The sequence below is a fragment of the Diadema setosum genome, chromosome 16, assembly GCF_964275005.1.
Source record: "Diadema setosum chromosome 16, eeDiaSeto1, whole genome shotgun sequence".
NCBI classification, from domain to species: domain Eukaryota; kingdom Metazoa; phylum Echinodermata; class Echinoidea; order Diadematoida; family Diadematidae; genus Diadema; species Diadema setosum.
In genome coordinates, this window is record NC_092700.1 from 5225450 (window position 1) to 5366482 (window position 141033).

A 141033-nucleotide genomic window follows, 5' to 3' on the forward strand; every position below is an offset into this window, starting at 1 on the left:
CCAGGTGATATACCTGGCAATGCTAGGGTAATAACAATGGCATGGCCCTGTGATAGAGCAATGACAACACTGAAGAGGCTACCCTGGGTAAATAAGACCTCATTATTATTATTATCATCATCATCATTATTATCATTATTATTCTTATTATTATTATTATTATTATTATTATTATTATTATTATTATTATTATTATTATTATTATTATTATTATTATTATCAAATTTGAGAGACTTATTCCGTAAAAATTATCCCAGTCAATTGAATTCTCACATTGTGTTATCAACGTTTTGCATTATCTATATAAATAAAAAACAAAACAAAAAAGAAACAAAAATTAAAACTTATTTCAATCAAAAAAAAAAAAAAAGAAAAGAGCGAGATAAGAAACTATGAGTGGAAATAGAAAAAAAGCACGTTAATAACATTATGAAAGCTGTTCGGGAGAAAAGAAAAATAAAAAAAAAGTGTCTTTCGGAAAAAAGCACCAAATAAAACAAGTTTAAAAAATGAAGAGGAGGACGGCTGACTACGAAGTCACGTGCTCGGAGGAGCCAGTCAAGTGTGGCAATTAATTGCGAACATAGTCATGGACGTAAAATGTTCATTAGCACACTGTGACGAATTGCTCTTCCTTTTGAGTTCTCATTCTGTGGTCGTAATTGCTGTAAATTTGAGCCTCATCCCATATTGTGAGGATTGGAAAAAAAAAAACAGTTCGAGTTCACATGGACGTCATTATAAGTTTAATCTCTCCCTCGCTCCTTTTGCAGGGACAGTATAGATTAATGAGCTCCGGCTATCATGCTGTGTTTAGCAATGAAAATGGAGTTGTCTTTTCTTTTGCGTCCAAACAAAGGGAGATGGACGACCTGAATTGGGCATTATTCATTTTATAATTTATAGGTTGTCTGTTATTACGTGTGTGCTTTCATGCATAATTGGGGCCACAATGATGACCGCATTAGAAGACATCTCGCCTCATTTGCTTTTGCGTCATACAAACGTCGACTATCAACGAACTGAAAAAAGGAAACCGGAACAATGGATCTTCAATAAATCAAACCGGCTGCACTGTACATGTAGCTGGACTGTCGATAGCATTTTACGCGTGATAGGAAAAATCTTCTACTTTAATTCCAGCTATTGTCTGGCTTCTAGCTGCAAAAATGATATTGATCTTGATTCAAAATTTCCAGTAAAGTCTAAAATTTCCTCCATCTTAAATCTAAACTTACCGGATGACCCTGATCAAACATCATATGAAGTGAGTTGATAACATGCGAACTAAAAATAGTAGGCAGAGTGAAAACTCACGTATAATATTTATGAAATTTAATAGCAAAATGAGTTACTTCCATTCTCGCTGAAATTTTCGCAATTAAAAGTGCTGAAAAAGTCCTTCAAAAGTAATGAGAATCTATGGGATAAATCTTAATCATTACTTCCATAATATTCCTTGTTATGTAATAAGCGAGGTATTTCTATAGAAAGCTTTATTTTGCTCTGTCTGATAATGGACTTCAGACTTTAAAGTGTTATAAATTGCATTTAGCCCATTTTGCGGTCAAACTTTTTTTTTATATATACACTCTTAACAAAAACTGTTCAACTTTGCACCGTTTATGGGTACAACTTTGCACCTTTCAGACCAGACAGGTGCAAAAGTTTTATTTCTAATGCTGCCCCCATTGTGACACTGGTCTGAAAGGTGCAAAGTTTGCCCAAATAAAGGCGCTCCCAGAGAGTGTGACACTGGTAAAGGTGCAAAAGTGACTTGTTTATTCTAGAAGGTCGGTAAATGCTATTATTATCAATATTTCATCTGTTCTGACTTTATTTAGAACCTAAGGTTTATAAAATGATGTAGATCTGTAATTCATTCCAGTGACAGCAATAACAGCAGCAATAACAATAATGAAAGCAATGACAATAACAATAAAAGTATAGCTGTAACAGTAATAACAATAATAACAACAATAACGATAGCAATAAAAGTATATCTGTAACAGTAACAGTATAGTAACAGTAGCAAGTTTCAGAAAACGCAATAGTTCATTTAAATCGTTCCCCGGTTGTGAAATTCAAAAAGACGTGATGCCAGTTAGTGACAAGATATCAGACGTTCGATTTCTGAAGAGGCCTAGACCTGCATGTACTGTAACACCAAGATTATTTGGTTGGCAAGAGTAAAGTACGTAAAGATTTTGATCCCAAAATGAGTCAGCTCCATTCAAGTTAAAGATAGTTGCAATTACAGCTGCTTTAAAAACAAACAAACTGAGAAAATGATGAGAAAATATTATATGATATTATCAATCATAAAACAAAAATATCCTTTGCTATGTAACAAGTGAAGTATCACTTAGAAGCTTTGTTTGTTTGTTTGTTTGTTTGTTTGTGTTTTTGTTTTGTTTTACATCAAAGTATGCTGGCCACATGCAACTAGCAGACTCCGTCTCACGCGTATTGATACTAGAGTACAATGTGTACAAGTTTTCACACTGTGTGCTCAAAGTGGCGGGGGGGGGGGGGGGAATAAAATCTTGTACAACTGGCGCGCGTTTGAAGAGATGGCGTTGTTTATGATTAGGTGCAATGACGCTTGCGTCCAAACTGTGTCTAATAGATACAGTATTTTGTGTTGTATGGATGTCCTATGTATAGACATCTCAACCTCGGGGTGTTACTTTGTTCTTGGTGTGACCCTTTCATATATTGAAGGAAAACGGGTTTGGTTCAATTGGTTTAATGTGAAGTTGCACTGAACATTACAGCTATCAAAATTCATGGCACGTTTGAAATTTAGCACAAAAACATATTTCGAACGTATCAACTGTTGTACGTTGAATCAAATTATATCAACATAGTCACTTGTGTAAAATGCGTGGCAGACAGGCTTGGGATTACTGATTTCACTACTTAGTATTTCCCTTTTACCTCACTTTTCATAACACACAAGTATAACTGTTCTTGTTTCATTCTTAACCGTACTTGAAGTAGCAATGGTAACAGAAGTATAAGTAAGGGTGATGAAAGTTACATAGTAATAGAGGTAGATTGTAGTAGTAAGCCTATTAGCCGCAACAACAGTCGTATAGTAGTCGTAGAGCAGCAGCAATAGCAGCAGTAAAAATAGAGGTAGTTGCAGTAGTAGTAGTAGTAGTAGTGCAAGTAGTGGTAGAAGTAGTACAGAAGTATAGTAGTAGTAGTAGAAGTAGTAGTAGTAGTAGTAGTAGTAGTAGTAGTAGTAATAGTAGCTAGTAATAGTAGTAATAGTAGCATTAAATGATGGATAGTAATACCGTAGTAGTAGTGGTGGTAGTAGTAGTAGTAGTAGTAGTAGTAGTAGTAGTAGTAGTAGTAGTAGTAGTAGTAGTAGTAGTAGAAAAAGAAGAAGAAGAAGAAGAAGAAGAAGAAGAAGAAGAAGAAGAAGAAGAAGAAGAAGAGGAAGAAGAAGAAGAAGCATAAGCGTGGTGGAGAATACAGATTATGATGCCAAAGATCTTTGTTAGATGGTAGCCAACTTTCGAAAGGTTGTCCACGCCGATCCCACATTCCACGTCATGGATAGTAGAATTAGTTCCCAATAATCGGACCTTGCATGCTTTTCTAAATTCAAGATCCTTTTGCAATGTACTCCAATATGAGCATTATCACTTGATAAGTGCATGAATTGGGATTACTCAAAAACAAAACAAAACAAAACAAAAAACAAAAACAATGTGCACACGGTCAAAATTTGCTGAACTTTCAGTCAAGCTTTATTCAATATCCAGTATGAAGTGAATTCAAAGTGATGAAAAAATCAATGCAGGCATGATTTCGAAGTTGGTCGAGCGGTGTGTTGATTTTTCGTTTTAATATATTATATCACTGGATGTAGGAAATGAGGTTCAGTGTGTTTGTCAGAAACGGAATATCTAATAACAATGGATATTTCTACTCACTCGGCATCTCTGTCTTCATTATAAAGCTATTAAAATTTACATACAGCGGACTCTCATTATAACGAAGTCCTCGGGATCGGCAATTTTCTGTCGTACTATTGAAATTTCGTTGTAACCAAACAAACCTAAACATGAAAAAAAAAAAAAATAGACAGGATAATGTTGAGGCCTCGATTTTTATTTCTTGGTAACCGGAATTTCGTCATAACCGCGTTCGTTATAATGGGTTCGCACTGTAACTCCATTTACCTTTGTTGGGCTCACAATTTGAACATGATCATTGCAACATCACAAGCTGATGAAACAAAGGAATTCTTCCTGTCGTTCATTGCCTTTTGTTAAAAATTCTTTATTGTATTAATTTTGTTCATCTTTCATGCAGTCTTTTTGAGACCAGAACACCTGAGTATAAACTGCCTATACACTGGCAAGCAAAATAAGTCAAATAGTGTTAAACAGAATTCCTGCTATAAACCTAAGATCAGTATGGTTTCACTAGCACGGACAGGACTAAAAGCGTGTTACCATTTTCCGTGTTTAAATAAGCATTTGATTAAATTCTTTTGATAAGGTAATCGTCTTTTATCTCTATTTATATATCTAATAATTCATTTTTTTTTAACTTACTTATCTATTTAGGTATCTATTTTCTTCATTTATTTATTTATTCATTCATTGCCAAAACTGCCTTCGATCGTATACGTCATATTTCTGTCGTACGAAAATGAACATAAAACAAAGTTTGGATTTTGATCCGAAATATCGCAAGGTGCATGATAATGTTTGATATTGTATTACATTTGGCCTGTCAACAAAAGTTTGTTATTGCTAAAAAGAATAAAATTTGTTAACTGAGTTTAGAACTCTGTCAAGTTGTCATCTTTGCATCTTTCAAGCATTATCAGCTTTCTGTATACCTTGGCATAAGAGTTGCTAGATTCCGTGTGGTGTTTCTTTTATTTCTTTTACTGAGTATATTGCCATGTTGAAGAATCGTTTTATCGTGAACTACATATCAAATCAATTATGTCGATATACTCCGACTCTCCGAGAAGGTTTCACATGAATATTCATATGCATTATCACATACTTACTAAAGCTGAAAATGTATTCTTAACAACTATAATATTCATCTGTCTGGCGTAAAAAGGAGATGACTGACTAGAAATGTAACAAAATAGGCATGGCAAACTCATCAAAGTAACATAACAAAAAAGGAAAAATGTAGCTGAAAATTGATATGTTAAGCCTTAGAATCTTTGCAAAATTTTATTCAAGTTCTTCACACTGTCCTACGTCAGTGGCGCCCCGGGTCCACGTACGACTACCAACCGGGCACTCAAAACACTCCGACTGACCAATCAGCGGTTGGAACGTGCCTGGTGGACACTGGATGCAGGGCGAGAAGCCGGTGGTGGAGAAATAGCCCCTTTCACACTGATCTGTGGGACACAGAAAAGATATGATATCTATAGGAGTAAGGCACTATTAACACTGTTATACCATGTCAGAGTGTGTCGTAGCTCTTAAATCATATCATGGAGCTGAAACACGTCATGGAGAGGGTACACAATGCAGGCCCGTAACTAGGGGGGGGGGGGGGTTCAGAGGATTTTAGTCGACCCCCCCCCCCCCCTCCATTAGCCAGCAGCTAAAATTGGTTAAAGAACTAAAAGGAAATAAGAAATAAAAATGAAAGAAGGCGATTCTAGTGGCAAAAAAAAAAAAAAATGAAGCTTTTTTTTTTTCTTGCCAGCCGATGAAACCCGGAAGTGGCGCGAAAAACGAAATTAAAAAAAAAAAGCACGAGGGAGCTTTTTTGTTTTTATTTTTGTTTTGATTTGTGGCTTTTTGGCTCGTTTTTTGTTTTGTTTAGTTTTTGCTTGTCAGCTGATCAAACCCGGAAGTGGATATAAAAAGGTCCCCTATTTCTGATTCTGAATCCTCCCATAAAAATCCTAGTTACGGGCCTGCAGTGTGTTGTAGATCCAATCCATGATCATCGCGTGCCGATGTCGGCATATTTAAACTTGATATCTTTTGAACAAAGCAAACCTGTATAGTTTAACAACCATCTCTCTGCGGTCGGAGAAGAGCATAACATACGATTTGAAGAGTCTTGGACTTGTGGATTGTGCACTTTGCATAGCTGTGAATCCATTCATGTCACTTGATTTTACAGCATAACTATTCATACCATTGAAAATGCTCATTTCTTTTTTCTCAGAGAAGCGGATGATGGATTGAATGGGTACCAATGGGGCATATTTAATCGTCATCTGCAAATTACACTCAAATTTGGATTAATTTCATTTTCATATGAATAGAAACATGAATATTTTCCTCTTTTGAACTGTCCTTCACTGTTTATTATTTTCTTTTTTGGAATGTAAGAATTTTGTGAATTCTAGTACATTGATTGTTGTTATTACAAATAGCATTGATGTGATTAAGATTGGTTGATGAGGAGGATTCCCCAATATTCATATTTCGTAAAAAGATACAAATTCCATCGACTTGTTCAGCACAATGGCATAAGTTAAGGGAAATATTATTCCCCCTGTTTTCTGAAATAGGTAAGTCAAATGCTTTTTCATTATGCTATAATCTTATGTTGATTTTTCATTCTATTATATCCTCTTCAAATTGCGGTCGCTGACGATGACTGCTCCAAAACTTTAAAATCTCATAACATTTGAATCGAATGTCTGATTTTCCTCAAACTTTCACAAACGTATATTGCTGCATTCACTCAATCCACGTTTATATTTGGGCTTTAATTTCCTTTAAACATAATACCAAACGGCCATACCTCTGCAACTGGCAATATCGGGGCTCCCCTTCTCCAGTGTCGATTGTCCGTCCGGACACCTCATACAGGTCAGCTGGGCATCAGCGTCCTGGTAGAAGCCGTAGCCGCACATCTTGCACGATCTCGACTGCGGGTCGTAATAGTGTCCGGTCGCGCAGGCAACTGTCAGGGGTGGAAGCAGCGTATATGACACAAAACTATTATCATAGCACGGTGCAAGCAGTACATCAGGAAAACAAAACACAGTCCATAATGGATACAATATGGATGGGCTAACCTGTGCTTCATAGCAATCACATCGATTAATCATCTCTTCAGCACAGGTGATCGATTTGAGAATGGTCGAATCTCGAGGAGAAAGGAAGATTCATATCTACAATTAAAATTCATTTGATAGACCTTATTCGTTGTCAAGGCAGACCAAATCTTCAGACTGAAATCGAGTCATCTTACAAAGGTAGAGACATTGATGATTTACCAAACTTGAAATGTGAAAATGATTTTGTTGATGAATATAATGATAATTATTTCATTATAATATCAAATAAGACACAGACCTAATAATGGTTAGTTGTCGCCTTTATCGTCATCCATAGATATTATGATTCGTCACAATGAATCATAAAAAAGCCACTAAACATTTCTTGAATTCTTTTCAAATAAACTGATACGAAAGCTGTCCAATAAGCTCATACAAAACACATTGACAAACGGTGAGGCAACAACACACACAGACGTACACATAACAGAAGACCTTACCACATTTCTGATTATTGCCGTCAGGAACATATCCCTCGTCGCATTCTATCCCAGGATCCCCCACGAGCATGAAAAAATCCGAGTCGGTCACGTGATCCAACTTCTCACGAAGTATCGATATTCCTTCCCGGGCTGGAGCCAGTATTCCAGCGAGTAGGGATTGCGCCCAGTTCGTCAGCTTCTTTTGTGCCCGGCTCTGGCCGCCTGGGCCTGTTGCGTTCGCCGCCAGGCTCAACATTATCCGCATGGGCTGGTATCCTTGTGTTGTCACATTATCGAAGACGCGGTCCAAATCCGGCGTTGCTTTTCCGTCTGCCATGTCATAGAGAATATTATGCAATAAAATCGGTTTTTTTTTTCAATGTTTAACGATGAAAATGAAACTGATCATAGTGTTTGACGCTTTTGTGCAATGTTCTTCTGTAAAATAATATTTCAGAGGCCATGAGAATGACGACCAAATTGAAAGAAATATGGCCTATGAATCTTGAGTGAAAGAAGAAGAAAAGAGGACGAAAGTGTAATGACGTTTGAATTTGAAACGCAAATAAAAAAAAATAATACCGATGAATAAGCCATTTTGCAGTTTCATTTTGCCCATGAGCAGAAAAATGTAATCCGTACCAACAGGCTTGTTGGTTTTTAAATTCGCCAGGATAAGCATCTTTGATGTAATGATTTTTCATGCAATCCTTATAATATTTCCTGCTTGCCAGCACATCCACCTTACTAATACCCCTTTCAGTAACCCTCTTGGCTCGGACCAGGAGCGGACCAAGTCGAAAATTTTGAATTTATGAATGGGTGGGGGCCAAAGTGGCCCGCGCCAGGTGCGGACTATTTTGGCGCTGCTGCAGCTAGCACCAGGCGCGGACCAGGCGCGGGCCTGGCGCTGATCGACTGGAGTTTATTATTAGTGAGGTTCACACCTAGGTCCCTTTACCTTAAGGTTTTCTAAACCTCGAGGTTTTGTAAACTACGAGGCACTAAACTCCAAGTTAGCGTAGATGTAGACGCATGTAGTTTAGAAAACCACGACAAAACCTTAAGGCGAAGACACCACGACAACACCACAAGATTTCTTAGGGTGTTGTCGTGGTTTAAGCGCGTAGTCTAAGCGCGCTGTGGCAGCGCGCTTCAACTATGACAGATGTGAACGGAGTTTTGTTAACCACGACGCTCAGTTTTTTCCACAATAGTGTGCAACCCTATGTGCAAACTAGGCGCCCTTTATTTTCTATCGTAGTTATCTTTACCTCGAGGTTTTGCTAACTGCATGTAGGTGTGAACGGCATCGAAGTTTTGTCGTGGTTAGGGGGACGCATTTTTGCGCTCGTAGTTTAATAGTATAACTACAAGTTTTTGGATAGGTGTAGACATGGCTAATATAACGATAGCAGCGCCAAGCGCTTGCCAAAATTCCTTTCACGGTCAAAGGTCACAGCTTCCGCTGCTCAGCACATAAGTGCGCGGCACGCACGTCAAATATCGCGCGAAAAATTCACTTCCGCTCTGTCCATAACGTGTTCAGTTACCCTGGCAGTTATCCCTTACGTTACCGAGTTTATGAATGGGTCATCGTAAAAGTAGCGCGGCTCTGCTATGGTTATTGAACGCAATTTTTACGGCTTGGCGCGGGCTAATTTAGCTCGGACCAGGAGCGGGCCAAAAATGTATGAGTTACTGAAAGCGGTATAAAATGTTATTTTGCAATATCAATAGAAACAGATTGTTAATACATTCAATACAAAATAATGAAATGGATGCTTTCCCAAATGTTAAATGAATGATAATTCTGGTCATCTGGTCTATGCAAGTTCATTTCTTGTTTCAACAGGATTGGTGAATCCCATAAATCGTTACGTAAAGCTTATGCATTACGTCGTTTTCAAAACGAGTGAAGTGCCCCTAACTGACAGAGATAAATGAAAGGTCATTTGGACTAATGTGCCCATGAGCTAACTACGAACTGGCTTATTGGTTTACCTGTAGAGCGGTCGAGAAGCGCCCTCTTACGGCGCCTGGCTGGCCAGCCACACACGACGTCTACGTTTTCGACGGAACAGCCGTCGTCAGCATCGCAGATTTTCTTGGCTTCATCGGATTTGCTGATGACGTCGATGAAAGACTTGGCAATGTCCTCTCTCGAGGTCGGGGAGGTGCACTGACCAGAGTAGTAGAGGAGCTCCGTTGGGAGATTGCTCTTGGTTGGGTCTCGAACCTCTGACCCAGGCATGGGGAAAGGAAAACAGTCATAGCACAAAGGCAACAAAGAAATTCGCATTTGTATGCTTTGCACATACACACACATACACGCAAAATACGTAAAACTTACAGGACACTCACGTACAAGCTTACATTGTTTCTCCACAGCTCGGAATATTTTGTTATCATTATTAGAGGGGCGATAAATCAGGATGTAGGAATTTGCAAAACATATTCCCTATAACATGAGGAAATGAAACAGATACCAATTTACAAACTAACTACAATTAATCAACTATGGGGAAAAAGTTTGGATAATAAGAAACTGAAATCCAGGTGATGCTATTCTAATTGAAAAACATTAACAAGAACAACTTGTACGAAAATGAAAACTGCATAAATTACGGGAACAGTCGGGGACGTATGAATGTGGACTCCACAGTCCGGACGAGCCACAGGTGTAGATGTCGGTAGCGGGCTGGAACCCGCTGGGTACTGGGATATCGTAGTCTTCGTTGCAGGACATGCTGCAGTAGCGACCGTACGCCCACTTGTCACAAGATAAGGCCCCGTGAGCAGGAGAGCGAAGGCTCATACAAGGCATGGCTGGGTGGGAAAAAAACCCCGAACAAAACAAAACATAATAATTAATCAAGGGTTGAAGAGGTAGTGATTGGACTCCATGGAGTCCAATCACTACATCTCGGTTCAATTCATTCTTTAATTGTATACAAAACATATATATATATATATATATAAATCAAATTGCGTTTAAAAAAAAAATTGTAAAAAAAAAGAAATACAAAGAAAACAAAATCGCTGAAAGCCCATGAAACCCGGAAGTAGCACAAGAAATATTTTCGCACCCCCCCCCCTTTAAAGAATTCCTGCAACCGCCACTGGATATTAACAAAGGCCATGTTTAAAAGTTTCAGCTTCTACCAACCTTTAATATTGTAGTGGGCAAGCTTTCGTCCTGACCTTGTTTCTACAACAAGGACGTTTCATTGATATTGCATTTAAGAGCTCCAATACCCTTAGAAGTAGAATAGTCCACCCAAAAGACAAAGTCCCCGAAACAAACAAGGTCAGGCATTGTATATAAGATCACTTGTGCTGATTGCCACGATTGTTACATCGGAGAAACTAGCAGAACTACTAGGAACACAAAAGGGCACTGAGGCTCAACAACCCATCACACTCGGTGATAGCTGAACACGTCTACAATACAGGGCATAACATTGAATGGGATGAGGCTGTTATCATTGACTTTGAAAGCAACTGGTTGAAAAGAAAAATAAAAGAATTACTTTGGATCAGAAGGATTAATCCAGCTCTCAAGAGAGACTCTGGCTACACCCTCTCACCCATCTATGGTCCAGTGATCAACAAAGACAGGCAACGGCAGCAAGACAACACCTCGCTGCATAAGGCTTGAGAAAGTCCTCGGGAGTAGGACGAAAGCTTGCCCACTACAATTAAAGGTTGGTAGAAGCTGAAACTTTTAAATTTATTGTCATCCACAACCGATGAAAGTTTTCAGTAACAAAGGCCATGTTATATTGTTATAGGCCATTTATTAGGTTTCATTCAAAGTAACAATAAAAAAAATCTAAGAGTTATTTCCGGCGTTCAGGAAAAAAAAAAGGGGGGGGGGCTTCTTACGTTCGATCGTGACAGTGAAGTCGCAGATGGAACTCAAGCTATTCTTCATGTTGGTCGCTGTGTACACCACATGGTTGCTGCCCCATGGCAGCTGGACGTTGTTGCCGCCGTAGTTACACGTGACACGCACCTCGTTGCCGGGAATATCCCGCACGGTCGGCTCGTCCCACGTGACCGGGGTCATCTCGGTGCTAGTGCGCATGTTCTGGTTGGGAGGACAGGTGAGGAACTCTGGGACGACCAAGTCTGTGACGTAATCAGATGTCACAATGTGAACGGAGGAGCAAAGACTATTATAGTGAGAAGACTTTTTTTTTCTTTTAGTGACAGATTCTGGGATTAATGAGGCTACCAAATAGATGAAAAGTGAAGATGAAAGATAGAACCTAATATCATACACATCACACACACACACACACACAAATTAAACCTTATCCGTTAATGATGCCATTCATTCGACAAATATGCATTTACTGCTGTCTTAAAACACACCATATTATCAGACATATCAGGATGCAAGGATGGTGAGAGATTATTCCGCAACCTGGCTGATCTTGGGATGAAAGACGAAAGATGAACCTGGGTGGTGGAGTTGGGAATATTGACGGGTGTACGTCACGAGACCGACACCCACGAGTCATACAGCTCACAAGTCATACAGTCCATGAGTTATACAGCTCACGAGTCATACAGCCCATTCGTTCGAAACTAAGCTAACAAGGTCATGGGCTTTATTTGCCTAGTGTCGAACTCATGGACTGTGTGACTCGTGAGCTGTATGACTCATGAACCTGTTTTCAGTGTCGAACTCGTGGGCTGTATGACTCGTGGGTGTCGGTCTAGTACGATGAACCCATAATTTATTTAGAGCATAAAGATGACTACTCGCAGAAGATCGAGTTACGGTACAGACAAACAAGCTATAACAAATGATGCATCCAACGACTTTGAAATACTCTTGCCAGTCGTTGTAGCAGTGTTCTGTTTTGAATGCCGAAACAAAGTCAGACGCGGTCCCACGGATGCTTATTTAGTATGTCCCAAAAAAAATTACAACGGGACCCCCCGCAATGATATCTGTAATAATAGTAAATCAATCTAAATATAAATTCAGGGTATGAAACTATAACTCATTGCCTACATCTTACAGAAAACCCCATTCGATTTGCTTCAGTGGTCAAAGAGAAATGAAGAATTTTGTAGAGGATGTCGAGAATCTCTTTTGTCCAAGTTCTGTCTATTATTCACGCACTAGAGCATTGAATTGCTAAAATTGGAAAATTAGACTCATGACATGCTTTACAACAATCTACATTTCTCTGTGACCGCTTAACCAAATTGAATGAGGTTTTCTGCAAATTAGAGCTAAGATGTTATGTTTTAAGGACCCGAAGTAGCACTTAGACAGGTCGATTATTTTGGATGTTATCAATTCGAAAATTTGATTGCAATTTTTGAGGGACATACTGCAGTATGTCCCACAAAAATTACAATCAGATTTTCGCATTGATAACATCCAATATGATTATTCTTTTTCAGTGCTACTTCAGGTTCTTAAAATATAACATCTTAGCTCTATTTTGCAGAAATCCCCATTCGATTTGGTTAAGCGGTCACAGAGAAATGGGGATTGTAGTAAAGCATGTCATGAGTCTGATTCTTCCAAGTTTAGCACTTCGATGATTTTGTGTGTGAACAATAGACAGAACTTGGACAAAAGAGATTCCCGACATCCTCTTCAAAAGTCCTCATTTCTAATTGACCACTGAAGCGAATCGAATGGGGTTTTCTGTAAGATGTGGGCAATGAGTTATAGTTCAAACCCCTGAATTTGTATTTAGATTTATGCAATATTTTAAAAGATATCATTGCATAGGGCCCCGTTGTAATTTTTTTTGGGGACATACGGGTATGAATTTCCACGATTTCTAGCAATGACAGTTCTAGCAAAGACAGTTAGAATATCGTCCTTCTAACTTTACCCATTGTTTACACGCAAAACATTATTGTCTTATGGGTAGAACTTACCAAATTAATGATCAGCAATCACGTGATCATATTCATTTCCTCGGTAGCAGGTCTTACACTATGATAAACCCTTGTAACACAATGTACAATGAAAAAATATCATTGTAATATTATTATCGTAACATGACAATAATGTTCCGTAAACATTGGTAAAGTTTTCAATTATGTTTATGCTAAAATAGCTACTAACCGATCAAAACATCACTGTCGACTTCAAACAAACAAGCAGATGGTGTCATTCAGTTGTACATGAAAATTCGACACCAGTGTCCATTAAAAACTTCGATGACCAATATAGCCAATTGGATATGACGATCATACAGATAAAGTCGTGACAGATTTGATATCGACCGGCACATCACACCAATTAAATGTAAGTCGGCAACCGCCGGGCTGTATCTGCGTTAGAGATCGACCTCAACGTTGTGTGGAAAAAAAAAAATCTTCCTTATATTTATTGCAAGGGATACGATTTCCTTTCTTCTCTTGGAGAGTGTAAAAGGAAATAGAGACCACACTGGTTTGAATGGAAGCTCTGAACGCTTTGGAGACTAATCCCAAATGCTCTCGGGCAGGTGTCTTTACAGTATACTCCCCCCCCCCCCCAAAAAAAAAAATATATATATATATAAAAATAAAGAATATATATATATATATATATATATATATATATATATATATATATTATAATCGGATTTCTGCATTGAAACTTTCAATGTGATTAAACTGTCTGGATGCCATTTCAGGGTCTAAAATAACATCTTACCTACATTTTGCAGAAAACCCCATTCAATTTGTTTAAGTTGTCACAGAGAAATTTGGATCGTTGTAAAGCATGTCATGGGTCTGTTTCTTCCAAGTTTATTACCAGCACTTGGATATTTTTGAGACTGCATATTTTTAAAGTTGCAGTGGGTCCTGTTGTAATTTTTTTTTTTTTTATTATTTGGGGGGGGGGGGTGGGGGGACATATGTGAGTTATAGTAAAATCAGCTTCATATGGGTCAAAGAACCAAAATTCGCGGGAGACGACATGGGGGGTGTCACCTGCAACACATACCGTGCAGATACACGTTGAAGACGCAGGTGGCAGAGTTTCCGGTGTCATCCCGGAAGTGATACTTGCAAACGGTGTCGGCTGTGAAATTGTACGGGGAGCGCAGGTCTGCAGGCTCCGTGGTTATGAGAAGAGTCGCGTCAAAGTTGTCCGATGCTGTCGGGACGACGAAACTGACCTCCACGCCCCAGTGCTGGGTGCGGTCGGCGTTGATGGTTCCCGGGCATTGCGTGATCACAGGCGCGAAGTTATCTATGTTAGAAAATTTAGAATTTAGTGTAAGTCAGCAGTGGTGTGAATGATGATAAATATCAAAGCTAAAAAGAATGATAATGATGTTTAAAAACAGAAATCAATGTTTGAACGATGATGATGATAATGATGATGATGATAATGTTAGAAACTCAGTGCTACAATAATTATAATGTGTTAGAAAGGACGGACTTTTGACGGAAGATGAAATAATTATAAGACGAGAGAGAGACAGATAGAGAGACAGAGAGAAAGAGATAAGAGACATAAACAGTGCGTTGGTGTGATGAAAATAATTGCATGCAGTCATTAAAGGCTTGCTCTTGTAATGAAAATTGTGATAGTACCCTAATTATGACAACGAAGGTAATGATTGCATCCTTGAACTATCAACATTAAGTTCTTGATGAAATTGAAAAAGAAAGTGTGGAAAGAACAAGAAAATGTAATCTTTAATCACGGAATATCTGTGGAAGAAATAAGATTAGAGTTGTGAAAATTGATTAAAGTACGCATGCATTGATAATATCGTTACAAACACAACTCTCACTATAAAGTATTACTTAAAGTACTAACGTAACTATGACGAAATGGCTGTCAAGTTACGCCAGTATTTTCATCATTATTTTTATGTGATATGTTAGTATTAGTCTGACAACAACATGGAAACTGTCAAACAATACAGCCTAGAAAACGAGTCCCATGATGGAGTGAACACATAACTGATTCAATATCGAGATTCCATGAGGAAGTGCCGATCACAGATCAAAAGTCTAATTGTCGGCAGTTTTTCTACACTACAACCTCTCATTTACTCTCATTTTCTAGTTCATGAAATTAGGTGATACGGCCAACAGTGCACTCCCGTTATAACGAGATTCTCATTACAACGAAATAAAGGTACAGGTTCGTCTCTAAAGAAATTTCGATGTAGCGATAAAAAAAAAGAACAACAACTGCCGGTCCCGATGACACAACATTTCTCCAAGGACTTAGGGTTAGCACTGGTTAGGGTTATGAAAGGGTTTTAGGTTTAGTTTCATGTGAGGATTAGGATTAGGGTCATAGGTTAACTTTGTAAGTAGAATTAATTGTTTGGCTTGGCGTGCAGATATAAATGTATTTTATGGGAGCAATTGGCGCAGGAGCATTGTCATGGAACCGCCAGTCCCGAGAACTCCGTTATAACGGGAATGCACTGTAACTATAGAAAGGCTAAGCAGAATATGCAGGAAATAGAACAGCATCATAATAGCTAACGATGAACATTATTTGTGTCACCAATGAGACTATTATAGGCGCATTACGAGTCAGATCATGTACTATAATGAACACCATGCTACTTCAGTATGATGTAAGATTTACGTTTTTGCAATTATTACAAATATTAATAATATGTTCTTCTTTATGAATACATTGTGTGTAATATCGCATAATTTGATGGAAAATGAAAATTGATTTGAATTTTGAACTTTGATGTGAGGATGATTGCCATGGTTACCTGCGCAGACGGGCTGCGTACCGGACCACTGGGCACTGCTGCTGCTGACAGACTGACACGTCCTCTGGGTAGAGCCCTCAAGGGTCAAGCCCACGGCGCAACTGTAGGTACACACCGACCCGACGGACGTGGAGTGGGAGCAGGACACCGTCCCGTGCTGGGGCGCAGCGGCTGTGCTGCACCTCACCACTGCGCGGGTGAGCGGAAAGGACGCAAGGAAAACCCCAAAGAGAATTATCAATTTCAATTTGCAATTCATTTCAATTCATTTATTTCATACTTCTCATATATGAATATTACATCAGGTATAATAGCACAAGTTCTTTTACCTTGTCAGCAATGTGCAAAAACAAACAATATACATGATAATAACACACCGATAGTAATGATAACTGGTCGAAATCGAAATGGGGCTCTACAAAGAGATGTATGACGGGACCTAAACATGAAAGCAAGCTTGTTTGGCTGTAAGCCCCGAGTAATCAGTGTTTGTTAAAAAGAAACGGTGAACGGATAAAAGACAAGACCAGGAGATTTAATGGTACCAAATAAGAGAAGCGGGGTATGCCTATGTGATTAAAAAAAAAAAGAGAAATACTCAAATGTGAACCATTATTGTGATGTGTTTGTTTACTTGTAGAACATTAAAAAGGACAAAAAAGTTAAATGATTTAATGCATTTCTGGTTGGGATTTTTCGGAGCACGTTTTAACGAGGACTTGTTGAAAATGGGCAGGTCAACCCACTAAATGGAAAGCGTAAGATAGAGACATATAATTTCATCTTATAAAACATTTTTTTTCATCTCATCTCATATTTTCAAAGTCGAGCTCGCGGGTAGTATTACTCGTGGAAGCTGGGCTCGAGGGATGACCCCGTTAAGGCGACCGAGTAATGCACTGACGTCAAACTGTTAGCTATTTCTTATACTCATTTGGAAGAAATGGCGCTGTGTTTGTGTGCGCGTGTGTTTGTCATTTAAGTTCCATTGCTTTGATTAAACCTCTTCCTCTTTCCTCGTCTGAATCAGAGTGCCCATTTGTTTTCTTAGTTAAGTATGCCAATAATATGCAAATATTTTTTTTTCTGTTTCATTATCGTCTCTTCAAATAAAAAATACAAGTTTCTTGTATAGGCCTATGTATATTATATCATAATATTCAAATCCCGCCCAGCGCTTACGTCCTTGGACAAGATGTTTTACCCACCATGTCCCTCTCGACCCAGGTGCACAGGGTACCTGGCAACGCTGGGGTAATAATAATGGCAGGACCCTCTGGTAGAGCAGTGGCAACACTGAAGAGGCTATCCTGGGTAAATAAGACCTTATTATCATTATTATTATCATTCCTCCTCTTTTGCTTATGGGGACCTTCCATCCATATTTCTTATGAATAAAACATTGTTCTTAGGCGTACTATTTTCATTCGCATTCATGTCTTGACACTCAAGACAATATTTATATAATATAATAAATTATGAATATTGTCTTGAGTGTCAAGACATGAAAGTTATGTTATGTGTACGTATACGTTGTGCAGGAACATACAATCATTTATTGTTATTCATTCCGATATTCGAAGTTACTATCGCAATGTGTCTTATCACCAGCTTATACAATGGGTTATTGTTACCGTGTAATATTTTTTGTGTTATTTTTTATATGAAACATGTATGAAACCAAGGTGATAAGAGAAGGTCACTAGGCTATCCCGAGGGGTTTATGTTGGTTATCAAGTATAAGGAAAGCTGATAACAAAATAGCGCAAATCAGCAAACATTTGCGATGAGTATTTACTCGCCAGTCATAGCTGATAGCTCCACAGACAAGGGATCTGTGATGCCAAATCCCCAAATGTAGGTCTAACTGACGTCATTTCTTTGATCAATGAGATAGTTTAAAGGCATAATTTACCATTTGCAGAAGAAACAAAAACCCAGCATTGGGGCATTGAGTTGGGGATAGGAACAACCACTGTAAAAATTTGAATCAGTATAATCAATGTTAAGTATTGTTAAATACACAAAATGTGAACTATAGTTATAATAAAAATATTTCCAGACTGAAACGTCTAAGGTTATGGTTTAATGAGAAAAATACTGATATCTCCTAATATTTTAGGCTTTATTGCCAAAAAAAAAAAAAAATCAACAAATTATATGGTAGGATTTTTGTGATACAACAGACCTACACAATATGCATCAAACTAATGTGATATCTTGAACATTTTTTTTTTTAAATCACTGCTCCCAAAGGTAAACAGGACTTTTAAACAATCCTTCTCCAACGCGGTAAAAGAATGCTTTCAACGTGTAAAACAACAATGAAATAAATTGATTTGCAGGAGACCAGTGCTTGATAATAAAAAGAATACAGCAAAACATGAAACAAGACAAAAACAAAACAAAACACAATATGAGATAGATAAGATTGATGATAATCATGCACAAGCAGACTTTGACACAACACATTACAATTTAAATAAAAGAAGATTTTGAAATGAAAAAATTTTTGTTAATGAATAAAACTTAAAATAAGCGTTGATAAGGCAATACATTCGTTTTGACTTGTGCGAAAAGCAACAATGAATTCGGATAAAGAAACATAACGATTTTTATTTTGACGAAAATAATAAACAATCAGGAAGTTTGTTGAAATCAGTGTAATTGCTCGTATCAACAGCAAACGAATAATGTAAATAATGTGTACTATGAAATGAAATGGGGCTTTCTTGTGTCAACTGTCGTTCATTTCCTATTATAGTTCTTGCTGCCCTGATGAATTGACCATGGGACCTTGTGAAAATTCCATGAGAATTTCGGAAGATAATTCTAATTTAAAAAAACGAAGGTACTTGCAATCTTTAGCAAATGACCGCGCTGGCCGAAAAAGCGAAAACACACACACACACACACACACACACACACACACATACGCGTGTATGGAGGAAACCTATGGTGGACCTGTGTGTAAGTAGGATTCTTGTCAACCGAGCACTCATTCGTATACCATCCAACCGATGACATATTACAATAATGCTAATCGAGGACCTACAAACATGTACCCCTATGCTGAAGCACACCGTTTGGAACGGTCTGCAAAGCGAGGACGTCCTCGGTTCTCTGTGTTTTCTCGGTTTAAATGTGAAGTTTTGTGTGTGTCCTCGTTTTCCACCATGGGTAAGTACACACACACACACACACACACACACACAATAATCATCTGTCGCGCTCCCAATTTAATGGATAAAGTTGCAGATGACAATTAAAATATTAATGCTGCTGTCATTCATTATAAATTGTTCAATACAATTCACTTTAGAGTATCAGCTCTAAAAACAAAATAATATAAAATGCGTGGAAAGAAACTGTACGAAAGGGTGAAGTAAAGTCATCAGAAAATGGGATGGATTACAAAACATTAAGGAAGAAAGTCATGAAAGATTATTATTAAAAAAAAAAGCGAACCTCACCTACAACGGTGAAAGTAATCTGGCACGTCCTCGTGTTTCCAGAGCTGTCACGTGCTGTGTAAGTGATCACGTGATAGCCTTCTGAAAAATGTGATCCGGATGCAGGTCCACTTCGCCTATGACAATAAATGTATGAATGAAACTGCTTTGATGAGGTCGATCAGTTATATATACCTTTTGCAGATGAAACAAAAAAAAAACAGCTTTAGTGCTTTAAAATAGTTCTAAAATGTGAGTTAGAGATAAAAACAACCAATAATCAGTACAGTGCACTCCGCCTGTTATAACGAACATGGTTACAACGAAATTCCGGTTACAACGAGGTAAAAATCAAGGCGAAAAATTTACACTCTCCATATATTTTTATTGCTTATGTGTTCGGTGTTAGCGAAATTTCGATATAACGAAAGAAAACTGCCGGTCCTGAGGACTTTGCAGCCCTGTAACTTTTCGTTCCTATATGAAAAAGTTGAAGTTGAATTATAGACAAAAAAAAAAAAAACATGAAAAATGTGATTGGTCAGTATCACATCTCTGTACAAACCAATAAAAGAGTGGTAAGATGATGCTGTCACCGCCTCTTTCGATGTGTGCTCGAGTCATTATATATCAACTTGTGTGAAAGTTTAGAATTTTATAACTTTCATTCTTGATATTCTTTTGAAAAATACTTATTTTGTACCACCCCGTTCGTGTTACTTAACCCAGTAACAAATTAAATGTCTACATTCACCAATTAAAGAATGGTTCCTCAACGCCATTACCATGCTTGATATGTGTGTGTGTTCGTGTGCGTTGTGCGTGTGCGTGTGCGTATTATGAATAACATAATTCATCAAGAAACCTGGGTAACTATTCGATATTTCTTTTTTTTTTCTGCTCACGTTCCCTAATTCTGGTCTCATTATTATGGGCAATATTTAAACACAATTACGGAACTTGCACAGGAATTAGAGGTTAAGAGTTTTTATTTTATTTTCTTGAAGATATCAAAATACTACCGTTGTTGCTGGTTTCTCAGACGGATCACCTATTTTGTATTTTCTCAGTCTCTGTTACTTGCCCTGGTTTTACCGTAAAAGGGCTGACGCAAATTTCGATCTGAATAGACATTCAACTTGACATCGACATAGACTACATATTATTAGTTTTCGTAGGGCATAAATATGACATTGTTATCACTTTTATCTGTTTAAAAATTGACAAGAGACAGAATCATACGAATATGACATTTTGAATTACGTGCGACGTTGGTGTCACACTCGGTTATCAACCCATCAAAAGCCCAAGAAAATACCTAAGGTCATATGATGACTACCGAAGAGCACGGAAAAACTACTAACAAGTAGATTTGAAACTTTGTCATAAAATGAACTTTCCCAACATAGTCAGTGATTTTGTTGGTCTACCAAAAGTTATGCTCCCGCCAACGACATTGATCCCGGATGATGAGGAGCTCAATCATAGTCTTACGATGGTCATACGATGTTTTCACGAATGACCAAGAACCTATTATAGGCTCAGAGCTGCTGAATTCTAAAATTTCCTTTATCTTATGTCCATCTTTGCACAATTTCGGGAGAGTGTAAAATTTCATGATGCCTGCATAAAAAAAAAAAAGAAAAAGATACACGTACGAAACTGAGCACGAGCCGCGGTCATCGTAGCAAGTTGGTTCTGTCCACGTGACCACTTTGGTTGATGTGGTGGTGTACTGGTGAGGGAGGGACTGTGGGCAATTGTAGAAGCCAGGAGGAGATGTATCTGGGATAACGGAGCAGCGAAATCGACGGAAAGAAAACATTAGTCCATATCATACAATAATCATCGTTATTTGTATCACAACACCAGTAAAACTTAGCTTAGGTTTTCCCCCAATTGGACATGTATTGAAACATGGAGCTATAGTATTTCCATTATTAAACTAGAAATTCTGAATTAATCAGTATCCCTAAATCCCAATTAACTACAATGAGAGGGAAAATGCATCATCTACTGATCTAGAAGGAGTAGGACCCTATCAAATACAAATTGTCCATCTATAGATCTACGTTCGCGATCACACACACGCGAGGACTGGTCGATCGCCGAACTCTTTCACTAGCAACCATCGATAACTAATCGGTGGCTAGAACCCCAAAATCACATTATGCAACATTTTGAAAGGCGGCCAGTTGTCAGTGGACCATTGCACACTGTTCGACGTCTTAATGAAAACCTGCAATGTTCTGGCCGCAAATTGGTTGCCTCGAACTGGGGTCGGCTATCGGTTAGAGATTGTTAGAGAAAACGGATATACTGTAGGACTCCTCAGAAGCAGACCTATCCATTTTTTTTTTTTTTTATTATGCTGTCGATGATGAAACACGTAAGGATAGTTCTGCCATACTGTAAATACAGATCATGGGTTCAATGTTATCACGGGGGTGATGGGGGGGGGGAGGAAGCTTTAATACATGTTTTCCTATATATCAGACCATTCTGTTTTCTACTGTGTTAAAGGGGCATTCCAAACGATTAATTAATACTTTCACATCATGTAGTACATAAGTCGACAGCCCCAACTCATTTATTTTTATGGTGAGGCTGCCATGTCATTATCCTTGTTCATTGTAATTTGTTATAAATTTTGAAAACTTTCCGTTCCTCATCCCAATCACTATAAATTCTGAAACTCTACTCAGTTTAACTATTATTTATAGTCTTTCAAATGTAAACGTCTGAAAATCATCCGAATGTCTCCTTTAAACAATGGAAGGACACATATTGTGAGGTAAATTTCTCGAAAGGAGGGCACTGTTTGGGACAATAATTTTATGTTATATAAAGCGGGCAGAAAGCACTGCGAAATTTATTGCTTATAATACCGCTTCATTTATTTTCCACATTAAAAACAACAATCATCACAGTTTCAAGTCATAAAGTATAAACATATTCATTGTGGGGGATCAATAAAGCCTTTCAGGCTTGTTGGGAATAGACCCCAAAGTAAATACAACACTTTCTCAACTTAGAATTTACGGGTACAAAATATATAGAACACAAATGGTACGCAATCAAAACAGGCTGAAGAAGAAAAAGAGTAAAAAGTAAAATACTGGCAGAATATACAAAACCATGTTGCTTTTAAATACGGAAAGTACGTCTAAAGTTGTTTCTGAACTGCTGCAATGATTTGCAGTTTTTCAGTTCATTTGGTAAAGTATTCCACAAAATGGGACCTTGATAAAAAAATTGTTGACTTGGCTAATTCGGTTCGGTAGAGGGGAGGATGAAAATAATGCTGGTTTCTTGTATTATAACATTGAATACTGCTGTTGAGATGAAAAAAAAAAATTGTTGTAAGGGGACTGGTAATGAGCCAAATAAATACTGTCGCATAAAAATTCCTGTTTGGAAGCAGATTATATCTTGAATTGGCAATATTCACCTTTTTTTTTTGGAATGTTCAGAATTATTCCTAGTCAATATTTCATGTATATTTTATATCAGGGTATGACATATAATTTGAGATTGGTGATCCATAATTATGGTGAGAGGCACTATTGGGTCTTTTAGGAAATATTGATGCCAGGTCACCACGCGAGACACAGAATGCATTGCTCAAAGAACCCAATCTAAGCACATGCAAATAATATTATGATCGAATTTCAGTAATCTTTATTGTGTCTCGACAAGTAGTCGCGGTCATGGATAATAATGATAATAATGATAATAATAATAATAGTAATAATAATAATAATAATTATAATAATAGTAATGATAATAATAATAATAATGATAATAATAATTATAATAATAATAATAATAATAATAATAATAATAATAATGATAATAATAATAACAATAATAATAATAGAGAGACTCTTATAAAGCACTCATTCTACCTAAGATGATTGTCATGGCTCTATGGAACAGAATATTACGTTACATTTTTATAGAGTAACATAGAAGATGTATGAACATTAAGCAACAAATAATATTCGTATATATATAAACCCTTCAAAAAAAGTTTGGAAATCTGAGTTTGATCAATCATTTCTCATCTTTTCTTAGAAATGATTCATTTGTGCTTAGTACCACAGAAAGATTGTTTGATTCTCTTTAAAATGATACCATACTTGTTATGATTATCGTATACATGGAGGCGCAGTGCTTACAAATATGAGGTAATGTCAGAATTGAAAAGTTGCAAAATGGCCCAATTTTTGACGTCCGTAATGCAGTTTCCTCGTGATGAGTGAGTTCCCCATTTTTTCTTTGGTGTTCAGTTACTGTAACATCAGCATTTTTATGGAGTGAAACATGTATGCGTTCAACCAAACAGATAAACACACACACACACACACACACGCACACACAAAGTTAAGATCATGACTCAAACCATTTCATCTCACAGAACTTCGCCACATTAAGCAACAAAGACATAAAGAGATGAAATGGCATGGTCTTGATTTTATTGGAATTTCATCTTTATTTCGTCTTCATTTTGTCGTTACTTTGTGTTTACTCAATGTTTTCTTTATATTGTCAATGAACATGATCGGGGCTCAGCATCTGGTGGACGAGCCAAGTGCTTGCACCACCACCTGGCACCGACGTGTCCTTATGCTGTTGATTGGCGTCAACCAGTATATCTGACGGAGTCCTGCCTATGTCGTTGCATTTGTGACCCTCTTCCCCACAGCTCGACCAAGTTCATCCCCAAAAATGTTCTATGGGGCTGCTGCATGCAGGCTAGTCCATTTCTAATGATGCCCCCCCCCCCCTCTCTCTCTCTCCCTCTCGAGAGAGTTGCGCACATGTCTCGCTGTATGTGGTTTTGCGTTGTCATCTTTATTAGTAGAGCAGATAAGCCGAAAAATTGTGCAAAATTTGACTAAAGCATGAAACTTTCACCAGTGTTAGTACATGTTATAAGATTCATTTTAAGATCGGGAGGTAAGTCTGAATTGACCTCTGATGACCTCTAAAGTTCAATGACCTCAAAATTTGATGAAAATAGATATTTTGCGTCATTGATGAATGTTAAAATGGTAATGATGTACTAAAAACTCATTTTTAGTTGCAGTGGAATTGTCTTCATGTTTCAAAGAACCCTGCCAGGTTTCTACCTTTGACCTCTGATGACCTCCAGAGGTCAATGACCTCAAAATATCAGAATATTGATATTTTGTCATAGATTAATGATAAACACGGCAATGATGTACTAAAACCATTTTTTTTTTTTTTTTTTACAGTGGAATTGCCTCAATGTTCCACCGATCCTTGACAGGTTTCTACCTTTGACCTCTGTTGATCTCCAGAGGTCAATGACCTCAAATTATCAGAATTTTGATATTTGGCGCAATTGGTTGATGATAAACATGATAACGATGTCTTAAAAATTCATTTGTGTTACAACTTAATCACTTTCCTATTCCTCAGATCAAGAGGAATTATTTACATGTCTCTGCCTTTGACCTCCGAGGACTGTGACAGGTCAGTGACCTCAAAATATCAGAATATTGATATTTGACGTATATTCAATGGTTAACTGTATACCTGGTGTGCAATCACGCTTTATGCTATTAGCATTTATGCTACAATAGAAGTGTCTTCTCATTCCACAGAACATTGGTCCAACTTTGACATCTAAGGACAATGTGAGGTCAGAATTTTAGAATATAAAAATGTGTGTAGGTACAATTATTTATGTTTGCCTTCGTTGGTTTAATCCTAAAAGTTTAATCATTTACAAATCACGCCTTGACGTTATAATCAAAGCATGTATGCATATTCCACAGAGCAGGCGCGCCGGAAGCAGTTTTGGATTGGGGGGGGGGGCCAAATATTGGAGGGGGCTCACGATAGACCATATATGCTACACAATATACACATACACACACACACGCACACACATGTATATATATATATATATATATGAAGAGTTTGTTTGCAAAAACCGATAAGTCCATATTTGTCAAATGGAGATATTTGCGATTAAAGGTCAAGAAAAACAAAGAGAATAATAAGAAAATTTTTGCTTCTTTTGACCATAACTTCAAAAATATACCTTTATATGTAGTGATCAATATATCATTTAAAAGGTATTATTTTGTACTTTATGACAGATATCGTATTCTAAAATCTTCAAAAATGGACTTATCGGTTTTTGCAAACAAACTCTTCATATATATATATATATATATATGTGTGTGTGTGTGTGTGTATGTATGTATATATATATATATATATATATATATGTATATTATATGTATATATATATATATACATATATATATATATATATATATATATATATATATATATAGTGGCGTACGGTGGGTCAAAACATTGGGGGTGGGCACCTTGTGGAAAAGTAATTTTGACGGTGTGTATGCATGTGCGTGTGTGCGTGAGCAATAATGGGAATACAATACATTACGGAATGTGATACATTCAACAACGCAGTCATTGAGCAACATTGTAAGTTTTCCTTACATGGATTATGGAATGACGGTGTGAAACGACAAATTACATACTGTCAGCAACATCAGGAGAATTGCATAATAATAAAATACGAGCGAGCGGAGCGAGAGAGCTTGAAAATTTTAACATTTTACAGTCCCCAAACTGCCGTTTGTAGTTATATTTTTCGCTTAGGAAACTAAGGGGGGGGGGGCGCATCGGGCGCAACTGCTGGCAATTACTGGCGGCAACATTAGGAGAATGGCATAACCATTCAATGCGAGCGAGCGAAGCGAGCGAGCTTGAAAATTTTGACATTCTACAGTCCCGAAACTGGCGTTTGTAGCTATATCTTTCGCTTTGGAAATTAATGGGGGCGCATCGGGCGCAACTGCTGGTAATTATTGGCATGCAGCAACATTAGGAGAATGGCATAACCATTCAATGCGAGCAAGCGAAGCGAGCGAGCTTGAAAATTTTGACATTCTACAGTCCCGAAACTGGCGTTTGTACCTATATCTTTCGCTTTGGAAATTAATGGGGGCGCATCGGGCGCAACTGCTGGCACTTACTGGCAGCAACATTAGGAGAATGGCATAATGATTCAATGCGAGCGAGCGAAGCGAGCGAGCTTGAAAATTTTGACATTCTACACTCCCGAAACTGGCGTTTGTAGGCTATATCTTTCGCTTTGGAAATTAACGGGGGCGCATCGGGCGCAACTGCTGGCAATTACTGGCTGCAACATTACGAGAATGGCATAATGATTCAATGCGAGCAAGCGAAGCGAGCTTGAAAATTTTGATATTCTACAGTCCAAAAACTGCCTTTGTAGCTATGTTTTTTGCTTTGGAAATTAAGGGGGAGGCGCACCGGGCTCAACTGCTGGCAATTACTTGCTGCAACATTAGGAGAATGGCATAACGAATAAATTTGACAATTGATTTTGACATTTTACAGTCCCCAAACTGCCTTTGTATAGCTGTATATATATTTTTTTCTTTTTCTGTTTTTGCTTTGGAAATTAAGGGGGCGGCCCAGGCGCAACTGCTGGCAATTGCTGGCAGCAACATTAGGAGAATGGCATAGCGATTGAATGCGAGCGGGCGGAGCGAGCGAGCTTGGAAATTTTGACATTTTACAGTTCAAAAAATGCCGTTTGTACGTATGTTTTTTCGCGTTTATTCATTTATATACATATAATATGTTGTGCAATATGTTGTGCAATTATATTACAGTGAATCAATGCAAAGACATGATTCATAATTTTTTCAGAGGACACGTTTTCTTTGTTACATTTAAATATAAGGAGTCTGAATAAACATTTTGATGATTTAAAGTTTCTATTAGAATCTGATGCAAGCCAGTCGCTATCCGTTATCGGATTAAGTGAGACATGGTTAGCTTCCAATACAGAAAATTATTTCGCAATTGAGGGTTATAATTTGTTTGTTAACAATAGGCTTGATAAGAATGGAGGGGGCGTTGCATTGTACATATCTCGTTCTTTTGATACTATTGTTCATGAAGATATTTCTAGAATGGACAATGTTGTTGAATCTTTGTTTATAGAAATTCTTATCCCAGGATGTAGAAATCTTATGGTAGGCATTATATACAGACCTCCTAATTCAAACGCCAATGATTTTTTAACTTATTTTTCAGATCTTGATAATTCACACGTTTTCCGAAATAAGGATTGCTTTTTACTCGGTGATTTCAATATTGATTTGCTGAAGTCTGAGCATGATAATATCTCTAGTGATTTTCTTCACACACTTCTGTCCTCGTCCTTTCTTCCTCTTATTTCTAAACCCACACGTGTTACAGATCGCTCTGCCACCCTCATTGACAACTTGTTTTGTCATATTCTACCCCTCCCTCACTCTTTTATAATCCTTTCAGATATGACTGATCATTTTCCAATAATGACTTGTTTTACTCTTAAAACACCAGCTAATATTAAACCTATTTCACCTCCTTTGTTTAGACGTAGAATTTCACCTGAAAAGTTAGCTAGTTTTGATGTGGCTCTCGAGAACGCTGACTGGTCAGGAGTATTTGGCAGCGATGATGTTAATATATCCTTTTGTAATTTTATGGAAACTTTTAATCATCATTTAGATGATGTAATCCCAAAACAAAGAAATAGAACAGAGTATAAAAAGACACCTAGATTACCTTGGATTTCCAGATCAATTCTTCGTTCAATTAATAGAAAAAATCGTTTGTATTACAAGTATAAATTGGAAAAAACTGAGCGATCGAAGAATAGATATACATCATATAAAAATACTTTGACAATGATTTTACGTTCTGAAAAGAAAAGATATTACTTTAAGCAATTATCGAAATATAAGTTTGATATGAAAAATACTTGGAAAGTCCTAAAACAGGCCATGAATGTTCCGAGTAAACACTCTGACATTGATAAAATTAAATTGAATGATGAATTGATTAATGATCCTCTTCATATTGCAAATATTTTTAATTCTTATTTTTCAAAAATAGGCGAAAATTATGCTCAAAACATTCCTGCAACAGATTCTCATTTTACTGAATTTTTAGGTCAGCGTAATTCTGATTCCATATTTTTTATACCTACTAACAGATTTGAAATTATTGATATAATTTCTTCTTTTGAAAATAAACGAAGTTCCGGTTATGATGAGATAGATAATTTCATACTTAAGGGTGTTATTTCCTCGATTGCTGATCCACTTGCTCATATATTTAATCTGTCAATTTTTAATGGTGTGTTCCCTGATAAAATGAAATTAGCTAAAGTAATCCCAATATTTAAGGCAGGCGATAAGTTCGAAGTCAGCAATTATCGCCCAATTTCATTATTATCGTCGTTGTCTAAGGTTTTAGAAAAACTTATTTACAAGAGAATGGTAAATTTTTTGAAGGTACACGACGTTTTTACGAATTTTCAGTTTGGTTTTCGTGAGAAACATAGTACTACGCATGCTCTTTTGCATTTTGTTGATAGAGTTGTTCACGCAATCGATAACCATTCTCATTTAGTTAGTATTTTCTTGGACTTCTCCAAGGCCTTCGACACTATCAATCATGATATTTTACTTTATAAGTTATCGCATTATGGAATACGTGGGAAGGCCTTGGAGTGGTTCAAGAGTTATTTACTTGATAGAAAACAATTCGTTACAATTAACAACAATGATTCCGTTGTCAGAGAAGTTAAATGTGGTGTCCCACAGGGAAGTCTCTTAGGGCCGTTATTGTTCATTATTTATATCAATGATTTTTGTCGCGTATCCGACGACCTCTCTTTTATTCATTTTGCAGATGACACTAATGTATTTTTTGCCCATAATGATATTGATTTTCTCGTTCATAAAGTTAACATTGAATTGAAAAAAAGTGACAAATTGGGTCAGGGCCAATAGGCTATCACTCAATGCTCAAAAAACAAAATATATGCTTTTTAGTAATACTGTTGATAGTTTAAGTACAAATATAGTATTAGATGACTCTCATCTACAAAGAGTCTCACATATCAAATTTTTGGGTGTCATTGTGGATGAAAAACTTTCCTGGAAATCACATGTTGATAATGTCTGCAATATAATTTCACGTAATATAGGCATTGTAAATAGATTGAAATTTCATATTCCACAAAAATCATTACTTATGCTATATTCGTCGTTAGTATTGCCTCATCTTAATTATGGAATATTAGTTTGGGGCAACACGCATCAGAATTTATTAGAGAGAGTGTTCCTCTTACAAAAGAAAGCTCTCCGTGTTATCTGTTATTCCCCTGTACGTTCTCATACAAATATGTTGTTCGCCTCCAACAAGCTCTTAAAAATTGCAGATTTGTTTTTGTTTAATTTAGGGCAATTTATGTACAAGTATTGTAATAACTTGCTTCCGTCTATTTTTGACTCTATGTTCCTAAAAAATCAATCATTTCATGAATATCCTACTAGGCGTTCCAATGAATTTCACTTACCTTTTTTAAGAACGATTTTTGCTAAAAACACACTTATTTATGTAGGCCCAAATTATTGGAATTCTTTGAATCAAGACATAAAAAACGCTCCATCCATATATTCTTTCAAGAGGAGACTGAAGTCTTTTTTATTGCAATCGTACGACTCTACAATACCGAATTAACCATTTGGCCTTTTTTCTCAGCTACACTTACCTGCTCACTTTGTCCCCTCTTCAAAGAATTAATGGTATCTTTTTCCTGGATGCTCGCAATGTTGTCACCTATGCCATTTTGCCCATAGCGTATTAAAGTTGGCTTTCCGTATGCTACTCCTGTTCATACGTCCCTCTATTTTCTATTTTCTATTTTCTTGTCTTTTTTCAGGCGTCAAAATATTACTTTTCCCCTACAACTATCCTCTTATTCTCTTGGCATGCTTCTGCCGAAGATCGCTGTTTCTGTTGTTTCTGTTGTTCTGTTTCTGTTTCTGTTGTGCATTCTTGTCTGCTATTTTGTCTTCAGTTTGTCAGTCTTGTCCATCCCGTTTGTCTTGTACAACCCTTTTTTTTTTTCAGTAGTTGTCTCGTTGTCTAGTCCTGTTTCATGTTTGTTCGCGTCTATGAAAGTGTATATCTGGTAATCTAATTTTCAGTGGGCTTCCAGACTTCTTCCACTTTATTATCTTTTGTATCCAGGCTTCTCCCACTTTGTTATCTTTTGTATCTACGATGATTCGATTCCATCAATGTTCTTTTCCAGAGGGGCCCACACACTACAAGCTCTGTCTTTTTAGTGGGTCCCTCCATTTTTCGCACGGTATACATGTACTTCACTTTGATCACTTCTGTTGCTTTTTTACTATACAATGTATGATTACTATAGGTCCTCAATTATTGTACAGTCTATTCATTTCACTATGTTCTATTTACCTTGTTCCCTGTTATCAAAAGAAGTGAAACATATGTTATGTCGAAAAATGAAATAAACTTTGAACATATCTATCTTATTTTATCTATTTTCATTTATTTGTTTATTTGTTTATTTCTTTATTTATTTTATTTATTTATTTATTTGTTTCATTTTTTTTTTTTTGGGGGGGGGGGGGCAAAAATGCGTTTTGCCCCCCCCCCCCCACTTCCGGCGCCTATGCCACAGAGCATTGGTTCATAGTAAAAGGCCTCAGGAATGTGAGCGGTAAATTACTTCAGAAATGAAGCTTACGTGTCTTCAGTGATGGCAGTGACCTCAAATACCGTATGTCACCCCCCCCCCCCCCAAAAAAAAAAAAATACAACGGGACCCTTCGCTATGATATCTTTAAAAATGTCGAATCAATCTGAATACAAATTCAGGGTATGAAACTGTAACTCATAGCCTACATCTTACAGGACACCCCATTCGATTTGCTTCAGTGGTCAAAGAGAAATTAGGAATTTTGTAGAGGATGTCAGGAATCTCTTCCCTCCAAGTTCTATTGTATTCACACACAAGATCATCGAAGTGCTAAACTTGCAAGAATCAAACTCATGACATTTAAAACAATCCACATTTCTCTGTAACTGCTTAACCAAATCGAATGGGGTTTACTTCAACATAGAGCTAAAATTTCATATTTTGAGACCCTGGAGTAGCATTTAGACAATTTAATCATATTGGGTGTTATCAATGCGAAAATCTGTTGGTAATTTTTATATACTGTATAATATTTATGTTTGGGTTAGTTATGCAGCCAAGCTTGCATGAAATTATGAGCAACATTATCAAATTTGAACTGGACAAAATTTGTACGCTTAAACATGGAAAGTGGGGAGAGGACTGAGTACCATATTTTGGTTTGATGCTTAATAGTATGTGAACAGGCATATGGCAAAGTCCCTTGAACTGGATGAAAGGGTGAAAGATGCTAGCCAGAAAACAACAGGCCCACTTCATCAGGTGTACGTCACAAGTCAAACAACTCAAGAGTAGTACAGCCCATGAGTTACGCAGCTCACGAGTCGTACATCCTGTGACCTAAACACTAGATGAACAAGGTCCATGAGCTCGACATCAAATATAATAGGCCCACAAGCTGTGCGGTCAGCGAGCTCGACACTAGAGGAAAACTTGGCACACGGTAGGAGATTAATATATGTATTTCAGAGAGCTTAATCTATTCAGTGTATAGGTCTTGTGGACCCCCCCCCCCCCCCCATGTGTCGGGCTCTTATGGGCCTGGTTTGCCCGAACTTAGTGTCAAGCTCATGGGCAATGCTACCTAGTTTCGAGCTCGTTGGCTGTGTGGTTCCGATGAATGACTCATGGTCCTGGAGCATACAGTGACGTTATGGACCATCTGGAAAACGACATACTGTGAGGCCTAACATGCATTCCACATGAAGTAATCATGTGTCTTGCTATTGTCATCCAGTTAAGTTTAGGTCATTAAGTCAGGCAACTTGGGGCATTTTTTTTAAATGACATCTTCAGGTATCTCACTTCCAAATAGGAGTGGAACTACTATATTGCTCTTATTGTCTTCTTTATACTCGATACTCCTTAACAATTGGGCCTGGCCAAGAGTTGTGCCCCCATGCCCAAATATTGCTTGTTTCCAATATGGCCGCCATCCGGTTTGCATCCAATGTGTGAATCAGGGTAATATGGCAGCGGGTAGTATCATCCAGTTAAAACTCTCTGCCAGCAACTGATGATTCAGTGTAACCTCCTGCTGAAATTGGTCTAGATGTATACCCTCGATCTCTTTCAAGACAGGGCAGCATCTGCGTCTTCAGTGAAGCACGCGATTGAGCTTACATTGCACGGATCGGCCGGCACACAGATCTCCACCACGACTAAAATGGACATCCTGAGGTCAGACCAGCGTTCTTCCAGGTGCACAGCCACTGTATACGATCAATACGATCATCGGAGTCTTCCATTGGCAATATCTGAACAGTTTGGGTGAAGGCAAAGTTGTCTCTATGATGGGTGCATTGCGCATAGAGTACAGGATGCACGAGATGATAAGAAAGCTTCTTTTTGACTCGCGGAATACTAGTAGGCTACAATCCTTTCTCAGGCAAAGGTTCTGAATTATCGGATCGTGCTCAGTCTGCACACAGTGAGCTGAACACCATATCAAGTATACGCGCGCAATGATTGTGTGTAATGATATGGGAAAATGCATGGAGAAATCAAAATACATATGTGCATGTTTATGTTGTGGGAAAAATTGATTATATGATAATGATTTTTGAGTAAGTAATAGAATGTGGGTGTATTGTAGTAGTGAAGGTCAAAAGGTTAACATAAAATTACAACTTCAATCACACAAACAAAAGGCGTGCTCAATCAATCTCCCTTTTTTAACTTCATGATCCACCTGGAGAGCAGTTCACACAGAATGATCGAAATGAGTCAAATATTCCCTTTTCAGATGTTTATTATAAAAGATAAATATTATTGTCAGCTATTGCACAAATGAAAGGTGACATGATAGTTGGTAAAGTGACAATCTGACATGTTGACGTAGAGTATAGATCTGACAACAACCCCCACAACAGTGATACTGTAATTAGAAGAGCAGATGTGTGTTAACATGCTAAGCAGGAGTGGCACTGTTTATATAGCGGAAGGCCGCCGCTAGTATAGACTAGGTCTACATGACAAACTCACGTGTGTATAAGTACAGTGTAGGCTATGTGATTAAAGTTCCAAATATGAGTTCCTGGCGAAGTCTTTGTCTGAACGCGATTTTGTCGTGCGCACTGAAGTTGTGGCTATCGCGATATGACGTGACTGGAAAGGAAACTCGTGAAGTAGAAGGTGATGTAGAGTAGAGATGAAAAGGGGGTCTCGACAGGCGGTGATGAAGTCGATAATGATGACGATGACCGCTGGAGACGCTTAAAGATGCAACACTCCGTCGTACGGGGCTGAAGAGCCAAACGGAGGTTGAGATGAAATGCAGCTCTCTACCAGCGCGGTGAGTCGGGCGTCGGCAGGAGGCTGAAGAAAACAGTTCGACAGGACAGTGAGTCGCCTGGAACGATGTAGATGTTGATCTAGATGCTCAGCCGGACAGCGGGTCGTCCATGGCGGGAGCGATGTCTGGTGTGCGGTCACTCGACGACAATGTCAATAAAACGAGGCGTGTCGGAGGACAAATATAATTAAATGAGAGTTCTGTGTCGGAGGCAAGAGAGGACAGCGGCCGGGCAGAAACTTTGAACAGCCAGCGGGCCCATAAAACACAGTTCTATCAAACGTAGAAGGTGAAGGGTGACTCTTACCATACCGCAGGTGGTGATCCGGAGGTCGTTCCTCAACGGCGGTTGAAGCGGGAGTCTCGATGATGCGATCGTACCGGGTCGCATGACATCTCGCACGTGCAATAGGTGACGCGCGAATAGAGGTCGCGATTGGTCAAAAGTAGCGTTAATGATAATAATTACGCACTTAATACGCACTAAAAATCTACCGTGATTGGATAACACTATATCATGAATAATAAAATATACGTAACGTGTGCTACGTTATTGCGACACGGCATGACAGTGAACCGGGTCTGAACTAGATTGGGAAGGTCAACCAACTGTACATGGAAATTTCCACTAGCTGTATAAGGCTGGGGAAAATTTTATATTCAATAATCATTATGAAACAGTGACAAATTAAACTGGCCAAAACACAGGGTAGCTACACATAAAGTAATGAGCGGCTAATCGAGCCACTACAATGTATTTAACGTGGAATCAGTTCCCGTCTGTTGTCTTCATCAATCTTGCAGTGTTGTTGTTTATTATTTTCCCTCTCCATCACGAGTATAATATTGAACGTGTTGATTATTTCACGTGAAGATGTTGTGATGTCGGAAAATGCAAGGCTGTATTGCGGGTGGCCTATTGCAGGTGGCCTTCAATTTGTTTTTCACATTATATTGACATGTTTAACAGACTGTAACTCACCAAGATGCCTCTTGAAATGTTTTGAAAAACTTCTGCTTGATTTCACACGAGCGGATGATATCTTTCTGCTATCATCGTGTGTGAAACAAAGTATTGTTTCTCTTCAAAAGATAGCGTGCCAATTAATCTGCAATTACTGTTGGTGCTCTATACAAGACATTCCAACCCACCTCCAGCCTAGACATCCGTAGGCGTTGTGGTGTAGAGCGGGATCTGAACATCTCTCATGAAGCGAGACTTCTCTTTTCTTTTTTTCTTTTTTTTCTTTTCCCCACGACTAACAATGTGAAACAAAGTATTGTTTCTCTTCAAAAGATAGCGTGCCAATTAATCTGTGCTAAGGTTGGTGCTCTAAACAAGACATTCCAACCCACCTCTAGCTTAGATATCCGTAGGCGTTGTGGTGTAGACATGGTAGAGCGAGACTTTTCTTTTATTTTCTTTTCCCCACTAACAACTAAATTTAGCAGGAAAAATAGAATCATTCGCACATACTGTTTACATTGCCCATCCATGCTTTGAATGTTCACGTACATTTTCCCTGGAATTTTGACAAAAACTTTTCAACACAATGCAATATGTTCAAAAGAAACCATTTGGTTCATACATAATTTGATTAGAGGGGCCTATCACCGTCCACGTACTCGAACAGTTTTCGCTAAAGATGTTAGTAGGCCTATGTTTACAAGACTGCAAACAGTAGAATGATTTGCCCCTTAACAAATCAGACTACATCTCTTGAAATGTCTTCAAACGTAAATTAAATTCATTCCTCTTGAACGATTTCTCTCTTACCTATACATATATATATATATATATATATATATATATATATATGTATATATATGTATATGAAGACAACGTCATTAGTATGTAAGTTCCCAAAAGCTCCTTACCACTTTCTCCAAGCCGAAGACCATATTGTTGTACAGATACATAGATATTGGATTTGTCATCACATTTACAGAGCCCCTTGCCACTCTAACTGATTTCTCGGCTCAAACATGTTTTTTTTTTTTTAAGTAATTTGCTAACAAACTTCCTTTCCCTAAAGCATTTCATTAGCTCAATCTTATAGTGGGGTGTGGTGTTCACTAGAAATGAATTCCTCATTGGTGGGGCTAAGACTCACCCTCTCCCCCTCCCCTTAGCCCCGCCGTAGGTACGGAACCAAGCAAAAATTTGCAAGTGTAAAAAGCCCTTAGAGGGATGAATTCTGGCAGGAGGGCGACCTTCCAGCTCAGAAAATCATTTATGTTTGGGGATCAGAGGGTAAAAACACGCCATCATGTCATTCCCCGTAATTTGGTTCGGGACTTTGGGGATGGAGAGCCATTAGAACTGACCACTAGCGGGGAAAGTAGCCAATGTCTAACTTATAAATTTCTGTGACCATAGACTTTTCTTGGGAGAGGGGGTTTCGATAAAAAATAGCTGGAAAGAAGATAAACGATTTCATAAACTCCAAGAAGGTGAAAATACTGAGCATATTGACGTCACAGGGTGACTAGGAAAACGAATGCAGTGTTCTGTTTTCTTTTACTCTCTATTCTATTCTATTCTATTCTAATCTCTTCTATTCTATTCTATTCTATTCTATTCTATTCTATTCTTTATTTTATGTGCTAGTAGCCATCTGGGCTACAATTGTAAAACTGATATGTTTGTTTTGTACATCCTCTAAAGATCACCAGAGGTCAAAGGTAGAGCCCTGTACGTTTGTGCTCTTTGGAATATGAAGACAATTTCATTGTAAAACAGATATGCCTGTTTTGTACATCTTAACCATGTTTATCATTAACTAATGACACCACAGATCAATATTATGATATTTTGAGGTCATAAAAACCTCTAAAGGTCACCAGAGGTCAGAGGTAGAAACCTGTCTTTGCTCTTTGGAATATGAAGACAATTTCATTGTAAAACAGATATGCGGCTTGTTTTGCACATCTTAACCATGTTTATCATTAACTAATAACATCACAGATCAATATCATGGTATTTTGAGGTCATTGACCTCTAAAGGTCATCAGAGGTCAAAGGTAGACACCTGTCAATGCCCTGTGGAAACGGAAGATTTCTAGTACAAACGCATATTTAGTGCAGCGTAACCAAGATCTAGGCCTATCATTCACAAATGCCTCCAAACATCAATATTCCGATATTTAAAGTTCATTGACCTCTGGAGGTCATCAGAGGTCAAATCAGACTTACCTCCCGATCTTAAGATGAATCTTATGGTATGTACTAACACTGGTGAAAGTTTCATGCTTTAGTCAAATTTTGCACAATTCTCATGATTTTGAGGGCTTAACCGCTCTCCTATTTATGAAGCATCTCAGCTTAAATTTGCCCTATGGCGCGGGGTTTTTGAACATTGCTTACAAGTGGCATGATGTACAACCGTAAAACTTGATGAGCTATCAAAATTGCCTGGCATGCCACCACTGAAAACTTGAATGTGAAGTTAAGATGTCTATTGAAATTTGCCTTTATGGCTGACCAGCTGAGAACAAAAGACATAACCCCAAAGAACATGTTCTTTATGTACTCTTCACGACCATTCTCATTCATAAGGACAGTTCTTGTTCGTTTTTGCAACTTTTCAGTACAGAACTTATCAGACACTTTTAAATACAATTCTTTACTTGATAGCACAATCATAATGAGTAGGATATCATTTTAAAGGGAATTTAATACTCTTTCCAGTGATATCAAGCATGTATTGTATAGTGCTTACAAACTGGAGAAATTTACGACTGAAGTCAGATTTCCAAACTTTTTTTGAAGGGTTTATATAATAGAAACATGTAAACAATGATCAATTCAAATTAAAAAGGTAGGTTTTGAGGTTCTTTTTGAAAGCTTCAATAGAAGGTGCTTGTCGATCGTATACACTATTATAGAAGCATTGGAAGGTTGTTCCAAAGCTTTAGGCCCGTGTATGAGAAAGCATGACCCCCCCCCCCCCCCCCCGTGTTATGCTTGATTCGAGGTACCTGTAATTTTTGTGAGTTCTAATATGAGCGGAAGTTTCGTGGTGGTTGGTGAAAATGACGAGTATTTTGAAGATAGGAACGGGCAAATTTGCACAATGTATGGTAGACAAGAAGAAAAATCTTGAAGTTAATTCGTTTTTCTAATGGGAGCCAATGTAGGGACCGCAGTATTGAGATAATGAGTTCTTTTTTTTTCTCCGTGAAGGTAAGTAATCTAGCGGCACAATTCTGTGAAGAAGTTGCAACAAGATTTGCTGAAATCACACGGGACGAAATAAGAGCACCCATGCATCAAGTCCCGCTTCGGAATGTATTGCAAACAGCCTCAATACCTTCAGGTCTGAACTGATGATTTATCTTTCCACAACTTTGTGGATGATGTTGTGTGACACATCGTGGGAGCTGGGCGCCTTTGAATGCTTCTACAGATAAATGGCGCTATACAAATGCTGTTTCATCATCATCATCATCATTATCATCATCATCGTCAATCTTTTGCTGCTGATCTAGTTTTAAATATTTCCGAATTGAGCCTTTGTAACGCAAATGATATCTTACAGATTAGGATACATAATATGAAATATGGCCTCTGAATGACAGATTTGCATCAAATATAACACAAAGATTGCGAACTTTGATCATAACAGTGAAGTCATGATTGTTTCATTCAGTCGGATGCAGCTTAGTTAAATAATGTTTGGCTACAATAGCAATTGCTAATTTCATCTGGCAAATGTCTTCCCGACCACTATTATCGTCATGTCAAGGGCCTTACTGAAGAGAAGTACTAAAAAGGTAATAGTACTATGTCGGCGACCAATCGGGGACTATAGTTGTCACTTTTATTTTCAAGACCTGTTACAAAAGTCGACGAACGCTATAACAGCTGTAATACAGGTGAATTTCATTACTTCAGTGAAACTTTTATACAACCCCTGAAAACTGTCGATGAGTGATTTCATATAGGTTGTAAATGAAAGGTTGTACTGGTCTTCGCTAAGTGTGATGGGGGCATCCAAGTACGCAGAGCACTTATAGTTTCCAAATGAGTATTATATAACAAGGGATATTTTGTTATGCGTATTGATGATGATGTATGTAATGCGTCTTAGTTTCATTTGATTTTTTTAATTTGATTGTACCAGATTCGTGTCAGAAACTACTAAAATTAAAAAGTTCATTTCATTCTGATTTGTTTTGTTAACAATAGGGACATAGAGTGAGACATTTTTTATGAACTGACCTGGTGGTGGCGGATCGGATCTTCGTCGTCGACGTCGCGACCAGGCATCTAAAACAAAATAGGAATGACGGTAGATTGAGCATTCATTTTTACGGGTAACATCATTGGTATCACGCAAGGAACTATTCATTATGAGCGATTTCACTATAATGTCACGCGTTCAAGAAAAAAACAACAAAACAACAACAAACAAAACAAAGAAAAACACCAAACCAATAGCTCAAAACTATAACAAACAAACAAAAACAAAAACAAAAACAAAAACCCAATACATAATATCTCATAAGTTTTAGCGTAGCCAAGGGTAAAAACACTTTATACATTATATCGGTTATAATGCTTCATCATCATCATCAGCAGATGCTGTTGTGGCCCATTAGGAAAAACTAAGGTCTCTGAAGTTGAAGTTCCTGGTTCAAGACATCAGTCTTCAGCAAGGTCCTTTGTTTTCGTTGCATATGGATCATGGTAGTGTTCTGTGATTACTGCTGTGGCCACGGTAATATCCAAGACACTTAATAAATAACGATCTATGAAAAACAACAAAACTATGCACAACGTTTCAGGGTACTGTGTTGTGTCCAAGTTTGTTCAAGATTTATGAATCCAACAACTTATAAAAAAGTCCTGTGGGTTCAATTGACGTTGGCAATTTTCCTTGGTATATGAAAATATAATGACCCATATATTCAACTCACCAGAGCCTGAAATCAGCAGGAAGCAAACAATGACAATCGAAAGACACAAGTCTGGTTTCATGATTCTCGACTAGTAGCACAGTTCTGTAATAAATCCCGAATGAATTGAAAACTCTGTCTTCCACGAGCTGGGATCAATATCTGAGCCTTGCGCGCTCTGAGATGTTTCACCATTCTAAGTTATCAAGTCGCTCAAGGTGAGAAGAAGTAGGATTTAATGGTTAACTTGTCAATGTTTGCTACGATAATGAAGAGCCACTTGTGTTCCGATATTTGATTGAGCTGGAGTGCTTTTCTGCACCTCACCTGGCCACTTCCGGGATTTGGGCTGAGATATCTCACATAAAGTCAATAATTGATAATACCTATTATTTGATTTAATCACAGTCTGTGTAACACGTTGGCTGAACTTTGGAATATTTGTTACCCCGTTCTTGGCCTATCCAAAGGTCCTATCCATATTTCGATGATTTTGTTGATACCCTTTATTCCTTGTGTTTGTATCGGTTTTGCATAAAGTGTGTACAAAATGCGATAACATGATGCACTTCTAGCATCAGAGACAAACAAAACACTCCCGAAAAGCTCTTGATTTCTTGGTCCAGGGTCAAGCAGCACTATTCACCAGAACACCTTATGAAAACCATGCATTATAATGCACTGTTGACTTTATGGTTACAGTTCGTTATTCCGAAGGTTCTTTAGTCCGAAGGTTCGTTACTCCGAGAGGTTCGTTATTCCGAAGATTCGTTATTCCGAAGGTTCGTTAATCCGAAAATGTGATAAGGTTTGTTATTCCGAGGGTTCATTAATCCCAAAATGAAATAAGGTTCGATATTCCGAAGGTTCGTTAACCCGAAAATGAAACAAAGCTCGTTATTCCGAAGGTTCGTTACGGACCATATTTCATTTCGGATCAACGAACCTTCGGAATAACGAACCCTATTTCATTTTCGGATAAACGAGCCTTCGGAATAGCGAACCCTATTTCATTTCCGGATTAACGAACCTTCGGAAAAACGCCACATAATACTTAATGTTCGGATTATAACGAACCCTTTTTCATTTTCGGATTAACGAACCTCTCGGTATAGGGAATTTGTGTGTTTCGGATTAACGAACCTTCGGAATAACGAACCTTCGGAATAACGAACAGCGCCCGACTTGATCTGATCAGAAGCTCTTGAAGGCCATGGTGACGTGAAAACAAAAATCACAGGCGTGACAGGAATACTGCGAAAGGCAACCAGTCACAGAACCTTGGGATGTTTTTGGTTCTCTTTTTCTGTCCCTTTTTTTTTCAGAACGTTTTTAATTGAAATGAGCAAAGCTTTAGCTTCCCATTGCTTCCAACTCATTTCCAAATACTTATAAAACGAACTCTGTCATCATTCAAAATACAGCTTTAAAAACTACATTGGATAGAAATAGACTTTTTTTCAGGTTTAATCGATCGTACAGGAAAATTGGTATACAGTGTATGTCACTTTTATTAAAAATAATAGGTGTAAAATCTAATATAATATACTCTATATAAGAAATAATCTTGGAATTCAAGGATAGAACTTTGATGGGATACTCAAATAGACAACTTTTCTTTTTATAAAAAAAAAAAGTGATACTAGTATAAATGTCTTATTTTTTTTCTTATATCCTCTTTTTTTCGCCTAACGTAGAAAGGGATATATATAATAACCCTGTTATTGTATAGTAAATTCTATAGTAAATGTCTTATTTTTTCCTGTCCTCTTTTTTTTTTCGCCTAACGTGGAAAGGGATATAATAACCCTGTCATTCTATATAGATTGTCACTAAAATGACGTTCCATCTATAAACGAGGCATGACTAAGTCATGAATAGTCAGTGGAAATTATTATGTAACTTACCATCAAAAGTGCTTTGATTTTTTTTTTCTCTCTCTCTCATTGTTATAGTTAGGCCTACTATGAATTGGAATCATTTGATTTGTTTTTTATTTATTCAGCCAATATACCTCCATTTCGTACCCTGATGTCAGATAGTTTCATAAACTTCGTCTATACGTATTTGATTATAATCTATCAGAAATAATGTCTTGCCCGATTTTCCCTCTTTGCAGAACAGACGGTACTGGTAGTGCATTACATACCAAAATTCAATATATTATACAACCTCTTACTTTAAATGGACTTGATTCTATGAGAATATGGAAACGATAATGATGAATGCTCTTGTTGAAAATGATATCATTTCCATCTTGGTTATCATAATAACCACATCATCATTACATGCACCGGTCCTGTGAACGATGTCTGAGGCATGATGATGAGACAATAATAATAATAATAATAATAATAATAATAATAATAATAATAATAATAATAATAATAATAATGATAATAATAATAATAATAATAATAATAATAGTAATGACACATGGTTATGGGTGAAGAAAGGAGAACTGAAGAAGGAGACAGAAGGACTGATCATCGCTGCCCAAGAGCAAGCACTGTCAACAAATGCTCTGAAAGCCAAGATACAGAAGAGAGATGTGGATGCCACATGCAGGATATGCCGAGAAAGAGACGAGACAGTGCAACATATCGTATGTGGCTGTAGTAAATTGGCGCAAAAGGAGTACAAAAGACGACATGACAAACTGGCACAAGTCCTTCACTGGGATCTTTGCAGAAAACATGAAATACCATGTGAGAGCAAATGGTATATGCACGAACCACAGAAAGTTTCTGAAAATGATCAAGTTAAAATCCTGTGGGATTTCGATGTTCAAACTGACAATGTCATCCAGCACAGGCGTCCGGATATCATCGTCGTAGAAAGGGCTCGACAGATGTGCACAATCGTCGATGTCGCGGTACCGGGAGACAGCAGAGTAGCCGAGAAGGAGAAGGAAAAGATAGAGAAGTACCAAGACCTTGCCAGAGAGCTTCGCCGCCTGTGGAATATGAGAACGAAGGTGATCCCTATTGTCGTTGGAGCACTCGGAACAACGCCAAAGCAGCTGCGACGGCACTTGGACGATGTTGGTGTGCCAGATCGAGTGCAAACGCTCCAAAAAGCAGCATTGCTGGGGACGGCACGAATCCTGAGAAAAGTACTGGAAGTCTAAGGTTCCAGGATGGAACTTGACGTGATATTAATCTCCAAGAGATATCTTGTGAAGATAGAGATAACAATAATAATAATAATAAATTGTTCTTTTTTTTTCCTCTTGTTCTTTTTGTTTTTGTTTTTGTTGTTGCTATGTCCGCCCTTTGTGTTGAGCTCATTATCATGCATGACTCACGGTTTTAGATACAGATGAAATGCAGAAATAGATCGAAAAATATGATATTAATAAGATCGAAATGAAGTCAATTAAACCAACGCAACGAATGACTGAAGCAAATGATTTTCTTGGCTATATTTGCACTTACATTACTACAGCCGACTTCTATAATGCCATTCGATCAGAGGGATAATCAGTTTCAATCCACAAAACAACGATAGGCAAAAAAAAAAAAATAAAGACAGAAAGAGAATTGTATAGTAAAATGTTCGGCCTATCTTTCTGATGGATAATGCTATCATTCCCGTGTCATGGAATGTATAGACACACAATAGGCTATCGTTTTGTTTCTTTGTATGTATCTGCATGTTTGTCCACTGCAATAGGGCTTTTGTTGATAGTGTGGTTCTGTTGACTCAAAGACTCGGTCCGGTTTTCGGCTAAATAATCTAAATCAATGACTGAACCCGGACATGCACGCATAATGATTATTATTATCTGTATCTGTCTTCTCCGAAGAAGATCTATACAGTTTATGGAAAACAACAAAAGCAACAAAATAATTATAGTAATAGTTTGTTATTCCAAAGGTTTGTTTATCTGAGCATGAAGTAGGGTGTCTTTTTCAGAAAGTTGTAAATCTGAAAATTAAAACAAAATCCGAAAACAAATCGTAATTCCATAAGTTCGTTAGCACGGGCCTTTTTTTTTTTTGTTTTCATTTTCAGATTAACTAAACCTTTTTAGAATAACTAACTTTATCTTAATTTTGCAAACGTTATCACTCCCTGTTTTGTGTGTGAGTGTGTGTGTGTGTTTCTGTGCGTGTGTGTGTGTGTTTCTGTGCGTGTGTGTGTGTGTGTGTGTGTGATCGGGGGGGGGGGGAGGGATATAAAGGGGTGCCTGCTTTAACCCCATAAAGCCCAAGCTACACCCTTCCCATGCCCACAATATAATGTTGTTATTCTTCCATGCATCATCGCCATAATTTGGCACATAGGAAGAGCAACTCTATCTATAAAATGGCCGCACATTCTAATTTTCTCAAGGTCATCCATGAAGGGCGCAATTTACAAAAATATAAAGAAAAACATAGGAAACATGCTAAAAACATGATTTTTCTGTTTAACTTCTTTATCCCAAGTAAATATGTCTTATCATAGTTCAATCATTTTCATAATTATTTGCCACATTAAATGATAAGCATGACAAAACTCATTATTTGTTATTGTTGAAATTTCTCAAGGTCACATGGGGGGGGGGGAGGCAATTGATGATATACAGAATACAATGAGACTTGTGATGCATTTTCTTTTTCGATATAAGTACATCTATAGTTATCATATTTCATATTTCCATAATATTTTAAGTTTGAGTTTGCACTACATAATATGATAAACAAATAATATTTCAGGTATAAGTTCGGTAAAAGAATCAAAATGACACAAAATAAAAGGGCAATCTTTGGAAACTACTATTATTCAAGTACTGTCTATTGTACATAATGTATGTTACAATGTATACGTGTGCTTTGTAAATGTATAATGTATCGATGTAACCGGATTTGCATGCAAAACAAAACAAATTTCCGGAAACGGACAATAAATTTGAATTGAATTGAATTGAATTGAACTGAATTGAATATATTATTGTTTGATGCTTTTGTCACATAAAAACAAAGGATATAATTAAAAAAAAAACAACAACATTTCAGGGCCATAATTACTACACATTTTGCTTCTTCAGCAAATTTCAGCCAGTTGTTATTAAGAAACATCAATTTCATATAATTATACACTATTTCATTGTTCATTGAAATTGGAACAGAAAAACGACTCAAAATCTGACTGACATGGTTATACCAGTTTACGGTTGCCATGGCAACCAGGAGCATCAAATATAGCTGAATTATATATCAAAATGATGGCAATAAGATTTTAGGAAAAGTCTCCAAATTTGGTTAAAATTGGATCAAGGGCGAAGGAGTGGCAAAATGATGTGGTGGGGGCACAATGTCACAATGTCCCCCCTCCCTTTGCGCTTTAGGAGAACCAAGGAGCTAACCTAGTCCAGATTCTGGACGTTTTCTTATCATTACGCATCCACGCGCGCTCCACAGCTTATCGCGCTATCCCCTGTAACCGCTCGATATCGATGAGGGCGCCAACAAACCTGTCCGAAAAAAACGTCCAGAATGGTTTGACAGTGCGTAGGGTCAAAAGTTCATATTAGGTATGCTTACGTAATGCCCTATCTCTCGCAAGCCATTGCGTATGCATGAAAACTAAGGGATCGATCACAGAAAAGTTATGTGGGATCGATCGATCTGCAGCCAGCTGTGTGCATTGCACCGTGAATACAGTGCGATCTGCAACAATTACTAATTATGTGCACAGAGATGCCTGCATATTTGCACAACACACATTATCACAATCAAAGAGCGAACTCTTTGATCACAATGCAATGCGATACATGTACTCAGTTCTTCAGTGATCCGTACCATGCATTGTTGCACAGCTGATTCGTGCAACGTTTTTGACTGGCTGAAAGTTATGGTTGCAGTCATGTCCGACCTACTTTCACGTGGTGTTCTGGACTTTGTTGTGCCCAGATTCGATGATGACTTGAATATTATTCTTGAGATTGAAAGTGGCGAGCTACAAATCGCCAGCTCGCCGATGTATGATTTGTGATGTGCCACTTCTAACGTCCAAACACTACATAAAACTGCAAAGAACTCTGTGAAGGACGTGAGATGTGGACCTCAAGAAAAGTTGGAAGATTTGTTTTGCGATGTTATTGTTGGTAAAGGGGATCAATTTTTTTTTTTTTTTTTTTTTTTTGGGGGGGGGGGGATTGTGCCAATCATGTTCATTAAAGGAAATAATTTTGTCATCAATTATTCTTCCTTAATAATATTGTATGATGAAATATTCAGAAATTAAAGAAATTCTTTAATTGACATAGGCACTTGTGGCCCACTAAATAACAATGTAATTTTGTAATGTAAGCTCAGGACTGTGAGATGTAGGTTCTATGAACCGCTACTTAGCTATGGTATACAAGATATCAAGCATATTCTGATCAGGGGTGGTGGAGGTGAAGGGGATAGGGTACAACCACATTACACAATTTGTAGTGCAAAGTTTTGAAGTACATGTGAGGAACCAGAAGGTGCCTTTTTTAGAGAGCAGTCTAAATTTAAAGAATTGCGCTAAGTTTGTACAACTTTTATAATTTTATCACCACTTCATGTAGGGCCTACTGGGCAGTTAGACCGACACTATTCACTTTGATAATTTCTGTAACAGAGACAATCAGACCAATATCCCTGTTGTAAGAATACCCCGTCACTCAGTTTTTTGTTTGTTAGTCTTCATGATTATAGTAAAGCTAAACTTAGTAAACCAAGATGAAGACGCTTAAGAGCATTTTTGCTAGAGATATTGGTCCATTTGTCTCTGGCATTACAAGTGAACAGATTTGGTTGAACTGCCCTTCTGCATATGCATATAAAGGTTACATATGTATATATATATATATATATATATATATATATATATATATATATATATACATATAACAATATATATCTTCCTTTTTTTTTGGCAAACCATACCTGTATTTGCTCAAAATAGTAGCTCCATGTATATATACATTATTAAATAAGTAGGCCTATTCATATCAAAAGACAATCTGACAAAGCAACTTGTTTTTTTCTAATTCACAAACATTTAAGGGGGATATCAGTGTGAAATTATGCTTGGGAAATGTGTGGGCCATGCACACAACACACACAAACACATACACGCATGTGCACACACACACACACACACACACACACACACTCACTCACATGTTAGCAATTTGATTAAACCCCCTATTACAAATCACATCCAAATTAAAACATTGTATATGTACTTTGTACATACAGCTGTACAGTGTAGTAGACTTTACTTTTTTCAACATTTATGGCACCTGATTATTGGTAAATAAGTTTAGATTTTTTTTTTTCAGTGTTGAGGTGTGGTCAGGAAATACATCAATTTATCACTATTGTACTTTGAAATGTCCAATGTACAGTGTACATGTACATTACACATATGTGCAATATATGTACTGTTAAATATACTGTGTAGTCTTCATCATTTCATGTACAGTAAGAGCAGACCGCAAAGTGAAAACAAATGGACTACGAGTAGTGTAATTTGAGCATATGTATAACTTGCACATTTTTTAAATCACATTACTTCTTAAGCCTTCATTATAAAAATTTGGCCATGATGGTAAAACTGTTAATGTTGTACAACTACCAAGGAAGTTTCAAAGCTAGCATCCCACTCCCAACTGTCAATAATGAGTTCAAAAAGTTGTCACTCTGGGAAGGACATTCAAAATAATTCCTCAGGTGTATTTTTATAGTTTAAAAGTGTCTTTAAAGTTGGATATTCTGTGCCACCAAGTACTCATAAGGAACTGAAATTAAATGTTCTATAGTTGATAAAATATTAGGCATATTTCAGTTGTTTCTCCATGCTCTTGAAATTCCTTCATCATACACTTTCATTTGTACATGTACATGTACCAGTACTGTAATATACAATACATTTACTGTATATTCATGATAGTTCATGATCATTGTTCAACAACAGTGCATTATTTCAAACAAAATACATTGTAAACTGTTTGACTCTGAATTTTGATGTCAGAGAAATAATTTGATATGTCACATTTCAGTCTGATAACCATGTGTAGTAGACTCTCATTACACATCAAAAACACAGAATTAACACAAAAACTGGTTACAAGTTATGACAAAGAAATCTTTGTTTTTTCATTTGTTGCGCTTTACAACAATTCTTGGTTTAAAAAAAAAATGCTTCGAAGTTCAAAAAAGAAAATAAATTCATTGCTACACAGTTCAAACTATAGGTACAAATGTTCATGTGCATTAACAGAACTAGTTTTAGTTTTATCAAAATGGGCCAAAGAACATACTGTACTTCTCATGAATGATTTTGTATGTAAAGAAAGTATTATATGTAAACAAGTTCTTGGTAGTTGTACAACTCAAAAACACACTCTACACATTTGTACACTTGTATGTACATGTATGCATAGATGAACATGCGATGTACAATTACATGTGCAGACAAACAGCATTTTCAGTTCGATTTTCAAACACCCACCCAAACACCCAAAACACACAGCCCATCCCCACTAGGCATGGTCTGTACGTACATGTACATGTAATCCACTACATCACAAAAACACAACCTTGAACTAAAATATTTCAACTTTTCCATAATTTTATCACTTGTAATTATGATATGTACCCATCAACATGTCCATGAAATGAAAATATTCACGCCTAAAAACAAAGTACAGTATGAAAAGTAGGTGTGTACAAATGTACATTGCATTTGCTTCTATGAATAAGAGCAAGGTACAGTAATTGCAGTGATAAAAAGAAAATTATTGTACATGGAGCATGGAACAGCAAAAATTCAGGTACACCAGAAACCAATGTACCAACCACTCACCATTACAAACCTTAAGGAGGAAAAACACCCACAGTGGATTCTTGTTTTAAAACAATCATATGAATTCTCTAAAACACAATTTTCAAATCCCAAAGGTACAAGCTAAGCTACATGTGCACGTGTATACGTGACATTTTTCATTAAAAAAAAAAAAAAAAAATCTCAGCTACGATGTACAGCTGTACAGCTGCACATGATTCTTCATGTTACCAGTATATCTGATAAGGCCTGAAAATTGAGTGCTTTTAAAAAGTGGATATAATCGTCTAGATCACTTGGGCATCCACACAAAACCGTACTGTGTACGTTGCTTACGTCAACACCCAGGCCAGATGCAATGGTACCTATCAGAACTCTGATTTCACCATCTGTTGCTAACATGCTGTCAACAATTTCCTTTTGGATATCAGTTTCCATGTTCTGGTGGTACATATAAACTTATTAACATACCTGTGGCAACCTTCTGGAAGCAGTGCCATAAAGGTCGCGTACACATTACTGCACATTTTTCTTATCATCCTTTCACAACATGCACCATGGATCTTCAAGTCATCTGCCAGCCACTTGAACATTGTATCTAAATCTCTTGCAGCAGACTTGACAACATGTTTTATATTTTGCTTGTCCGGCAACTGATTTACCCACACATAATTGCGAAGACCAAAGTTTTCGATGATACTGCTACGCACATCTCTGGTTGCAGTGGCTGTCAGGGCAACAGCGGGACTGATGACTTGAGTTCCGATTGTAATTCACCAAATTTTCCATACACTGCTCGAAATGCTTTGGTGTCTCCAGATGCAGTCCCCCTATTTGAAAAATAAGAAAAAAAAAACCAGTAAGATTAAAATAAAAAACATTTTCTACATTGCACATGTGATTTTAATAATGCCTGCAGTCTCTTCAATGCATATCGCATAGCCATAAGACTGCATAATTTTAATCTATAGATGAACAAGTATTGTAAGGGAACATAATGTGTAAACGATTGTAACAGATACGCCGAGAGAGGGCGGAAAGAAGAACGAAAGATGGCGACTGTCCTCAGAGGACCTACAATTGTATGTTGACGATTCGGTACCGTAGACCGAATTAAAGTGTTCAAAAGGCAAACCCTGTCTGGTTCTATTGTCATTACCTGTTGTGCAAAGTTGTCCCCTTTCAGTATGAGTACATTTGCATACTGAAGCATGTTCCTATTTGAGTTTTTTCTCAATGTACATGCACATGAAGAATTAGTCTGTGGGCCTCAGCGTGTGTCTCGATTGCTCCTCTGTCTGTGTAGAGGAGCAAAGCCGACGAGACACAGGCTGTGTCTCACAGATTACAGCTAAGGCAGTAGGCCTATGTGTAATTGCATTTGTATGCGAGAAAGTTACACTGTACTGTACAAAACAATTAAACCAGTGCAGTTACAGTGTTACGGTGTTAACAATTTATTACAATTACACAGGATTTGACTCAGCTCAGTACACCTAGGAACACTCACAAGAGTAGTACTGTAGTAGAAGCCTGACATGTGTTTACCCTACCCGGCCCAGAGGCCAGACATTTAACTACATTTAGTTTTACAATCATTTTTTTTGTTGTTCAACTCTGAACTAGGGGCCTACAGTTACAGTTTGTAATTCAAGACAAGAGACACGTAATGAAAGTTGCCTTGAGGAATCATTTGTAGAAACTGGATAGATCTAACGTTAAATGATTAGCTTACCGCTAGGCCGCTTGAGTCTTCGACTTTGTCACGCAGGCCAAGCAAGATCCATAGCCCTGCTCATCTGGTCCGAAATTAAAGACTTCAAAGGCATGACAAGAGCCACAGCTTTCGGAGAGTCTGGTCCATCATGTAGATCTAGTTTGCGAAGAATATCAACGCACAACGGTGCAGCTTGGAAGTTGGAACATCACACTATTGCCGAAACCAGTCGGCATTGGAGGAAATACTTGAAATGTTGCACAGATTTTGGTCGGAAAACGCAAGACTCGGAATCAATACGAAAAGGCACATTTGTTGCACAAGCTGTATGCTGTACACGCGATCAGGGGGATCCCCGATCGAGAAGTAAAAGCCACCTCGAAATTGACATGTACGATAAGTCACGATGTTTTAAATGGGCGAATATCTTTTCTACACGTATTTATCAATTTTTTTATTTTAAATTTCTAAATTATTTTTTTCTGTCGAAAAATAGATTTAAAATGCTGGTTATTGTGATATTTATAATTTAATTTATAACATTTATGGAAACGAGTAGAAGTTAGTCTTAATCTTACGCAGGGTTTATGTACGTTCTAATTTCATTCTCCTCTTATGATCTCTAAGATATATGATTTGAGCAATTTTTAATAAAAAGAAAAATAATTTTGAAATTCCATCAATATATGTGGAGATTAATACAAATATTGGCGTAAAATACGTATGTTATATTGCTACATGCAATATACCTGTTTGCAATAAGACTACAAGATTAGAGATCGATCGACTTTTTTCGATCCCACAAATTGCCTGCTGGACGCGATCTCATCGACCAATCAGGATGCTCGAAATGAATGAGGGGATGGGGGTGGGGCCAATTTTTTCCGAAATATTTCGGGGAGACTTGGCAAACCAGACTGGACTGTTTTGGAGGTCGAGATGCGTGCGTGCGCGGCAAATTAATACAAGAGCGTACGGTGGGGCATACGCGTGCTGTAGCGGTGTGTGCGCGCGGTAAATGATCACACAAAACAGTCCAGGCAGCGGACTAGAGCTAACCAAAGAGATTATACCAATCTCTTTGGAGCTAACCCAGTCTGTAGTACCCTCCTAGCTTGGGAGAACGAAGTTCATGAACTCAGCCTTGCACGGGGAACCACGGGGTGAATGGATGACAACGTAGATTACGGATAGTCTAGAATCCAAACTTGTCATAATAATAACTAATTTCATTTCATTCGCTCTCTAGTATTTCATCCGCCAATGTTTGCATCAATTCAATAAACGTTCATCATTTTATATATAGGCCCGGCCTATAATTGTCTTTGAACATTATGGTAAACAGTCATTCATGATATGTATAGACACAGTCTTTAACATTTGCATAGGAGAGTTTGTGAAAGCGCATTTTTTTTTTTTTTTTTTTTTTTTTTACATAGGGGGGGGGGTGAAGCATCTTCAGAAACACAATAAAAATGCAACAACAATTATGGTGTATACAACGTATAAGCAAAGACATCAAAAAAAAAAAAAAACACCTCCTTGATTGTTTTGTTGATTAATGATAATTATATAGGTCAATGTGTGTAGTTGTACCCACAATGCTGATATTATTTACTGCTGTAGCCTGATGTAATGTGTATAGCATCTCAAAAATGCCAAACTTGCATGGTCCTCTTTAATCAATATCCTATGATGTCACCAACTCCGTTATTTCTTCCTTCCCCACCTCCCTCTTGTTTGCCGCTCTCATCTCATCCCTTAATTTTGCAATTACCACCATCTGCATATACTGAGTATTCTGTAATTTTTAGGACTTTGTTTACCACGCTTTGCTTTTTTAAGAACCCACACAACTTGCATTCTATGTCCGTGACAGTAGGCCCTAGCTATGCACAAACCTTTTCGTAATCATAACAGAACAATGTACATAGGCCTATGTCCCCACAAGGGGTTTGTGTTATATTGTTGAAAATGTTTTGTGAAATAAATTGAAATATTGACATTGAATTGAATTGAAGGACAGTGGGTGTGGGTCGTCATAATGATAGGTTACATTGAGCTACAGAGCTAGTGTTTTAGTTCAATAGTGTTACGGTGTGCTTTATAATTATTTCTCCCATTTGTTACGTTCGGGATGTATGTTTTCCCCACATTTTTATATTCAGACAAAAAACAAACAAACAAACAAACACGAGTGGGGGAAGGGTGGAGTTTGCTGGGCAGCTGGCTATTTCCGCGTCCAAGTTTATTCTTTTTATCATCAAGAGCGGGTGTGTGGGTATACCAGTCGGTGTGTGTGTGTATTGTGTCTTTTGTGTTGTCCTATCTTACTACCCCATAGGTGAAGACCACTATTGGGGATGCAAAGATGCCGGCTGTTTTAACCCTTTCTGTGCCAATAAGTCAAATTTGCACAAATTTCACGCGCATACTTATGGACAGGAAATTGAAATGTGGCATGCTATACATGCAGAGGTTTCATCGAGGTACAGTGTTGTACTGTCTAGTTACGTTGCCGTGCTAATGTCGAGAAAAGGAGTCTAGAATCTAGACTACCTTGAGCAGGACCGTCACGCATTGTCGGCATGCTGAGAGAATTGACACGTGGTGAAGACGAGCAAGGGTTGCGAATTTGAAATCCACGTACAAGCCTACGGTAACTACCTACCGTACGTGTACCAGCTTTCCGTCTACGATCGAGTTGTTCTGTACACACTATGTCCTTCACAGTAACCCGAAAGATGTCGTCTGATGATTTTGAAATGTGGGCCTACTTATACTGCACATCTGCCGCTGGTATCAAACTATCATTGTATTCATGAGGTTCGTGAGATGGCCTGGTTTATGACATTTGATCAAGCAACCCACAAAAACAAACGATCATGGTAATTTGTTCTCGGCAGACCATCGACTACTCGTGAGCATTCGTACCATTGCATTGCCTGGCATTGACATTCGTTCAGATTCTCGCCGTTATTCCAGCAGGAATTGCAGATCTCAGTCATCAATATTCAATAAACATGTCTTACGGCACAGTCGGGTTTCTCGGAGCTGGAAAAATAGCTCAAACCATCGCCAAGGGTCTTCTAGCTGCAAGTAAGTCTATCTGTTCTCTGTCGAGTGCCTAATAAGATGTGAGCATTTGCTCAGGCAAGCTTGTTTGTATCACCGATCACTCATCACTGCACGAACGAACATTCATTAGTAAGGCTAGGGGACTTTACAAATAAATTTTACTGTCGACCTCTCTCCCTCCTAAGTACCTCCCAATCTTATGGACTAACGGTAGATCTAAAATACGAAAAGACCTGACGTTAGGCAGTGAGACAAAATCATAATAGGCCTACAACTGTACATGTACATTGCTCCCAAATAGGGCTCTAATGCTGCTGTCAACATTGGTCAAAGAATTTAAACTGGGATTTTGTACCTTGATTAAATTTTGCCGTGAGCATAAATTTAGACTATGTTCAATTTTATAGGTCTTTATTTCTGCCACTATTTCTAATTCTAATTTCTACATATAAACATAGTCCAATGCATTTTATGACTAAATATATTTTATCTTTTTTTTTTTTCAAGTTTAGCAGGGGGTACGTATGGAACTCTAGCTAGATGAGGTTGTACATGTAGCCTCAAATTATTATGGTGGTGATGCAACATTTTCATTAATTGTCAGTGCTATCGTGTATACATCATTACATGTACACGTTGTATGTTCATCCTCGACAGATGCTGTTGCACCAGACAGGATAGCTGCTAGTGATCCAGCGAGAAAAAATCTTCAGGTTTTGCAGGTAAGTAAAGCAAAGATGTCACAGGGCTGCCAACTTGAAGTTAGAGCTTGGAGTATGAAAATATTGTCACAGGGGAGTGCAGCAAATGAGGTGGGGGGGGGGGGGGGGGTTAGTATGGTGTGGCAGCTAGGGTATAGGGGGATGTTCCTCCTCTACTGTGACAGGCAGTCAACCATACATGCTTGCTCCAACCCTAAAGGGCCAGGGAATCTGCCCACCTCGACGTTTTGTGCAATACAATTGTAATTCTGCAGCGCGAGAAGGCCTCATTACAAGGCTTTTTCAGGTTCAAGTCTTTTGAAAACAAATTTGCAACACCAATGTCTCTGCATACAGCTTGTACCATTTTGAAGCCATGCCCCTTTTTGTAACTGCATGTCACCTCAAAACGAGTGCAATTTTGTGTATGTTTTCTACGGAAGACAGTGCTCTGTCATTAAACTCATAAAAACCTAATTATTTTTTACCATTAATTGTTTTTATTAATGTCATGCTAAGTATGTTCGAAAAGTGGTCAGTGACAATTTCCAATGAAAAAACAGAAAAACAAAAGTCAAACACAAATACATACCACAAATTGCCAAAATGACAAAATGACAAGAATTGCAATAACTTTTGGAAGTTTGTATGAAATACAATTATTGAATATAATATGTGACCCTGCACCTCAAAACAAACAAAAAGTCGCCAGACATGAATTTTTAGTTAAGAACAAACTCAGGAAAAGTGTGAACTGAGAAAAGAGGCTCTGAAGTACAGTGTCTATTCAAGCCCTTAATCTTTACCAAACCGTGCTGGCTGTGCGATGAATGGGACAAAAAACAGGAAGTAAACCACCAGAGTAACAACAATGAAAGGATTGTCAGATTTAACTGAAATTAAGCATGCCTCATTAACACATTCTGTCCATAATTAATGCCAACTTTCAATGCTGTAGCACTATCCTTTCAAAAGTTATTAGAGTTGAAAGTGAAGAGTGTGGACAAGGTTTTTCAGAAATGAAAAAGGGATTCTAAAGACACACCTAATCACACTATTCTACCAAAAAAGTTCGAGATAAACTGCTTAAAAAAAAACACACTTTCCTGCCCGTTTTATGATACCAAATTTTAGCATAATGTAAAAGAAGACCCGCTCTTTCAGAAAATATGAAAAAGTCAAGTTCGGCTAGGTTGACGCATTTCACTTATTTAACAGTCCTCACGCAAAATCAGTGTGTGCGACTTTATGTTCGTTTTGAGGTGCACGGTCACATAATTATGTTAAAACAGAAAACCAAAAAGTAGACATTTCTTTCATTAGTGTTCAACAGGCTAAAATAGATCTTAATGGGCTTAATTTGCATGATAAATTAATTGGAATTAGAAATTAATCTTTTAAGAAGATCTTACGGCACAGTCTTTTAGACTGAGGATGGGTTTTACGTGTGTAGAACTTTCATTGGGATCGCCCCACTGACGGCCGAGATCGGAAAGGGGGGGGGGGAATCCAGCTGACCCCCCCCCCCCCCCTTTTCGTATTTAACATCGCATAGCAAAAAAAAAAACAAAAAAAACAAAAAACAAGCTGATTCTGGGTTAAGGATGGAAATGGAAATTGATAAAACAGAACAATCAGGAACCATCAGCCTTTGTGATCTTTCTGTGAGCTTGTCCACAATACTGTATCTGCAGGATGCAGTAGCCGATTATAACTCCGGGAATTTTAATTCGTATTCATGAGCACTAAACATGATTCCCCCTCCTTTTTAAATTAAAATATGTGTGGTGGCACTGTGGCATAATGGAGAAGACTTTTGACTTTCAGTTGGAGGACGGTCCGGACCCAAGTTCAAATCGAGTCCTGCGTCCTTGGACAAGATATTTTTATCTTCTACAACATGTCCCTCTCGACCCATTTGTGTAAATGGGCACCTGCCAATGCTACGTATAGGGTAATAATAATGGCAGGGCCCTCTGGTCGAGTAGGCATAACACTGAAGAAGCTGCCCTGGATAAAGGAGACATTGTTATTGTTATTTTTTTTTGTTATTATTATTATTATTATTGCTATTATTATTATTATTATTATTATTATTGTTATTATTGTTATTATTGTTATTTATACATTCTCATTATTATTATTATTTGGTTTTACAAAAGAGGGGGACTGGCTCTTTGTGCTGAACCCAAATTTCATGCTGCTTTCTCCTTAGTATAGTTTGCTTTACTTTCTTTTCATGTTTACAAACTAAACCAGGACTTGGGTGTGAAAGCAGCAGATGGCAACACAGAACTGGTGAAAAATGCAGACACAATCTTTCTGGCGGTCAAGCCGACCGTTGCTGGCAGGGTTTTGGAGGAGGTTGCCCCTCATATCACCAGGGATCACCTAGTCGTCTCCTTGGCTGCTGGTATCACCATCGATATTCTTGAAGATGTATGTGTGTGCACCTGTTTAAATTGTGTTGTTTTTTTTTTTTGTTCATGTAGTGATGTTTGTGTTTTCCTGTTTGTTCCCTGTTGATAATGTTTGTTTTGTTTTGTTTTGTTTTGTGTTATTTCGGGGGGGGGGGTTGTCACATACAACTGTGCGAATGATTGTAAGAAAAATCATTATTGTAGACACTTATCAGAACTTTTTCCATCCTGTCTTGATTGTTACTAATTCATTATTTTTTTCCTTGATCATTTTGATCAGAATTTGATGTATTTTTTTTTTTTAAGTAAGTTTTATAATTCAAAAATTTTGGGGGTATCTTTCTATATGTTTCAGTATTGTTTGCTACATTTCATTATTGGTATCATAATGTAAGACAACAGTTATGGAGAAAAATCATATCACAGGTGTGTGGAAATAGTATTGTCATGGATTGTCAAGTGAGGAGCTAGCTGAAGTGGAACCTGAATCAAAACTACTATTGTTGATATATTTTATAGATTATTTCTGCATTATGTTGCACTATGATTGACACCAATAAAGAACTATGATAATGATAATGCTCGAATGCCCCCAGTATAGTATATTCTTTGTATATATCAGAATTATTTTTGACAATAGTTATGATTCATCAGTCAATTAAAGTAAATTTTTGGGTGACCTTTAAAAAATAAACAGGGCAAGAGAGTCAGGGTATACAGGAATTTACTCTCTCAAAGGTCAAGGTACCACCCATGACAACACCGCTGAAGTCTGAAGATTGATCATTTAGGGGAGATTGAGAGAGGCAGTTATCGATGTTGTAATGCCTTTTGTATTGTTTTGTTCTCGGCAGTAGTATTTTGTTTGGCTGGTTTGTAATTGAATCTGCACGCATGGATGTACATGTAGTAGATGAACCTCTAGAAAGCCGGCTTCTCTGTGCTTATTACTGTAGTTCATATGGCAAGGTTGCTAGCAAATGTACAAGATAAGGATATAGTTTGTGTGTCTCTTTTGCAGTACATTATATGTGACCCGCTACAACAAAAGGATCCTAAAGTCGCTGACGGGTGAGCCGAGAAAATCGAGTTTGAAGTCAGATCACCAAAATCTGTCAAAACGTTCGGAATTCTGTTTAAACATACTTTTGTAGTCTAATGTATCTTCTATCATCTGCCGAAATTTCGAAGCTAAATGATCAAAGGAAAGGCCTGAAAATAGCATTTTTCTGGGCCATGCTTGGCTCGCCCGTCAGCGACTTTAGGATCCTTTTGTTGTAGCGGGTCACATATAATTGAAAGGGACAAAGGGAAGGTCATTTATGAAAGCTAACGATATTCCAAGAAATTGGCATTTTATGTCACAGATCTGAGCTACCTAAGGGGCGTATGTCATGATTTCAGAACGCTGCATTGATTAAAGAACCATGGAGTTTAAAATTGGTTACATTCAAAGTCTGATCTGCTCGTGTGATTTATTGATGTTTCCTCAAAACAAAATAACAATTGTTTTGCTGAGTATGTTTTTAAAAGGGGTTAATCTTCCATTAAGCTTTAATGACCATCGATATGTTTTTGTTTCTATTCGCAGAGTCTCCCCACTAAAAGTAGGGTCATCCGGGCCATGCCGAACACTCCGCTTATTATCCAGCAGGGCGCCACCATCTATGCCTGCGGCAAGAACACCAGGGAGGGTGACGGAAAGATACTTCAGTCGCTGCTCTCACAGCTGGGCCTGTGCATCGAGGGGGACGAAACGGTGATTGACGCTGCCATGGCACTCAGTGGGTGCGGTCCAGCCTATGTGAGTACAACTTACCACATGGAATGTACAGTCTTAGCTCACCGATGCAACAGTGATTGACTTGGCTACGGGGAATAATTTTTTTCTTGTATCGCGTAGCAATTTGCTATGCATTTTGGATATGACTGCTTTACAAAATTTCATTTGCGTAGCAATTTCATGACATAGAGTTGTATACAAGTTTGTTCAGAATGTATGTCCATTGACTAAAATTTCTCTTCGATTTAGAGGATATTTATTTCCTGGGCTGGCAGCATATGACGGACATGCCTGGCAAATATGAGTGGCAGGAATAACTGTAGATAGATTATCTGGCATATTTGAAACGTATTTGAGAACAGATGACAATAAGTATGAAATCCTACTCTTGTTTCAACATCACTAATGCCTTGGTAAAGTCAAAGATGTGAAACCTGCAAATAAAATGTGATTGGCCCATGATGAGTAATGACTTTTAATATTTGTGTGAAAGTCAAAAGTTTGATATCTTTCTTACCTCCTGTTGAAATTTCCGTGTTATAATGTATGTAAGGTTGTTTTGTAATGCTGTCTGTATGCAGCTGGTTCCATTAGCAATGTAAATCAATCCACAGTACTAGTGTTAAAACCCTATTCAACTGCATGCATCAATGCATTTACACTTGAAAGCTCTGTAAAAAAAAAAAAGAGATAATGATAATAATGATATTTGGTGGTATGCTTTCGTCATGCTTCAGTGGTAATTCTTAGAAATAAACTAGGACTAACAGTGTTAGAAATCATAGGGAAGCTGGCAGCCAAGAAAATATAACAAAAGAAGCAGAAACAAAGAATGCAAACCCAATAGACAACCAGTGTGACATCATAGCCATTCATTACCATGGATACTGGTTCTTAAAGGTCCTGTTTACCTTTTGGAACAGTGATTAAAAAAAATATCAAGATATGACATTCAATGCATGCTTTATGTGTAGGTCTGTTGTACCGTGAAACATCCCATCATATAAAAATCTTCGCAGTAAAGCCGAAAATATAAGGAGATATCTGTATTTTTCTCAATAAACCGTAACTGTAGACGGTGTACACCTGTAGTCTGGATACATTGTTATTATAATTATATTGTTCACATTTTGTATGTTTAACAATACTTGACATCGATTTTACAGATTCAAATTTTTACAGTGGTTGTTTCTATCCCTAACTCGTATTTTAGAAATAAAGCACTAATGCTGGGTTTTTGTTTCATGTGCAAAATGTGAATTATGCCTTTAACAACCTCACGTAGTTGGAATAATTGTGAACAGAATTATTGCTATTAACCATGCTCAAACATGAGATTGGGACATCATCACTCCATTACTCTATAGGGACTCTATAGAGAATAATGACATCACCTTTTCACCTTTCACACCCAGGAAGCAAGTCTGAAGTGTTACACTGATGAAAGGTTAACTCAGAGATGGTCCCCTTCCCTTTTACCCTGAGCCTCTATTTGTTTTTCCTGGCATGGGAGTTTCAAGTTCCGTACGTTATGGGAGAATCCAGTGATATTTGTTACATTCATGAAATGATACATAGATTTGACTTTTTAAAACTTTGTGCCAATTCCGTTTGTGTGATCCCCCTCCATCAAGTAATGTCAGCACTTGATGGTAGGGTCTGATTTGATGGCAAGATTACTAGGCAAGCAGTGTAAGCATAGAGGTGAAGATGGGGCAGTGGTGGTTTTAGCTGCATTCTCCTCCATGTGTTTTCTCACAGGCTTACGTGGCGATTGATGCTCTCGCTGACGGAGGAGTTAAGATGGGTCTCCCACGTGATGTGGCAATCAAGCTGAGTGCACAAGCATTACTGGTGAGTCTATAACCCTAATATTTTTAGCCTGTTAGCTGAACTGTTCATCCCTTCACATGCTTCTTTGGTGATCACTGCAAACGAAGTAATCTCTGCATGAGTCACTGTTGCATCAATGCCAATAAAAATGTCCCCACCTTTCACCATGCAATCATGTATAAAAGGGGCTTGCTTGAATTGAAGTTTCATGTCAAATATTCAAGAAGTTGAAGGATAATCAAGTCCCTATCACTTAAAATACACAAGTTGTTGCAGAAACTGAAATGCTCAGGTCTTACATGTTTCACTTAGCATCTTTTGTCACACTACATCGAGTGCCACATACAACTCCAATATATTATGGTCTCCTTGTTTGACCCGAGTGACCATTCACTCTTCATTGTAAGCCAAAGATGTATTTGTGAGTGTGTGTGTTTGTGTGCCGTGTTTGGAGATTAAAATGTTCCCTAATCATTCGAGTGTAGGTGATATCTCTTGTGTCTGAATGTGTAAATCTCTGAAATTATTTTTTTTTTCCAATTGATGAGTTTCATGAATACAGTTCACTCCCATAATGAACACAGTTAAAAATGAAATTTTTGCTACAACCAAGTAAAACTTCAGTTCCCAAAATTATGATTGAACTAGGTATATCGCTACGGCGACTGATATGCCTCTGCCATAATGCATGGTTCTCCTAATAGGTCTATAGTACAATGTCTTGACAATGTGTGATGACAGTTTCACACAGTTGATAAAATATTAAAATGACAGGTTTGCTACAAATGTGCTGAATGTTCACTTTCCTAGAACTAGGTTCAATTGGATGAATGATTAAAATGTCAGAGTGCAGGTATTTGGGGAACTGATGATTTTTACTTGACTTTTGACCCTTTTATAAGTTGATGAGTAATTTTCAAGGTATTGAGAAAAAGTATAATTTCAGTATCAAATGGGAAAATAGCATTATCTAAACCTGGCCTTTGACCTTTGACCTTTGACCTCACAGTTCCAAAGAGAATCACTGTTAGGTTGAACATGCATAAATATGTAAGTTTCATGATGATACCTGGAGTCACTTTTGAGATATGGAGGAAAAAGTGCGATTCAACACTTTCACTTGACCTTTGACCTTTTGACCTTTGACCTTTTGGCAAGAAACTTCCCACAGAATATATATCGGGTAATACATGCATACATCAAGTTAAAAAAAAAAAAAAAAACCTTCAGGCATTGCATAAATATAAGAAAAGTAGTGATATTTTGAGGAGTTGACCTTGACCTTTGACCCCCTGACCTTTGAACCATGACCCCCAACTTCCCTAGATAATCACTGCCCATTGGAACAAGCATATATACTAAGTTCCATGAAGATACCTTGAACTATTTGCGAGATATGGAGAAAAACCTGAATTTTCAACCTTTTTTTTCACAAAATAACCTGTGACCTTTGACCTTTGACCCCGTGACCCTAAAATCCAAACAAAGTATTATCCCCCAGGATATACCTTCATACCAAGTTTGATGTAAAACCACCACACGGTTCTTGAGATATCGACAAAAACAAAACGGGACGGACGTACGGACGGACGGACGGACGGACGACCCAAAAACATAATGTCTCCGGCCACTTCGTTGGCGGAGGCATAAAAAATGATATTCACAACGAAAGAAATCTGCCAGTCCCTAGGAACTTTTTACAATAGGATTTGTGTATATGCTGTTGGCTGCAACCTACTTCTAGATGCAGAGGAACAAAATAAGTTACAAAAAAGGATGATGACTTTTCCCCCTATGAAATGCAGGGATCAGCCACAATGGTACTGGGAGGCAACAAGCACCCATCGCAGCTCAAGGACGAGGTCTGCTCACCGGGAGGAACAGCGATCGATGCCATCCACGAACTGGAGAAGGGCGGCTTCCGGCACTGCCTGATTGAGGCTGTCGAGGCTGCTTGCCTGAAAGCTAGAAAGCTGAATGCCTTGCTGCAGTTTCAGAAGAAAAATTAGTTCTGTGCTGGGCTTGATGTTGTGTCAGGTATGCAATTCCAACTCGTGTAGGAGGAAGTAAAATGAATGACAAATACATGTACTCCTCTAATGCTAAGAACGTGATTAACTCGTTGAGGACGGACTGATTTTGCTACAACATGCATTTCCCGTAGACCTCTGCCTGAGTATACTCGGGACTCGTCCTCGACGGTTAAATGCAAACAGTTGGCACATATCATGACAAGAATTACAAGCTTGATGACAAGGTTGATATGTAGCTTTGCTTAATGAGCAATACGGAGCATACTGAGCATAATACGGAGCATAATACTTACATAAATTTCCATTGGTTTGAAATGCCAGGAAATGGGTTTACTTACAGCTTTTCAAATCCATCAGGAAAGAGCTGGTGTCAAAGTCAGGGACATATGATTAGTTTTAGGTTCAGCACCACCAATCCTTGGTCCTTGTTCTTCCTTTTCAATCCTTTATAATGAAAACGAAAGTGAGGAAGCTATCATTGGGCTGGTAGGATCCACTAGCTTGACATCTCCTGTCGACAGTGCGGTATTGGCATAGGACACAAGCTTGCCAAAGGTCTGGTCACAGTTCATTCCTTAGGCTGCTATGGTTGATTGATCAAAATAGGCATGATATTCTGTAGATTTAAATCTGATTTCAGATTTTTTTTTCCCCTCAAGTCTAGATACAGGTATTGCTTTTTCCGATTTTTTTTTGACAAACCTCAGTATCATCCCTGTAAAAAGAGCAAATTTGTCAACCTATTAAAATGCACTGCTGTGCACTTAAAAGAAACAGCACAAGTGGGACAAGAACTTCTGCATTAAAAGATAATACATACATATCTGCACTTAGCTCCCCCTTTTCTTCTTTGTGTCTCTTCCTCTCCTATCTCTTTCTCTTAGATTACCGATTTCTATTAGCAGGTCATAATCATTGTGCAAAAAAAAATTCTATCATTTGTCACATTCTGTATTTGTGTAAGATCATAGCTGCTGATGTACAATTTATAGCAAGCATGTCGCAAAAACCAAGACCAGTGCGAATCGAACTTGTCATCTAGTGCATTCCAGGCAGCAACACTACAACCAGGCTATCCCTGTTTGCCGACAGTGACACGATGAACTTGAAAGGAATATCAAGGCTCTGAAATTCCAGCAGTATACTAGGTAGTCCAAGGTGGACAAGACTTAGTAAGTGAGAGAAAGAGAATATTCTCATTGTGTCACTGCCCGTAACTACAATGTAGAGATAGCCATGTGGTAATGTCGCTGCCCGGAAAGCAGTGGATGTCAAGTTCAAATCCTACTGGTTCATTTTTCTAACATGCTTGTTTCACAGGGAAGTCCCGTTATCATGAAGTCCGCGGGACCAGCAGTTTTCTTTCGTCATATCGAAGTTTTGTTATAATCAAACAAGTATACAATAAAAAATATACATGTAGAGCAGAAAATGATGCAGCCTGAATATTTACTTCGCTGTAATGGAATTTTGTTATAACCATGTTCATTATAATGGGAGTCTACTGTAGATTTATTGTAGATCAGCAGTTGTCATCTTAAAAAATACAGAGGGTGACAAATGATACCAATTTCACACAGCACATCTTTCCCATCTGCATCATTATTCTCTTTCTGTCACTATTATGGTTTCCTTAGCCTTTTGTCAAGGCTCTCTCGCTGCTTGATGTATAGAACCCAACCGAGTGGGGATGCACAAGGGCCTGTTGAGATCTGCTTCGCATCCTTTTGTTAGCCCTTTGAATTACCGACTTTTGCTCCCTGATTTCAGGAGCAAAGGTCGACCGATCTGAATGTCTGTCTGCCCGAGCCCGACTTGCATACAGCGAATGCATGCCGCAGACCTCTTAGACTACTCGTGGTCAGTGATGCATGAGAACAGGCCGAACAATGCCAAGATGGAGGATGTGGGGAACGCGCCATTCCATTGGTCGAGCAGAATCTGTTAGTATGACCATTCAGTAGGGTTCATGTGTCATGAATAATAAGTTGTGAAGCAGATCTCAAAAGGCCCTCGCGCTTTCATGCTCAGTTGGGCTCGCTTCTTCGCCCGTTACAGTGGGAGGGCCTTGACAAAAGGCTAGGTTTCCTCTCGCTCACATGTGTTATCTCTCACTACCCGTCTATCCTTTTTGTGCCTACTTGTTGTAATACAGAATCTACTAGGCGGACTGTTGCCAGACTGCTTTACAGACGAGATGCCCCCCTCCACTGGGATGTGCCTTCAATCCGTTGTAAACGAGGAACCCACCAACAGCATTCCAGCCTCTACTTGCCAAAGTCTGGAAGAGGAACAAGAAGTTTAAATCATCAGTCTTGCAGAGAGGCTACTTTAATATACACCTGCACTCAAGACTTTGGAACAAGGTACCTTAAGGAGGCCTTAACCCTAACTAGGCCGGGCTATTCAGGTAGATGATAGAGCCGGGGGGGGGGGGGGGGCCTCCCAGGCCCCCCCTCCGGATCTCGGCCGTCGACCGCGCGATCGCGACGAAAATTGGCACACGCATTGCCTATGATGTAATCTAAAGTACCATGAAGTTAATTTTTTAAAAAATTATCATTTACACTAAATCATGCTAATTTATGCATAGTGATGCATGAAATCAGACAATTTGGTATAAATCACTAAATAAAGCTCAAAACAGGCACATTTTTTGTGTAAATATTCTTTTTAGTGTCCTTAGCAAATGTAAGAGAAAAAAATTGCGCAATCAGAAAAAATTTCCTAAGTATTTTATTGTTTTTTGAATTTCTTATGTATTTCTTTGTTTTTTCGACTTTATGTTTTTCATTGTTTTTTCGATGAAATTTGTCCGTGACATTGTTCCGAACAAGAAAATGCGTTATTAATTGATTTTAATCAATAAAACCCCAAAATAATCATGCTTTTATGAAATTTGCCTGGAAACACAGTTTGCATTGAAATTGTACACAAATTCACGTTTTTGAGCAATTTTTGGTCTGACATGCACGTGCATATTTATGCGCAACTTCGGAACCGCACACCCGGGTATCGCAAATTTGGTGTCAAAAGATGCGGGAGACTCGAAAGAAAAAAGTCATGAAACGTCGCGGTGATAGCTTCTCGCGATAGCGATACATAGCGCGAAACGTCGAGGGGGGGGCCTCGGAGGCCCCCCCCCGGCCTAGTATGGGTTAAGTGTACCTAAATCATTTTGTTTGTTTGTTTGTTTGTTTTTGTTTTTGTTTTTTTGTTTTGATAAAAGCTGGAAATGGGAGATGGGAGCCTCCATTACAAATATTCATTTCTTCAACCCTTTCTTACTGTGATTTGATCAGGGTTCATAGAGTTAAACTCTGAAACACCCACTTCCTGTCAGCAATGGGTTTACAGTGACTCAGAGGTTTATTCACCACTCTTTGAGTTGTTTTAACTTGTCAGAGTTTTTTTGTTTGTTGTTGTCATTGTTGTTGTTTTTCTGTCATTGGAAGTATGTTGATTTGCTCCGTGCAGCGTGTCCAAGACAGCTGACTTTTAAACATCTTTACACAGCTAGGAGTGAAATGTATGATTGGATAGCACTCTTCTTTTGGACATAGCTTCAAGCATCTACCTTACCAGTTGAAAAGTGGAAAATGCTGCACATGATAATGCTCAACAGACACAATAGATACTGTTGGCATTCAACGAAGCCATTGATAGCATATGGACAGATGGTACTGTCTCTTCATGATATTGTATTAATGATAATTATGATAATTATGATGACAATTATCATAAAACAAATAGTACTGTATTATTATTATTATTATTAGTAGTAGTAGTAGTAGTAGTTGTAGTAGTAGTAGTAGTAGTAGTAGTAGTAGAAGTAGTAGTAGTAGTATGGTACTGTCTCTTCATAATATGGTATTAATGATAGTTATGATGATGGTGATGACAATTATCATAAAACAAATAGTACTGTATTATTATTATTATTATTATTATTAGTAGTAGTAGTAGTAGTAGTAGTAGTAGTAGTAGTAGTAGTAGTAGTAGTACTGGTACAAGTAATAATGTTGGAGATGATGAGGTGGGAGAACAGATCACATTACTTGATATCATTATTATTATCATTATTGCCTCCAGTATCATCATTCTAGTCATCAGTATTGTCATCAGAATGTCATCAACTACAGCTGTACACAATTACTGCTTCCATCATTATTATCATGCCTTTTTGAATGTTTTATGCATCTTGTAATTGTACTTAAGAGGTTCTTTATAAATTCTATTTTTGCAATGAAACAGTGAAGGACCATTATTATGTTATGAAATATCAATTTGCTGCAGTAACCACTCAAGACATGAGGAAGAATGAATTTTATTGTCAATTTGCTGTCACACTTTGCCATGGGAACTGGATATCGTTTTAGATATCATTGTATTAATCTATGGCTTGATTAGAATTTGCCCAGTGCCAGCTCAAAATTAGAACTGGTCATTGGTGCACTGCAGAATATTTGAAAGAATGTCGACATCTCTGAATTTTTTTATCAATCATCTTTTGTGACCATGCATCACAAAACCAACAAAATGTTGCACAACGTAATCTTATGTGAAGAGTTATAACACTTGAAATGGGTCAATCTTGTGAATTTTGGATTTGTGTTTTTTTTAATATTTTAGAAAAAGTGATTCTTGTCTCTAATTCTGAAGTTTGGAATCATAAAGTGAATGTGACATAGTCTTTTTAGCCCGTTTCTCTTGAACACTTTTTCATCAGATTCATGGATTCTGAGTACAAGAAAGCCTTTACCTTCTTTTCTTTATTCAGTTCTAACTACTTTGAAAGGATCATGCTGGTGCATCAAAGGCTGGTATGAATCGTGGATAGAATATATTTAATGAGTATGAAAATTTGCAGCATAGTCTGATTATTTGTTCATAGTGGTTGCTATGGAGTTTTATGTCTTGTTCTTCTTTCAATGCATTGCAGACAGCACGACTGGGTGAGAGTAAGCACTTGAATAATAATAATGATAATGCAGTGCTTATAATAGACCCTAAACTTGAAGGCCTCTTTTCTCAGTACACACTTTTTCTTGGAGTGTACAAGTTTTCATTATTTAGATGGGTCAGGAAAGTCCTTATACTTCTACAGTGCATTATATGTCATTTCGAAGCTTAAAGTCTCCTCTTTCAGAGTCTGCCCTTAACTAAAAATCCATGTCTAGCGACTTTTTGTTGGTTTTGTGATGCAAGTTCACATGATATGTGATCATTTGACTTCAGTACGTAGCCTTTATTCTCTTAAAACTTGTGTCAGCTGAGGACACTGAGCACATTGAGGTTGCACATTGTTCTCCATTCTATTTTGTTTTGTTTTTTGTTTTTTAAATGAATTTGGTATTGTTTAAGTGTTTGTTCATTGATATGATTTTTTGGGTTGAGATCAGATCAACAGGTCACTTTATATGGTTACATTACGTGTAGTACACACAATGTAGTGAAAAATCAAATGTTTGTTTGTTTGTTTTAACAGAAGAAATAGGTAGACTTGCACAACTAACATCTAAGTTGCCAACTTTGCAAGGTGCTATACTAGTCATTCCAACAAGACAGAAGTTTAGTGAATGATTTCTTCCATATCTAAGGATTTCTTTTCATTTTGTTCTCCCAGGGAAATCTTACAGTTGTGAGTTGTGTTTCCAACTTAATGTGTATGGATCATAGAAGTACATTTTTACGCACAAATGTACATCCTGATATCAGCGATTATTGTGTTTTTTTTTCATCAGCTCTGCTTGAGTTTTCCTCGTATTCTGTTAAGAATTTATTTGCAGCTTGATGTAGGTTATGATTTGATAATGCTGATATTTCAAAAAGTGTTGCTCATCCTCATTTAGGCCTATGTGCTTACGAGATGTTGTATGGTATCTTAGATGACTTTTTTAGTTGTTGTTGCTAGTTACTGTAAAACATGATACATTCGCGGCATGAAATTTTCACGAATTGGAATTTAAAATTAAAATTAAAATGCACGCGAAAATTCCTCGGTTTACAAGACCCCGTCTGCTCTTTTTCAACCCTTTATATCCCTACGTAATTGCTCTTCTTAAAATCATCCACACCACTTCCCAGTTTGTCTCTTGACGGATCATAATCATTTGAATTGAATTGAATTGAATTGAATTGAATTGAATTGAATTGAATAATCTCCAAGTGTGCACATTTTTGTGTATCACACCTTATGATGCATCAATGATATAAATGAGTGCAGTGGCGGATCCAGAGGGGGGCACACCAGTTTTGGCACTCACCCTCTTTATTTTTTGTTAAAACAAAAGAAATAAAAAGAAACAAAATGGGGGCGGGGCATCCCCCCCCCCTTTTAATTTTGTAAAGGCGCCTCCCCTTTACGGAATTCCTGGATCAGTGTGCAGAGAGCAGATTAGGAGTTTCAGATCACAAGTGAATATTATGAAAATACTTTATGGCCATATTTTTATATATGCATAGATAACTGCAGAAATCAGATTCAGCAATTGAATGAATACTTTAAAACAAGAGTGTCAGTTATAATTTTACTGGGAATGTGTGAAGCGTCTTTTAGTCACGATCTGATAAAGTCTATAATATTTTGTATTCATCCATCACACTTTAAGCTGTGGCTGTGTTGAATGATATACTATGATAAAGTGAAACAGGGCACTCCCATAACAGTATAACGCGGTTATAACAAAATTTAGTTACAAAGAAAAAGTTAAGGTCCCAAAATCATTATCTTTATTTTATCATTATATACTTTATTTCGATACAAGGAAAGAAAACTGCTGGTTCTTGTAGGACTTTGTTATAACGGGAGTCACCTGTATAATCCCAAACCATTGTTTAAGACGGTTAGGGAGCTTTAGATTTGCGATGCAGACGTAAAGATGACGGTTGCGTTGACTGTTCGCCTGTCTCCCTGCGTCGTGTTGCAAAGTAGCTCTAGAATTCGCAAAAACGCAGCCTATACAAAATGAAATACCGCCCCCATGTGTTGGTCTTCATGATCGCATCAAGTACCTCTCTCAATTGTGAATTTGAGCGGACATTAAAACGACCCAGAATCAGCATGAAAACTCAGACGACGCAAGATAGATTATGACAAGCGGTCTTGCACATGCAAAGAACAGGTTTTGTTTTGTTTTGCTTTGTTTTGCTTTAACGTCCACGTCGCAAATCTAAAGCTCCCTATTGTGTCCCGTTCCTGAGAATGTTTCACGATTGACTAATTTATGATCATGGAACTTAATTTCTAAAGCCAAGTTGTTCTTGTGCTCGAAGGGTACGGTGCATGGCTTTGTATGGCTTGTCATAAGTCTGACCTCAAAGAAATCCACGGTATAGTAAAAGGGTACCAGTATGATGATGCAGGGGGAGACACACTCAATTACTGCGGGTTGAATTTCAGCCATAATTTTCATTATGAAAAGCCGATACCTTATTGTATCAGAACACACAAAACGCATTGCACAACCATTATATTGTGTGCTTCATATACGATGGGGCATACTGTCCTAGGTGGGCCTGTGGGCTTTTGAAGAATTCAATGGTTATTGAAGCAGTGATAATTATTTTCTCACTATAGAGATGAAAGGTTCAGTTAATTATTTGTCCCTCTTTTTAGAAGTTGCGAGATTCCTCCACTGTGGGGGTTGTAAGAGTAATGTGAAACATATGAATTATATGAAATAGGAATTGCGACCATCTACATTTCCTCATAAAATCTGATATATCAAGTTTCTCCTGTACATTGTTGCAGTGCAATATACTTAGCATAATACTGTTGTGCCATATTTTATTTTGACCACCATGTAATAAAGAAAATCAATGAAATCCAAAGCATATCAGTCCTGATAGTTCTGGTCGAGGTGAGGATTTAGCTTTTAACATTTTGTGAGATATTCAGAAAACACTATATGAAATGTCAAAGAGCATGCAATTCTAAAGGGTATCAAAAGTTTATTTAATGAAAATCGGTTTTGAAATGGCTGAGATATCCAAAAACAAGGTGAAACAAAGAGATCCTAATAAAGTTGTGGCATGTCGCCTTTTATTATTATCACTTTTTTGGATATGTCAGCCATTTCAAAACCAATTTTCATCAAATAAACTTTGAATCCTTCTTGAAATTACATGCTCTTTCATATTTCATAAGAGGTTTCTCATTATCTCACTTAGAAATGTTCAAAACATGAATCCCTTACCTCAACCATTACTGTACAGTCCCTTTAAGCTCAGAAGAAATATCCACATTGCAATGTTTTAAAGAGCTTGCTTTTTGTAATATCAAGCTTGTAATTGCACAAATTGTCTCCTATGGTAAATACAGGAAAATCGTCTGAAATATTTTCCGTATACATTGTATTGTGCTGAAATACAATGAATATTAAACTGCACTGTAAAGAGGAAAGACGTGTTTTGTGTTTCTTTGCAGTCATGATTCTGTAGGAATAATGATGATAATGATAACAACAATAATGATAATACATGTACATGCATACATATACATACATACATACATGTACGTGTAAACATATATGCAATGTCTATAGTATCATTTTTCATTGTGATCTTGTGCTCAAGGCGCTTTTAATGTTGGTCTATCGTGAGCGAAAGCTCGTCCCTCTCCCCCCAAGTTTTCCTAGAAAGTAGAATACATATAGACCGGAATTTGAGGATCGAAGAGTGTGTGTGGGTTGGTATTGACGAAACAAGCAAAATGAGTGTAATATGCAGTGTTAGCATGGCTAACTTTTCCGCCAAAATGAAAGCCACTATTAAACTCAGCCCAGGGCCTTGTTTTATGAAGAGTTGAAATTGATCATTTGTAGTTGATTCTATCATAAGTCTATGGCAGCCTGTGGGTAAGGGAATTTACAATCGATTTTATTTTTTGATAAAACGGGGCCCAGGAGCTGCTCGGTCTTCCCAACTATGCATGAGCCTCCACGAAAACTTAACCTTAAAAAGAAGGGTCATCCCACGAGGCCGACATCCACGAGTCATACAACTCAACCACTACATGTAATTGGACATTGAAAGAAGAAAAGCACTGTGGCATAGTGGATAAGACTCCCGACTCCCGATCGGAGGACCCGAGTTCGATTCCCGCCCAGTGCTTACGTCCTTGGACAAGATGTTTTTACCCACTTTGTCCCTCTCGACCCAGGTGTATAAATGGGTACCTGGCAACGCTAGGGTAATGATAATAGCAGGGCCCTCTGGTAGAGCAGTGGCAACACTGAAGAGGCTACACTGTAAAAACATCGGTGTTAGATTTAACACCACGGGTGTTAAATCTAACACCGATCAAACTTCAATAAAGGACCACACCCACAGGTGTTGAAAATGCACTGTGATGGTGTTGAAAAGTGTTCACCTGACACTTCGTGGTGTTAATTTGACACTGTACCTGGTGTTATTTTGACACTGTACTGGTGTTAATTCAAAAATGACACCACATGGTGTTGATTTGATATTTGTTGGTGTTAAAATCAATGGTTTAATACCCGTCCAGCTCCAATAAGAGACCACACCAGCTGGTGTTACTTTGGTGTAAATTTATTTTCATATTTTTTTCAAAAATCTAGTATTTTGATGTAAAATTCTTGATCGTCTTGTTTAAATTAAAAATCAACAAGAAGTGCAGTTACGAAGAAATTCTTCAAAAAACAGTTTAAAATTTGGAAATGACACCCGCAGGTGTTAGTTAAACACCATAAATGAGCACCGAAAATTTAACACCAGCTCGGTGTTCACTATTTAACACCGGACTTTTTGCAGAGTACCCTGGGTAAATAAGACCTTATTATTATTATTATAAAAGGTCCATGAGTTCGATGGTGTACTAGGCAAATAAGGCCCATGAGCGCGACACTACAGCCCATGCTGAGTTCAACTTTATACCACACGGGGCGTATGTCCTACACGTAATGTGTCGGTCTGGTGGGCCTTGTTTGCTTAGTGTCGAAGTCATGGCCTGTTTGACTCGTGGGCTGTGTGATTCATGGGCTGTATGAATCGTGGATGTCCGTCTCGTGACGTGCACCCTAAAAGGGTGGGGTCCATCGTGCCTCCCTCCCGCATGAATTTCACTTATCCCCCGAAACCTAGCAAACGGATCTTGCATTGGCTCCTTCGTGATCCTTTTCTTGAAGAATCTCGCGCTTTTTTTTTTTAATTGTGCCAAATTATCACTAGCTCATCTCGGTTGTGTCATATTACACTAAAATTTGAGATATGTTCTATTCATCTTGGCGGAAATATAGTCATGGAATAAATGTGAAAAAAAAAACCCGCAATACATTTTGTTCTCATGTGCCATGTAGCCATGAGAATTGATGAGTTAATGTGTATGTTTTCTGAAGAGATTTATTGATTCGTACCATCATACAGAAACAATAAATGAAATGAAAAGGTACAAAATACTTATATTTTACTTACAGTTGTTCTATAATGACAAGTAAATAAATGCATACTGTAAAAATGAATGAATAAATTCCAAATTCACAAGACAACAGTATCGAATTTACATTGCAATGTAACAACTGCTCCACACTTTGAGCTTACAGTAGAATTTCGGAAAAGTCTGAAGTCTGAAGTCTGAAGACAATCCAAGCACAACAATTAATATTTAACCATTTCAAATTTGGGTGTAAAGCAGAGAAGTTATGAAATTTTAGAAATTCATTTATGTTTGCTAAACGGTTATTGACAAGGCAATATAAATAAGCAAATGATGAGTCGATGACGGAATTGCCTCACAACTTGCCAAGTAGTCATGTTAGTTAGTACCTAAAATTCTGACATCTTTAGGGTATTTTTTCCCCAAATACATTAATTTTGCCCAAGTTCCAATAATAATTTGCGAAACCTCACACGCATATATTACAGGTATCTTTTGTGTCAGGTGACATATTTAATATCCTGTCCGTCAAATGTCAAACGGAAACGTGACAGATACTTCCTTTGGTCGCCAATCAGTCGCTATTTTGAACAACGAACGTGATTAACAAGCCTTCATCCTGTTTAGAATCTTGTAGGCCCTACTCACTGCTGAAGGCACAATTAAGTGAAATATAATGATGGCATAATGCTCACTTTATCAAAGACGAGCAGATGTGCATCAGAGTCTCAGAAATTAAACCAGTCCGTCTTAAGCGCTGTCTACTTTCGCAATGATTGGCGTCTGAAGAACGCGTTGATAGCAGACATGGCAGACTGCTTGACGTGCAGCATGGCTCCTCCCAGCACCAGACGTACAAATTTTGTACTTCTCGAAAGACATGAGAGACTTTTCGGGGGAGCTTCATGTCACGCCGAACGTACATCCCAAACGCTATTGATAAAAACAGTTTTCTTGGTGTGGATCCAAGTAACACCGGACGTGAATGTGCAAGACACAGGACACGGCTTTCAGTGTAGCTATTGAAGTATCGCACAGGATCATGCACCAGACGTAAATCTGTAATACACAAAACATTTTCGGTGAAGCTTTATGAACACGACATCAAACGAACATTTCTCACCAAAGGAAGAATACTTCTCAGTACAGCTCCACATCACTATATCAGACGTTCATAATGATTATCACGCTGTGATGAGATGCCAGAACCATGGTAAATATATCTTAGCACATGGTATCACCTCATGGGTGAAGTATCATAGAACCAGACGCTCACAATATTGTTGGGAGAGACGTAGGCCTATACAGTGTATACATGTCCCAGCTATAGGAAGGACGTTGGAGGACGTATGGTCTAGCTATAGCATGCGGTATCACCACGTATGGATGATGCGTGCATAGAGGCTCACGGTATTGTTGATGAGTACGTATGACCTTGCTTTCAAAAACAAAAATAGATCATGCCCGACGGAGTCAGATGGACAAGAAGTTGGCGCCACCATCATGGCAAACGCATCCGCCAATGTACTCATGATATGTAACTCCTTCGACGTCGGAAACAACTGCACTCTTATCTGGCTTTCGTCCGTGCTTTTGGTTGTCACCACCATCGTGAACGCGTTCAAGACAGCTGTGTTTAAGAGCGGAAATGCGTTCAGTGAGGTTGATTCGATGCTTCAGATGGTACTGGCCCTCCAAGAAGTCCTGGGAGGTTTGTGCAGTCTCCTGTCCTTGGTAGCGGCCACCTTTATGGCGGACAATGTGTTCCTGGTGGCAACGGGGGTCGTCGTCAGTCTGTTGTGCACATACCAACTTCTCGCTACTCTTCTAATCATACAGATATCCCGATACTTGATGATCGTGAAACCTTTACAGTTCATCGCATATGTATCCCGGAAGAAACTCCTTTCTTGCACAGCCTTCAGTATGTTAATTTCATTACTACTTTCTGTCGTAGTTACCGCACTTGCCTACACTATCCGTAGGAATGCAGCGAGGTCTTTTTATATCATGCCCATACTAATCGGGTTTGCATTTCAAACAGTGATTTGGTCACATATTTTGTTTATATCCTTCAAACAAACCAGAAAGATACAAGCAATGCACAATATTGTTGCCATAGACTACAGGAATCGGCCTCAAGGACATTTGGCGAGAAACGGCTTGAAAGGTATACGAACAATACTCCTCATAACGGTCGGTTACTGGGCAGTTTGGTTACCCTTGTGCGTGTACGTGTACAACGGCTTTGGGAGTTTGGCACTACCGAGATGGTATCGGGCGTTTACCACCGCCAGTAGTTGTCTGGGCTCATGTTGGAATATCACTACATATTACATCACCGATCGTACTTTCAGGACAGCCTCCCGTACACTTTGCAAGTCACTGAAGGACAAGATGTTTTCTTCATAGATTGTAGCTGCGCATGCTGATCACAACGAAACGCTTTATATAGACATTAGCATGATTATCATAATCATCATCAAACTTCAATAATGTGTATAAAATCTTTGCCTTCTGTTTCCAGGATACTGGTAGCCTCTTCAGTTTTGACACTGACCTAATAGAAGCTCTTACAATCGTTATTAGCCTAAGCGTTGGAAAGTACCAATTTACATACTCCTGCATGGACCGAGATAGAGGAACATAACATGGGTAAAAAAAAAAAAAATGTCCAAGGGACGAAGGCACTTGACGGGATTCGAACTCGGGACTTTCAATTGAACGACAAGCCTCATCCACTGTACCCATCGATACCCCCCCCCCCCCTTCCCCTTCCCGTTCCCGTGAATCCCTTCGAATAAGGTAGGGGTCAAGTGTTCTCGTCAACACCCCTGTCATCCCCTATCCTTTCCAAGCTCCGCAGATCAACTTTTCACTTCATCCTTAATTACGGGTACACATAATAGGGCATATCCACTCATCTCTTCCTTGGGGGTCTTCACTTTCTTCTCTCTCCCTCTCTCTCTCTCTCTCTCTCTCTCTCTCCCATATACAGTTCTCCATTTTATCAGGTCCTTCCCAACTGAAGGGCTCACATGCCCCCTTGCCGTCTTAGTCTCCATCTAATTATAATCCCCATCCCGCCTCTCTTACATGCACCCCGTCTCCCGTATGGCAACCATTTCGATGTGTTTTCCTTCAGGGTTGGCAGTGTACTCCCGTTATATCGAACACGGTTATAACGAAATTATATTACTGTAACATCATCCGTTCTATGCATTTGTACTGTTGTTGTTGTGTTTTTTTTTTATTATAACGAAATTTCGATTTAATGAAAGAAAACTACCGGTCCCGAGGACTTCGTTGGCGGGAGTCCACTGTATTCCTTGTGACCACATCTGAAGCTGAGCTCATGCTGGAATATCGCCACCTGCAGAATACGTCACCCGTCACTGATCGTTCATTCAGGACAGTCTGCAGTACACTTTGCAAGTTACTGAAGGATAAGATATTTCCTTCGTAGACGATGTAGCTTTTAACAACGAAATGCTTAGCAGTAGTAATCATTCAGCTGTATCGTGCTTTAATAACACACTCCAAGAAATATACAATACTATCCCCTCTGCTCCTAAAAAGGGGTAGCGTTGTCACATTTCGTTTAGACTTCATGGGCTAGAAAGTACCTACATGTATCTTGCGACTATGCCATCTCTCGTAACTGCAATATCATTCTTGATACTGGCCACGCGTAAACGATTTTCTTTTTCCACGATGTGTACGTACCAGCATTTTGCAACTTCGATTTGAAATTAAAACTTGTTAATGATTCCTACGCCTGACATTTCTGTTCATCTTATCTTTTTATTTCCATTTTTCTGTTGTGAAAACCCATCCCTGATTCAATAAATTTGGCATAGCAATGACCGTTAAAGTCATGAATTCTTGAAGAACAATAAACATCAATTGCCCCTACAGTGGAAACGAATAACGTGAGTGTAAGTGTTGATTTATGTGTTCAAGACTCTCATATACCGGGGCAAAAGAAAACGAAGGAAGACAGAAAGGAAAACGAACTCTACATCAGTGAGTCCACGGACTAGACGTTTGAAGAACATTGGAAACTTCTCAAAATCAGCAGTCGATTGGCAGGATTGCTACTGGATGGTAATGCACAAATCGGGAGCCATTCCCAATATATATCCCCAGCACTCTTTTCAGCTTACACAGGAACCTTCGGCTCAACAGGTAGGTAAAAACAGATAAATAGTGAGTACTGGAGCGCACAATTATACTTTTATTCTTCTATATACCATGGTTTTCGCTGCCTAGCATTCTGGATTATCAAATTTGGATCAGATGTATCAATGATAACGTCGGTGATAACTTGGATAATGTTCTTTGTTTTTTGTCGGCTACTATTAACAGTTACCTTTTTAACATGTACAACTCAAGACAGTGTATTACATTTTAATCATATATCAGATATAACTGGCTTCTAACATGTCTAGTTAGGTAGTCTGCTGTTTATTGCAGAAGGCGTATACCGAAGGCTGGAGGAAATAATGGAGAGGGCAATGGATTCACCTAAATACAGAAGGTTTAGCATTCCACTATAATTATTATAGGCCCTACTTGTCGCTTGTCAGATTATATTCATCTTTTATTATTAAATATTTTGAATGGCATTTGCAGTCATTTTGAAGTTAAATTCTCCTGTCTACACTCAAGATTAACAAAATCACGAATTCGCTTGACTGAATGGGCGGTGAGTTTGCTCAGTCGGTAGCGCGTCTGCCTCACGATCACGCGGCCCGGGTTCGAACCCGAGTCTGGACTGAGCAATGTTGTGTGTAAGCATACCGTCCCCTCTATAGCAAGAGGCAAAACACTCTGTCCCTCGGATAGGACATAAAATGGAGGTGCCGTGTGTGAGAGAGTCACAACTCATGCACGTAAAAGATCCCGCTTCATTGATTCATCGCAAAGAGCAGGGTGTTTAACCCGGTGAAGTGGTCCAACCTCACATCCAACTGGACCCCATGGAAGACCAGCTTAACATAGCTGAATATGGGCTGTCCAGCCATCTTCTCAGATGGAAAACAAACAAACAAACAAACTGATTGAAGTCGAATGCCTATAGATGCTATTTTTTGATATTGTTGGTCATTCAAACTCACTTTAAAATGAAATGTATATAGAAATTTTGTTGAAAAAGAAAGAGTACGTTTGGGAAGACCATAACGCGGGAAAAACCTACGAAATGGGAAAGCTAACGTGTATGAGACGCTCTAGTCGTCAATAAAATTTACCGAGCATAGGCTTCATCACTGTGGTCAACAATATGCAACATGTTGAATTTAAATTGACGGTAGGACCCTTTACTTTTGAATTTCGATTAAGACGGAACTTCAGGTTTCAACTGTTTCCTAGATAATTAGAAACCCCTCATTATGAAGTGCATACAATTCTATAGAGGAATTAAAGATTTGATGAAAATCGATTTTGAAATAGATGGGATATCCTCAATCAAAGTAGAACAAAGCGATCCTAATAAAGGTTGGATCCCACCTTTTACGAGGATCTCTTTGTTTCTGGATATCTCAGCCATTTCTAACAAATTTTCATGAAAGAAACTTTGTATTTATGCTCTTTATTTTTTCTCCCCATCAGTGGTTCCTGATCATCTCGCAAGTAGTCAAAATTTGAATACCCGTCTCAAAACTATTGTACCCTTTGCTCCCATAAATTTCTGTGTTTGCAGTATATTCTAATAGTGTTCCACAACATGATTGTATATCTCAATGTTTTATACAAACTCTTTACTTAGTTTTTTTAATATTGTCCAAAATGTATACAAAAGTCTTGAGAAATCAAAACTGAAACTATTCCTTGATGACTGGAGGGAGAATCTTTAGAATAGGCCTGTCACACTGCGTGTATACTTTGGAATGCAGCATAATGGACCTTGTGAAACGCAAATTTAACGTATTCCAGTACGACTTTGTTCTATTTGGTTGCTATTACGAAAATTGTTATCTATCAGAAAAGGAACTCATGGACATTAAAAATTAGAACAAGATCGTAAGAAAATACTCAAACAACTATCCACAATTAACCCATTTTGTTTACTGTCGAGATGAAAGGGCTATCACATTCTACTCTTGCTACCTGCATAAAGCAGCAAGTCAATAGATCACTTTTTATCATTGGTCACTTCCTTGTGCGTGTCTAAGTTTGAAAATAATTTCTTCGAAAATGCAGTGAAGAGACTTATTTACATGACATTGCGTATTGACGTATTAATTGGCACTCAAGTTCCTTCTCTCACGACGCATTCGATTTGGGACCTTCCTTTATGTTATTTATTAAAGACATAATTTACCATTTGCAGATGAAACAAAAACACAGGATTAGTGCTTCAAAATAGTCTTAAAATGTGAGTTAGAGCTAGAAACATCCAATGTAAAATTTTGAGCCAACATAATTGATGTTAAGCATTGTTAAATACACAAAATGTGAACAATAATCATCATAAATGAGTTTCCGGATTAAACCGTATATTGTTTATTAAGAAAAATAGTGATGTCCCCTTGAATAAAGGCTTTAATTTGAACATTTTATATGGTAGGATATTTTGTGATACACATGACCTACACAATATAAATTTTAAAATTGCTGCTCCTAAAGGTAAACAGGACCTTTAAAATAATGAATGACGACATAAACCCAAACAGAATATGATTTTAGACAATTCATAAACAGGGGAGTATATGAGCGGAGGATGAAAGGCGATATCAAATTGACCTGCATTTCTCAAACAGTGCCCTCGTGCTTTATTTCCCGCCTATATATAAGTTACTGCTTCAGTCTGTATAATATATTATGTGCATTCATTGCATAAAAATCGTCTCGGCAAGACTGGTTGCACGTTCCGTTCTGTCTTCATGCTTTTTGATATCAACTATAGGTGAGTTTTTGTAAAGTTTATATTCTCTAGGGTGACTGACAAATGCATATCTAGCCAAAATCTCTGCAAACACCCGTGTTTCTCTCTCGCTTCTTGAAATTTTATTTCAATCGTTACATTCGTTTGTCTTCTAACTATACACGTATACATCTATCAAAACTTTGACCCTCCTGGTGAAACATAAAAAAAAAGTGAACTCGTTGGCTGGAAGGGGACATCCCACAAGACCGACACCCACGAGTCATACAGCCCATGAGTTCGACGTTGAAAACAGGTCCATGAGTCATACAGGTGCGTGTACAACAAACCCTTCTTCCTCAAAGATGCATTTTATCCATACACAGCTGAAAATATAATTCCCCACTCCTCGAAAATATAGGGTAATTGACTCTCCTAACCTCTCTAAATGTTAAAAAGAAAACACATACTCTGTAAAAGTGTTTTACTGAGAAAAGATTTCGAGGCTCTAGAGTATAGGGTCTATTCAAACGCTTTATCTTATACCAAGACGTGCTAGCTGTGCAATGAATGGGACAAACAACGAGATATGAAACACCGAAGCATAAACAATAAAGAATTATAAGATAAATGCTCTTTTAACACATTCTATCCATAATAATTCCAACTTTCAAAGCAGTAGAATTATCCTTTCAAAAGTTTGTAGAGTTGAAAGTGAAAAGTGTATAAAGCGTTTGGAAGAAATTAGAAGGGGACTCTACAACATACCTAATCCCACTATTCTACAAAAAAAGAAGGTTTTCTAGGAAAACTGCTGAAACACAATTTTCCATTTGCATTATGATCCTAAACTTTACCATTAATGTAGAAAAAGTTTTGCTCTTTCAGAAAATGTAAAACCCCAAGATTGAATACGTTTACCCATATCTCGCGTCAAATGTTATTTTGAGTCCTGACACGAAATCAGTGTGTGCAACTTTTTGTTGGTTTTGTGATGCACGACCACTTGCAACAAAGCATCACAAAACCAACAAAAAGTCGCCAGATATGGATTTTTAGTTAAGGACATGATTCTGGAAGAGCAGACTCTAAGCTTTAAAATGATCTACGACTGAGTTCAATGGACTTCCCTAACCCTAATCTTCCCTCATCTAAATACTTGAAAGAAAGTATATACAATGTATACACACTCTGAAAAAGTGTGAACTGAATAAAGAGCCTCTGAGGTGCAGGGTCTATTCAAGTGCTTAATCTTTAGTGAGACATGCTTGCTGTGCGATGAATGGGACCAAAAAAAAAAAAAAAAAAAAAAAAAAACAGGACTAACCACCACAGCAACAAAAATGAAGGGATTATCAGATTATGCTCTGTTTACACATTTTATCAATGAATAATGTCAACTCTCAAGGTAGTAGCATTATCCTTTATGAGGGTTGAAAGTGAAATGTAAGCAAAGGATTTTCAAGAAATTGATCACACTATAAAAGACAAGGGTTGTAGAAAGAAATGCTGAAAACGAATTTTCTTATTCATTTCATGATCGCGAACTTGAGCATAATGTATAGAAGACAAACAGTCATTTCAGAAAATATGGAAAACTCAAGATTGACTTTGTTGACCCGTTTCACCTTTGTTTATCCGTCCTCCCGTAAAATCGAAGGGTTTGTCTTTTTGTTGGTTTTGTGATGCACGGTCACATTATTTTACTCTTTGTCACCAGTGCAAAGTGTGCATAGTTTTCTACTTGCACAGCTCATATACATCGTATGATATTGCATGACCGTACTTCTCTTCTATTGCTCATCAAAAAGAGATTGACAAAAAGTATACCTATGTATAATGTATTATATTTTGTTTGATGGAATTGAAGTATATGAACTGAACAAAGTTGATTACTAGAGAAGTCCTAGAGATGGAAAGCGATATCCTTTTATAATTCCTCCACGAGAACCTTTTATAGGACCCGCAGAATTATAATGCATGAAATTTAAGCCAGGTGTTATTGTTCTGCGTGCCGAAGCTTGTGATGTTTTATGGAAGCCCATATCTTATCCATTTTGAATCGCATTCGTGTCTGTTAACTTTGACACACTCTTGAAGTGAAGATGAGAAATGGGGTTATGTAATAACACCTAGATTTAGCCTTCAATCTTTCAACGTCCTCGACACAACGAAAACTAATCCATCATGATAAGTGAGACACGTTGTGATTAGGTTGAATTATCATTATTCGACATTTAATCTAAAATGTATCATGACGCTAATGCTAAATCAATCATGAGCTACATACCCTTGGAACAGGCTATCAAAACACAAGCAGAACACCAACTGCAAAGAAATATTCTGATGACGTTGTCGGTATATCGACTTCTCCTGTTGCAACAGTGAGTCGGGAAGTGCATGAATTATGTCTTTTAATTAGAGAGCAAGAAATCTGATATGATCTAACGGAGACCGTTAATTAATGTCATAAATCAAAAAGTGTTTTAAACACTACGATGAAAATGACCCTAATGAATGAAGTAAAGTTATTGAACAGAATTGCACGAAAGCGAACCGCATAAGAGGATTCAATTTGGTGTAGGTTTTGATTTATCAAGGTAACGTTCAATAAAGGTACAGATTAAATCTATTTATCTGGGGCCCGTTTCATAAAACTTGTCATCAGTGACAAGTTGTTATAGATGTGACAAGCTACTGAAATCCTTGCATCTGACTGGCTGAGAGCAAATTTGTCATAGAAATGTGGCAGTTGTCACTGATAACAAGTTTTATGAAACGGGCCCCTGGATTTACTGTTTTAATTCCTTGACGACTGACTCCGAACAATAACGTCGGTAGTGCGTCTTCGCCGATTATAGCAACGACGCCTCCCTGCCACCAAATCAGACGAGCTGACGAAGCGTCCAGGATCGCACGTGAAACCTTTCTCGGAAGTGAAACAGTAAGTCCACATGAAATCATTTAATTTTGTATCTTTACTCACAAGAGGAGGTTATACGGAATTTTCCAAACATTGCGTGTATATACAAAATATAGCTTTGAAATATAAAAGAGCATAATTATACCCCAAACATGGCAAATGAAATTTAGATGATTGGGTATTGTTTTCGTTGATACGCACACAATTCTTGATTAAAAAATATAGTGTATTATTATCTTTTTTTACAGGATAGAAGAAAGGAAAACAATCCCTATCAAGGTTAATAGCAATGGAAAAATGCGATTTATACTGAATAGCAGAGCTGGTAAGACGTACCCTCATTCGTTGAAAGCTTTAATTCAGCGTACAACGAGTTGCGAAATCCACTGAAATATACACAGCTATTTTCACTCTTTTATCTTTTTAACTACTAATTATACAAAAACCCTAATCACTTTCTGTTAGCCTCTTATTCACTAAAATAGCGTCGATCGAAACGTGATTCAACTTCTATAGTATCCATGCCAGAAAAGGAATGGGATAGGCTTTACAAACCGAGCGAATGAAACGCACAACCTTTCATTAGCTATATTATATAAAATTTGAATTAATAGCAGTTGTAACATATCTGCAATAGCACAATGAATACGTTGGTTTGGACTTGGGCTGTTTTTTGCTCATTCAGATATTACAACTCTTCCATGGGTTTGCAAACAAAACACATCCCGTGGAAATTATTGGGGAGGGGTATTGTTGGTTAGTAAGCAAATAATCAACGTTGGTGAAGGTGATGGGACAAACTATCACTTCCGAGGCGATCTGGATGTAGCTATCTTTCCGAAGCGCAGCTGAGGAAAGATAGCGTACACATTCACATCGCCGAAGAAGTGATAGTTTGTCTCATTGCCTGAAACTGAAAGTTGATTATTTGCTTTATATTCCACATCTAGCAGTGTCTAGGGTCCTACAAATTCCCATTTTATTCCACATTTGAAACCGTTTTAGCTGTCTTTAGGTATCTTTAGGGCTTATAGGCTATAGTAGAGCAGATAAGCCCTCAAAATCACGTGAATTGTGCAAAATTTGACTAAAGCATGAAACTTTCACCAGTGTTAGTACATACCATAAGATTTATTTTAAGATCGGGAGTTAAGTCTGATTTGACCTCTGATGACCTCCAGAGGTCAATGTACTTTAGATATCAGAAAATCGATGTTTTTAGACATTTGCAAATGATATATGTGGTTATGTTGCACTAAACATGCATTTATACCACAGAGAAATCATTTCCAGATTCAACAGAGCACTGACAGGTTTTTACCTTTGACCTCTGATGACCTCCAGAGGTCAATGAACTTTAAATATCAAAATATCGATGTTTTTAGACATTTGTGAATGATATATGTGGTTATGATTCACTAAACATGCATCTATACTTCAGGGAAACCATTTTCTGATTCCACAGAGCATTGACAGGTTTTAACCTTTGACCTCTGATGACCTTTGGAGGTCAATGACCTCAAAATATTATATTGATCTGTGATGTCATTGGTTAATGGTAAGCATTGTTAAGATGTACAAAACAAGCATATTTGTCTTACAATGAAATTGTCTTCATATTCTAAAGAGCAGACAGGTTTCTACCTTTGACCTCTGATGACCTTCAGAGGTCAATGACCTCAGAATATCAGAATATTGAAGTATGACATCATTGGTGAAAGGTCAAACATGGTAAAGATGTACAAAACAAGCATATCTGTGTACAATGACATCGTCTTCATATTCCAGGCACACAGACGAGTTTCTGCCTTTGACCTCTGATGATCTCGAGAGGTCAATGACCTCAAAGTATCAGAATAGTTTGGCATCATCAATGGTAAACATGATGATGTTTTAGAGAGCACTCGTAGGCCCTGTTTATTAACGAGCCATTACCGTTCACCTATGAAAATCACACAAGGTCAAATACCTCGAATGAAATGTGAGGATGTTAATATTGATATTGCGATAGTTAATAGTTAATAATTGTTTATAATGTAGGGCTTACAAACCATGCATTTCTGTTACCAAAAAAGTGGCTACTCAGAACTTTTCAGGTAATTATCTAAGTCGGGTATGTGCACAGAGCAAGGGGTGTCGATCTGTTTTCACGTGGGGGGGGGGGACTTGGAAAATATGTAAAAGCATAAGTTCATGGTGCAAAGGAATGAAGCGGAGGGGGAGGGGGAGGATGTGGGTGGGGGATTGGATTTTTGCAGGTTTAGACCTGAAATCAGTGATTCAGTGTAGCTCTTGTTTAATGTGTGCGTCATCACTTATACGGAAGTTGATGGGGTGTGGGCGCATCTCACCTACCCTCCTCCCAAAGACGAAGTTTTTTTTTTTTTTAAGAATCTGAAGCATACGTTTTGGGGAATATTTGGAAAATTATGGATCACCAAGGTGTACCAAGTCTATATGGATGGGAACCCAGCAAGCGCAGCGTTGGCGAGGGTAGGGTATTCCACTCCCATTCGACAGAGCTCTTGTATTTTGAGAAATGAGATTCAACGACCTGGCACACAGGCACTTTTGAAGGAATACCTCGAAATTTGTATCAAAAAGGTGTAGTAAGTCAGCCATCTATTGAGGAAGACCAATCGACAGAAGGATGTGGGTGGAGGTATCCCCCTCCCACATTATGGAGCTTTTGCATTCTTTTGTTTGCAATTCGATGATCTCGTGCCACTCTTGGTTGAACTACCATTTTGAAAAAAAAAAGTCCATACCCAAATGTGTAGCCATAATCAATGCATGGAGGAGAGGTTGATACAGCGAGAGGAGGGTATGAAAGGGGCTGTCCCCCAATCCTTCCAATGCGAGGGAGCCTTTGCAGTAAGAATAGAAATGTAAAAAAAAAAATCTAGTATACACATTTATGATGGAATATTTGGGAAATTATCAGTAAAAGAAGTGTACCAAATCTAAGGGTAGCAACCGAGAAGGGATTGTTAATTGAAAGATACACTACCCCCTCCAACAAGAGGGATTTTCTTTAATATGTGGGAACTGAAATTAAAGATCTAGTACATACTTTGTGATGATATAGAACAAAAATGGGACAAAAGCACTGAGCGTATATGGAAGGGGACATAACGAAAGATAGTGTGGGGGAGGGGGTATGCAAAGGAGATTCTGCCTTTTAATCTGGTGCATACTATAGCTGAAATGTTCGGTGACAGTTCATTTTCTGTCAAAAAAGTGAAGAAAAAAAAAATCTCAATCTCAGGAAATACTTGGAGGCAAAGTTTTATGTCCCCACCATTCCCCCTCCCATATTTTCTCGGGAGGCGGGGCAAATGCCTCTTGCCCACCAAAATGAACAATCGTGCATATATAGGAAAGGCTTTTCATCTTTGGAATTCAAATAAAAATATCTCTTAAAAACATTTTTCACAGAATAAGGGAAATTATCATTCCCCAAAGTATGTTATATCTGTGGAAGGAACCAAGCAGGGGGAAGGAGTCTATCGAAAGGAGATATCCCCTCTCACAGAAGGGAGATTTTGCATTTCAGAATTAGATTTTAACAATCCGATGCACACTTAAAGTGAAAAACTTGGGCAGTTTTCTAAAAAGCAAAAAACAAAAAACAACAACAAAAACTAACAACAACAAAACATAGTCCACATCTCAGAATTTAATGGGGTGGGGGTCAACTATCCCTGCCACCACCCCACCCCTCCTCCAAACTGATGCCCCGGTATGTGCATGTGTTTTATTCCACTTGTTGAAAAGAAGAGAGAGTTTTAAGAAACAATATTGTTCAGTGGTCGCTATCCCAGTCAAGTAAATTATTTATCAATAAGGTGATTTCCTTCACCTGTATACCTTAAGATGATGTAGGCCTGGTATTTGCCTTGCACGTTATTACATCTATTTCTTTTTTAGTATTCTCGTTTATATTTTGATGTGAAAGTTGTTTACTTTGCCACGATTTTATTTGTACATAGAAAAAATAATCCAAGACTGAGAATGAAACTGATACAATATTTAATGATTGACATGATGCACATATTGTGTATTTCTATAGCAATAAAAGTGAGCAATTCAAAAGGCGTGCACTCATTTCACATGAACATTAGCGATGATCCTCTGACCTCTGGAGGATATTGAAAGATATGCATCAAAATGTAAGAATATTGATGTCTGGTCTCATTGGTTTGTAATGGCCAGCTGCTTATGAAATAATAATTATATTTAAAAAAATGCATTTTGTGCGCGTGTGTGTGTGTGTCCAAAATTGTATGCAGAGTATTCCACACACAGTTCAATTTTGACTTCCATCTAGGACAATGAGCGGTTACTTTTTTCTCAACTACACTGCAATATCAAAATCTATTGAAAAAACACGGTGGCGGCTGGGTCTAACACATTATCATTCCTTTTCGTTGGAGATCCATGCGGGATGGTCAAAACAAACATAAAAAATAGATATCTCAGACCTAATTGTTATAACAAAGCATCATATCCTCATATACCCAACCCAACCCTCTATGCCCAGACAATGTAAACCACCCCATTACTTGGAGCTTTAGAATATCCTTTGTCAACAGAGAGAGACGTCCAAACCTTTGCAGTGCCGACTAAGATCTGCCATGGAACTGATTGGTATTGGCTCTGCATCATTGACAGCAGATCTCGTTTCCTATTCTCCTTTTTCTTCTTCTTCTTCTTCTTCATTATACTGTGCAGTCTTGTAATATTCGGCCATGGAGCCTTTTCTTAATTGGTTAAAGAAGGTATCCAAAGAGCTATATGAAGCAAAAAACAACAAACAAATGCAAAAACAAAAAGAGAGACATATGTATCTTTAATAACAGAGCTGAATATTGAGTATCTCTCTCCTGAAGTGTTTCAAAGAGATACAAGAGACAGTGGCCGAGAGTAGCCGCCACCTTTTTTGGGAGCAGGCCTACTTTGTGTTCTTGCAAATGATGTCTGACATTGGTCATTTGCCCTTTTTGAAGAATGCAGCAATAGAGCCACAGCTTCCTGCGGAGTGGATATTGTGGGGTTCTTGATGCAGAACATCATCGCTGAATTTGCCTGAGCTGTACTTTCTTACAGGGATTGCCATTGTAGTTTTGTTTTGTTTTGCTTTGTTTTGTTTTTCAAGTGTGGCTGTAACACTGCTTGTTTTGCATATGATGGTCATTGCAGCTAAAGAGTGCATATCTTCTCTGGATCATTCCAAACTTCATGATGTTTCACCTGGGTGAATGGATCCCAGATGATGCATGCATATTCCAGGACAGTCCTGAGCGGTATGGAGTAGCAAAACACCTGAACTTTATGATACTCGTATCTTCGTCTGGAGAGAGTCTTTGGTTGAAGTATAACCTTTTTAAGCTGCTGTGGCGATTTGATTCCAGCTGAGCCTCCTATTGGAACTCCAAAATATTTTGCACAATCCGCTTTCTCCATGGTTTGCCATGAATGCTTATCTATTCCCTGGGTAGGTCTCGGATGGCAATAGCTAGTTGCAATACACAGGATTGCTTCATGTGGAATGCATGTTGGGCCTCACAGTATGTCGAAGTTTTCAAGATGGTCCATGATGTCGCAGCTGTGGACTGTATACTCCAGGACCATGAGTCATTCATCGCAGTCATACTGTAACAACCCACCAGCTTTACACTGGCCAATACAGGCCCACCAGCTGGAAACTATGCAAATATTGCCCATGAGCTTGACACTTAGGCAAACCAGTCCCATAATGAGTCCGACAAATGGGGGAAAAGATCTATGAGACTGACACTGAATAGATTAAACACTCTGTATATCAGTCTCGTGGGCCTTGTTTTCCTCGAGTGTCGAGATAATGGCCATATTTGCCTATATTTGCTAGTCTACATAACTAACCCAAACATTACAGTTGTATTTGAGGTCACTGCCATCACTCAAGAAACTTAAGCTTTATTTCTGAAGTAATTGACCTCTCACATTCCAGAGACCTGTTACTATAAACCAATGCTCTGTGGAATATGCATACATACTTTGATCAAAACATCAATGCGTGATTTGTACGTGATTAAGCATTTACGATTACACCAATGAAGCCAAACATCAATACAGGTAAGCCTACACATGTGACCTCAGTGACCTCTCATTGTCCTGAGAGGTCAAAGTTGGATATAATGCACAGGCTAATGACCAATGTTCCATGGAATGACAAGATTCTTCTATTATAGCATAAATGATTGTACATCGGGTATTACAAAGTTGACCATTGACTATACATAGAATATCAATATTCTGATATTTTGAGGTCATTGACCTGTCACCTTCCTCAGAGGTCAAAGGTAGAGACACGTGAGTAATTTCTCTTGCTCTGTGGAATAGGAAAACAATTTAATTGTAATACAAATGCATATAACATCTAAATCATGTTTGTCGTCAACCAATTGCACCAAATATCAATGTTCTGACATTTTGAGGTCATTGGCCTCATCATAGGTCATCTGAGGTCATCAGAGGTCAAAGGTAGAAATCTGACTCGAAAGGCTCAGTGGAACATTGAGGCAATTCCTCTTACAAAAATTAGTTTTTAGTACATAATTATCGTGTTTCAGTTATGAGTGACACATTAAAATATCAATTTTCTGACATTTTGAGGTCATTGACCTCTGAAGGTCATCAGAGGTCAAAGACAGAAACCTGTCAGGGCTCTGTGGAATATAAAGACAATTTCACTGTGACAAAAATTAAGTTTTAGTACATCATTACTGTGTTTTATCATTAACCAATGATGCAAAATATCAATTTTCTGACATTTTGAGGTCATTGACCTCTGGAGGTCATCAGAGGTCAAAGGTAGAAACCTGTCAGGGCTCTGTGGAACATAAAGACAATTTCACTGTGACAAATATTAAGTTTTAGTACATCATTACTGTGTTTATCATTAACCAATGACGCAAAATATCAATTTTCTTAGATTTTGAGGTCATTGACCTCTAGAGGTCATCAGAGGTCAATTCAGACTTACCTCCCGATCTTAAAATTAATCTTATAGCATGTACTAACAATGGTGAAAGTTTCATGCTTTAGTCAAATTTTGCACAATTCTTCGGCTTATCTGCTGTACTACTATACGTGTGCGCGTAGATGAGAAAACAATGAATTTGCTGCTCCCACCGCGCGGCACCGAAGTGAAAGTGCGTTGCACTGTGTAATATCAAGTGACCTGATAGTCCACAGTGCAACGCACTTTTATTTCGCGCGTACTCACCTTGCGGCGTGTTTTTTTTTTAGACGGCACAGATTGGGGAAACTAAAAATCTATCGGGGACCCTATCCCTAAACCTAACCCTAATCCTAATCCTAACCCTAACCATCAAACCCTAACCCTAACCCTAACCCTAACCCCAACCCTAACCCTAACCCTAACCATAACCATAACCAAAAACCCTAACCCAACGTTTTTCCCATAGGTTTAACACGCGCCATGCCCCCAATCTGTGCCGTCTTAAAAAAAAAAAAAACAACGCCACTTTGCGTTAGGACTGTGTGGACTGTGTGGAGATCAGCGAAATAAAAGGGTAACTACAGTCAACATAGAGTGTAACGAACTTTTCTTCTCAGGTGATGTGATGGGCAAAACTACGCTTCATCGCGTGATCAGCTCTGGACCAATCCTATTGCAACATGCTGAGTTCATTACTTTATAGTCATCTAAAGCTGAAGTAAGCATGGACTAAAATGGTGCTTTTAATCTCTTCAAACAGACCTTTTCTGGCAAACATGGATAGAATGGCAGTCAAGCAGAGGCTTTGGTTCCTATACATCTTACTGATATTATCGGAAGTATCGTCCGGGGCATCTTTCAGTAATAGCTCCTTTAGCACCCCACTATCCTCCAGGCAGCCATATTCCGGTGACACAAGTAAGTTTGACATAGAGGCAGCCCATATATATTTTATAAAATGGGCTTTAGAATAATTATCTGCAATCTGATTGGTCAATTGTCATGCATTGATTTTTACTGATCCACACTGAGCCATGCATACGGTAAAATCCGAACGCATGGCCATGCGTCCGGTAAAATCCGAACGCATGGCCATGCGTCCGGTAAAATCCGAATGCATGGCTCAAGTCTTGTACAGTGTTGTGGTGTACCAGACGCATGATGGGGAAAATGGTTGTATTTAATGAATTTATGGGCCCATTTTATAACACAAATGATGCACAGGCCTATTTTGTGGATTAGTGAGAATATGTATATGATTATCTTTATTATGTATATTTTTATTATCATTATGAATATTTCAAAATTAGTATACATTGTGCGTTTGTGTTGATTATGCTATCTTTGTTTGAAATCGGAATATCAATAGCAATTAAATTGTCTCCTAATTTTTACAGTGTATGCATACGGTTCATATAATGTTTTTCTCGAAGAACCGCAGTACAATTACAGTTATTTTAGTACTGGAATTGGATTGTTCAGATAAAGTGCTTTTTCCACGTTTGTCTACACGAAGGTTGCGAGGGAGACAAAGGGATCGCCTGCGGCGTAGCCCCTGTCCGTCCGTCGTCCGTCCGTCCGTCGTTCGGCCGTAACGCTACAAAAACTTGAATAACTCTCTTCGTCATCCCTTATGGTACTAAACTCCGAACGACAGAAGTTTGTGCATGCAATTGCGCAATGCCAGACTCGGTGCTATATTCATAAACGTGTGGGACAATGCTGCCACTGAGACACGTGTGTGTGTGTGTGTGTGCGTGTGTGTGTACGCATCATACACAAACATTGTCACCGCGAGCACTGCGGTGATTGGAGGAGAGAGGCTAGAAGACGCGTGGCTCTTTTCAATGGCCTCTCTTCATGCGCATGCGCACTGAGAGTGTGCGTCCATTCGGAAGCTCTCGTGGCTCGCTCGGACAGCCATTTTGGGTTAGGAGATTTGTAGCACAGAGCTCTTGTAGTCTAGAGTGTTGTTCGCTGACCCATTGAGCCAGTGCTATTCTCATTTGGGGTCACTACATTTGATACAAAATGGGGGAGGCAGCCGCGTGCTGCGTTCGTCTCCGTGCCGCACAAACCACTCGCCACGATTGTATGCCTTTAATTTCAATCAGACTTGGAGGGAAGAGTGGTTATACAAAGTTTCACATTTTACCAAACATAAAGGTCACCTCAAGGTCAAAGGTCACAGGCAGGTACGGCGCGTTTCGATTATGGCTCAAAACTTTTGATCCATATGTCCGTGACCAAACTTGGATGGTAGATGTCCCTTGGGAATTTCAAGGTCACCACAAGGTCAAAGGTCACAGACAGGGGTCAACGAACTTCCAGGGTCCAATGTTGAGTTTCACGGTGCGTTTTGATTATGGCTCAAATCTTTTGATACACATGTCTGTTTGTGACAAAACTTGGATGGTTGATGTTCCTTGGGGAGTTAAAGGTCACCATAAGGTCAAAGGTCACAGACAGGTGTCAACGAACTTTGAGGCCCCAATGTTAAGTTTTAACAGCGCATATTTGATTATGGCTCATAAATTTTGATCCCTATATCCGTTTGTGACCAAACTTGGATGGTAGATGTCCCCTGGGGAGATGAAGTTCGTCACAAGGTCAAAGGTCACAGACTGGAGTCAACGAACTTTTATGGCCCAATGTTAAGTTTTTATGGCGCGTTTCGATTATGGCTCATAACTTTTGATCTCTATGTCCGTTTGTGACCAAACTTGGCTGGGAAAGGTCCCTTGGGGAGTTGAAGGTCATCACATGGTCAAAGCTCGTGGACGGGGTCAATGAACTTCCGGGATTTAGAAAAACATTAATTTCTTCTACGGTAATGGGCGAGACACATTTTGGCACTTGTTATATCTTGTCATATTTTTCTTTTTTACAAATGCGATTTTTTTTCGCATTTACAATCACGATCATGTTTCAGTTGCTTTCGCGTCCGTCTTCTGAAATATTTATATGCACTCCACAAAGGATTCCTAGATTGAATAAAAAGCACAACATGGCAAATATTCTATAATACATTTTAAGATTTTTAATACAAAAGGACGTCTAGTGTTTTTGAAAGAGTGATGACTTGAACTCTTTCCACGCCCTCTTAAAAAGTAAAAGTGGAAAACAGATTTCATGTTTATCGTGTTTTATGATGAAACACGAGGCCCTTTGTTAACTTTGTCCTTTCCGCTCTAATTCTTTCTCGTTGTGGTCTCATTCTTCTTTATGTCATCCATGCCAATAAATTTGATTTGTGTACAGTGATATTGACAAGGTTTGCCCACCATTACGACCAATGTAACTTTTTCGTTTCCCTTCTACCATCATAACAGCTTCACTCATCGATCCAATAATGTTCGGTGAGTATATTTTCCGTAACATTTCCTTCAGTATACGCGAAATTTGTCTTATCATCTGTAAACAAAATGGCTTGTTTAGTAACTTTTCCTCCTTAAATTTCCGCAAATTCCTTTAAAATTCCTCTTCGTTTAAATAGTCCACTTCACGAACCCTTCATGTTGATCGTGTTTAGAATTTGACTCAAATCATTTAAGTTCTTTAACCCATTATTGAGAGTAAAGTAGGGAGCTACTTGTGTGATAGTCAGTCGCAACGAAAGTACTTATTTCGGTTTTTTCACAGCTATAGAATAATTGACACATTAAACTTCTTGAATTTTGTGTTATGAGTATTTGAAAATAATGTGAAATTGACAAACAAACAAAAATAGAGAAAATTAAATCATTACTGTCGTGATTTAGAAGGTGGCCATGCATCACAAAATCAAAGGAATCAAAATAAGTGAAATGGGTCAACCAATTTAATCTTTAATTGTATTTTCTGACGGAGAAATTCCTCTTTTTCACCACTCGTAAGTTTTTAAACAAAAAATGAGTGCATGGGAAATGGTGATTGACGCAGTCGATAGTTTTCTTCTAGAATATAATTGCAGAGTTGTGTGATTACAGGTACACATGTTTGAAGGCCGATTTCATTAACAACCCTCTATGCACACTCTTCACTTTTAACTCTTAATTACATGTGAAAAGATAGTGGAACTGCCGTTGAACTTAGTATCTGTAGCGTTTAGAATTTATTTTTATACCAGTATAAGTGGGGACAATTTCAATCTGTTCATTATACATGTAGTACCGTGGTGTTTCATTTCCTTTTTTGTCCCATTGATTGCACAGAGCAATTGCACAATTGCATATGAAATGAATAGTCCTGCGATCCTTATTCCTTTGCTCCAGTTTTCCCTGTAATATGTGTTTATTCATTTAAAAAGAAATGATTTTTTCCAGTTATTGACAATGTATGCATGAACAGTGTTATAATCTGCGTGTTTTCTATATCTGTGTATATCAACCAGATGATGTTCTACCCGGTAATAACAATCGGGGTCCGGTCGAAGTATCAATATGTAACAAATGCCGTGACGGAGCCATTGCTGATACCTGCGCATGCGACGATCAATGTAGTTACTATGGCGACTGTTGCTATGGTGTTGAGCTGGACTGCGGGGACAGCAATACAGACTGTCCTCGGACATCGCTGGACTGTACTCCTGTTGGTACTACGGAAATAGACCCAGGGGTGAGCCACTGACAGCTTCGTTTGGAAGAAATATTAGAGAATGAAAAGTTTTCATCAAAAAGTCAAATAATTTATAGAAATTCTTTGCTGCAATTTATTGAGATTGTACACACATGCATACGTATAGTATATGACTTTATGTAAATTTAAAAGTTGGTGCCAGTTCTTGTATAAATCATGAATGTCTTATATAATATGAAAACAAAAGACATGTAGGCCTACATGGCACAAAGCGAGTTGGTCGACTCAATTATTTCATTTATCTATCAATTGACTTAAATGACGGTTGTCTTGCCTGGAAGATTAATCTTTTGTCTACCTCTTGTCAAAATTTGGAGGCTAAAATCAAAATCGAAAGTGAGATGTGAGCTTAAAATATATGTTTATATGTATATATATATATATATATATATATGATTTATGTATATATATATATATATATATATATGATTTATGTATATATATATATATATATGATTTATGTATATATACATATATATATATATATATATATATATATATATATATAGTCTAGGTCCAAACATGTTGCGAATTCACGTATTGGCTCCAATATAGCGAAGAATCAAGAAATAAACTAGTAATGCATTATTTCGCCAATAAGAATGAGTTTATTGAGTTGTTCAATAAACTCATTCTTATTGGCGAAATAATGCATTACTAGTTTATTTCTTGATTCTTCGCTATATATATATATATATATATATATATATATACATACATATTTCTTTTTGGCTGTTGCTGCCTTCGCTAGAAAATAGAATAAAAATTATTGTTTTCACTGATAATTCTGCACACCCGTGAGCGACTATATCACAATAATCTTTAAATTTTCTTTTCTCTTTCCTGCGCCTGCTGACTCAACTATTTCAATCATGTTTTCAATGGCATACGGTGGTTTAATTTCAGCGTGCTATGATATATCATTTTAAAGCTTAGATCTTCCTCTCTTAAACTATTTAGAAAAGTTGAAGGCATCCTGGCATTCTTTTTGTTGGTTTTGAACTAGGCGGTGACATATTTGTTTATGTTTATATTATATATCTCATATACATCACATTTTGAATGCAAATATAATGAAAGTTGTTCTCTTTATCATGTCCATCCTCACATATACGAATGGAACGCTGGTGTGCAGGACGAAGTGAAATATGGATATTACATGGTCAGCTCTTGCCCGAGGACATCACCGGTAATTAGTGTTGCAGATATGTTCATTGAAGACATGTGTGTTAGGCAGGTGATGATTGATTTCACTGCTCCACCGTCGGATGAAAGTATACTCGAGATCCTGCCAGTGAAAGACGTCATCAGCGGACGGCATTTCAAGAACGTCTATTGCGCAGCGTGTAACGGTGTTCAAGAAGATGATATGCTGCCGTATGGATTGAAATGCTTGGAGTACTTCAGGGAAACTTCATTAACACTCACCAGCTGCTTGTCTTTTATGTTCAAGTCTCCTAATGAAACGAATACCCGAATGTGTTTCTACGTCGAGCCTGAGCGCGAAACCTGTCCGGAGAGTTTCACGCGAAGTGAGCCGGAGATTGCCGATCGTTGCCGATCTTACGTTTCCGTGGTGAGCATCGAGGGAGTGGTGTATAGAAATGTCTACTGTGCAATGTGCCATGGTGTCATCGGCTTGCAGGCTACCGACCCATGTCCGCATCCTACTACAGAGGCTATCGTGAGTGACCCCCCTCTTATGATCCCCTTCCAGTTTCTAGAATGGAGGGAGAAAGCACTGGCGCTGTCCAACTCAAAAGAGCCAACATTCGAGAACTTAGGGACACTCCAAATTGCATCAACATGTCTAACTCGAGATGTAGTTTCTAGCTTAAGTCTGAGTGTTGTGTTTGCTCGCAACGACACAACTTTGTCCACGAATCTGACTGCCTACTTACGTGTCACGGCAGCGGACTTGTTTAAGCTTGACAGTGAAGATGTGCCTTCCTTTCACACGGATACATATGAATATGAACTTCATGCATCAACAACCGTGAATGGTCTAAATGTATCCACTACCATACTTCAGCAGAGACTGGAAGGCATGAGGGATTTTCTTTATAGCTATAGCAAAAACCTAAAGACAGTATCCGCTAGATTTCACTGCTCTGACACCACCGTCGATTGTGAAGTTAACACATTTTCCTTCATCAGCCCGAATGTTGTGTTCATGAAGTTAAACGCCTCTCAGGAAATCATCGCTCAAGTGAAAGTATCTGAAGCTTACAAACTTTATTCCGTGGAAAGGGCCTTCACGGAACTGTCGTACTCGGCAGTTTCAGTTTCACCAGAGAGGAAGTATTCCTTTTGCAATGTTTCTGCCTGCGAGAATGCAGAGAGTCTTGAATTGAGATCTGATGAGTATGTAATCATCAACGCTTCGAACGGTGCAGTCCTTGTGTCACGGGGACTTGTGTACAGAGACGAAGAGTTTAATCTGCTGTCCAATAATCGAGCGTTGGTGTGCCAAAGAACCAATCATGCTAAGATACAATCCTATCTGAATATCGTTCTCTCTTCGCTGTCCCTTTTTGCCCTACTCCTAACCTTCCTTACGTACTGCTTCTTGTCTCAGCTCCGGACGCTTCCGGGCAAAACGATAATGAACTTCGTGGCGGCGTTGTTCGGATCTCAGCTGACGATCCTAAGTGGGGGCTACCAGACCAGCAAACCAGCAGCGTGTTCCTTTGTGGCCGCCCTTTCCCATTACCTGTGGTTGGCCATGTTTGTGTGGATGAGCGTCATCGCCTACGACCTCGGGCGCACGTTTGGGACGAAGACAATGGTTACCCGTGGTAATCCCGCGAGGACCTTCCGGAAGTACATGCTGTGCGGCTGGGGCTGTCCACTCGTTGTTACCATCGTGTGTCTGGGTCTTCACTTCGCACCTAACGTCCCGCTAAGATACGGGAGTGTCGTCTCTTGTTGGCTCAGCCCAATGTACGGAAACCTTGCGGCATTCGCGACACCGGTCATCATACTCCTGCTCTTCAACCTCACAGTATTCATCAGGACAGTCATAGGTGTTAGAAGAAGTAAGCGCGATGCAAAACGAGTGGAAAGCCATAAAACTTCGACACAACGGACCTGGGAGGAGTTCATAATATATGTTAAGGTATTAAGTTTCGCTACGCCTTATATAAATTGTCATCCACCTTTTCTTGTACTTTTTTTCTTCTTCAAAATATTAGGTCTTTATAACTTGACCCTGAGTAATGGGCTGTCACGTGATCTTTAGTTGAAAAGCTATAACAGGATAAGAAGTTTGCTAAACAGGGGAGTCCATTATAACATTGCATACAAAACGAGAACCACAAGTTTGACCAATAAATCAACAAAGTGGACGCTCGTGCAACTGATTGACAAATTGTGCTATACATGGACGTAAATAAACACCGAATGAGTGTTTCAGTAGTAGCGATGATTAGAAAAAAAAAAGTAAAATATAGTCAAACATTTCATTAATTCTAATAAAGTAAGCACTTTTTCTATTGCTAAACAATTGTTTTCATTACGTATTCATTCATTCATTTTATTTCAGCACGGTACAAGCTTCATCCAGGGCTTCATGTTTCTTAGCATGTCCGTGCACAGATTAAAAAGTTTAAGAAAGATACAATATAAAAAATGTAAAAAAAATTATCACTGATTACGATATTACAAGATGAGATAAAATGAACATACGAACTTATAGTTATAGAAAAGTAAGCACACCTATTCTTGGGTTCAGGAAAGGATCATAAAACGCTCCCAAATAAACTCAGTTTCTAGCCCCGACACTTTCACTTCTCATATGATTGCCTCGTTAATAATCAATAATACATATACTTATTAGGATCTTTTGATCAGGTCTTTCTTTGTGCAACGCCTTGCAACAGGTGCTGTCCCTCATTGGGCTGACGTGGATCTGGGGCTTCATCGCTGACTTGACCAGGAGCCAAGCTTGCAGATACATCTACATCATCCTTAACGCATCGCAGGGCTTGTTTGTCTTCGCTTTCTTCGTGTGCAACCGACGAGTTTACCGTATGCTACGACAATTGCCGCCCACGTCAACGATGGGATCGACATCGACCCGTCTTACGTCTCTGGGGAGCACAACCATATCCAGATGAAGACACTGAGATAATACGTCGATTCATTGAAGGCATTATTTACCATTTGCAACGATGAAATAAAAACCAAGCTTTAGGAGATAATGGTATGGCCTGAATTTTTACTTTGTGATAACCATGTTCGTTTTTACGGAGTGCACTGTCACCCATTGCTCATTAAGTGCTCGTTGAATCAATGAAGAAAAAAGAGAAGAGAAGTCTGGATTTGTTTGTTTGCTTGTTTGTTTTTCAAACAAACTATTATTTGGTGTTTATTAGAATATACACATATTATGCTTCATGATGATATTTTTAAGATTGATTGATTGATTGATTGATTGATTGATTGATTGATTGATTGATTGATTCTATTGTATTTGTGCAAATACTTTTTTTTTTCACACAGTAATGCAACACTAAGTCAGTTGAACATTAGCAGAGTGATTCGTATTGAGTGACAATATTGTTTGAATCTGTAACCCGCCAGTGATTACTCAAAATTACATGTACAACATTTTCATGATAATCTAAAATGAGGACAAGCAGGTGGTATCTCATCAGCACATTCAAACTTAGAATCACATGTCACTTTCTTTCAAAAACAAACAAACAAACAAATTGATCAACTCTTATTTAACAGAAATGCAAGAGACCATCATCATAAGCAAACGCTTGACGAGAAAAATGGCCTCAGAAATCATGTTTGTCTTTGTTCAGTATGACCTCGGAAATAGTTGCCCGTTCAGTAAAAAAGAGTAAATGCCATACTGTGGAACGAACTTAAAGCTTCGAAATTCTAAGTGAGTATAATGCCCCATGTTGTGTTCATCATATAGGGAACATAGTTTGTATTTCAGCATAAGATACAACAGGACTACAATGGGTTGTTGTTTTGGGTTCTTCATCTATTTCTACCAAACTGAAGCGTCTTGGTATTGATAGCGAGCTTTAGATCTGCAACGCGAGCGTTAAGACAACGCAGCCTCCCGGATTGAGCAATGGAAACAGCTGTTTTGCGCATGAGCAGAGCGCCACTTTTGTCTGATCGGCGTCGTCATAGCGTTCCCGTAGCAGATCTAAAGCTTGATAATAAATGGATGGGGAAAAAGAACATTCCATAAATAAATCTGCACACGTGAGTACATCATCATAACATATTGCGTTTCTTGTTCTACTTAGTCACACTTCTATATTTGTATGTCTGTATACATTGTATACATAGGCCTATTACGTATAGACACATCACGTGATACCTTGAGGTTCAGCTGAAAGTTGAGATCTCGAAATATTTAGATTTGCATTTAAATCCTGATATTGTTGCAATCATCCACCTGCAGACTTTACATCGTGAACAGATTAAGAGTAGGGGAGTGAATGCAACTGAAAGTCCATATTAAAAGCAGGCACGTACTGTATAATTGGGTTTAAATCATAAAAAGGAAACGATAGAGAAAAGAAAAGGAAGGAAATCAGAGAACGTCTGAGATTGATCCAGTGAGAGAAAAAACGAGGAAGAAAGGAAAGAGTAACAGAAGTATTGGAAGAAAGAAAACGCACATGCACATATGTCAAATTGAAGTAGATGAATAAATTTGTTGTTGTGTTTGTTGTTTTCATTTGCACTAGTTTTGATCACTGGCGAACGGTTCACTATAACACGGAACAAGTGCAGTACCATGCCATTACCTGCAATCTGGATAATGCTCACTCCAAGAGATATGTAATTTCATATATGTTTATATATAACTATAATCATTAAGATATGTAGTATTTCAATTTCATAAACTAAGCAAAAAAAAAAAGTAAATACTTCTTCATTTCCAGATTTTTCATACATGACAGTAATAAAAATCAATAGATTATGTATCAAATCACGGCAAATTCCTTTCAATATTACAATTTTGCAATTTCATACGCGATAAAACGCATTTGTTTCTACATTTTCTGTTAATGTGCATATTAAGACAAAAATGGGAAAATTGCACAATCTGCCATTGCTGCTATCTAGATCGGTCACACAACGATGAGGGGGAAAAGAGCAAAATAACTACACAATGGCTCTATATTTGAAAGAGAGGTTATTAAGCTTTATGATTGAGTACTTGCTCTCTCTCTCTCTCTCTCTCTTATATATATATATATGTGACCCTACACCTCAAACCAAACAAAAATTCGCCAGATATGAATTTTTAGTTAAGACCATATTCTGAAAGAGCAGACTTTAAGCTTTAAAATGATGTATAACTCAATTCAAATGGACTCTCCTAACCTATCTAAATATTGGAAAGAAAGCACAAACTCGGGAAAAGTGTGAACTGAGAAAAGAGGCTCTGAAGTACAGTGTCTAATTCAAGCGCTTAATCTTTACCAAACCGTGCTGGCTGCGCGATGAATGGGACAAAAAACAGGTAGTAAACCACCAGAGTAACAACAATGAAGAAATTATCAGATTAAACTGAAATTAAGCATGCCTCATTAACACATTCTGTCCATAATCAACGCCAATTTTCAAGGCAGTAACACTATCCTTTCAAAAGTAATTAGAGTCAAAAGAGTAGAGTGTGGACAAGGTTTTTCAGAAATGAAAAAGGGATTCTAAAGACACACCTAATCACACTATTCTACCAAGAATGTTAGAGATAAACTGCTAAAAGAATACACTTTCCTGCCCGTTTTATGATACCAAATTTTAGCATAATGTAAAAGAAGACCCGCTCTTTCAGAAAATATGAAAAAGCCAAGTTCAGCTAGGTTGACCCATTTCACTTATTTCCAGTCCTCACGCAAAATCAGTGTGTGCGACTTTATGTTCGTTTTGAGGTGCACGGTCACATATATATATATATATATATATATATATATATATGTTTGTGTGTGTGTGTGTGTGTGTGTGTGTGTGTGTGTGTGTGTGAGTGTGATTAGGTGTGTCTTTAGAATCCCTTTTTCATTTCTGAAAAACCTTTTCCACACTCTTAACTTTCAACTCTAATAACTTTTGAAAGGATAGTGCTACTGCTTTGAAAGTTGGCATTAATTATGGACAGAATGTGTTAATGAGGCATGCTTAATTTCAGTTTAATTTGATAATCTCTTCATTGTTATTACTCTGGTGGTTTACTTCCTGTTTTTTGTCCCATTCATCGCACAGCCAGCATGGTTTGGTAAAGATTAAGCGCTTGAATAGACACTGTACTTCAGAGCCTCTTTTCTCAGTTCACACTTTTCCTGAGTTTGTGCTTTCTTTCCAATATTTAGATAGGTTAGGAGAGTCCGTTTGATTTGAGTTATACATCATTTTATAGCTTAAAGTCTGCTCTTTCAGAATATGGTCTTAACTAAAAATTCATGTCTGGCGACTTTTTGTTTGTTTTGAGGTGCAGGGTCACATATATAAATATATATGAATTATATATACAGTTAAACTCGCCTAAGTCGACATCGCATATGTCGAATAATCGCGCAAGTCGATAATTTTAAAAAGTCCCGATTTTTCCCCATTGACTTACGTGTATTAATTCACTCACAAGTCGAATTTTTTAAGTCGAATACTCGCTTAAGTCGATGAAATTCCAAGAACACTTTCACGGAAAAACCATTGAATTCACTGTGCCTAAGTCGAATAAGATTTTATTGTGTAATAAATCACTGTCATTTATTATTCATTATTACCTATACGAGGGAGTTTTGCGAGGCAATTCCGGTTGTTATTTTGCAGGGTTAAAGGTCAGGAGTTGTTATTTTGCAGGGTTAAAGGTCAGCAGGCAATATATGGTAAACTGGAATCAATCACTGCTCAAATATCATTCATATTCACTTCCCCAAGGTTTAACAAGGGTGTAAAGTAATCGGACCTGTGCCAATACTAATGCACTGTCCATGCAAAGTTAGCCGTGGCCCTGCTGGGCGACCCCGACGTAGCTCCTGCCGAGTGTAGCGATCTATGCCTTATATTTAGCGGAGTCTTTTCGCGAATCGAATCACGATTTCGCGAATGGTTAATTTGCGACCGGGGTCACCAAAAACGCACGCCGGGCCACCAAAGAAGCCGGATGTTTGCCTTCATTTTTGGAAATGAAGCGGTAACAATCGGCTCCATAAGATGCTGAATAAAATAAATGTCAGATGTTTGCTCTTTTAATTATGGAAATGAATAACGGTAATATTCGATTCCGTGTAATACTAAAATAAATGCCGGATGTTTGCTTAAACTTTTGGAAATTAATAATGGTGAGATTCAGTTCCGTGCGGTGCTGAAATTAATGTCAGAGATTTGATTTTGCGTTCGGAAATGAATAAGGATAAAAAGTATACGGAAGATGCTGAAATAAATGTCGAATGTTTGCTTTGACGTTCGGATATGAAAAATAATGATATTCAACTCCATACGATGATAAAATAAATGCCGGATGTTTACTTTTACGTTCGAAAGTTAATAACAATTACATTCAGCTCCGGAAGATGCTTAAGTAAATGTCGAATTATCCCTTTGACGTTCGGAAATGAATAACAATAATAATCAACTTCGTACGACGAGAAGATAAATGTCGGGTGTTTGCTTTTACTTTCGAAAGTAAATAGCAATAACATTCGGCTCCAGAAGATGCTAAAATAAATGTCAGATGATTGTTTTTACGTTCGGAAGTGAATACCAGTAATATTCTTCTCCATACGATGCTAAATAACTGTCGGATGTTTGCTTTTAAATTTCGAAATGAATAACAGTAACATTCAGCTGCGTTTGATGGTAAAGTGAATGTTTGATATTTGCTTTGACGTTCGGAAATGAATAACAATAGTATTCAACTCCGTCCGATGATAAAATGAATGTCTTATGTTTGCTTTTATGTTCGAAAGTAAATAGCAATAACATTCAGCTCCGGAAGATGCTAAAATAAATGTTGAATGTTTGCTTTGGCGTTCGGAAATGAATAACAATAGTATTCAACTCAGTACGATGATGAAATAAATGCCGGATGCTCACTTTTACGTTCGAAAGAATAGTAATAATATTCAGCTCCGGAAGATTCTAAAATATATGTAGAATGATCCCTTTGACGTTCTGAAATGAATAACAATAATATTCAACTCCGTACGATGATGAAATAAATGCCGAATGTTCGCTTTTACGTTCGAAAGTAAATAGCATGTAACATTCGACTCCTGAAGATGCCAAAATAAATGTCAGATGATTGCTTTTACGTTCGGAAGTGAATAGCAGTAACATTCTGCTCCATAATTAAGATGCTAAAATAAATATCAGACATTTGCTATTTAACATTTTGAAATGAATATAATGTAACAATAACATTCATTCGTTTGATGGTAAAGTAAATGTCGATGTCGTTCGAATATGAAAACAGTATAACATTCGGCTCCTTACGATGCTGAAATAATATTGTCAGATGATTCATTTCACTTTCGGAAGTGGACAGCAGTAATAACATTCGGCTCCTTACGATCATAAAATAAATGTCGGGTGTTTGCTTTTGAATTTGGAGATCGAATAACGGTAATATTCTGCTCCGTACGATGCTAAAATAAGTAACACATTGTTTCTTTTACATTTGGAAATGATTAACGGTATCAATCGGCTCATTTAGTTGATGAAATAAAAAGCGGATGTTTGCTTTCACGTTTAGAAATGAATAAGGATGATATTCAGCTCCGTAAGATCCTAGAATGAATGTCGGTTGCTTGTTTTTACATTTGAAAATGATTAACGGCAACATTCGGCTCCGGAAGGTGTTAAAATACTTGTAAATGGTGGATGATTGCTTTTACAATCAGATATAAATAACGGTAACTTTCGGACCGAACGTAGGACCGATTTAGTTTTGTTTTGTTTTGTTTTGTTTTTTTTTTTTGTTCGGGCCACCAAAAAATAAAAATCAATCATTTTGGGGCCACCAAAATAAAAGTTAGCGTGGAGCCCTGGCCTGCATCAATGTGGATAAAGTGCCTTGCTGAAGGGCAAATATCGGGCACACCGCTCCAGCTCTCGGCTCCAGAGTAGACAACATACATGTACATTATACATATGTACGTGTGGTGTAACTTTAAGTCGATTTTTTTCGACTTACGTACAAGTCGAAACTCGCCTAAGTCGATGTGTTTTGCTCAGTCCCGAGAAGATCGACTTATGCGAGTTTAACTGTATATATATATATATATATATATATATATAGAGAGAGAGAGAGAGAGAGAGAGAGAGAGAGAGAAATTTCTTTCTCTCTCACACAAATTAAAAGAAGATTTGTGTATTATGATTTAGTTATGGTGGCCAAACAAAACATCAACTTTAAAGAAAGTAAAAATAGTTACGAAGAAATGAGTAAGGACAGATAACGAAATGAAGAAATACTTTTATTTTTAAGTATACTTGAAAACTTAAATAATGCACTGTATTAACTTTTCTGTGGAATACCATTGGATTTTGATTTGCTTGGCTTTCTTTTTTTACTTGCATTTTTGCGCAATTGTGTAATCTTTACTTTTGCGTATTGGAACTGATAAAGGAATGTCTTCACTCGCTAATAAAGCCGCGTTTTGTGTTTACCTGCCATGTTCTCAGACGACTGAATTTCATTTGATTTGACACACATAATCTTTTGATTTATATAACGTCTAGCATCAAAAATAAGAAAATGTTTTATATTCTTTTCTGTGATTGTGATGTCTGCACTAACGCGATACTTTTTTCATTTCAGTGTCTTCAGTAATTAAAAAAGTAATTGTCTGCGTCAATTCTACTTTGTGAGCACTGCTTCCATTTTGTATTGCGTGGACTGCGCAATATTTTCCTCCATTTATTTCAACAGTAAATGTCTCGAATGTCAGGCAACCTACTCAAGCACAATACATGTAGTTACAACTATCAAAATTTGATTCGTCTGCTGAATACCAACTTCCTATATAAACTGGGTGCATTCTTATGCAGGAAGCCTAACTCAGCTTTCCTTGTACTGAGGATGTCAATATAGTAGCGCCACCAAACGGTGATATACACTACATCTGCATGCCGTTATACACTCAACAAAAAAAGTAAGTTCCCTCTAGCATTTTTGGATATATCTCAAAAAGTATTTTACCGATTTTCATAATTCAAACGGGAATGGATAGGGAATTTTATTACTCATAACATGGATAGCATATCATTGCCACCAGATATCATTATTGGTGTGAAAAATGCATTTTATGCCAAAATGTATGGGAAAAAAAGTTTAAGTTGCACTTAAGGTAATATGAAGCATATTGTGGACATTTACTATGCAAGTTACCAAATTACCTTTTTAAATTGTTATGTAATTCTCAGGAATGTCTTGAGGTACAATGTGCTTCCCTATTAATAAGATGTTATGCATAATTTTCAAACAATTGGCCTTTTCAATATGAAAATGTTGGTCGAAGCCATGTGGTTTTTAATTCTAGTTTGGGTTGATCACAGTAATGTGCTCTTGGTCATTTTGCATCATGCCGCGTCTGCAAATTTTTGAAAGAGGGAGAGCTACAGCTTTCCTTGAAGCTGGGGTTCCGGTTAAGGAGGTGGCCAGGAGACTTGGTGTTTCGCCCAATGCCAAAAGGAAACTTAAGCGGAAAGCGAGCGAGAAGGTGAAAGATGACACTTCACTGCAAGAATTTCAGCACATCTTGAAGAGAGCATGGGCCAACATTGAGCAGCGCCAAGCACAAACTTTAATTAACAGTATAAGGAAGAGATGCCGGCTGGTCATTGAAGCGGATGGTGGACATATCAATTATTAAATACTTCACTGTATGCTCACGAAAAGAAAGAGATAGAGAAATATGCAATCAACCATGCTTAAAAGTTCAGAATCATGTGTGATTGCTTCATTATTGTGTAAAAGTCAATGCAAATCACTAAAGTGCAACTTTTTTTTCCCCATGCACTTTGACATGAAATGCATTTTTTTCACACCAATAATGATATCTGGTGGTAATGATATGCCGTTCATGTTATGAGTAATAAAATTCCCTATCCATTCCCGTTTGAATTATGAAAATCGATAAAATACTTTTTGAGACCTATCCAAAAAATACTAGGGGGAACTTACTTTTTTTGTTGAGTGCTAAACATATATGTGTATATATATATATATATATATATATATATATATATATATATATTGGTTGGCATCCATTCGTCTCGAGAAACGATGGCGTAGCACTAGCTAGGCAAGAAGTTTGCACTGCCTTGAGTGGCTGTAAAGCCCCACTCTTGAGTGGCAATCCTTAGAGCACTTGCAGCAGATGAAGTCTGTTGGGGCCAATACTAAGACTGCCCGTGCCTTTCTCTTAGCTCTCCTGTCGGTCTGCTGTACGTGCCTTACAGCTTCAGCTCTCTGAACGCCCTCCCTGACGGTGCCTCTCCATAGCGGACGATCTTCAGCTACACCTTCCCATGTGTTGGTGTTGATGTCCATCGTCTTCATGTCACGTTTGCACACATCTTTGAAGCGAAGATGCGGCTTTCTCATGGGACGAAACCCCTCGCTTAGCTCTCCATACAGCATGTCCTTCGGGATGCGACCTGGTTCCATTCGACGCACATGACCCAACCACTTCAGGCGTCTCTGGCTGTGGAGTGAAAACATGCTGGGAATGCCGGCACGCTGGAGGACCTCTGCATTTGTCACCCTATCCTGCCATTTTATGTGCAGGAGTCGTCTGAGGCAACGGAGGTGAAAGGTGTTGAGCCTCTTCTCCTGGCCAGCATATGTTGCCCAGGACTCAGAGCCGTATAGCAGGGTGCTGAGGACGCAGGCTTGGTAAACGCAGAGCTTGGTGTTCTTGGTCAGCTGACTGTTGTTCCATACGCGCCTGTTCAGTTTGGCCATGACTGCAGTAGCTTTCCCTATCCTATTGCTTATCTCATTGTCAAGGGAGAGGGAACTGGAGATTGCTGAACCAAGGTAGGTGAAAGAGTCCACTTCTTCCAGATGTGTGGCATTAATGGAGATGTCTGGAGGAGAGTCAGTGCCTTTGGTCAAGATCTTAGTCTTTTTCAGGCTGATGGTTAGTCCAAATTCGTTACAGGCATGGGACAGACAATCAACAAGCCTCTGCAATCCCGCTTCTGTGTGCGATACCAGAGCAGCGTCGTCAGCGAACAGCATTTCTTGGAGAAGAACCTCTCTAACTTTGGTTCTGGCATGCAGTCGGGCGATGTTGAAAAGCTTCCCATCCGCTCTGGTACGGATGTAGATTCCCTCTGTGCAGTCAACGAAGGCGTACTGAAGGAGCATGGAGAAGATTCCGAAAAGTGTAGGTGCGAGGATACAGCCTTGCTTCACACCGCTGTTCACAGGGAAGGCATCAGAAGTTCTCCCGTTGTAGCAGACTCTACACTTTGCATGTTCTCGTGAAAGGAAATGATAATTTGGAGCAGTCTCGGGGGGCATCCAATCTTCTGCAGGAGACTAAAGAGTCCACTTCGGCTGACCAGGTCAAAGGCTTTCGTCAGGTCTATGAAGGCAATGTACAGCGGCTTTTGCTGCTCACGGCACTTCTCCTGCAGCTGGCGTAGTGAGAAGATAGTAGGGAGCTTTAGATTTTGACGCGCGGACGTTTGAGCCGACGCTTGCGCGGGACGTTCTCCTCTCCCTGCGTCGTGTGGAAAAGTAGCTTTAGATTACGCTGGGACGCAACGTATAAAAAATACAATCGCGCCCCTTATGATCAGTGCATGAAGAAGCTCTCTACGTCGCAAACTGTGCGGACGTGAAAATAGCCCAGTACGCGTAGTGAAAAACTCAGGCGACGCAAGCTAAAAATAGATTGACTTTACGCGCGCTACTGCGCACGCTCAGATCATGTTTTTTTTCCTTTGAACGTCCGCCGCGCGTCTAAAATCTAAAGCTCCCTCATGTCTACTGTAGATCGGCCTGCCCTGAAGCCGCACTGTGACTCTGGATACACCCGGGAGGCAAGACTCTGCAGGCGTGCCAGAAGTACACGTGCGAAGACTTTATTATGTATATGTATATGTATGAGATTAAAACCTAAAATGGCATTAAAACGCTTTATCCTGGCGAGGAAAGCGCATGTTTTTGAAACAAGACACCAAACAGGTTAGTCATCGCATTCTTCATCAGCGACCAGGATGCGATGTGATGTTAGATTAAAAATCCGTTTCTGAAGCAGAACATACACACAAGGGTATACGTCTGCTCCTGGTCGGACGGATTTCAAAACTAACCTGCTTGTGATGGAATGCGTCTAAACTGGTGGTAGTTGTTGCCACAGTGATGGTAACCGCGCAGTTTGTATGTGCGCGTTTGGCGTAGCAACGACGCATCCATGGACTGGTTCCCTCCACGAAGAGCCAAAGATGAAAGGATGAAATCAGTTTAAAAAACATGACAAACATGAATCCCTGGTAGCTTTTCAATGGACTTACATTGCCAACGTCATGCTCCGATTTACTATCACGAAGATAAACGGTTCAGAGACCCACCTCATCTTGTCTTTCACTGACGCAAACTCACACCTCCGGCCCCCATAGAGACATCCCAGCCAGTAGTTGTGCCTTGTCCGTATATATGTATATGTCCGTATGTATGTATATATATATATATATATATATATATATATATATATATATATACATATATATATATGAGTTTGTGTGTGTGTGTGTGTGACCGTGCATCACAAAGCAAACCAAAAGTCGCACCCTATGATTTTACGTGAGGACTCAAGAAAAGTAAAACGGGTGAACAGAGTCAATTTTGGGTTTTCCATATTTTCTGAAAGAGCTGTTCTTCTTTCTTGAGATCGGGATCATAAATTGAATGGGAAAGTGTGTTTTCAGCAATTCTTCTTCAACCCTTTTTTTTTTTTTTTTTTGGTAGAGTATTGTAATCAGGTTTTTCTTAGAGGTCCCTTTCATTTCTTTAAAATCCTTTTCACACTCTTCACTTTCAACTCTAATAACTTTTGAAAGGATGATGCTACTGCCCTGAAAGGTGACATTCATGGTCAGAATGTGGTAATAGACCATGCTTAGTTTCAGCTTTAATCTGATAATCCCTTAATTGTTGGTGCTACAGTTGTTAATATCATGTTTTTGTCCCATTCATGGCACAGGTGGCACGGCTGAGTAAAGATTAAGCACTTGAATAGGCCATGTACTTCAGAGCCTCTTTTCTCAGTTAACACTTTCCAGAGTGTATGCTTTCTTTCCAGTATTTGATAGGTTAGGAGAATCCATTTGCATTGAATTATACATCATTTGAAATCTTAGAATATCTTTTTTTCAGAATCTGCCGTGAACTAAAGATCCATATCTGGCGACTGTTTATTTCTTTTGTGGTGCAGGGTCATATATAAATAATATCTATGTATATATATATATTGTATATACATGTATGTGTGTGTTTGTTGTGTGTGTGTGTGTGTGTGTGTGTGTGTGTGTGTGTTTGAACGTGTGTCACAAATCCAACAAAAAAAGTCGCACATCTTGATTTTACGTGGGGACTCAAAAAAGATGAAACGGGGTAAGCAAGTCAATTTAAGTTTTCCGCATTTTGTGAAAGAGCTATCCTTTTTCTACAATATTTATAATTTTGGGATTATAAAATGAAATGAAAAGTGGGTTTTCAGCAGTTTTTCTACCACCTTTTTGGTAGAGAAGTGTGATCAGGAATGTCGTAGAGACCCTTTTCATTTCTTGAAAATCATTCGCTCACTCTTCACTTTCAACTTTAACAACTTTTGAAAGGATAATGTTATTGCTCTTGAAAGGTGGCATTAATCATCGACAGAAGGTGCTGATAGAGCATGCTACTAAAATCAAAGCTTGATCTATAATAATCTCTTCAGTGTTTTTGCTCCAATCTAGTTTACATCCTGCTTTGTTTTCTAATCCCATTCATCGCGCAGTTAGCATGGCGTGGTAAAGATTAAACGCTTGAATAGACCTTATACTTCAACGATTCTTTTTTATTCGGTCCGCTATACGTCTTTGTCATTTGGTTACTTCGTCATGAATTTTCATGCATCATATATGAATAATGTATTCAAATAAGAAAAGCTAAAATTGGAAAACTAGTTGATATGATGAAAACACATTGAAATTTAAAGTATTTATGCTGGATTCAAACTTACTGTGTTAGAAATTGTACTTAATTTATTGTTCGAATATTCCCAATTTCAAATTGTGTCATCAAATGGGTATTTTGATATTTCAATTCGTGATTTAATTCTAGTAGCCATGTCTTCATGCATTACCACAGTTTTGCCGGTATACAAAAGAATGTCATGCAGATACATCAACTGGGAATAGGATGTAGTAGGTATAGGTGGTAGGACATTAGGAACAGGCTGGGATAATATTATGTAGGATTAGGATTACGGTGCATTAATCTGGATTGTGCCTGTATAATCTCATAACTATACATATTTAGTGCACAATAAGACTATAATTATGACGTTTTTAAAAGGTTTTCTGGACGTTCTACATATGAATGGTTCTCTAAGCCTTTTGAAAAGGAGCATATGGCTTTAGTAGACGTTCTAAAACGTTTGTTATCGTTCCAGACTCGTTTTACGTTTTCTGGACGTCCGCAGAAGTCAACAGAACGTTTTGAATATGTTAAAAGGTGTTCTGAGGTCTATATAACGTCCAAAAGGTTTTTGGCAGGTCCTTGAAATTTTTGAGAGGATTTTTATTGGTTTTTAAAACGCTTAAAACACATCTTCATAACGTCCATTTAAAACGTTTTAAATACGTCGGAAACCTTCCGCAAAAAGACGTTCTGAAAACATTTTGACAAGGGCCCAAAGAACGAAATTTGAACGTGTCAAGAACGTTTAGAAAACGTCCAAAGTTAGCTGGCAGGTTAGGAGAGTCCATTTGCCTTGAGGATTTAAGCAAATCCTTTTGAGCAAAAGGATTTACATGCACGCTGTGCGCATGCGCAATGTCCTGAGATCAAAGCGTGGGTTTGCATGATCATGAATATAATTATAGATATTGATTTTTGCGGATAATCATATATGTTACAAGTGACATCGTGATTATGTTTTTGTCATGATGAAAGGAAACCTTAAATTGCTAAAACAATCTTAATCAGGGAATGTGGTGATGTAAACTCCATGGAGCAACACAACAATGATGCTGATACACGTGTAGCATTCAGACTGTAGTACATGTAGGTATCTAAATGCAAAGATGTGTTGCATTCAATCATGGTAATTTCTATAGACCGTCATCGTATTCATTAAGCGAGTTCTTGTCTTATCAGAAGTTATCACCTGTGGCATGTGCCGGGTTAATAATTTACAGCGTACTTGCTTCTGTCGGGATATGAGTCCTAAACAATTCTGTGCATGGCTCCGACGCGGTAATCGGTTTCCATTACCATACTAATCCGGGTACTGTATGTTGATAGCTGTGAACATCATGCAAAAAGTTCATAAGTTCAAAGATAGCACCCAGTTGAGATCTAATAGTCATACAATCGTCCTTCTCTATCATGTTTCATTAATTGGCTACAACAGCTGATGCACCACCATACATGTGTTTGTGGTGCCACCAAAAGAAATTTTATAAAGGCGGAGGTGGAGTCTCTTTGGGTGCCACGTCTTGCACACGTCACCTAACTAGCAGGACGCTACGTTTCGATCATATCCTGCACATGCCTCATGAACGAACAAACGTCTTGCGTAATTGGAAATGATATCAAGTATTCCACCGACTTGGTTGATTTCACCTACTGAAATATATACATATATATAAATATATATATATATATATATATATATATATATATATATATATATATATATCACCTATTGAAATATATATATATACATAATATATATATATATATATATATATATATATATATATATATATATATATATGTATATATATATATATATATATATATATATATATATATATATATATTATATGAATAACAGCAATAGGTTTCAGCTCGGAGTCCAACAAAATGTAGATCACAACAGTAGTAATTAAGAAAACTCCATGAAAGACGTTGCTTTAACACATTTTCGTCCATAGGGCTTTGTCAAGTCAAACCCTACGGGCGGAAATTCGTTAAAACAACACTTGCACATTACCGTCACAAACGACACCCTTCCATCTTACGGAATATCACACACATACTTTCCTTTTGCTTTCTCCTCTTTTTGCATCTGGATTTTCACTTCTTTTGACACCACCATCCTTCTCAAGCGTTGCCTAGGCTACATTTTATCCCCCTCCTCTTTCATTGTCAGTTGGCAAGCTGCGCGTTTTGTCACGATAACTTAACGACAAAGCATTTTGGAAAATTGGCAGACTAACATGATAAAGGCACTTATCGTAAGTTCACATAATTTTTGTGCTTTGCAATAACTATAATGTTTGTACACATCAATTTGTGCAATGGTGTATCACTTCATTGTTGCACTTCTGTCTATGTTTTTGCAAGGACAATGCAGAAATTAAGCAAACATTTAGTGTTTAAAAGTATCAAATTCTCTACATGTTACCCAACAATGATGATGACAAGGATTTGAATTATAATAATGCTGAACTTCATCATTCAGGTTTGACAAGGTGACTTTGTGAACTTTGTGAAAAGTGTATCTATTGCGGTTATGAAATTATTATTTGCAACTGCCATCTGGTTCCTTCTCAAATCTTATCACCTCAGCTACGAGGGTGACAAATAAATGAGTGAGTTATTGGCTAATCACCGATAGATGCGAGGCTGACTTTGGAATATCACTCTTGCTATCTCGTGTAGCTGACGTTGCCATAATGCGTAAATGGTTAAAGATATGGTATAACCTTCGTTTGGCAATGATCTTAACAAGAGATATATATTAATTTTATAAGAAAACATCAATTTGTAGTGAAGGACATTCTTCGATTCTTTCATTCTAAACAATGGTTTGGAACGCAAACTATTTTGAAGGTGACGATTCATGTTGATAGTAATGATCTTTAATACATGTATTATCTATCAATATTGCACTCCTGCCTAATGAATATTTTAGAGACAAAGATTCATCAACGGGCGAAGTATATTGTCCTCGAAAGCTTAATTAACATAACTTTCACTTAAAGATATGCTACCAAATGATTTTGTTTTCACCTTTGGCCCCATCAAGAATGATGCACACATACTAACGTGGAATTTTCCTCATTGAACATTTCAATAATAGGAATTCACTTTCCTCACATAATAATTCATTATACGCATTGAACTTTGAAGCCTGTGGTGTTGACTTTAATGACTTTGCAGACAGCAAAGTCTGTGTAAAACTTAACATTTTGTTCCTTTTTTCAGACATATCTAGATGATAGTAAATACAAAATCCACACAAACACAACGAAACAAAATATAGCGTCTGAAATCTTAACTCATTAACGTATGTAACAAACGCACCCACATAGGCGGTGTATTGCTTTAAAAATCGGACATTACGCCAGGTCGAGAAATTTTGCATTGCCTTTTTTTTTTGTTTCTCAGCAATAACTTAGTGTAGGGTAAGCAATGTATTAATCTGTCAATAATTTATTTTTATTTTCTAATCAGTCGAACGGAAGAAAGAGATGACGTCGTTCTTTATTCTAATTCCTTAGGCGCGTGACTACCATGTAGTTATCGCAAGTGGTGTATTATTTACATAATATGATAAACGCTGCCACGTTGTATGGGCCGAGTTGTGTTCTCAACATTAATCTGTTAATGCGATGTTCGAGTGAGCTGTGAGGGGTGGAAGAACAGCATCGAAAACTGCTATCAACGAACTGCTTATATACCAGTGGTATTGGGCAGGTCCTCACCAGATCTTCTCACAAGATCACCGAGCAACTTGACTTCTGACTGCTTCAAACATCTTTCAAGATACATCACTAGACAGGTGAGTGAGTATTTCTTTTCCTCCTATAATAGTTCATGATGTGTCGAGCTGTCATTATGCAAGGTGTAATTTTTAAACCTTTCATACTTCTCCTGCTATTACCAATCAATATAGACTAATAGACCCAGCGTGTAGATCCAAGCCCAAACACCTATTGCAATGTTTTCGATCCAGTCCCCGTATGTTTCTATGGAATTATATTCTCTTTCAATGGATAGTGAAAGTGAACTAATGCAATTTTCAAATAAATCAATATGAGTATTCATAACATATAGTGACTGATGTTAATGATGGTATATATATTCAATATCCAGAAGCTCGGCGTTATCCCAACTAGTGTATACTGTGTGCTTACAACCTTGTCTCGAATTTCAGCTTGACTTCAGAAATGATATCGTTATTGCTCACATGCCGCTTTATCATTTCATTTGCCGTAAAACATTTTCGAAATCTCTCATCAACCCGATGATTTTTGATAGACATTAAAAAAAAAATGAATTTATTCTTTGTTTTCATTGTAATGATTCACTCATAATTTTAAAGATATCGGCCCCACGTAACCAAGGCTATATGAAACGAAGAAATCTCTCTCTCTCTCTCTCTCAATCTTATATTGATTCTGATTGACGATGACAGATTCTGAAAGAAAACTGATAGGGTTGGCTTTATGCAACAAATATTTAAATCATCCGTTTTAAAATGAATGTTTAGTGTAAAAATTCTTGGAAGTATTATCATGGAAGATAACACCCCCCCCCCACAAAAAAAAACCCACAACAACAACAACAACAACAACAACAACACAACATGAAATAATATAGTTCGGGAAATGTACAGATACCAAATCCTAATGTAGCTTAGCTTGCCGAGTTATTTCAGGACATTCTCAAAAAAAAAATGAGACTATAAAACAACACATGCTTTATTATGGGAGCTTACAATCTATAAGTCTTCCGAACTCTAGGGTAAATTTTGTCAAAATTTCTTTTTTTGTGTGTGTAAGTCTATTATCCCTCTCATTCGATAAACAGCGATTAATTACTGATTTTTTTCTGCTGTATTGACATTGAAATAATGCTTGAAAGAGCTTATCCATCTTCATAATATGTAACACCGTAGTTTATGATATTACAGATCATTTCCAGTATTATGCACTCTTTACAATTTTTCAAAGTTCAACGCCATTATTAATCAATTCTATAATTTTGGTGTCCTTGTAGACATGTTGCTCTTCAGGCAAAGTGTCATTTAACGTCACGGAACCTTGTCCAAAGACATCATAGATGAAAGAAGAAGAAATATAGGGCCTACTGCATGGCATTCAATACACCGAGCGCTTTGTAACCAAGCAGATCGAACAACTTAGAAGAAAGAGCTAGAAATTAATTAATTTATTTATGTATTTATTCATTTATCTATCTATTTTGTTGATTAATTAATTAATTCATTCATCCATTCATTCTATCTTTTGTCAGGGTATAGCCCATTCACCAATAAATAGTGGTCTTCCATGGAGCCCTGGCTGATATTAATGAACATCGTGTTATGTTTATTAAATAGCTAGACGATAATGTACTAGGCGTTACCAAAAAAAAAAAACCCCACCTTTATGCTAATAGTTCGAATACTATACATCAGATGAAACTGTCGTTGATATGAGTAAAAGCTGAATAGTGTACAATTTAGTTGGATGTGATTTGAATATTAAAACCTATATCAGTTTCATGAAATCCATGATTAATTTCAAAGTTAAGTTCCAGATTTTGGTCAAATTTTATTCATCCGTACAAAACTTGAACTTTACACAGGAACTAATGATGTGTATGTGAGTGTGTACTTACAATGACCCTGAACAATGGACATGGATACCACCTGTTCAGAGCTCTGCTCCAAGGCACATGAATACTTTATTATTTATTCATGATGAATCGCCCTGGTCACTGCGGCTTGTGCCGAAAGGGTGGGTTGGGTGGTGGCGCGTCGCGTTAATGGGAACTCCACCCTTCGTCCAAAGCCCCCCCCCCCCCCGGTTTTGCCGAAAGGGTGCGTTGGGAGCGTTGGGTCGCGTCGCGTTGACTGGAACCCACCCTTCGTCCAACCCCCCCCCCCCCCCCCCCCCGGTTTTGCCGAAAGGGTGCGTTGGTACTTTTTCTCATGTAATATTAAAAGACGAGTTTTGAATTTATGTTTAACCTTCAAACAACCATTTCAAAGAGGCTATAATCGTCCGGATCGGTTTACACTCTATTACCACTTGGTCTACAGCCAGTTGGTCTAATAGACTGTTTAATATTAGTTGGTCTAATAACCAGTTGATCTAGTCATCATTTCGTCCAATTACTGTTTGGTTTCATTGTTATTTGGTTTAATTACTATTTAGTCTACAGTCAATTCGTCTAATAATAGACATTTGGTCTATTTTTGGTCTAACACCAATTTATATCATCAAATACCGATTTGGTCTATTATGAGTTGGTCTAATTCCATTTCGTCTAATCATCTACAAAATGATCTAAAATAAAACCAAATTTGTCCAATATAAATTTGGTGTACACATCATTAACTTTGGTCCATTGCCCAGTTGGTCTAGCCTCTGTCAATCATCATTTAGTCTACACCCATTTAGTCTATAATAACCATTGATCTTATTGTCATTTGGTCTAATAGCCAGCCTCCTGGTCTAATCAGGTACCATTTGGTCCAATCATCGTTTCGTCTATATGACCAACTGGGCTATGTTTTTGTTGTTGTTGTTGTTGTTTTCTTTTGTTTTTTTTTTTTTTTTTTTTTGGGGGGGGGCCTTTTTATTGATGTGTACACCAAATTCATATTGGACAAATTTGGTTTTATTTTAGACCATTTGATGATTAGACGAAATGGAATTAGACCAACTCATAATAGACCAAAAATAGACCAAATGGCTATTATTATACGAATTGACTGTAGACTAAATAGTAATTAAACCAAATAACAATTAGACCAAACAGTAATTGGACAAAATGATGACTAGACCAACTGGTTATTAGACCAACTGATATTAAACAGTCTATTAGACCAACTGGCTGTAGACCAAGTGGTAATAGAGCGTAAACCGATCCGGACGATTATAACCTCTTTGGAATGGTTGTTTGAAGGTTAAATATAAATTCAAAACTCGTCTTTTAATATTACATGAGAAAAAGTACCAACGCACCCTTTCGGCAAAACCGGGGGGGGGGGGGGCTTTGGACGAAAGGTGGGGTTCCAGTCAACGCGACGCGACCCAACGCTCCCAACGCACCCTTTCGGCAAAACCGGGGGGGGGGGGGGGCTTTGGACGAAGGGTGGTCTTCCCATTATTTAAACGCGACGCGCCACCACCCAACCCACCCTTTCGGCACAAGCCGGTCCCTGCTAGTCTGAATTCATGGCAAACAGCGAAATATGCATGCACATGATAATGCAATTCAAACCAAAGGCATTCTAAAGTAGATGAATTAAAATCGTTTCTTATTTTGTAATTGAAACTGTTGGAAGTATATACAGCCACACCACCACCATGTCTTGTACGGTCTTTACGTAATAGAACATAATCATCGATATGCAATTCAGAATCATCAATCATGGAATCACAACATGTCTCATTCAAACCAATAACATCAAGTGATGTATGTCTCAGAAGTAATCTAGGTTCATCAATTTTAGAAATTAAGCTAAGAATATTCAAGTGGGCAAATTTTAAGCCCCTCTTTCTGAGCAAGGGAACTGAACCATTTATCAAATCATTAATTTTACTTTTGATTAGTTTATGTGGTCTTTCCTGAAGAGTATTTTGTGCTTTGTCAGTGTTACCTTTATCATTGTCATTCAAATTTTTGGTAAACGAACTTTCAAACAACGGTGAGAAATTGGTTGTGATTTTGACTTCGATACACGAGAACCCGCACAATGTTCCCCGTAGTTAGATATCTAGAGAGAGGAGTTCATTGTTTTCCTCATATGTTTTTCCTGCCAGGCACTATGCTGGTCATTCTCCCAATCTTCCTTGTGGCAGCGGCCTCCGCTGAGCTCGCTCCACTTCTCCTCAACAGAGAACCAATCCCGGGCAAGTACCTCGTAAAGATTAGGGTGAGTGTCAGCGAGGGCAGAGTTTCGTGATGTTTTCATCCATCCAACGAGATATTTTCTTCTGCACTGTCATAAGCTCGACCCCAACGAGCCATAGGGCTACATCCCATAGGCCCTAAATCATAATAGCAATACAACCCACGAGTCATAGCCCACGAGTTAAAAGCTCACAAGTCATACACCTCAAAAGTCGGACGCTATACGCGCATTAAAGTGAAAAATGCCTACGAGTTCAACATAAACTACAATAATTATGCCGACGAGCTGTGCCGCTCACATCATGACGTTACGGGGCTTTATGTCGAGCTCATGGATTTGGGTTTTTTGGTTTGTTTGTTTGTTTGATTGTTTGTTTGTTTGGGGGGAGCTGGCCTAGTTTTGAGTTCGCTGGCCTTGTTTGCTTAAAGGGGATATCTCACTGAGCGGCGAACGTTTGCGAACGTAGCGAATTTGGGATTTCGCCAGGGTTCGTAAAGGGTTGCAAAAGGTGCGTTAACAGTCGCAAGAAAGTTCGCAAACGGTTTTTATTGTCGCTAACAATTTTTTTGTCGCAAAGAAATTTTGAACATGTTCACATTTTTTTTTGCGAACCTTTGCGAATTTGTATTTTCGCTAACAGTTGCAAACATTCGCAAAACACTCGTAAGAATTCGCAAACGGTCGTAAGACGGTGTCGCTAACATTTCTATGTGATTCGCCACTGCTAGCGAACAAGTAACCATACGGTTCCTATACAGTAATATAAAAGCTTCTGAAACAGACAAGGTTCCACTCTAAGAAAGTTCTTGAAGCTCTTGACATCTCAATCATGTAATTGCTGCAAGTCTGTCCTCTTCAACCAATCTCTGACCCAAACAGTCTTTCTTTTCTTCTTCCTTTCTTGTTTTTCTTTATTTTATTTCTCATATGCTGCACAATAGCTGTAGCAGCAGCCTGACAAAGCAGCTCTTCAAGCATAGCAACACCTTGAGCCTCTTCTTGACAGAAATTTATTTCCATATACTGGAAATTCATCTTGAACGGTTGTCACAAGAGATCTGAATTCAGTGGAAGGTTTTACGTTCGTTTTATGGGTCTGACTATACATAATCACCTGGTACTTTTCTAGGTCCAAGAACTTTCGCAAAATTGTCGCAAAGGATTTGCAAACAGTTGCTAATATTTGCAAAACTGTCGCTAACATTTGCAAAATTGTCGCTAACATTTGCTAACATTCGCTAATATTCGCTGTGTTTCGCAAACACTTTCGCAAACATTCGCTGAAGTGTTGCTAATTGTCGCTTAACATCGCTAAAAGTCGCTAACTGTCGCTAATGGCAGAAGCGAACTTTGATTTTTCGCAAACATTTGTCAGAAAAGTTGGCGAATCTCAAATTCGCTACGTTCGCAAACGTTCGCCGCTCAGTGAGATACCAGCTTGAGTGTCGGATTCACGGACCTTATTTGCCCATTTTCAGCGATAGGCCTGTCCAGCTAATGGCGGCCTATTTCACTTGGTGTCTAGCTTATAACTGTATGACTCGTGGGTATATGAAACATGGACCTTTTTCCAAAGGCTAGCTCGTGGGCCGTTTGACATTTTGGTTTTGAGCTCATGGGAAGACTCCAAGACTTCCCTGTCTAGCTTTCAATTTTGTCTATCAATCTTATGCGTAGACTCACATCGAATATATACCTGAGATGAGCTTGTCTCGACTGTTGAAGAGCTGGAGTTGAATAAAGTTTAGTCATGATTACTATTGTTTTATGGCACAATTTATTTAGTGCTCAATTCACAGCGTGACCAAACACGGGAAATAAGATAAAAACGATAGATTTCACCATGTCAAACTTCGCTTTATTTCCAGGACGAGGACAATGTCGACAAGGTGGCTTCCGATGTTCGTATCTCTGGCGGACGGGTCGGCGCTATTTGGCACCACGTCCTGCATGGATTCGCCGCCGAGCTGGATGACCGCATTCTCGATGTTGTAAGTTTCGATCACATTGATCTTTGAGCTATCTTCGCATTCCTTTCTTTCTCACTGCTGGTCCTCTTAGGCTCTTCATGTGCTCTGTATGAACTATTATTTTCGTGAGGGCTTAATTTTCCCGAATTTCGTAAATAGCAGCTGGATTGCGAATTTATCAACACGCGAAAATGTCACCAGATGCTACAGTAATGGTACATTTACATTAGCGTCGATGTCAATTTGCGAAAACATCGAGCAAAAATGTCTGTGACCTCTTCATTCGCGAAAATATTTGTAAGCAAAAATAGCAGCATATACAGGGTAAGTGAAAGGTGAACAAACGTGTGAGTGCATGTGTTCAATATAGTAGAGGGAAAAAATCCACTTAAATGATATCTATTGCATGCAGCATAGAACAAAGAATAATTCAATTCAATGCAATGCAATTCAATTCAATTCAAAGTTCACATTTTTGCTTACTTTTTACAACAGAATGTACAAAAAAAAATTATGTGAAATCTTAACATGCATTTTAAAGAGTGATACTGGGGTAGCAAAGAATAACATGTTCATGTCTATAAGATGAGGCATTATAATTCATACAAATATATCTCTACATTCTGTGAAAAGAAAGGCTGAAGGTACCCAGTGAAAAGACCGTGCTTGGTGCACTATGTGGGTACCTCACGGGGAACAGAAGAGACGGGGTGAAGAGCTTTAAACTAGAGGGCGGGAAATGAGGAAAGAGGGAACAAAAAAAAATGGGAAACGGGGAAAACAGAAATAGGGGGAAAGAGATGAGACAGACAAATTAAACTGGAATATGCATCTTGCCGACATTGTGACTTCTGTATATAGGAGATGGAATATATCATACATTCTCGCGCTGTTATTTACCATTTATAAGTCCACCATACTGCCTTATATTTCTTTATTTCTTACCGTAATATCGTTTAGGCATGTCAGAAGACTAACTCACTTCTTCTCCTTCAAAAAAAAAAATTAATAAATAAAGAGCTGCCCGTATTTGCACGAACTCGGACTACTTGTCTCATGCGAACCCATTTTTTTTTTTTCGATTGCGCACTCTCTCTCTCTTTTAATCATTTGTTAATATATTCATTACCGCCAAAGTGCTGTATTTGTGTACAAATTTTATTCCCACAAACTGCCCACCAACCTGTTAAACATCTTCCGCTTTAACCCAGCTATCATATAAGTTTTCTAACCAGAACCTCTACAAACATGCAAATTGAAAAGCCAAGAACGGCCTTGAATTGCCCGCTGATCCATACGACATGTTCACCTGACATCTGTGATTCTCTTTCTCATGAAATACGACTGTGCCAAACAAAACATAAGCAGAAGACAAGTAAGGAATGCCCTTCTTTGCAAATCCAGTATGTTCAAAACCAGTTGCACGGTTCTTGCGTGTTCATAATGTTTATTTTGTTATTCGTACATCGAGTAAACGTATGGATATCGAGGCCCCATACATATCAAGCTTAATCGCTTGCGATGGCAGTCTCCTACATTCAACTATCTCTGTTATACTGAAAACAAATACTGTATATTTTATTTTATGTTTCTGTCTATGTAAACTGCTCAATCTTATTGCTCATGTGTGCCTACTTGTGTACCGTTATCGTTTTGATATTCTTTGTCTTGTGCTTTTGAAATTTGTATTAAAGTTGTATTTGATTGAATGCGGAAATAAAATAATAAAATCAAAGCAAACATAATCATAGTAACATATTACCAGAATTAGCAATTTTGCATATCTTTAACCACCATGATGGGGAGCACCCTGTTCTTTTTTTCCCATTTGATCTTTCACCCTTTCTCTCTCCTTCTCTCATAAATCTAACAATGAATCTATTTCTATTAAACGTGCGTTATACATTTTTTATTATGTTTCTGTACCGATATATTTGATTTTGTAAGTTATATCTACTTGACGTTCCAGTAAAGTGTTTTTTTTTCAAAGCTTATAACAATTCTCACAAAACGTATGCAACATAATTATTTCTTGTACGAACTTATACGTGCATATTTGTATATAATGTATGCAAATACATTTTTGTCAATAAATAAAATCAAATCAAATCAAACAAGAAAAAAGGGACGTGAAAGGACATGAACGATATAATTATCATTCATTATTTCCTTTCTGTTTTTTTTTTCACTTCTGGAAATACACGTATTATATAACCGACAGATAGGACAACTCTAGATCCTGTAGTTCTCAGCTCGGCTGGCAGAAAAAAAAAAATCTATGACATGACTTACCACGGTACCTTTAACCTTTGACTTATAGGTGCGACGTCTGCCAGCCGTAGAATACGTAGAGGAAGACGGTGTGTACAGCATACAGAGCGCACGAGAGGATGCTACATGGGGACTGGACCGAATCGACCAGCAAACAAATGCACTTGATACACTATACTCACCACGGGGTAAGAAGACTGGAATCTTGTAATCATTGGCCGAATGTAGTTTTTCAATTATGAAATATTCAAACCTTTCTCCACTTCACAAAATAACGTTATTTCAAGGAACCCGCTTTAGTGCAAGGAGAGAACGCAGTTTGGGATACTACCCTTCCCTGCACGAAATCTAACAAAAGTTTAACAACATAAGATACATCTGTAAATACTGTATAATTATCACTCATGGAATATCTATAAAAGGTTAATCACAAGCCTATATTGGTTTATCTTTTCTCTAATCAGGTCTCGCTTCTCTAGAAATTGTTGTTATCTTATTCTTAAACCTATGAGGACGAGTCCCGAGTATATTCGGGCAAGTGTCTATCATGGGAAATGCGTTGTGTAGTATAAAATAAAAACGTCCTCAAGGGGTCATTGTTATTTATTATCGCCCAAAGTTGATATACAGTGTTTAGAATTCTGGATTTCCTTGACTAATGTCATCTCACAGTCAGTTTTCATGCCTGATATTACACTGTAAAAACATCGGTGTTAGATTTAACACCATGGGTGTTAAATCTAACACCGATCAAACTTCAATAGAGGACCACACCCACAGGTGTAGAAAATGCACTGTGATGGTGTTGAAAGTGTTCACCTGACACTTCGTGGTGTTAATTTGACACTGTACTGGTGTTAATTAAGAAATGACACCACATGGTGTTGATTTGATATTTGTTGGTGTTGATATCAATGGTTTAACTCCCGTCCAGCTTCAATAAGAGACCACACCAGCTGGTGTTACTGTGGTGTAAATTCATTTTCACATTTTTTCAAAAATCTAGTATTTTAATGTAAATTCTTGATCGTCTTGTTTAAATTAAAAATCAACAAGAAGTGCAGTTACTAAGAAACTCTTCAAAAAACAGTTTTATATTGATTTTGGAAATGACACCCGGAGGTGTTAATTTAACACCATAAATGAGCAGCGAAAATTTCACACCAGCTTGGTGTTCACTATTTAACACCGGACTTTTTGCAGTGTATCTTGTAAAACAATGTGGTCCTCATGGGACCTTCGATGAAGTTAAAATTCGGTGACACTCTATACCAAATTTTCTAATTTAGTATAGAACATGGAGAATTATTCGAACCTTGGCCAAAAAAAGGAACCATTAAACAGAAAAGGACAGTATGAAAATAAGGTTTCTTTTTGTACGTACATTCTTTACAATAGGAGTAAAGCTGTATCTTCGTTAAGTGTACCAAGTCACAGCAGATCTGCTTGGCCATAGTATGTTATTTCGTTTCACTCCATTTATTGTTTTTGCAAAATACGAAATATAAATCAGTTATCATTGAGAAAACACACAGATTTATTCATTAATCATCATGGCTACAACTTCAGCATGAAACAAAATAATCGTGACAAAGAATAGAGAAATGCAAAGAAAAATTAGCTATAGGTTACCATGAAGGAAGATCGCAATATAATATGATAATCTATCGATATAATAAGCTACAACAAAACAACAAACTACTTTACGAAACAAAAAAAAAAAGAAAATGATACACATGCCCACAGGTGATGCTAAGACGAAGAAAGGAGTAACGACAATGAAAGATCGTCGGCCGTATGCCAAAAGGGCCTTAAAGAACTTCCCCTGTTATGCCAAAAGGGCACTAATAGTGTACAAGTCTATACGTTAAGGGCCTTTTGGCATAAACAGTGGAAGTGGAAGACCGACGAGATAATGTGTAAAGATTAGGAAAGAAAGTATGAATAAAAAGACTCCTCGTTTCACTGTAAAATTTAAATGCGTTGATCCAGTTGTCAGTTAACAGCTGAGACATCATTGATTCAAAAAATTGGCAGTAATTTCATTCTCTTAAACCTCCCAGGAAACGACGGTAATGGGTGGACTGTGTGGGTGATTGATACTGGTGTTCAACAAAGTCACCCAGACTTTAACGGCCGTGCCACTCAAGAGGTTGGATTCACCTTAACTAAGAAGGATGTAAGTATTCAACAATAAATCTGAAAGGCAAAATGGAATAACCATCGATATTCGCATTCAAATTGGATTGAAAATAATTATTTTGTATGGTTTCAAGGACTCCGAAAGAGGGGGAGGGGGGGGGGGGCAGAGGGGGCATTTGCCCCAAAATATTTTGTTTGTTGTTGTTGTTGTTTTTGGGGAGGGCAAAACGAGTCTCCCCCCCCCCCCCCATGCGCCCCCTGTAACAAATAATCAATTAATAATTATCCAAAGACCAAAAGGAACAATATAGGCACTTTTCTTGTCTAACATATTTTCAATTTCATAACTGAAATATGTGAAATTTTCGTCCCTAACGGGGTGAATTTTTATTTATAAAACACTAATATCATGCACTATTTGTATCTTTACATTATTGTATCTCTACACTAATATTTGAAGAGTTTGTTTGCAAAAACGATAAGTCCATATTTGCCAAATGGAGATATTTGCGATTAAAGGTCAAGAAAAATAAAGAGAATAATAAGAAAATTTTTGCTTCTTTTGATCATAACTTCAAAAATATACCTTTATATGTAGTGACCAATATATCATTTAAAAGGTATTATTTTGTACTTTATGACAGAGGCCGTACTTTAAAATCTTCAAAAATGAACTTATCGGTTTTTGCAAACAAACTCTTCATTTACTTACGAGTAGATTTAGTGTATAGATGGTAGCCTCGCGTCTTTCAACGAGTGTGGCCCCTGGAACATATCTTTAATAAACCCTTTCATTTTTCCTTTCTATAGCAATATAAGAATATCTTTCATTGCTCGAACAATGCACAAGCTTTTAATCAATACATTTCAGACTAAAACCAAATGGCAAAGTGAAAGTGGCTCACTAATGCATGCTGGCGCTGACCTCCCCTATGCACGCAATGGACCCAGTGCCTCATCCGCATTAAAGGGCATTCCGGACGATTTTCATAATTTCACATCATGTAGTACATAAATCAACAGCTCCATATATAGATTCGCGGAATTTATTGTTGCCTTTGAGCAGAGAAACCAATAAAAATAAATGAATATCTGAAACAAATTACACTGAACAGTGTTGATGACATCAGAGCCTCACATATTTCAGAAATGTAGCAGTGTAATTCCATTACACAGTCCGGCTCATTAATAACGAGTATTGTTTGAAGCGGCTATCCGTGTACGTACGTTCACGAAAAACGAATATTTACGATGATTCTAAGCTCTTGCTCTCGTCGTTCGCGCATATAGATGTGTATAAAATGTTTCTGAAAGATATTGCATGACAAACTGTGGCTTCTGTTATCTTTAGTCAAGAACAGCGTAAACAAAATTTAGGTGATCAGACGTGACTACATACAATCCGAGTCGTTCGCTCGCTCTCCCCGTACTTAAAAAGTAAAATGAAGAGCTATGATCATAGTCCTTCGCAGTATTTTTTTTACTATGTTTGATTCCTTAGAATTTTGATTTAAAATGCTCTATAAATGTGACTGTTCCACTCTGGTTGTTGTTGTTGTTGTTTTGTTTTTGTTTTTTTAAATACAAAAAGTCCTACCGCGGGAGGGGGTATCCCCCCTCCCACAACCCTCCTCCCGCTCGGTCGCTTCGCTCCCTCGCCGAGGATCTCACACCGTCACATAAATGTGCCCCCGTAAGTTATAATCATAAATAGTACTTCGCAGTGATTTTTTACCATATTTGATTCCCTAGAAATTATTTTTAATGCTCTATAAAATTATTCTTAAATATTCTGTTTTACCAAAAGTCCCTACCGTATAGGAGGGTGAAATACCCTTCCCACACCCTCCCCCCGCTCGGTCGCTTCGCTCCCTTGCCGAGGATCTCACACCGTCACATAATGTGCCCCCGTAAAGATATTGCCCACCCCCCCCCCCCAAAAAAAAAAACAAAACAAAACAAAACAAAACAAAACAAAACAAAAAAAAAAACAAAAGTGTTCCGGCGCGCTTGTATGGTGTCAATAAGTTTGATCACTTCTAGAAAACATTGTCATTATATCATGCAAATACGCGTTGCCCTTCGAGTAAAACTCTAAAGGCAGGGTGACTACAAAATGTTTATACTATTTTCTGAGGGGTATAGTTTAGGGGCGCCCATGCTCAGTGACTTTTGCGATCGCTTTATATTGTTGTTTTGTTTGATTAGTTTGTTGGTTCTAAAATGCCTTTCTGCTGAACTACCACCAAAATGAGCAGAAAGTATTCCTAGGGTCAGGGAGTCTATAATCTAAGTAGTACCGATATATATACACGGTGTCCATTATAACTTGTGAACGGGCTCCAAAATAATGTCTACAAACTCCAAATATTACAAACGCCTACTCAAGCTGGCTGACAGATCGAGAACTATAGTGAAATGGGATGACCTTCGTTTATAATATTCCAAAGATTTTATGATCCGAACACCAAAAACTTGTATGCCTTTAGATGTTACTCAATCCAAGTAGGCCTATGGAATGGGTCCGTAAATCCGAACATTTTGGTGCCATTGAGAAGGTCGTTTTCCCGAAACACACAACTCCATATAACTAGAAGTTTGTTAATGCATTCGCGGATCCAGAATAGGGCACATAGGGGACAGGTGCCTCCCTTCGGCATAATGTTCGGGAGCATTTTGTTTTAAATATTTTTTAAAGTCATCCTACGGCGGATACACATTAAACTTTATTTTGTAGTCATAATCCTGGCGCCTCCCCTCCCCCACCCCCCCCCCCAAAAAAAAAATCATGCTGTATGTGGTGTAGCGTAAGAGATTATGGATTGATCCACGCTATAAAGCTTGTGATGCGACATAACGTAGGAACTTCGGCACACACATTACTGGCATTCCGTTTGAGTGGTAAATTCGGGTGCACGTCACGAGACCGACACCCTACGAGTCATACAGCTCACAAGTCATACAGCTCACAAGTCATACAGCTCACTATAGGACCTACAGCCCACGAGTTCGACATCAAGTAAAAATAAGCCCAGTAGTTATACAGCCCATGAGTTCGACACTACGCACAAAAGGATCACACGACCGACACTACGCAAACAAAGCCCATGAGACCAACTCTCACGAGACCGACACTAGGCAAAGAAAGCCCACGAGAAAAACAATATTTCCAGAATTACAAAGAGTTATGAAATCATAAAAAGTATATCAAAAGTATGTATGATATCACACGATGTCCAATATAGATATAAAAAAATACGCTCCCTCACATTGCTCCATCGCTTTGTGCGCCCCCCCCCCCCCCTCCTTTGTGCCTGGATCCGCCCCTGGTTCTTGGGAAATGAGAAAGGGGTTAATTCTATCCAAACTTCAGTGATAGTATTCAAAAGGTTCGTTTTTTCCGATAGTTTGTATAATTCCAAAAAATGAACAAGGGTTCGTTATTCTGGAGGCTCATTTATTTGAAAATTATAACTTCTTTTTTGGAATTAAGAATATTGCTTCATTTCCAAATTACGAACCTTCTGAATAATCGAGTAAAATCAAGGTGTGTTACAGACTATTGCAAGTGACTGCCCGCTGTTTACCTAATGAAAATATAGCAAGTTGTGACGGGGTCCAACAGTTTAATTTGAAATTTTTAACTTCTTTACAATATACCTCCTATACTGTATTCTCCACCAAACTTGACAGACGCGGGGATAGAAATGCTGATGGTATAGTGATAACGATAATTATGAAAATATTATTACTTTAGTTTAAAAAAACTTTTTTCCCGTTGTTGTTGTTATTTTGTTTGATTCTTTGTTTGCTTTGCTGTTATAAAGATGTCTTTTGATCTATGCAAAAGTCATAGTTCTAAGGACAGTTGCAGGCCTCGGCAGCCCCACTTGGAACCCTAAATCAAAAAGATAATAATGACTCTGTCATAAATGCATAAGTCAATATTCATTTTGATCGGATTTAGCAGGACTCTTCCGTGAGTGCAGGGAATGCAGTAATCCTTATGATATAACTATACATTATACTATCATTATCATTATTATCATTATCATTATTATCACATCCCCAATGGGGGTTGAAATCAAAGAATGATACACTGCAAAAAGTCCGGTGTTTTGAATTAACACCATTTTTGAATTAACACCAGTACAGTGTCAAAATAACACCAGGTACAGTGTCAAATTAACACCACGAAGTGTCAGGTGAACACTTTTCAACACCTGTGGGTGTGGTCCTTTATTGAAGTTTGATCGGTGTTAGATTTAACACCCGTGGTGTTAAATCTAACACCGATGTTTTTACAGTGTAGCCCTACTCGGGGGCGGATCCAGGATATTCCGTAAAGTGGAGGCGCCTTTACAAAATCAAAGGGGGGAATTTCCCCATTTTTTTATTTCTTTTGCTTTAAAAACAAATAAAGAGGGGGGGGGGGCTCGCCCACTGCGCCCCGTCCGTATCCGTCACTGCTAGATTCATTCGTAAACAGTATGACATGGTTCCTGGAGAGTTTGACATAATCAGATAGAGGTCAGCATAGAAAGTTGCAACAGCAGTAAAGCTAAATTTTCACTAGTTAAAGGGGCTTCTTTAATTTCCTTCCCATTAACTCTAACAGGAGGACTGTAACGGACATGGCACCCATTGCGCTGGGACAGTCGGATCCACCACCTATGGCGTCGCTAACAAAGTAACGATAAAGGGTGTGAAAGTACTCAACTGCATTGGATCAGGAAGCACATCCAATATCGTCAGCGGTAAAGTATAACCTCATGTTTATCTTGCTATATACTTGTCTGAAGGTTGTTCTGATTATTTTTTTTTCCTTGAATGTCGTAAGACATGCAGTATGGCACATAGCAGGGGCGGATCCAGGAATTCTGTAAAGGGGGGCGCAACTAATTTTTCTGGTGCCACTTCCGGGTTTCATTTCATTTTTTTCCTTATATTTCTTTTGTTTTTAACGATAAATAAAGGGGGGCGTGCGCCTCTTGCGCCCCCCTCTGGATCCGCCACTACATAGGTACATACTGAATTATTGTCATACTTATTTCTTTATTGCACCTAGTTTCGTGTACCACTCCTCCAAATCGCAAATAAGGTTTTGGAGTCCGACAAACATCTTTTTTTTTTTTTCTCTCTCTCTCTCTCTCTCCAGATCCTTCATTCTTTTCATTGATATCTCGTGTTTACCAGGGACTTTCGATGTCTTTTTTTGTGCTGCTGACTATGTATTTTTTTTTCCTCTCTCACAGTGAAACAAGAACATTTTATAGATAAATCGATCAATCAATAAAGCATTGAAAAAAATCTAAGCCTGCGTTGTCCAAATGATTGAAGAACCTTGGTAAGGTTTTTCCTCATCATTTCTTTTCTTTCTCTCGCTTTCAGTGTAAAAGAAGATCGTAGCCACTGTATAACGTTTTTCATTTCTTCTACATTAATAATTATTCAAAATAAAGGCATATCCTATACATGCAAAAATGTACGTATCAAGTAGCAAGTGCACACTCAAGATTCTAGATTCAAGATTCAAGATTCAAATTTACATTCACTTCCATCACATAAATATACAATGTATAGGTACAGGATATTTGTAATAATTGCAGAATGTGATTTCACAAAGTACATATAATGAAAATGAGTAGCAGATGGAAAAAAAAAACACGCAATTATATCTTTGTTAACATATACATAAAGCGTATAATACAAGTTAACTATAAAGATAGGGATGGAAATGGAGGGTCCCACAAAGAAGCTCCTCCTTATGAAGTCGTGGTTTTTTTTTTTTTTTTTGTGGCTATATTCAATATTTATAGAATACAACTAAGGGATTATCTTGTATGGAATCAAGTTGTCTTTACTGATATTCATCAATGTTGGTATTCTGCTGTCTTGAGATTATCAGATGCAGAGATGACTTGTATTGAATATCTACGATGGACCTTGGAAATTTCAGATTGTGTACTAATTGTTCTTAAAGGGATGGTATAGTTTTAATTGAAATGGAGCGCCAGGTTTCCAACTTTTTGAGAGATAATGAAAAACCACTTAAGATATGAATACGTTCTCTCCCCTTACGTCGTGCTGAAAAGCAGCTTTAGATTACGCTGGGACGCAACGTATAAGAAATAAAATGGCGCCCCCAGTATGATGGGTGCATGAAGTTAGCTCTTCACGTCGTGAATTGAGTGGACGTAACAATAGCCCAGAACGCGTAGCGAAAAATTCAGACGACGCAAGCTATAAAATAGATCGACTTGACGCCCGTTTCTGCGAATGTTCAGAACATTATATTGTTTTGGTTTTTTTTTCTCCTCTGGACGTCCCCGTTGCGAAAATCGGAAGCTCCTTAAGTATGACATACTCTCAACGTAAATGCTGAGCGCGTCCGCCCCGTATCACATATTTTTTTTTTTTTTTTTTGTCGTTGTTGCCGAGCGCTGAGCGTGCCCGCCCTTCCTATACGTACAATACTTATATAGAAACCGACTCTAGCTCCCGCATTTAATACTCGCCCAGTCTTTTTGATTTCTGTGAACTTACTCATCTCATCGTCATTTCATTACAATGATAATAATGTCACGTGGTGGCCTTGGGTGGTCATGACGTTTAAGAATAACGTGATTGATTATGATGTTTTTAGAATAATCAAAGTTACAATACATAATATGTCATCACATGCAGGAATCGAATACGTCAGGGATAACAAGGTGGGCGACAACAATATCGCGTCGATGTCCCTGGGAGGCGGTGCTTCAACTTCCCTCGACAATGCCGTAAAAGATTTGATCGCCAACGGAGTCAAGACTGTTGTGGCTGCTGGTAATTCCAATGAAGACGCCGGAAACACCTCACCAGCTCGTTTGGAGGAAGTAAGTTCGTCTTGTCGGGGCGGAGTAATGATAATTATCCAAGGAAGGCGTGAAACTGTTCACCGATTTGCTTCGCCATACCCCATTCCACAGAGATTTTGCTTTCATCGGTCACTCATCGGAAGCAAAGTTTGTTGCTTCCGGCCACCCACCGAAATACATCGGATCGCAGTCCGATTAATTCGACTTGGGGTGGTCGACTATCAGATCAGTGTCAGATAATAATTCAATGTCGGGCGGTGATCAGATGAGGCAAGATCATCCAAAGAGGATCACGCGCGACGTGTCTGACACTGACCTGGGGGGCATTTCATGATGGAACTTGTCGGATAAAATGTCCGACAAGTCAATTATATCCCACAAGTTCAGAGAAATCAGCCAATCAGACTAAAGAATTTCTCAAAACTTGTCGGATATAATTGACTTGTCGGACATTTTATCCGACAAGTTCCTTCATGAAATGCCCCCCCCCCCCCGATAGTCGACCAACCAAGTCGGTAGTTAATTCATCAGACTGCGATCGTATACACTTCGGTGGGTGGCGAGAAGCAACATACTTCGCTTCCGATGAACGACCGAATGAGAGAAAACCCACCCCCTCTGTGGAATTGGGTAATAGTTCCAAGTGTGCGCATAAAAGCCGTCATTTTCTTTAAAATAATCACCAATCTACAAGCGACCTATCTTTAGGCCCGCAAGCGCGGATTGATACTCAACAATGAGCGTTGCGTTGAAATTGCTTTATATGGACTAAAACTTGTGAAACTATAATTATCTACCATGCATTCTTATCAACGCATTTTACTCTTATTTATTTCGGTGGACTTTCACTTGATGTGGAATTAGTGCAAGTTATTGTGATTCACTTTTATGTTCTGTGTTCCCTCATTTATGTATTGTGTCCTATGAATTTCTAAGTAGTCATTTCAAGGAACTTTTTTCGTGTGTATTTGTAAGGTGTGTGTGTGTGTGTGTGTGTTTGTGTGTGAACTGTTTTTGACTGGTTTAGGTGTGCTTACATTATACATTGCATTATAATCTACGACCGCTCCACAAAGATTGTAAAGGGTGTTTGATATTAATCGATCCTTTTTTTTATCAGTACAGTAGTTTATTTGAAAGGGATTTACGGAAACTCTTAAACGAAATCTTATAGCATCCGACCTACTGATCACGTTATGGCATACTATCTTTCATACATGACAAAACTTTGCGTTTAAATACCATTATTGACAGTACCCTATACAAGCAAAAAAATAAAAAAGAATAGTAAACTATTACTGAGAGGAGACTACAGAAGCGGTAAAACATAAAAACAGATATATTTACTTTTCGATTTAGTATAACGTAAAGTATTGATATTATGAAGATAAAGGCGCAAATATTCAAATTTCAATCACGCGCCTCTTAAAAACAACTACAGCAACCAGGAGCGGATCCAGGAATTCCGTAAGGGGGAGGCGCCCTTACACTCGCGCCCCCTCCCCCATTTTTTTCTTTTGTTTAAAAATAAAGAGCGCTCTGAATCCGCCACTGGCAACAACAACAACAACAACAACAACAACAACAACAACAACAACAACAACAACATAAAAGGAACTAGCAAACACTCAAATCACGAATGATTCTTCTGCCATGATATCGGAAAAACTCGTGATCTTGTGGAATGTAAACAAGGCCTGACCAGTGTACCCCACACACCAGAGAGGAAGACTGGTCCCAACTTGTATGTTTAAGTGGTAACATTGATGGTTAAAGGTTTGTAATGTTGCGTTCTCACTCGTAATTTAGCGCACGGGAAAGGAAGAAAAGAACAACAAAACAACAACTAAAGCAATGTGCCAACCTTACATTAAATACCTGTTTCTGTGAAATTGGGTGAATGTGTCGAAGCAGGGTGTTGTAATTGCGTGAGAGATTAACCTGCCACACTGTGTGCTGTTAACCCATTTTCAGCAATTTCATGTTATCATTGCTACGTTAAATTTTTCCATTGCATACCGTGACGCGACACTGCTGCGATTGGTATGTAGACTATAACAACATTATTATGAAGAGTGTGATCAGATAGAGCAAAATAAAACCTTTGATACACAAGGAATATTCTTGAAGCAATGAGAACAAAATATCCTACATGTTCTTATCATTCTATTTGATTTTAGTAGATTTAAGAAATCCAGTCCAAATATGATAAGTTACAGTCTGATTAAAAAAAAAAAAGAGTACAGTTTTACGACTTCAACGGTAAAAATTTGACTGAAACCGGATGAAAAATAAGGAAGTTTAATACATATGACATTTTGAAGTTTTGCTCATTTCTGCAAAACAGTTCTTGTACAGTGGATATGAATATATGCAAATGAGTGAGCTAACCATGTTATACCCTCAAAATTTTCCACTGATCGTGTACACACACACAACACACACACACACAAATCAAACAGCGTGTTTCTACAGAAAATCCGATAGACCTAGCATTTGCAAGCGCGTAATCAAACAGTGCGCTAACGCGGAACCGGGTTGTTTCTACAGAAAGCGCATAATCGGATTGAATCCGATTCTCCACCTGAATTCAGGTGTGACCGGATGTCTGGAAAGTTGGCTGGTGCATTGTGGGCCTGGGTCAAGGTCAAGCATCTACTGATGATGCGGATGCGATCACCGATTGAAATGAACGAAACTGAGCACAGGGCCTGCCTAGCTAGCCTAGCCCTGCCCTGGGCCGGCCGGCCCGGCCTAGTGTGGGTAGGTCCTACAAGTTTAACCACGACCGGCTGCTGGACGAATTTGTTTTCATCTAACTTAACGTTAGGGCTCCTACTCTAACGTTAGTTCCAACGTTTATATGGATTAGAAACTAGTTTTGTTTTCTACCAATTCTTTGGTTGGTCAATTTTTCACGGATCTTAAGGTTGGATTTTTATAACTGGATTATCACATGTGACGAGACAACAGCAGTTCACAGAGACACAGCTTCTGTCGCGTCTGACTGAGTTCTGTAAGTTCTATCATCAATTCTAACTAGTTTCTAGCCATTAGAGTAGAAGTAGAACCTCCTACTCAACTGTTGGGCTAGGCCCAACGTTAGGCATATTTCTAGTCTAACATTTAACGTTAACGCTAACAAGTTAAGATAAAAAATGATTAGATTAGGGCCTAGCAGTTACACGTTTTTATAGGCGTAAAGAGTCGTTGGGCCTACTGCGACTGGATACTATCTTACTAGGTCCTACTACTACAAGTTCTAGCTCTAGTTTTCTAATGTTAGACTATTCATGTTAGTGATTTCCACATTTCTAACGTTAGGCCTAACACTCGACTTTTACTAACGTTTCTAAAGGGGCCCTGAAATCCAATTTTATTTGAAAACATCACTTTTGGGAATTAATAAGGGTGGTTCTAAGAAACGTTCCATATTATAGGCTCTATTTTGATTGTATTGATTACAAATGGCTGAAAGTCAATCTAGAACTAGTTTGGAAGGTGTTTTTTTTTTTAGTTTTGTTAAATATTTCAGTAGACGTACTTTACTACTGCATTAACGCTACATAGGGGTCTACTGTCTTTACCAATGACTGACACTAGATGAGGAATAATATTGATTAGAAATGTCTTAAAGTAGATCTAACGTTAGAACTTGTAACGTGTTAGTTTGGAATGTGTTTTCTTTTTTTTTTTTTTTTGTGGGCGTTCCCAAGTAGATCCTAGAGTCTAACGTTAATCCGGAGAATAAAAAAAAAAAGTCGTTAAAAATAAATAGAATGTTTCTAACGTTAGAATAGATATAGGCCTAATGCGTTTCACCACAAAAGTGGTAGAATTCTATTGAGAACTTGAGGGTATTTTAAATCAACACAAATCAACATGCATTTGAATTTCAGGGCCCCTTTAAATTAGGCCCTAGACATAGAGAACCACTCTAACTTAACAAGTTAAAACGTTCAGTATAGATATCTAGTCTATTAACTGTTAGAGTCTTAAACACAAACGGCCTAACGTTACAACTAAAAGGATCGACTGTGTGTCATTGGATTTATAAGTAACGTTAGAACAAAGGCCTATTAAACGTGAGGGCTAACGTTGACTGTTTGTGTTAACTGTGCTAGACCTCTTTCTTCGGGCAGGTAGGATTTAATTCGGGTAGAAACTCGGGTTTATGGAACATTAAAGAACTGTTAGTTATATTCCAAGTCAACGTTAGATTTTAGAACAGAAGTAGCTGTTGTTAGGATGCCTAACAAAACAGTTAACGGCTAGATAGCGTTGATTCTAACGTACGGTAAAGTTTGTTAGGTAGGCACCTTGCCTCTAACGTTAACTAGGTCTAACAGTTAGACATATTCTAACGTTACACCCCAAATGGACTCACTTTTTCCACTTTTGGATTGACAAAATGTGCTTCAATTATGTTTTGATACTCAGTAAATGAATGTTTGAATTTCCTTTCATTTTCGGACTAACGAAACGTCGTATTTTTATAGGCCCTACCAAGATCCATATTCTATTTGATTCTTTAATCTTTGTCGGATTAACAAACTAGACCCTAGTAGCCTAACGATCCTTTATTAGAATATTTAAACGACAAAAAGTTCGTATAAAACAAACCCTTTTAGTTTGCTAATGCTAGACTTTAGAGTTTGTATTTTCCGAACTAAAAAGTATTAGGCCTAGAGAATATCTATTTTTAATAGACCCCTAGGCCCTACTAGATTCTAATGTGATTTCTATGTGCATCTCACACGTATTGTTAGCGCTAGTTAGTATAGTATTGTCAATTAGAATGTAACAAGTTAGTCGTACTCGTAGATTGTAAATAGGTTCTAGTAGCTCGAATCTAACGTTAAAAAGTATTAGACACCCACTAGGCCTATTAAACGCTAACTAGGCCTATATGAGAACGGTTACTAGATCTAGTGTTAGTTGCCTTGGTTTTAAAATTACAGCGCAACTGTGTAAAAATAACACCCCTGCCCCTGTTCGTGTGTCTTTTCTTTATGTTAAAATTCAGAGTATTTTCTTTACAAGTTTGTCAAATCTGAGGCAAATTGTGACTAGTAACGTTAGAACCTGATACTCGGACGTTTTGGAGACACCCAACTATTCAACGTTAGATAAAATAGCTGCAACATGCATGCACATAAAAGTCATGGCCACACAGTACTTGTACATTACCGTACACGTGTATGTCAAACTAGTACTGGTGATTGTCTTCCGGGTCAGTATCGGATTATTGAACCTGGCGTGTTTCTACAGCGCTGACCCTGGAAACTGCCCCGGAAAGAACTACCTCATTAGACGGTTAAGTTAAGCGGAATCGGTATCGGAATCTGCATCGGAAAGAAACCGTTACTGGTGTGTTTCTACAGCCCCCTCTATCGGATACAATCCGATAGACCCGGAATTTGGGGTTCTGTAGAAACACGCTGAATGTTTCTGTCATTATACCCCCGCCAAACGAAGTTTGAAGGGGGGTATATAGGAATCAGCGGACGGTCGGGCGGTCGGGCGGTCGGTCGGGCGGTCGGGCGGTCGGTCGGGCGGTCGGTCCGTTGCAAATCTTGCGTCGCGAACTACTTCCTCAGTTTTCAACCGATTCCCATAAAACTTGGCACAGATGTGTGCCTTGGGTTGTAGATGTGCAAGACGTATTTTTTGACAGTACCCAAAAGTACGTTGCCATGGTAACTGCATATTATGGGCAAAAATGGGTACAAATATTGCGTCGCGAACTGCTCCCACAGTTTTTGATCAATGTTTATGAAATTAGGTGCAGATGTTCATCTGAATATGTTAATGTGCAAGACACATATTTCCGCAGTGGAAAAAAGTGCGTTGCCATGGTAACGGCATGTTATTGGTAAAATATAGGGCAAAATGCTTCATGGCAAAACTGCTTCATCAGTGTTCTTCCAATTCTCATGGAATTCATATTGAATGTTTGTCTTAGGATATAGGTCAGCATGACACATTTCTTGACAGTGACAAAAAGTATGTTGCCATGGTAACAGCTCACATATTATGAGCCAAAATGATGGAAAATTTTGTGTTGCAGACTACTTCCTCAGTTTTTGCCCAATTTCCATGAAACTTGGTACAGATGTGTGCCTTTGGTTGTAGATGTGCAAGACGCACTTTTTGACAGTACCCGAAAGTACGTTGCCATGGTAACGGCATATTAATGGCAGAAGATCAAGGAAAGATCTTGCGGATTTAACTACTTCCTCAGTTTTTTGACCAAAGCTTATGAAATGTGGCACACACCTTGATCTTGGTGGGAAGATGTGGAAGACATATTTTTCGGACGTGTCGGAAGCTGCGTTGCCATGGTAACGGCATATAAATGGCAGAAGATCAAGGAAAGATTTTGCGGATTGAACTACTTCCTCTGTATTCGACTGAAGCTCATGAAATGTGGCACACACATTGGTCTTGGTGGGAAGATGTGCAAGACATATTTTTTTGGACGTGTCGGAAGCTGCGTTGCCATGGTAACGGCATATTAATGGCGGAAGATCAAGGAAAGATCTTGTGGATTGAACTACTTCCTCAGTTTTTGACAAAAGCTTATGAAATGTGGCACACACAATAGTCTTGGTGGGAAGATGTGCAAGACATATTTTTCGGACGTGTCGGAAGCTGCGTTGCCATGGTAACGGCATTTAAATGGCAGAAGATCAAGGAAAGATCATTCCTTGGGTAAGACTGTCGTCATGGGGCGGGGGTATTAATCACCTTCAGTGATATTTCTAGTTGAAGTCTGAAACATGACGTTATTCCTGGTTGAATAACTTCAGAATAGTGATCAGTTATATGAGGATTTGAGCCTCGAGTATAATTGCGTTTGGATGAAAAGCTGGAAATATCAAAATCTTATATGTACAAACTATATGGTAAGTTGTGAGGGAATGACATGCTTGCTTTGCCATTTGCATATTCATATTGACTGTTCAAGAACTGTTTCCCTCCCCCCCCCCCCACACACACACACAAAAAGCAAAACTTCAAAATGTCATAACTTCATTATTTTTCATCCGATTTCGATCAAATTTATACCGTTGAACTCGTAATACTTTACTATTTCTTATCAGACTAACTTTTATTTTGACTACATTTCCCCTTTAATCGCAAATAATAAGTAAACATGAATGGGGTTAAGGGACAAGTCCACCTTCATATACATAAGGATTGATAGAAAGCAGTAGTAGAACACATCAGTGAAAGTTTGAGGAAAATTGGACAATCCGTTCAAAAGTTACGAATATTTTAAGTATCTGCGCAGTCACTGCTGAAAGAGAAGACTACTACAGTGTATAATGTCACATGCGTACAACTATATAAGGAAAATAAAAAGAGAATTTCACAAAAGTTTACTTTTTGAATAAAGTGCACATTTCTTCGACTTGCTTCTGACGTATGTTAAGGGTAATAATATTATTCCCCCTGCCTTCTGAAAGAGAGAAGTCGAGTGTTCTTTTGTTATGCAAGAAAAATGGAAATATGTTGAATTTTCTTTATTCTTTCTTAATATCGTTGTACTCATGTGACATCACAAGCTATAGTAGTCTTTTCATCCAGCCGTGACTGAGCAGAAACTTCAAAAATTCATAACTTTTGAACGGATTGTCCGATTTTGCTCAAACTCTCACTGATGTGTTCTACTAATATCGCTGCATTCACTCAACCCACATGTCTATATGAAGGTGAACTTGTCCTTTAACTCATTTTGCGATCAAACTTTTCATATACTCTTTCGTCTCGGTTTTTTGTTTATTATTTCTAAGGCTATTACGGTTGGTGCCACGGACAGAACAGACACTCGATCGAGCTTCTCCAACTTTGGAGAAAGCCTTGACATCTTCGCTCCCGGAACAGACATCACGTCCACATGGAACGACTTGTCAACTAAAACAATCAGTGGGACATCCATGGCTTGTCCGCATGTGGCAGGTAATTGTGATCCCTCAACATTCGCCAAGCCTTGAGCTAATAATAATAATAATAAAAAAAAGATAGTTACTTATAAAGTACCACCTAGGCCTAGTACTTGAAGAGTTTTGATGAGTTAGCTCGATCCATTCATATTCACTTGGGATATTTGAGATTAAAGCTGCTATAAACATCCAAAAAGATGACGAAAAATCTTGGATACATTATCAAACTTTAATCATAACATCAGTAACATGTATTTTAATGTGAAAAAGTGAGGTATTAAAGGTTTATTTTGTTCTATCTGATGATGGACTTACTTTAAAGTATCTAAAAGGGCGTTATTGCCGTTTTGCGATAAAACTGTTCGTTTCAATTTCACCAGAAGAAAATCAAGCAAAACGACGAAACAAACCATGGGCAATCAGACATGAGCTCAGGGATGGATTTACAATGATGTTATGACAGATGTACTTTATAAATTGGACAAGTATAAATAAAATCACACTCCACATGTAGAAAGCCAAATTGCGCCAAATGTGGCATGCCTGTGACTTTCCAGAACCTCTTAGTCGTGTTCGTGTTGCAGAACGATGAACAACCTGGAAAGAACTTCACACAGCAATGCCCCTCTATATGATCGCGTTTGAGCTGTGCTTAATAAAAGCTCACATTGTTATGAAACTTCGCGCTTTTTTCAAGGCGATAACAGCGATAGTAGCAAAGTTGCATACATTATTATCTCTCACAATCACGACGTTGTATCACATTTCGCACAAACTTATTCTTTCCCCCGACTTTCTTCTCAACTGATTACGCTAAAAGGAATTCACCAATTCCGAACTTATGCTGACTGAAAATAACCACTCCTTAACAGAAACAGGTCACCCTACCAGCTGCACTTCTCATCTCATAACATTCACACTCACAACACTCCAAACACATAGCACACATCTCACACCATTCTGTCCTAGAGTTAATCCTCCGTGAACGACAGGTTATCATCCGGCTACCTCGCTCTCCTCCTCTCTGCCCTAATTCTTACAGCTTCCCCACCCTCATAAAATTAAGTGAAAAAAAAAAATCAAAGTTTTAACCCTAACCTTAAACAGAAAGAGAGATCAGAGAGGGACACACACGCACACAGACAGACAGACCGACAGACACGCACACACACAAATATTGATCTAAAAAACAAAACAAAAAATATTGATCAGTTTTTTAGACATTTCATGGCGGAATGCCTGCATACTTGCAAGAACTCATTGCGTCCCTTCGTAACACACACTCATATAGTTTGCTTTGTTTGTTTGTTTGTTTGTTTGTTCATTTCCATCTGAGAAGATGGCTGGTTATCCCATATTCAGCTACGCTGAACTAGTCTTCCATGGGGTCCAGTTGGATGTGAGGCTTGACCACTTCACCGGGTTAAACATCCTGCTCTTTGCGATGAATGAATGAAGCGGGATCTTTTACGTGCATGAGTTGTTACTCTCTCATACACGGGACCTCCATTTTATGTCCTATCCGAGGGAGAGAGTGTTATGCCTCTTGCTAGAGGGGACGGTATGATTACACACAACAATGCTCAGT

General features: G+C 38.1%; 3 protein-coding genes and 1 pseudogene across 3 annotated transcripts in view; 2 read left to right on the plus strand and 2 right to left on the minus strand.

Moving 5' to 3' along the window:
• Positions 1-5219: 5219 nt before the first annotated feature.
• LOC140240220 (sushi, von Willebrand factor type A, EGF and pentraxin domain-containing protein 1-like) lies at positions 5220-21506 on the minus strand. Its single transcript, XM_072320013.1, has 10 exons — positions 21340-21506; positions 19703-19818; positions 16230-16418; positions 14480-14728; positions 11392-11637; positions 10132-10332; positions 9508-9744; positions 7522-7833; positions 6763-6924; positions 5220-5392 (listed from the first exon to the last, which is right to left on the minus strand). The coding sequence occupies exons 1-10, from the start codon at positions 21504-21506 to the stop codon at positions 5220-5222; spliced, it is 2052 nt and encodes a 683-aa protein (XP_072176114.1).
• A 12664-nt stretch (positions 21507-34170) lies between these two features.
• Positions 34171-50368, minus strand: LOC140240221 (uncharacterized; annotated as a pseudogene).
• A 3155-nt stretch (positions 50369-53523) lies between these two features.
• Positions 53524-62336, plus strand: LOC140240222 (pyrroline-5-carboxylate reductase 1, mitochondrial-like). Its single transcript, XM_072320014.1, has 6 exons — positions 53524-53611; positions 54248-54312; positions 56551-56730; positions 58303-58515; positions 60256-60348; positions 62133-62336. The coding sequence occupies exons 1-6, from the start codon at positions 53536-53538 to the stop codon at positions 62334-62336; spliced, it is 831 nt and encodes a 276-aa protein (XP_072176115.1). The 5' UTR covers positions 53524-53535.
• Positions 62337-114112: 51776 nt separating this feature from the next.
• The window catches only part of LOC140239420 (uncharacterized), a 29045-nt gene continuing 2124 nt past the window's right edge, over positions 114113-141033 (plus strand). Inside the window, exons 1-8 of the mRNA XM_072319259.1 lie at positions 114113-114170; positions 118165-118277; positions 120125-120247; positions 122547-122685; positions 124561-124676; positions 129258-129396; positions 131327-131514; positions 139296-139461. Coding sequence (XP_072175360.1) covers positions 118170-118277; positions 120125-120247; positions 122547-122685; positions 124561-124676; positions 129258-129396; positions 131327-131514; positions 139296-139461 — 979 coding nt within the window. The 5' untranslated portion in view covers positions 114113-114170; positions 118165-118169. The remainder of the gene's footprint in view (positions 114171-118164; positions 118278-120124; positions 120248-122546; positions 122686-124560; positions 124677-129257; positions 129397-131326; positions 131515-139295; positions 139462-141033) is intronic.

What these genes read in the sequence shown, in the direction of transcription:
- LOC140240220 (XM_072320013.1), bottom strand. Translation starts at nt 21,506, where the DNA reads ATGTTTTCTTTCCGTCGATTTCGCTGCTCCGTTATCCCAGATACATCT. An exon ending in CGCGGCTCGTGCTCAGTTTC is followed by an intron (nt 19,819 to 21,339) that starts GTACGTGTATCT and finishes TTATTGTCATAG; the next exon opens with GCGAAGTGGACCTGCATCCG. An exon ending in TACGCAGCCCGTCTGCGCAG is followed by an intron (nt 14,729 to 16,229) that starts GTAACCATGGCA and finishes TTTCTAACATAG; the next exon opens with ATAACTTCGCGCCTGTGATC.
- LOC140240222 (XM_072320014.1), top strand. Translation starts at nt 53,536, where the DNA reads ATGTCTTACGGCACAGTCGGGTTTCTCGGAGCTGGAAAAATAGCTCAA. An exon ending in CAAGGGTCTTCTAGCTGCAA is followed by an intron (nt 53,612 to 54,247) that starts GTAAGTCTATCT and finishes CATCCTCGACAG; the next exon opens with ATGCTGTTGCACCAGACAGG. An exon ending in CCATCGATATTCTTGAAGAT is followed by an intron (nt 56,731 to 58,302) that starts GTATGTGTGTGC and finishes TTCTATTCGCAG; the next exon opens with AGTCTCCCCACTAAAAGTAG.